The 144,179-nt window shown below is 36.8% G+C and overlaps 3 protein-coding genes across 15 annotated transcripts; 1 reads left to right on the forward strand and 2 right to left on the reverse strand.

Annotated features, from left to right (window-relative positions):
• Window positions 1–40,265: 40,265 nt before the first annotated feature.
• LOC306862818 (uncharacterized protein) lies at window positions 40,266–48,285 on the reverse strand. Its single transcript, XM_079405831.1, has 14 exons — window positions 48,034–48,285; window positions 47,508–47,607; window positions 47,204–47,345; window positions 47,033–47,120; window positions 46,818–46,960; window positions 46,562–46,661; window positions 45,625–45,773; window positions 44,781–45,548; window positions 44,347–44,673; window positions 43,858–43,957; window positions 43,633–43,779; window positions 43,425–43,529; window positions 42,642–42,767; window positions 40,266–42,110 (listed from the first exon to the last, which is right to left on the reverse strand). Exons 1-14 carry the CDS (start codon window positions 48,120–48,122, stop codon window positions 42,056–42,058), a joined length of 2,439 nt encoding a protein of 812 aa, XP_079261957.1. The 5' UTR covers window positions 48,123–48,285; the 3' UTR covers window positions 40,266–42,055.
• Window positions 48,286–49,880: 1,595 nt separating this feature from the next.
• LOC306862850 (formin-binding protein 1-like) lies at window positions 49,881–120,102 on the reverse strand (the record flags this gene model as incomplete). 13 transcript variants are annotated; one of them, XM_079405874.1, is made up of 19 exons in its annotated part: window positions 110,245–110,357; window positions 87,167–87,282; window positions 83,185–83,235; window positions 82,879–83,026; window positions 77,893–77,955; window positions 76,471–76,575; window positions 72,581–72,709; window positions 72,206–72,352; window positions 70,974–71,168; window positions 66,419–66,610; window positions 60,557–60,571; window positions 59,098–59,133; window positions 57,372–57,481; window positions 56,374–56,506; window positions 56,148–56,284; window positions 55,837–55,997; window positions 54,920–55,078; window positions 54,104–54,139; window positions 49,881–52,828 (listed from the first exon to the last, which is right to left on the reverse strand). In XM_079405874.1, exons 1-19 carry the CDS (start codon window positions 110,290–110,292, stop codon window positions 52,821–52,823), a joined length of 1,989 nt encoding a protein of 662 aa, XP_079262000.1. In that variant the 5' UTR covers window positions 110,293–110,357. The 13 variants fall into 13 exon arrangements, with proteins under 13 accessions (XP_079262000.1, XP_079262007.1, XP_079262006.1 ...); XM_079405881.1 differs by lacking the exons at window positions 60,557–60,571; window positions 110,245–110,357 and adding an exon at window positions 119,936–120,073; XM_079405880.1 differs by lacking the exon at window positions 54,104–54,139.
• A 19,710-nt stretch (window positions 120,103–139,812) lies between these two features.
• LOC306862484 (uncharacterized protein) lies at window positions 139,813–141,368 on the forward strand. The gene is made up of 5 exons (XM_079405300.1): window positions 139,813–139,883; window positions 139,964–140,083; window positions 140,402–140,533; window positions 140,729–140,836; window positions 140,930–141,368. The coding sequence occupies exons 1-5, from the start codon at window positions 139,835–139,837 to the stop codon at window positions 141,115–141,117; spliced, it is 597 nt and encodes a 198-aa protein (XP_079261426.1). The 5' UTR covers window positions 139,813–139,834; the 3' UTR covers window positions 141,118–141,368.
• Window positions 141,369–144,179: the final 2,811 nt, after the last annotated feature.

The following is a 144,179-nucleotide window of genomic DNA, read 5'->3' on the forward strand; positions in this document are numbered from 1 at the left end:
ATGTACACGTATGCTTTTATCCAAAGCAACTGACAAAATCATTTCAAAGAGCCAACAATATTCATAATATATATTGCCAGGTTTAGTAGACATGTCAGTAAACAAGCTAGAGAAGAGGAGGAAAAAAGTTCATGAGTAAATCTAATACTGAAGTATATAGCAAAAATATGGCAAGTATATTCATTTTGTCCTTTGGGAACTGATTGACCCATGTGACAATAAATAAAATAATTAATCAATTCTGACCAATTTATATATTTTCAATATATGCTTAAAATATGTTGAAATATATTTTTTAAATTAAACATTTTACCTTCATATATCAAAATATATTCCAAAATGTATTTCAGAGACAAGAAAATAAATTGATTTAGGCTGTAGTCATTAATTATTTTTATTCAGCTGTGTAATGTATATTTTTAAACAATATACAAAATGTAAAAAATATATTGTTAGAAAATATATGTAAATATATTTTTTGGACATTTTTGCATATTATAAATAATATACAAATTGTATAATTGTATATGTATATTAATATATATATATATATATATATATATATATATATATATATATATATTAAAAGTTTATATATTTATAAAAGTGAGCATTACATACAAGAATTGATTTTTTGGAGGAAAGAGGATGAGAAAGAAAGCGGCATTCGTGATGTCATTGAAAAGGAAAGTCATTTAAGATGCAGAGCTTTTAATGAATGATTACAAAGACTAACATTTTCTTTCTTTGGAACAACATGGATTAATCAATCATGCACAGTAAGACCTGGAATGTTGAGAAAGTAAATAGGATGAATTTTGATTTGATGTTGCCTGTAAGTGTGCCAGCGGTTACTGCAGTTGAGCTCAGGTTTACAGTACAGAATGACGTGTTTCACAGAATCCCAGACTCATGAGCTCCAGGTTACACGCGCTGTACGCAGTGATGTCTCACTTCACCTCAGGTTACGGGAATGTGAAGAATGCAGCTTCTTCTGTGCAGGGTGTCCGTGAGCCAGCGGGAGGCACACACTCCTGTACAAGCTTGCAAAACACACACACACGGACAAAAGGGACAAAATTAAGACTCACCAAATGCCAAATGGAACTATAATTGACTTTAGGTTGATAAAACATTTAGTTTTCTGTTACCTTTTTTTTTTTTAAGGAAATACAGTTCCTGAAGAAAATGAGTTACTTTGATGCATTTCTATTTGATAGTTAATGGGGTTATGAACATTTTATTCTTATTTATATACTATTATGGTATTTATTAATATTTTAAATATTTAACGTTTATTTGTACATTTTCAGTTTTAATTTTAATTTTACCTTGTAAGAAAAATATCCATAAAAACAGAAAATGTGTATTATTTCCGTTAACCCTAAAACACAACATCATACTTTAGTGAAGTGACATACTGCCAAGTATGGTGACCCATACTCAGAATTCGTGCTCTGCATTTAATCCATCCAAAGTGCACACACACACACACACACACCGTGAACACACTCCTGGAGCAGTGGGCAGCCATTTATGCTGCGGCGCCCGGGGAGCAGTTGGGGGGGTCGGTGCCTTGCTCAAGGGCACCTCAGTCGTGGTATTGAGGGTGGAGAGAGCGCTGGACATTCACTCCCCCCACCTACAATCCCTGCCGGCCGGAGACTCGAACCCGCAACCTTTGGATTACGAGTCCGACTCTCTAACCATTAGGCCACGACTTGACAAAGACATGAAAAATCTATTTTAAAAATCCTTCATATTAACACAGCACACTGGGTCCTATTTTTACAGACTTTTTTGTGTAATGCAGTTTACGTTTCAGTAATTTTGTCATTTTTAGTTTTTTGTCATTTTTATATTTCTATTTACCATTAATCTTTTATCTATTTCAGATCTAATTATTTTAGTACTTCAACTTAAACATATTTTAAGTTAGTTGCCTTTTAACTAAAATGTTGTAGAATTTTTTTTTAAAGTTTTTTGTTTGTTTTTTTATCTATTTTTGAATTTTCTTTTAATATGTTTTGTTTTCACTTTAATTTTAGTGACATTTTTGGTCATTTTGTAGTGTATTTTTGTCATTTTTATGTAAGTGTATGGTAGCTATATTTTCAAAACTAAACTATAAAATAACATAAAATAAAATAAAAAGCAGAAATCATAGAGGCAAAAACAATATCACATATCGTAATTTGTATTGTGCTCAGCTCTCATTGTGGAAATTGTTAAAGGAGAAAGTTAATGAGTTTCAGATAGTATAAGACTGAGTCCAAACCATCACTGTCTAAACACACACACACACACACACACACACGGTAGATATTAGTGATTGGATTATGCCATATACAGTACAGCTTTCATAATGCACTCTGTGACTCTTTATCGCAGATGTATTCTCTCCATCTCTCTCCGCTACATGCCGGGACACACCAGTACACATTCCTTGGCTCCCATATGTTCATCAAAGTCCTGATCATTCAGCAGGATTATGGATCTTCACAAATGCACAGGGAACATATGTACACACCACACATTCAGCAGGAGCCACGTTTACACACAATGCACACATTTACACACATACAGATGCATTCCAGAAATCACTGCTGCTTCCTCATCCATCCATCATAACGCTTCAAACGAGAGATTGATGAACAGCCATTCACAGCTGCCCAAGCATGCACACACACACAAATGCACATATATTAATCAGCATAAAACACCCAACTCACATAGAGAGATTGATTTGTCAACCTATGCATTTTATTATTTTGGAATATAATGGGGATTTGTGAGACCAAACCCCAATTTGTTGTACAGTTATAATGTGTGATTGACTACACTTTTTATTCTTAAACAATAAAATAAACTGTATTTATTTTTGACACTGTTTGTCATCTAAGTGGCCTGCATTGTAACTTAAATACACCTTACATGTATAATCAAAATAAATGCATTTTTTTAATGTTTTTGAAAGAGTCTCTTATGCTTACTCTTGATCAAAATACAGTAAAAACAGTAATATTGTGAAATATTTTATGTGAATATATTTTAAAAAGTAATTTATTCCTGTAATGCAAAGCTGAATTTTCAGCATCATTACTCCAGTCTTCAGTGTCACATGATCCTTCAGAAATCATTCTATTTATTATCATCAATATCAATGTTAAAAACTGGAACATTTGTGTGAAAATTGTGATATATTTTTTCAGATTCTCTGATGAATAGAAAGTTTAAAAGAACATTTATTTAAAATAAAAATGACTTTAAAATGTCCAATTTAATGCATTAATGCATGCATAAAAGCCTTAAATTATTTTAAAAATCAAACTAATATGCAAACTTTTGAAATATTTCACATAATTAATGAAATATTTGGTGTAACCGTAACTTCCTCTTTTTTTCCTTTAAAATGTTTTGCTTTCTCTCTATTTCTAATGAATGCAATGAGTGTGGTTTGAAAACAAAATAACATGCTGCTATTTTCAGAAATGATAAACTTTTTCATGTGAAATGCAGTTGCCACATGCATGAATCCTCCATAATAACCCCCAACCCAACATTCATGCTTAACATTGGTCAAAATGTTGCAATTCATGGCATAAAGCTGGGCTGTGATTGGTCCAAATGATCGTGAAAATATTCTGCTCCTCTTGTGGTTGTGGTTTAATAACAGATGGAAAACAAAATAGTTATAATCGCACAAAGGGACGAGAGGCAGAGAAGAGGAGATGGAAAAATGAATGAAGAGAACTAAAAAAAATAGTGATTTGTATATGGAAAGAATCATTTGAAGAGGAAGTCAGTGTTAATGATTGATGTGGAGGATTCAGCCAAAGTACAATCTGAGATTCACATGCACGTGTTCTTAACTCCAGAAGTTAAGAGATACTAAACATGACCAGACGAAACAAGCCTGTACAAAACTCATAAATGTAAACCCTATTCATCACTGTATTCATTGCAAGCGACTAAGGCAGCCTTTTGCTTGGATAACATTTTAAATCAGTTCAAATTTAAAAAATCTTCACATGTTAAACACTTAAAGGTCACCCAAGATGCAGATGAGTTTGTTTCTTCATCAGATTTTGAGAAATGTAGCATGACATCAGTATCTCACCAACAGCTGATGAAAACATCACAATAATCCACAAGTTATTATTATCTACAACTAACACACCACTCCAGTCCATCATTTAATGCCTCGTGAAGTGAAAAGCTGTTTATAAGAAACAAATCAATCATTAAATGCATTCTTGAAAAGTACATACAGTATACTGTACTAGACTAAAGCAGCACAACGTTTTTCAACATTGCTAATAAATCAGCATATTAGAATGATTTCTGAAGGATCATGTGACACTGAAGACTGAAGAAATTTTGCTGAACACAGGAATAAATTAAATTTTAAAATGAAGTCAAACAATTTATTTTAATACTATTATTAGTTAATTATTTTAAGTTATTTTATTATTAATTATTTTAAATTGTAATAATATTTCAACACTGAAACACTGAAAATAACACTGAAAATAACAGTGATGGACAGATTGGCGAAGTGAGCTTTCTCTTCGCCCAGAACATCAACGGCTCATCCTGCATGTTCCCTCAGGTGCCATCGGTCAATATAAAGGTATTATGAATAAGTGCTTATTAATAAATCTGCGTACGACTGCATAAATTCAGGGGGATTTAACATGACACACAAAGCAATGAGAGACAAGCAATTATAGAATTATTTACCACTGGATCGCCATCACATTTTTCACACATTTTTTAGCCAGCAAACTGTTTGATTTGGACTCAACACTTTTAGATCAGAAATGATCATGCACAAGCACAAATGTTTCTTCTGAGAATATTTCTTTTTTTTATATTCTTCACCTGATACATGAACTTTATGCAAACTAAATGCAAAAAAAAGTCTTGAAATTTTTACTAAATGCGCATGCATGCTTTTAAATTTGCAAAACATTTTTAGTTGATGATTTCCATGATGATGAGTCTGAACTTTAAGAAAGCATTAAAGGTTCAGTCAGGATTATTTTGAGGTCATGTCAAAAATAGCATTTCATTAGCACGTTTGAAGAACTATTTGAATATCTAACATCAAATATAGCTTCATCGGTCAAGAGGAGCAGAGTGTCTGTACATGTGGAAACCGTCTGTGCACTGCTCACTCCTCTCATTTGAGCTCGGTGCGATCCATCACAGCCTTCGAGGGAATCTCCTGCATGTTTGGCTCAGATCATTCACAATGAATTCACTCCAAGTACAGAAAGGCTTAGTCTAAATGTTGTTGAATTTCCTGATAAATGTCATCGGTAAATGACCTAATCTCTTGGCATTGGCCTTCAATGTCTGTTTGCAGAGGGCTGTGGAGATGCAGATGGATCCTGAGGGATTTTTTGACTGAAAATCTTCTCTAAAGAGCAGTTAGAGGGACTAACGTAGCAAGTATTTTTTTTTTTTTTTTTAATACACACACACACACACACACACATATATATATATATATATATATATATATATATATGTATATGTATATATATATATATATATATAAACACACAAAAACAAAAATGAAGAACAAGTAGATAGAATAGAAGAATAGAAAGCTTTTTTAAATAAAAAATGAAGACAAATAGATAAAGTAGAATTAAAACAGAATAGAACGTGCTAGAGTTAGAGGGTCAAATAAAGATGGAAGAGATTCTTGAAGATGGCTAAGGACTCAACTGCAGTTAATGAAAAAGTCATTGAAAGTGATTTTGTGCCTCTTTGGGATGGCACAATAATGTGTCATTCACTTGCAGAACTCTGCAGGTAAAGCGGTGCAGAGCCAGTGGTGGTTTTGTAGGCAAACATTAATGCCTTGAATTTTATGCGAGCAGCTATTGGTAGCCAGTGCAAATCGATGAACAAAGGTGTGACGTGTAGATTAATCTTGCAGCAGCATTTTGGATTAATTGTAGAGGTTTGATAGAAGTGGCTGGAAGACCTGCCAAGAGAGCATTGTAATAGTCCAGCCTGGATAGAACAAGAGCTTGAACAAGAATCTGTGTTGCATGTTCTGAAAGAAACTTCCTAATGTTGTATAAAGCAAATAATAGCAGTGTGGTGTGAGAAATTCAGCTTATCATCAATCACAACCCCAAGGTATGAAGTAGTTATGGTTGATGAGCCTAACTGGATGGTGAAATTGTGATGAAGTGATTGGTTTGTTGAAACCACAAGCAGTTCTGTCTTAACCAGGTTGAGTTGAAGGTGATGGTCAGTCATCCAACAAAAAATGTCTGTTAGACATGCTGAGATGCGAGCAGCTCATGGAATGAGAGGTAGAGTTGAGTGTCATCAGCATAGCAGTGATATGATAAACCATGTTTCTGAATGACAGAACCTAGTGATGGCATGTAGACAGAGAAGAGAAGTGGTCCAAGAACTGAGCCCTGAGGCACCCCAGTAGCTAGATGTTGTGACTTGGACACCTCATCTCTCCAAGATACCTTGAAGGACCTATCTGAGAGGTAAGACTCAAGCCACTGGAGTGCGGTTCCTGAGATGCCATTTTCCAATAGGGTTGACAGGAAGATCTGGTGGTTGACCGTATCAAAAGCAGCGGAAAGATCCAGCAAGATAAGTATAGAACATTTGGAAGCTGCTCTTGCCAGTCTTAGGGCTTCAAAAAATGAGAGCAAGGTAGTCTCGGTCGAATATCCACTTCTGAAGCCAGATTGGTTGCTGTCCAGGAGGTTGTTCATTGTGAGAAAAGCAGAGACTTTGTTGAACACAACAATTATTAGTGTGATATTATATCAGCTTTTAAAGATTCATTGTTAAAGCAATAGTAAAGGAAATCAAAAATGTAAAAATATACAGAAATGTGCATACACATTTAAATATCCAATTTCAGCTGATATATTAAATATTAACCAATATCAGTTAATTAAAAAGCAATAAAATCCAAAACTGATATGGTGCCAATATATCAGGCATCCTTAATAAAAGGGTTTATCAGATTAGAAAATAAGCTCTGGTCAAGCTCAGGCACCTATTTTTTTTTTTTTTATTGAAATGTGATTATTTACACAATAAAAAACAAAAAAAATGAATATCTAACAGGATATAAATAAAGTGGCTATTTGCACTAAGTGTAAATAGCGATAGATGCTATTTACACAAAGTGCAAATAGCATATTTTCTTAGTCATAAATACTATTTACACTAAGTGCAAATAGCCATAGATTCTATTTACACTATGTTAAAATAGCAAGATTTTCTGCTATTTATGTGCTACTTATTGCAAATAGTGGCAATTATCTGAACCTCAGTATTGTAGTACATTATAAAACAGTACAAATAATACAAATATAAAACAGTACAAATAAAAAAAAAAATATTTAGTGTAAATTATAGTTTTAATTCAAATTATTAAATGGATAATAATACCCTAACCTACCCTAACCCTACCCGATACTTTATTTTCAACTTTTTGATTATTTCCTTAATTTTTATTGAAAATAAATGACTTTCCAATGTCATATGAGATTTGAAAAGGGAGAAAAAAAGTTCGGCAAAACTATCTATTATATATGTATATATATATTATACATATATAATGTATAAACTATACTTTAGCTCAGGGGTTTTCAACCTTTTAGGACATGCGCCCCCCCAAGCTTGTCTAATTTCACTCGCCCCCCCCCCCCCCCCCCCCCCCCCCCCCGCGCGAGTCCAAAGTGCGCGAACATCATTCACATATTGTCTGCTGCATTTCCAGTGCGTAGCATTAAGAAACATACACATATAACCAGCTTACCTGATTCAGTGTGATGGCTGAGCCCGTTTCTGAGATAACAACATGCCAATGGTTGGATTTCTGACATGACTAACCGTAAATTATTTTACACCATTCTCACTGTCGCCTAACAGCGGGAGTCTGATTGCCCCCTAGCGGATGGCTGAAGATTTGAAAGCTCGTATTCGTAAATCTTCAAGGCAATGTCTCTGAATTAATTGATGCTCGCGCCCCCCTTGACAGGTGCTGGCGCCCCCCTGGGGGGGCGCGCCCCACAGGTTGAAAACCCCTGCTTTAGCTCAATATTGTCCCATAAACATGCAAATGGCACTGAAATTCTTCATTGCCAGAGCGACGTCAGCCTCTCAGTGTAGTGTATATAGAACTTGTGATGCTGTTTTTTTCTTTAGCATGATCTGAAGATTGTACATAAAATCGCAGTGGTGTGGCGTGTGTGATGTTAACTGAACATGTCTCAGTGTCTACCGCTCCACCCTGTGTATTTTTAGCAGTGCAATAAAATATCTCATACAGTCTACAGTTTTCTGGTCTGTCCTTATACATACAGGTTGCTGAACTGACACAGATGTTCCAACCTTGTTACTGATGACTTAAACAATTCATCTACACACTGACAAACAGTTATAGGAAACTTATTCCTATAATTATAATTCTACTCTTCAGCATTACAGTCAAACTGTGTGAGCTGATCTTTTTAGTTGCAACTAAAAATCTTACATGAAAGCAAGTTGTCGCCTGTGATGTTAATTGAACGTCTCACTGAGTGTCTGTCTGCTCTCCACCCTGTGTGTCCACCAGCACTGATCTGAGAACAGCGCTCATGTGTCTGTGCTAATACATGTGGCTGCTTAAAACTGATCCAGAGTCAGATCCAGTGCGTGTGGCTGTTGTTAATTGCATGCAGCCACAGCGGTGTGTTTTGAAGGGTAGATCTGAGGCTGTTTGTTAAGTAATTCAGTTTCACACAGACTTCATGCTCTTAAATAATGAGAGCCCATTAAAGATTATGTTGGGAGATTCCCAGTAGTCATATCGGGATATATTTAGACTAAATGGCTCAAATGAAGAAAACAGAGAGAGAATTACAGTAAATAAGACTATAAGACTGATTTGCACATGCTATTTCATAGTGCATTTAATGTAACAAAATGTATATGTAACAAAAAAATGTTCTAAGAACATTTTGCTAACATTTCTATTAAGTTATGAAAACATTATTTCTGAATGTTCTTTCAAAATTAAAAATTGATTATACAAAGTTTCCATTTATCAGACCGTTTCATTCTGCGTCATGAAAGTGAAGTGAAGTGACGTGTGGCCAAGTATGGTGACCCATACTCGGAATTTGTGCTCTGAATTGAATCCATCCAAGTGCACACACACACCATGAACACACACCCGGAGCAGTGGGCAGCCAATGGGCAGCTCCAGATAAAGACCTTAAAGACCAGATAAGTTTGAACAAACATTGTAATAAAGGGCATCTATTATGCACATTTCAATTTGACATGTTGTTCGAATATAAATGTGTGTTGGCAGTGCTTAACCACCCTAAATGATAAAAATCCACCCACTCCTTTTTTTAATCCCCATAAATAATAAGCAGTGTCTCAGAACAAGCCTTTTGCAAAATCTCTAAAATGTGAAGTCACATTTTACAAGCCCCACCCACGACCCTTGACAGACACTGCTGTATTAACAGAGACCCCGCCCTGAGTGAGCCTCACACAATCCGTTTATCTTCACGTTAGTGCATTCAAGTAAGAAATGTCTTCTTAGTAAAGATATAAAAGTTATTCAGTCCAGAGCAGTGAGTGATTTTCAGTTTTTATTTTATTGTTTGGGTAAAATTAACATACACGTAGACAGCAGTATAGGTACAGTTTGTACATATTACACTGCTGCCACTTAATACACACAGCAGCACGTTTGCATTTAAAGAGACATGCACAAAAACAGCCTGTTTCTGCTTCCACTCAAAATAGGCATTTTCAAAATGATAAAATAAATGATCTGTGGGTTTTTTTTGAGCTGAAACTTTACAGACACATTCTGGGGAAACCTGAGACTTATATTACATCTTGTAAAAAGGGGCATAATAGGTGCCCTTTAATGTTACTGGAAGAACATTTGTTCATAAATTTGAGAGAACCTTGCCAGCATGTTAGCCAAAGTTCTAAGAATGTTCCCTGTTAGCTGTGGTAACTCCAGGTAACTCCATCTGAAGTTTTAGCTGAATATTTATTTATATATTATTCTATTAGGTTAATATCTCAAAGAACACTGTAAAAGCTCTAAGGAAATGGCTTGAAAACAAGAAAAACTGACTCCAGCTAAAAATTTGCGGTATGACCTAAAAATTGCCATCACATCTGAGAGCGTCTTTCAGTAGCACATTAACTTGGTGGAGTTTCTTAGTCGGTCAGAACACACACTGGATCATTAGATTTCATTCTGAAACAGGACATTGAGTTCCTAAAAGTGACTCCAGCTATAAGATGTTCATGTCTGTGCCAGTAACAGATGCTATAAAAAGCCCTCCACACATCTGGAGCTTCATGAATGAGCATGAGAGGTTTCTCCAGACCTGGTTTAAAGTGCTACGTGTTCCTCCACCAGTGAGCAGTGTGGAATCTCTGCGATAGAAGGACCCGTGGGGGACATGACCATATGGAACAAAGCCACGCATTGACTGAGTAAGCATTATTTCATTCATCTGTGTTTCAGAAGCATTCGAGATGTTCTATAGCAGCTTCTGTTACTCTGAAAATTCCAAAAAAGTGCCAAAGAATTCCAAACATTCTGTTAAATTATTTAAAAAATGGCTAGTGATGAATAAAAGTTTGATAAACAAAAAGTGATCTTGTTTGCTTTAAAAAAAATTGTGTTCTCTTTCCTTAGAATAAACACCACTTGGTATGAGATTTTGTCCAAATACTTTCTGAAGCCACTAAATTTATGCAGTTCAGTCACATTCTGTCTTCAGCTTTGCTGAGCTACTGTACAGCTGCAGAAGGTCATGACATTAACCTCCTCAATGAACATCAAACCCACCATGAGAGGAGCTCATTCTGTTTTAAATGAAATAAACAAATTCAGATCATCCCAAAATCCTCTTTTTCTGTCATTTCTCCAGATCAGTGGATGAATGACAAATCGGTCCCTGTTGAAATGTTCCAGAGCATCTGCTTCATAACAGCCCAAGACTGCGGTCAGATAAACTGAGAGCACATGCTGTTTGGAGGAACGTCTGTGACTAAGAGAACATACAGATCCTCCATGTTATTCAGCTCAGACAGTCCTTCGTTAACAATTACCCATGAGATTTTTGTGCTACTAAAACTCACTAAACGAACTTCACGTTCTCTTAGTGAGTTTAAACCCTTCAACTGAATATCAGTGGGGAAGGTCAAAGGTCATATACTCCGTCAGGAAACAGCTGAGAGTGGATCTACACTCATAATGAGAAGATTTACAGATAAAAAAGCAGATTGGTTCTGTTCTGTAATGTATCTATCTATCTATCTATCTATCTATCTATCTATCTATCTATCTATCATTTATTCATTCAGACAGACAGACAGACAGACAGACAGAGAGAGACAGACAGACAGACAGACAGACAGACAGACAGACAGAGAGAGACAGACAGACAGACAGACAGACAGACAGACAGACAGACAGACAGACAGACAGACAGATAGATAGATAGATAGATAGATAGATAGATAGATAGATAGATAGATAGATAGATAGATAGATAGATAGATAGAAATAATGATAGATTTGTAAAGAAGGTTGTTCCTAAACCAGTCTCATCTCTCTCTCTGTCTCTCTGATAGTGTAATGTGTGTTGGTTAGGGAGTGTGTGGTATGATGTATGGTAAATGTCTTGTTAACTTTTGGCAGCTCACACTCGGAAATTCTGAATACAGCAGCCTCAAGCGAACACACTGTGAACTCTAAACACACACACACACACACACACACACACACACACACACACACATAGAGAGCGTTTCCCTCTCCTCACTGAATGGACATATAATTATATGGCAAAAGAGACATTCACACAATTGTTTTTCCCCCCAATACAAACCCACTTTTGATTATGTTATTCCCACAAAGGCACGTTGGGCAAAGCAGGACGCCGGAGCGGCTCGGATTGCTCCATACAGACCTGAGAGAGAGAGAGAGAGAGGGTTGGAGGTTTGTGTTCTCTTTCTGTACAGAGGGGTGATGGAACAGAAGGGAAAAGCCATATGGTTTTCTCTTATACATAAACAGAGAGAGAGACAAAAACTGGTACAATCTCCATTTTACCTCTTCTTGTACTTACTTTAAGTCAGTGTTTGTGGATGTTAGTGTCCAATCAAGTGAATTTTGAGCTATTAGATTTTCTAAAATAACATCTAAAATACTGTGGCATGAACCACTCGTTGAAATTCAGCCATTTACATTCTACAGGACATTTGGTACACATTAAAAATTATATGGCATATAGCTTTTTCCTAAGGAACAAAAAACTTCTCTTTTTCATATAATGGAATTGCATTATGATCAGTCCAGTTCAGGTGCAATTTTGATGGTTTTACCTAAAAAAAGACAATATACCGAGCCATAAAAACCAAACCTCAACTGCATGACTACACTAACATTATTTTAGGCCCATTGTTTACAATGGTATAGTGTGTTGATGCCTATTAAAACTCCTTTCATCTACTCCTTTGTGTTCGTGCGCCTGTCTCTACAACCACTACCATTACAGAAACCAAGACCAAACCGAAGATGGAGATCGCAGAGCGTTTTGCCGTCCTGGCCCGCCGAGATCTCCCATTGCCAGAGTTTGCGAAAGAATTCAGCAGGATCGCTGTCTGGACGGGGCTGGACGACGGCACAATGAACTCTTTGTTCTGGATCGGGGCTAATTACCATCGCCCCTGGACCTCCCAGACACCACCAGACTCAGCTGGAGGGAAGGGATCCTCCGGTGTCTGGTGAGTGTCCTGCCCCGATCCAGAACCAACTCGCCGACCGCAGCTTGCTCCAGCCTGCCGTCCGCGGGAAAGTGTCCGTCCCTGATCCGCCCTGGCCTCCCAAGTTACTGACTGTGTGTGCCATATAGTCACTGCCTGTGTGACCGGGCCAAGGGCCAAGGCATCCCCTGATCCGCCATGGCTCCCGGAATCCCCTGATCCGCCCTGGAGGCTTCCCTTGTCTCCTCCCTGTCCTGGCCCTGCTCCAGCCCCCAGGGCGCCCTCCCCCCCTCCCCGATGTGACTGTTACGGTGCGAGACGCACCTTCCGGGAGGGGGGGCGATATCTGTCACGTGTTGATTTCTGTTTACTGCAAAATAAACACAAATAACAGTTTGATCACTCAATAAAGAACATTTCCTGAAACAATTAGTCATTTTCTCAAGTCTATGAAGATGACCTCAAAACTAACTTATACAAAACTTAGACTTTCAAGACCAAATTAAACATTTCAATTGAACCCTCCTTTATATCTTTCATTAAAACCAAAATTTGTCTTGAAATGATATTTAAAACCTATTAAAAAAAACTGTTTATTGGCCTGTTCATAACACCAGTGAGATTATTTTTAAAATAATGGGGGGAAAAAAGGATTCATAAAATATGGACGTGTGAGAGACATTACAGGATAAAAAGCACTACTGAATTTGTTCAGTAATAAAATAAAATAAAACAAAACACATTTAACTCCAAGTTTAATAAAGCTTTGTTACAGCAATAAAATATAATAGACCTTTCAATAAAATAAAATAAAATATAAAATAAGAACTCCATTAGGTTTTAAATCTCCATTAAGCTGGTATAGCAATAAAATAATTATATATATATATATAATATATTTGGACACGGGACCTTTTAAGGCAAGTCAGTTGACTTGGTGAGCATTACATTACATTACAGGTAAGTGTCTCTGTAGTTCATTGTGTCCATGTTGATTTTTCCTAATGAGGTTATATTGAAGCACTAGAGCTACAGTAGGTTTTCTACTCAGGTCTGGTTACTCATGCTGCTGGGAAGTGATGCGGGTGTGAGAACGCTGGTGTGTCCCCACTGGATCCAGCATTAGAGGGGTAAATATGAGTAATATATGACTTCTTAGGTTGTGTTTGTGAATAATGATTGGAGAACACCACTCAGTTAAGGTGAACCCCACAGAGCAGCTCCGCAATGAGCCCAGTGAGGCCAGTTACAGAGCTGCGCGAGGGAGACTACATCTGTAACATGTCATTCACCAGCTGAAAACCCACATCAGCAGTTCCTGTTTGGAAAAAACAGGTCATACAAGCTTAGGGTGGTCATGCCAGGTTTTGGAGCCCAGTGGATCAAAGATCTGTGCCAGCTTGGACCAGAGAGAAACCACTTCAAACTGGCAGAGACAAGCAATATTTTTGACATACATTCAGTATGAAACGGTGTTGCAAAAATAAACCTACTTGATTCAATTGGGCTGCGTGTGTGTTTATTTCAGGGAATTATACTGTGTATCGTCTTTTTCCCAGGGAATAATGAGAACTGGCATCTTTCACACAGATTTGGTTTGTAAACACGTGTCATGTCACGCGTGTGTTTGTTTATCTGTGTGTGTGGTGGAAACAGGAAATGAATGTTTTTAACAGTGTTTGGAAAGGTTAATCTTAAATTATTGTCCATCAGGTTTAAAGTCTGTTTCATGTTTCGTTAAAGCCTCTCTTTTTTCTGCCACTGAGAAGAGAAAGAACTTGACGTCAGCAATTTAAAGCAAAAAGTTTGAAATATATATACACTGCCGTTTTTACTGTCGGTAAGATGTTAAGGTTATGCTAACCAAGGCTGCATTTATGCATTTATTTATTGATCACAAATGCCGTAAAAAAAAACTGTAATATTTTGAAATAGGATTACAATTCAAAATATCTGTTTTTTCTGATTATTTATTCCTGTGATTTAAAGCTGAATTTTCAGCATCATTACTCCAGGCTTCAGTGTCACATGATCCTTCAGAAATCATTCTAATATACTGATTTGCAGCTCAAGCAACATTTCTTATTAAAAATCGTTGTGCTTCTTCATTCCTTGATGAATAGAAAGCTATATAAATATAGTTATATATACCTCTGTCTGTGTGTGTGTGCTATGCGACGATAGTCATTCAGACAGAACACGGGTGACTTCTTTGTTACTAGAATTATGGAGGTGGATTTGAGACACGTGGGGATGACTGCCTGGCTCAGCGAGGTGTTGAAGATGTCTGTTAGGACATCCGTCAGCTGTGCAGCACAGTCTCTCAGTCCAGGTATGTTGTTACTGCCCGCAGCCTTTCGTGGGTTAATCCGGGACAGGGGCTTCCTTACGTCGGCTGGAGAGAGACAGAGTACCTGGTCGTTTGGAGATGTGAGTAGTTTCTGTGCAGGTGTGTCGTTCTCAAATAGTGAGTAGAAGTGGTTGAGTGCATCTGGTAAGGATGTGTCATCGTCACTGGCCAGTGGCGGGGGCATGTAGTCAGTGATGGTCTGAATGGCTTGCCACAGGGTCTAAGTGTCTTTACTGTCTGTGAAGTTGTTGTTGATTTTTTTTAGCATATTGATGTTTTGTGTATATATATACACTGAACAAAATGATAAACGCAACACTTTTGTTTTGGCCCCCATTTTTCATGAGCTGAACTCAAAGATCTAAGACTATTTCTATGTACACATGAGGCCTATTTCTCTTAAATATTGTTCACAAATCTGTCTAAATCTGTGTTAGTGAGCACTTCTCCTTTGCCGAGATAATCCATCCACCTCACAGGTGTGGCATCTCAAGATGCTGATTAGACAGCATGATTATTGCAAAGGTGTGCCGTAGGCTGGCCACAATAAAAGGCCACTCTAAAATGTGCAGTTTTATCACACAGCACAATGCCACAGATGTCGCAAGTTTTGAGGGAGCGTGCAATTGGCATGCTGACTGCAGGAATGTCCACCAGAGCTGTTGCCCATGAATTGAATGTTCATTTCTCTACCATAAGCCGTCTCTAAAGGCATTTCAGAGAATTTGGCAGTACATCCAACTGGCCTCACAACCGCAGACCACTTGTAACCACACCATCCCAGGACCTCCACATCCAGCATCTTCACCTCCAAGATCGTCTGAGACCAGCCACCGGGACAGCTGCTGCAACAATCGGTTTGCATAACCAAAGAATTTATGCACAAACTGTCTGAAACCATCTCAGGGAAGCTCCTCTGCATGCTCATTGTCCTCATAGGGGTCTCGACCTGACTGCAGTTCGTCGTCGTAACCGACTTGAGTGGGCAAATGCTCACATTCGATGGCATCTGGCACTTTGGAGAGGTGTTCTCTTCACGGATGAATCCTGGTTTTCACTGTACAGGGCAGATGGCAGACAGCGTGTATGGCGTCGTGTGGGTGAGCGGTTTGCTGATGTCAACGTTGTGGATCGAGTGGCCCATGGTGGTGGGGTTATGGTATGGGCAGGCGTATGTTATGGACAACGAAAACAGGTGCATTTTATTGATGGCATTTTGAATGCACATAGATACCGTGACGAGATCCTGAAGCCCATTGTTGTGCCATTCATCCACGACCATCACCTCATGTTGCAGCATGAAAAATGCACAGCCCCATGTTGCAAGGATCTGTACACAATTCCTGGATGCTGAAAACATCCCAGTTCTTGCATGGCCAGCATACTCACTAGACATGTCACCCATGTTTGGGATGCTCTGGATCGTCATATACGACAGTGTGTTCCAGTTCCTGCCAATATCCAGAAACTTTGCACAGCCATTGAAGAGGAGTGGACAACCTGATCAACTCTATGTGAAGGAGATGTGTTGCACTGCCTGAGGAAAATGGTGGTCACACGAGATACTAACTGGTTGTTAATATTACTAATTGAAAATGACTAATATCACATAGAATTTAGGATGGATAGTGTGCATATTGGGACGCAGGCTTCCGCGCTGTGATGACGGCAAGAAGTTGGGGTCAAACCTTTTCAAACGATTAATTTGCGTTAAAAAAGTATTAACACATTAAAATTTTTAGATTAATCGCATGCAACGTTGACAGCCCTAGTTTTTATTATCCTACTATTTAGCAGTGCTTATTCAATTTTATGCATATAACAATTATACACAATATATAAATATATACTTAAAAAAACACGACTAATTTTTTTTCAGTGTAAGAATGTGAATCAATAATGGAAAAATGTTCATTTCGGGATGTAAACTGTCCCTTTAAGAGTTATATATCATAAAGTTGCCAGTCTGTGAGTATGACATCACTTTACACAAATGTACACACACACCCAGCTCTAACTTGTACTCTTTAGGAAAATTCCCTTTGGGTTTTTGAACTTTGTAATCTGGAGCTCTGAACAGCTATATTTCATGTGTCACTGTCGGTGAAACATTTCATCATTTTATCCTGCAATCCAAGTGCTTCTAAACATGCAAACAGGGACAGAGAGTCAGCGTGTGCAAACCTGATCAATGCTACATTACACAAGCAAACAATTAACCCTTTACACACTGACTGAGTCTTCAGGCGTCTGCATTTGCATGTTTTGTTGGCATAATGAAAACAGGATTAATGCAACTAATTATTGTAACAGTGCAACACGTTGCATGTTACGCGACATTTCCTTGTGGTGAATCATGACGAGGGGAACATGAATGCGTCTCTGAACTTCAAATCATAATCATAGCAAACACCCAATTCATAACAACCACCAACAGTCAGATGAGCCGTAAATTTAAAGTCATAAAAAACAGCTGCTCCTCTCCGGATCCGCGATCAACACTCATGAAGACGTTTACAAATAGACCACATTTCTGAAACTTTCTCATGATTTGAACGGATGCAACACCGACTTCAGGATATACAGAGACAGTTCTGAAGACTTTAGAGAGGGTTAAAGTCCCACTTTGTTCTATATGCGTGTTTATCTGAACGAAATACAAAACACAGACACAAAAGAATGCATAAGGAACCAGTATTGGGAAACTAAAAGTGAGACTATACTAACGTAACTATATTTGTGCAAGCATATCTTCTAGCCACAAGCTACTGCATTTTATCAAATGCAAAAAAGCAATCATAAGTCATTTATTTTCAAAGAGAGCTGCCAATTTTCAGTGACATGACACTGTGACTGCTAATGATGCAACAAAGCAATTTAATTAGGCACTGTGCAATAAAATATAAGCAACATTTTGTCACATTGTATTGCATATGCAGCTTTACAGTCAAGTTAACTGATGCAAGTGAATCAGTTCAGTAATTTGTACATTTTACTGAATTACTCCAAAAAAAAAATAAAAAAGATTCACTGAATCATTTAAGTCCATGTGAAATCTGTATATTTTATGTACATTTTTCAATAAATAAATTTCATTTTTATTGTTTTATTATTCTTTTAAGCACAAACCACATTTAATATTGATACATTTATGCTTAAAAAGACTTTTCCAACAGGATAAGAAATATAAACCAAAAATAATAATTATATTTTTTTATATATATAGTGCCTTTTACAAGTTTTCAACTTAGTATATTAGGATGTGTTTTAGTTTTATTTTGTTTAAATTTATCTGTTCAGGTTTAGACAAGATTATGGACAAAATATTTAAAATTAATTTAATAAATCAATAACCAAATAAACTGGCTTACTTTGAACCCATTAAATATCATTAAATGAATAAATATAAAAAAGGATAAAATATTACAAATGCTATTTAATTAATCTAAATTTTCTATTTTTAAATATTTAACCATGTGAGATAAATACTACACTGTAAAATGATTTTTCAAAGTTGTAAATTTATAAGATTATAGTAGTACATTTTACAAATTTACAAATTTCAAAATGTAATGTTTAATTCAGTGTTACTTGCTGTTTATTTGTAATTGTTTGTTCAATTTATTATTGACGAACTGTTTCTCTTTTTTTAAGTGTCTTGGATTGAAGCATAAGCTAAATGCATAAGTGCAATACGTTTTTTTCAGCATACAAAAATAAATTACAATCTGCTAGTTTTAACTACCCAGAATTATAGATAGCTTGTAGCTTGACAGATTTTCAAAGTAGCTTCACCAACACTGCAAAGAAAAGAGAGAACTTCTATCCCTTCTCATGCAGTGCAGTGAGAGGGGGTGTGGTTTATCAAAGAGGGGCGTGGCTTATCACAGACAGGGTCCGCCTAGCAGTTCCCTCCTGTTTCTGATAACTCTTTTTTTCTCCTCTCTCTCCTTTCTTCTTTTCTCTCCCTCCCTTTCTTTCTCCATACGGTTGCTGTAACAGCAGAAACATATGTGCTCTCTCTCTCTGACATCATCTGAGCTCGCTGCACGGTCCAGCAGGAGGGTGGGGGACGCATGGTGAACGCACAGAACAAACTTCAGTCCTTCTTTCCGACTTTTTCATCAACTTTCTTTCCTCCACATGTGTCTTTATCAGTGTAGTTTCTATTCAACACCCGTTCAGATTTGGTACAGTTTTTGCATTGCTTTGTGTGTGTGTGTGTGTGTGTGTGTGTGTGTGTGGTATGTTCTGTGTTTTTGGCTATATGTATGTGTGTGTGTATGTGTCTTGGCACCTTTAAGCATGACTGGAGCTCTGCTATTTTCACCTGGAGCCTTACGTTAAAGCGAGCCAATGAAAGCACACCTGAGCCACCAGCGACAGCCAATCACAGAGCAGGGGAGGGACTTTGGAAATGCTGAAAAAGATAGTTCATCATAGTACATCATGGTAGTACTTGTTGTACTAACTTGAATTCATGCTGATTTGGGAAAAATAGTCAAAATTTTGATGATTCCAGAAAAAAAAAAGCACCACATATGAAAGTTATAAACAAGAGAAAGACAGGCCAACGGAGTGAGACAGACAAGATTCCTTCAGACAAAATGACTCACATGGCGCTGAATTTGTGTCAGAGCGTTTTAGTTGAAATATTTACACGTATAACACGCTCCACTCCTGAGGACCTGGTTCTGCCTGATCTGGATTCCTCTGAGGGGGCTGGATGTCATGAAAAAGCGGGGTGGGTGATAGCAGGATAGACCCCACACCCCTGCTCTGGTGAGAATGTAAAGAGTTTTCCTGGAACTATTGAGAGTTTCCAAGCTTTTTTCCAGAGAAAAATGGCAACTGGTCTGAAATGGAGTGAAACGGAGAATTAGACAGCAGAAAAGACAAATTAGAGGAGGATGAGAGGAGAGAGAGAAACAGGGTTAGATTAAAACAGAAAACTACATTTCCTACATCACATCAGAACAGACCATTAATATAAGGTGAAGCCTATTTTGAACACTGTGACATTATTTTCACAATAATTAAGCAATTTTGACCAGTTTATATAATGCAAATATCTAACTCTCATCTCTGTAATGTGCTAAAAGTAATTAAAAATATATAAAACAATATTTTAAACAATGTTTATATATATATACATACATACCTATTTAAATATACAACTTTTTGTGTGTTACAAATTATATGTAACAAATTTTATATTATCATAATATATAAAATAATATTTTTAATGCCCAGCATTAAATCAGTTTTGACCAGACAAACATATAAATAAAATATAAAACATACCTAAAACTATATAAAATATTAACAATATATTTAAAAAAAATAAATACAGTATTATACTAAAAAGGTAATATTTTAGAAAAATTTAATGGGATTTAAATATAATTTTGAAAAAGTTGAGTTGCAAAAGTAAAATATATTTTATATAATTTCATGTATTTTTTTATATTTTATATTTATATTAATCTGGTCCAAGCTGCACTATATAAAAAAAAAAAAGTTGAGCAAACTTAAGTTTAAGTCACCCAGCTTCAGCAGATTTTTGAGTTTTCTCAACGTTTTGTTCTCAACAATCTGCTGAAGCTGGTTGCCTTAAACTTAAGTTTGCTCAACTTTTTTTTTTTTTTTACAGTGTGGTTTAACTACTTTTTTATAGTATGACAATATATCAAAATATGTAACAAATTATACATTTAAATAAACAAGATATTACAATAAAATATATAATGCAAATGCAAATTTAACCTAAAAGCTGCATTTCTTCATGCAAAATATAATACCATGATGCACGTTTTTCTGAGATTCTTCCATAAAGAACATCACACTTCTCAAACTCTGTTGGACTAACTTCCTATACAAGTGAATGTGATGTTTTTCTGACTGAAGAGAATGATATGGTCAGTCTGAAAGATAGTATGTCTATACCATAAAACCAGCATCCGCATTTGATGCCGATGGAAATTTCACAGCCGTCAGTAAAGAAAACACGGCGCGCTTGCGGTGCAAACCTGTAATCAGCTGGCTTCTCTCCGCTGGGGTTGCGATGCGGTGGGACAGTGTGTGCTCGTTTAGGGTTCAGTAATGGCCACTGTCAGTCCTCTCGCTCAGAGACATGGACACAACAGCAGTGTAAATCACAGCTCAGATGAGGAGCAGGTCAGTTTTGAACCGTTTGAACAGATTCCTCTGGATTGCGGCCTGGGAACACACACACACACGCACGTTCACTAAAGGTCTGCTGTATTTTAAAAGCCTTGGCCTGGGGACATGTGTGTCATTTGGATGTCAGCAGGTGTGACATTAACCCTGATTTATGATAGTTCAATTCAAAATACAACTTTCCTCTGCTGTTTTTCCCTTTCAGTGAAACCTGACAGAACATTCCAGACTAACATCACCACAAACGGCCATTAAAGACTCTCTCAGATGACAATGAAAAAGACCGAGGACTTATGACATCCATCATGATTGAAGCAGTGAAGCAGTGCAGGATTGGCAACTACAAAAATCACTTTTATGGTTTTCCATGGTTTTACGGCCATGATACCATATTTTTTGTAGTTCCACAGTGAAAAACAGGTATAATTTAAATTAAATCCACTAACATAAAAGTATCAGAAATAGCATGTTTTCTTAGGCAGGTACAATGGTTCTAGCATGATTTAAGACATATATGGTAATTCTTTGAAATTATAGTATCTAAAGCACACGTTATTCCACACATGTATCATGGTACTAATATTGTGCTATTTTTGCGGCTATTATTGTGATATTTTGGACATATACCCTTATACTACCATGATATTTTAGACATTTTAGAGGTATTTCAGATATGCCCCTTATATTATTGGGATATTTTGAACATGCACCATAGTACTATCATTATATTTTGAACATGTACTGTACCATGGTACAATTGTGCTATTTTTGGACAAGTACCATGGTATCTTGGACATGTACTGTGCTATTATTGGGATATTTACATGTACTGTACCATGGTATTTTGGTTGTGTACCCTAATATTATTGGGATATTCTGAACATGCACCATTGGAATACCGCATAAAAACCATGGTACATAAATTTCAGCACTTTAGTATAATTTTTTTATTTGACACCACTGTAAAGAAGTATTTTTGGTGAAGCTGAAGTTCAATTTAATCTGTTGTTTCTTTAATTAATACTTACCATGGTATTTACATGGTATTCATGGTACATTTCCAAAATTACTATGATCATGAAGGATCTCTTTCATCAGACCTCAGTTATTCTTCTGTTCCGTATACGTCTTAACCTCTCTCTCTCTTTCAGTCCTTAAGTTTGAGAACCACAGAGGCCAAGAAATCCATGGAGAACATCCAGCTAGAAAGAGAGAGAGAGAGAGAGAGAGATTGAGAAACACAGAGAGAACATTTAACTTCAATAGAAACAAGATAGTCAGAAACAACCGATTAAGTGAGCAAGGGAGAGAATCAAACAACAGATCATCATGTTTTCTCCTACTGTAATAGGACAACTGACTTCTTTTCGTAGCATTTTTTCTTTGTTCATGCCCCCCTCTCTCTCTTTTTAGCAGACAGCCTGACTCACTCCATAAAATCACTGAGGGCTCTGGGGTTTTGAGAGCTGGAAAATATTCTCTGGCTTTTTTTCCATTATTAAGCGACTCCTAAAACCCCGGGATCAACAGTGAGGGAAAAGAGGGGAAGCATATGGAAAGGCAATGAGATAGTGGAGAAATGTGGGGGTAAATGTGTCTAGTGCTTTGGTTGATGTGTCAACGTCCGGATATGTTCTGATTTACTGCCAAACATTGTTATTTTACAGTCCAGCTTTGCTGAATTGCTTCATTTAGCTGGTTGCCTACAGGTTAGTGTGTCTGGTGTACATTGGTGTGTGTGTGTGTGTGTGTGTTTAGCTTAGTGTTGATGGATGACATGAATAGAGAGGTGATTCTTTTTCCAGAGAGCTTCTTCTGTAAACACTAACAAACACAAACACACACACACACACACACACACACACACACACACGACCTCTCAGAAATCACCCGTGAATGTCAATGCTGCTGATGTGGAACCCTGAGTAGGGATGCTTTCCTGTTGAGTCATTCCATACAGAGGGATCATACCCTGGGACACAGACTTCCAGCCTCCCCTTACCATCCTCTTCCCCCTCAAGCTTAAATTTTGCTTTTTTCTAGTACATGATGTGCTAAAAGGAAGAACAGGACAGATCCAGAGGTTGTAAAGATTCAGGATGGAGGTGTTTTGGGCTTTTTGTGATTTGCTAGGCTGTTTTGTTCAGAACAAAACTCCCAAAAATGATTGGATATCTAGTTGGAGATTAAGTTGGTAGGTCTGGAAATGACTGCTGACAAGTGGTTAAAGCACCAATAAGAATTAAATGGTTGATGTTTTGCAGTTTGAACATGTTTTAAAGGGGTCATCGGCTGCGACATGCACTTTTACAAGTTGTTTGAACTGAAATGTGTGTTGGCAGTGTGTGTACACAACCACCCTATAATGATAAAGATCCATACAGTGTTTTATTTTTTAATCTTGTTAAATAATTTCCCCTTTCTCAAATCGAGCTGATCTCAGATGCCTGTCAGTGTGACGTCACACAGACAGGCCCCTCCCACGATTGTTTGATTGACAGTAGAGTTTCAGCACAGACTGGACTGGGGTCTTACCTTAGAACCGCCCTGAGTGAGCTGCCATCAGTCCTCCATTGTTTCACCGCTGGAGCAGATGTAGACAAGAATGTCACCTGAGCGATTGAGGTGATCTGTTGTTGGATGTTATAATGAACATAGCAGTCATCATTTTACCGACATCTCAGCCGCTGAAGACGCAGTGGATTACATTTGTTTCTGAAGGGAATGTGCCCCCCGATCTACCTAAATGTGTCTATGTTCGCGCAAATCATTCGGGATCCATTAAAAGGTTTTTTTAATGAATCTTTGCAAATTGCATTTCCTAATAATGTGCTAGTAAGCAAGTTTCACGATGAATGCGGCTAAAGTTTACTGTCTCTCAGAGAGGGGAGGGGTGAGCAGAGCTCATTTACATTTAAAGCGACATGCAATAAAACGGCTTGCTGTAAACAGAGCTGTTTTTGTCAGGGTAAAAATGGTGTTGTTTTACACTACCATTGAGAAATTTTAACCAAACTATTTTACTCTTCATTAAGACCCTAAAGAATCATATCAATTCGTGGAAAATGGGCATCCGATGACCCAATTATCATTTCTTTCCTGCAAGATGTTGTCCAGCTTGACATCAATCTTTGCTTTGGATGGTCTGAAACACCAGCTGAACAAAATGACAACATTCAGTTTCATCTCATGAACTATGCACTGACCAAATAATAATAATAATAATTTTCTACAAATTTTTACAAATGTTCTTGAACGAGCAGAAAATCATTTCATAACTTGCCATCTGTAGGTTCTAAAAAATCACATGAATTCACCTAAAAGTTTTAGAACCAACGGCGAACAGAGTGAATGTTCCAGATCCCAAATATTCCATCTGAAAGTTCTACATCATACAGGAAATATGTTCTAGACTCAAACAAAGCTATATTTACGTTCTAAAACTGAGTGCAAGAAGCATTCAAATCCTATAACGTACATATATTACCCCTAAAGCTATAGAACTGACAGAAAACCATGTGAATGTTCTAGAACTCAAAAATCATCTCAAAGTTTCACTTTTGAAGTATGAAGGACTGAAAGCCACATATATCCGACAGACAGTTTTAGAACCCACAATGAACTATATGAATCTCCTAGAACTGATAACAACTGTATAACCCCTAGAACTCTCATTTATCTCCCTCAAAGTTATAAATATAACAGTGAACCATGTGAATGTTCTAGAACTCAAAGCCAACCACCTGAAAAGTGCAGAACTCACAGCCAGCAGGCTGAATGTGGAACAGTGAAGTAAAGACAAGGGGAATCCCTGCTTGGAGCACTTCAGCTAGGCATGTGGGCACCACTCTACCCCTCAGAGGCAACTTCACAGAGCTCCCCTGGAGCGAGAAACAGACGGAAAAATCAGACAGAACAGAGAGTGGGTGAGATCTGGACTGGCGGCTGGATTGGTCACAGAACAAGAATGTGGAAAAAATGACACAAATAAGCAACCCACCCCCCATCAGCCGTTTCTGCTTCTTTCACTCCCTCTTTCTCTCTCTCCCTTCTCTTTTTTCCCTCTCTCCTCTTTAACGTGTTGACCAGCTGTGGTACATTCTTTCCACCTTATCCCGTGGGTCAAGCTAATCATTTCACCATCTCTCTTCCAGACTACAGAAGGAGTGAGTGTACATTCACGTTTCCACATATCCAGAAACGTGCAGATTTGGAGAGGGCAGAGGACAGATAAAGACAAAGACAAAAAGAAAGAGAATGGAACGTTATTGTCATCCGAGCAGTCTACACTGCAATGTTGCATGCTAGCAGTGCGGACAGATTCGTTGCTTATGCCTGCAGTGACTAATTTCATTCTCATGTCCTTGGTACACAAACAAAGAACAAGAGATGAGAGAGTTTGTTGGCCTATATGTAATAATCTATGGGAGTAGATGATGTCTGTTTCATGACTAACACTGTGTATGGATTCATAAGCACCCAAATATGATTCATAATTTTTTTAAGAGAAGTCAAAAGTTAAAGGAAAAAACACTGCACTTTCTTCACAAATTTGGATTACATTTATGTTCGATGTGCTGTTCTTTTCTAAAACTTGGCCTGCGTCCCAATGTGCACACTATCCATCCTAAAGTCTACGTGATATTAGTCATTTTCAATACTATTTAGGGCAGATGCAGGGCTGTACTCTTTACAAACAAATGCATTGTGGGAAACTCAGTAAAAGGGAGAAAGGAAACCCAGATGCTGCCTGTGTGGTAATGATTTCATTTGCAGAGCTTGTCACATGACCACTTGTGGAGTTTGAGGACGATCTGCCCACTAGTGGCCATAAGAGACACTGCATGCATATGCTCTCCTGGTCCCCATACGAACCCTTTTACTCAGTTACAGAGAAACAGAGCGCACCGCTATAGGATATGAAAAAACACACACATTTTGCTTTTTTCAAATAAAGTTTTTAATATAAGTTAGTTTTACTGGTGCATAAATAATTTCATTCAATTTGCACTTGTCTAAAAATGACTACTTTTAGTTTTTCTTTAGTTTTGGAATACTTAACATTACAAGTTGTTCCATCTGCATGACAACACATAACTGCACCATACTGTAAATCATACAAATTTAATATGACAAATACACAACAGTACTGCAGTGCTTTTGGCTGAATGTGATTTTGCCACATTTTGTTAACGATAAGCTTTTCAGAAGAAAACGCCAGTAAGGCAAACACAGATCAGTACCAAATGACAATAAAAATCTATCACAATTTAATTTGAAAAGTTCTTATTTATGAAACCAGGGGAGATACGGCTGGTTTCCAAAACTGGATGTCCTTACGAGTTAATGGTTTCCAATTGGGTGCAGGAGAGGTGTTTGTGCATGTCTGTGGAGGTGAAACGGAAAAAAAAAAGTGTCGACTGGAAACAGGATTTCCTCCAGCCAGCTGTCAGAATTCCCACCCACCCACCAAGTCCAAGACACTCCAGAACCGAGTTTTAGTCCTGGAATCATCATCGCATCAGTCCGCCTGTATTCGAAGGAACAGAATCAGCCGTGAGAATTTGGAGGAGTCGATATTCGTCCTCCCTCCTTTTTCTCAGAATGTGTAATATTTCTCTCCATTGGCCACACGTCTTAAAGAAGTGAAATCATTTCCTTGGAACAATGGTCAATTATACAGTTTACTGTCATTATACAAAACATCTGCACTCGACCAATCAGAATCAATTATTCCACAGCCTGTGTAATATAATTAAGACTATTTATTATTTAATTTCTTTTGACTTTCTTTGGAGGGGTTCAAACCTTAAACAGATTTCATAATAATCCATACCCTTTTTCTGTCCTGAAGCCCACCTCCATTTCTCTCTCGTTTCCTATTCTCTCCTCCTTCTTACCCTATCCATGCTAGTGGTGCAGATATGCCAAACTCGTTTGTACTCTTCCCTCACATTCTTGCTGTTCTCCCTCTCTTTCGATCTGAAACTTGAGCATTTCCGGATGTGAGCTGGAACAGAGGGGTGGTGATGTCATCATGGGCTCTGCTTCCTGCACTGTCTCTGCATCCAAAAATCAGACAAACACACACACACACACACACACAAAGCCAAAGAGGAAGATATCAAGGGGTGAACATTTGCCTTGGATGTAGAGAAGGGGAGGAAACAAAAAGAGAAAGACTGATAGATGGTTTTGAAAAGTAGTTTAAGGATGTGAAGACACGTTCTCTCCCACACTACATCTACAAGTACAGCACTACTGCTATATTAGCACCTCAAACAGATTATAAATAAAGTGAAGAGTTCTTGTAGATTTTGGGGGTTTGTTGCCATTGGCCCTTTACTGAACTTCCAGTCAGTCACTCTTAAAAATAAAACGTCTTCAGTGTTTCTCATATTCAGACTTACTGTGAACACCCAGAACAGCCTAACAACTGCACAACCACTCAAAAACCTCAGCAACCATGCAAAATACCCTAGCAACTGCATAGCACTGCATTAACACCTCAGCAGCCACAACAACAATGAATAGCATCCAAATAAAATAAAAAAACCCACACTTTCAATTTAGAACACATTCAGAAACCGCATAGCAACACCCTAGCAACAGCATAGTGACAACAACTTAGCACAACTAAGAAATCGCATAGCAACTGTAAACTACAAATCAACTTCGTAGCAACACACAAACAGACCAGAATACTTCAGCAACTGCATAGTAAACACCATAGCAACTGAAGAATTACACACTGGTAACAAATCAGAACCTCAAAAACTGCATAGCAACAACCTAGCAACTGCAAAGCAACACACTATCAATTTAAAAGACCTCATAAATTGAACAATCACATCGCAACTGCAAAGTGACACCGTGACAACTCAGACAGCCTAGTAACTTGACACATTAACGACTCAGAACACCTCAGCAACTGCACGGCAACACACAAACAACTTAGAATACATCAGCAACTGAATCGTGACAAACTAACAACTAAGAATACCTCAGTAACTGCATAGAAACACCCTAGCAACTGCAGAACAACAGTAACAACTCAGAACACCTCAAAAACTGCATATTAACACCCTAGAAACAGCACAGTATCACATTATCAATTCAAAACACCTCATAACCTGAACAATCACACTCTAGCAACTGCAGAACAACACATTAACAACTTAGAACACCTCAATAACTGCATAGTTATTGAAACTATTAAATACTAATAGTTTATACTATTAAATGGTATTAAAACTAAATTAAAACAGAATTAACAGATCAAAACATTGGAGATAAATGTAAAAATATGAACACCCTCAATTAAAACAAAGAATACAGATAAGTTTTTAGGGAAGATTTAAAAGTAGAAACAGAAGGGGAAAACCTCAGCAAACTGCATAGCAAAACCATAGTATTATGTTGGGGGGTTTTTGTACATGTAAGCATCACTCACTTTTTCTTCAGACAATGTAAAAATCTAGTGTAGTAGTAATAGTTTTGAACTCTGAACATAAAAAAAACATGTTTAATGTTTCTTTCTCTCTCTGTCTGCATTTCTCATGCAGACAAATTCTCTCTCTCTCCTTGACTTCAAACTCCCAACTGCACCTGGACATCCCAGAGGCATTGAGTTGCCTCAGTCCAGATGTGTATGTGTGAAGTCAAATGGGTCAGCAGCATTTACAGGCAGCGCTGATGGGGGATTCTGTGGAGAAGGGGCCGTGTTTGGATCGTCACTCGGCAACACCACTGTAAATAAATCTGTGCACAAAGAAAAGCATGCAGAGTACAAACATACATGTACATCTTTAGATGTACATCTTTTTGTGATTTTCAGTGTATTGCAGGTCAATGCGCTAAATTATTTTAATGACAAAAAGAACATTGTGAACAAATGCATACAAAATTAATTAAATAAACAGAGTAATAATTTGCCTAAAACTATTTTTATCATAAGAACATACTATGTGCAGTGGAATACATAGCATGAACAGTGGAAAATATCTTACCTAACGTACAAAAAGCTTACCTAACTATTTCAATACCATGGCAAATACCTAATATATATATGCAGTGCCCTCCATAAGTATTGGAACAGTAAAGACAAAATTGCTCTGTTGGCTGTGGAGTCAAGACATTTACAAATATGACTAAAAGATGAATATGAGACAAAACTACAGAATGTCACATTTTATTATTGGGTGATTCAACAGATAGATGTTTTACCAGCTAAGGAGTTCAGCACTTTTAGAGTTTCATCCCTCTATCTGATGTGAGCATAAGTATTGGAGCAGTTGCCTCACAGGTCTTTCTAAGTGATCAGCTGTGTCTTGTTGCATTAATTCTTCAGATATTAAAAGCAGGGAATGTGTCGTATCAGTTATATCCATTACTTCTGTATTATGAATCTTGCAATCGATGATGACACACACAAACCAGAATGAAGATGAGGGAGCTGACTTTGAGAGAATAGCAAGCAGTTTGGATGCTAAAAAGAAAAGAGGAAGTCAATTAGAGCTATAGCAAAAACAAGAAATCAAGAGTTTGGAAACCACCAGCAACCAACAACGACCTGATTGGCTGAGAAAACAACAGTAGTTGAAGACAGACAAATCATAAAAGCTGTGAAAATGAACCATATAAGATGTGTCTGTACTCCCAGAAAGCTGGGGTGATGCTCTGACAATCTACTGTCCTCAGGAGACTTTGACACAGAATTACAGATGCTACACAGCAAGATGCAAACCTCTGACCAGCACCAAAAATAGAAAGGCAAGATTAGAGTTTGCAAAAAAGCACAAAGGTGAGCCAGAAGAGTTTTGGAACTGTGTTTCACAGATACTATTTAAACTAAACTGAGTTAGACAATGACATTACTGAATTCAATAATGAAATGCCTTTAACTGAAAATTGAGTGCTTAATCATATTACTAACACAGCCAACAGAGCAATTTTGTCTTTACTGTTCCAATACTTATGGAGGGGACTGTATATGTGTTAAATATGGTTATTAATGTAATAATTACGGAATAATTCCTGGGACTACCATAGCATATGTCCAAAAAAAAAAAATGAATACATGAATACATTCATGGATAAATGAATTCATTCAAATTAAAAAGAAAGAGTCTTTTGGGTCTCTTCTGATGAAGTCAGTTCTTTCAGTTTAATAATCAGAATTATGTATGATGTCATCCAACTCTGTCAAGCTTGAAACTTTAAAAGTGTCTTTTAAAAAGCGATGTTAAAGCAAATGTTATTTCAAGGGAAAATCAGAACATCTGAAGCTCTTAGTCACTTTTCAAGAGGAATGACTGCACCATCATGCAGAAAACCTCACACTGTATTTATTAAAGCAGATGGAGAGAAGATTGACAGTTCAGCAGAGAAGCGGCCCATTACTCTGATCCGGGAGTCCAAACCAGCGGCCAACACCAATATTCACCAAACACTTTCCAGAATATTGCCATGTTTGAACCTCTTTCTCTGTCTCCTGCAAACGGCCATCCTCAATGACGACTCCGGACAATTACTCAATATTTCTCCACTGGCAGTCTCCACCGCATTTGAAAATAATTTGCGAGTGAGCAGGGGGCATTTATTTTGTTTGGGCAGCAAAAATGCATAAAGACTACACCCTCAATGACCTTTTAAGGAGGTTTTGCCCGATTTAGCAGCAAGATCCACTGTATTCATGCGATTCTGCCTTAAAAAGTCAGTGAGAGCTGGATATCTGTCTAAGGTTGAGAGGTTTTCTTACAGGCCTCCCACATGAGCCTTCGAATATACAAACAATACACAAGTGTCTGATAAACAAAACATAAATCACTCATCAACTGATCTCATTAGTGAAGTCAAGCATTACATTAGTAGTTCTCATACTGAGGGTTAGTTAGCTGAGCAAACCTCTTACACTAAATATTAAACTTTGGCCTGTAGCCCTGCACTGTTTGTGCTCCAGACATAAATTATTCCTCAAATCGTCTGACTTATTTTTATTACTTTTCTAAACTTATTTTTATGGCTGGAAGTCGATAAAAGAGGAAAAGCAGTTAACAACAACTCAGAATACCCGGCAACTACATAGCAACCACCCTTTACACCTTAGCAACCAAATAACAACAACTGTTCAACAACACTAACAATTCAGAACAACTCAAAAACTGCATAGCAACAGTTATTTGACAAACTAAGAACTCTTCAGCAATAGCAACACCCTTGCAACTGCACAGCATCACATTAACAACTCAGAACACCTCAAAAACTGCATAGTAACACCCTAGCAACTGCACAGTGACGCACTAAAAACTCAGAACCCCTCAGCAACTGCATAGCAACACCCTAGCAACAAATCAGAACACCTCCAAAACTGTACAGCAACTGCACAGTGACACACTAACAACTCAGAACACCTTAAAAACGGCATAGCAACACCCTAGCAATTAGACAGCAACACACTAGCAACCCAGAATACCTCAAAAACTGCACAGCAACACCACAAAAACACACTAACAACTCAGAACACCTCAGTAACTGCATATTGACACCCTAGAAACTGTGCAGCAACAAACTAACAACTCAGAACACCTCAGTAACTACACAGCAACATCCTAACAACTCAGAACACCTCAAAAACTGCATAGCAACAACACACTAACAACTCAGAACACCTCAGTAACTGCATAGTGACACCCTAGAAACTGTGCAGCAACAAACTAACAACTCAGAACACCTCAGTAACTACACAGCAACATCCTAACAACTCAGAACACCTCAAAAACTGCATAGCAACACCACAACAACACACTAACAACTCAGAACACCTCAGTAACTGCATATTGACACCCTAGAAACTGTGCAGCAACAAACTAACAACTCAGAACACCTCAGTAACTACACAGCAACATCCTAACAACTCAGAACACCTCAAAACTGCATAGCAACAACACACTAACAACTCAGAACACCTCAGTAACTGCATAGTGACACCCTAGAAACTGTGCAGCAACAAACTAACAACTCAGAACACCTCAAAAACTGCATAGCAACACCCTAGCAACTGCACAACAACACACTAACAATTCAGAATACCTCAAAAACGCTCCAGCAACTCTCTTGCAACTGTGCAGCAACAAACAACTCAGAACACCTCATCAACTGCACAGTAACACCCTAGCAACTGCATAGATAGATACACAATAACAACTCAGAACACTTCAGCAACAGCTTAGCAAGTACACTGCAGCGCAACTAAGAAAATAAGTGAAATCAGTTAGCAACAACCTAGAATAGCCTGCAACATATCAACACACTGAAAAATACCCACACCAACTTAGGAACCACATAACAACGCTTTAGCCACTTCACACAGCACCTTTGCATAGTAGCAGTAGGTTTTGCATGGGAAAACACCAGTAAATTTTCTTCAGAAAATGTGTCATTATAATATTGATGACATTTCATTTCTAAATTAATGCTGTATTTTAGTATTAGCAGTCTAAAAGACGTAGTAATTATTGATGACTCAGTTCTGTATTACATGGTTCTAGAAGTGGTATGGTTGGGTGGTTTGGTTTGGCGACCCTGTGCCAGTATAAACATGAGCAGAACATTTCCCATGCAAACAACCAATCACACAAACCGACCATCAACTAATCAAAGCTAATTAAATCAATGAGAAATTGCTGGAAAGGTAAACATGAGGCTTTCAGAGGAGTTGAGACCTTGGAGCGGTCAGGGCGAGGTAAAACACACGAGTCTGGCGCACACAGACACACGTGGATGGAGCCAGAAAACAGTCATGATATAAAAGAGAAAGAGTACATCGTGAGAAAAGGGTCATTAGTGTAAATGTGTCATCATATAGCGATCCTAATTACTCCCCAAGAGGAAACAATTAGGACTTTTCTCCCAGTAAAGGAACATCTTGCAGCAATTGTAATAAAACCAGTGGCAGGGAGCCACAGCCTGAGACAAATTTATGTCCAGAATAGAATACTAGTCTCATTATTTGAACAAATATACAGAAATATTTTTACAGCTTAAAAGAACTGTTTTCTATTTGAATATATTTTAAAACGTAATTTATTTGTTGCAAAGCTGAATTTTCAGCATCATTACTCCAGTCTTCAGTGTCACATGATCCTCCAGAAATCATTCTGATATGCTGATTTACTCTGATCATGTTGCACGTCGTTAATTCAGCAAGTGACCTCATTAAAATGAAAACTGTAGCATTTTTAATTCAATTTTGTGCATTAAAAAGACTGAAATTTTGCCAATCTGATCAAATAATATCTTGTGTGTAATAGCAGTCCAAAGGTCAAATCGAATGCACTGCAAAACAGAAGTTTTCAAAATAGTAGTTTGTTTCAAAAACCTGAATAGAATTACAATAGGGACACACACAGACAGACAGAGAGAGACAGAGAGAGAGAGAGAGAGAGAGAATGTGTGTGGATAGAGGAAAATGAAAAAGACAAAAAGGGAATATATGAACAAGAAAGGGAAGGAAGAGGGATGGGAAGTAGAATATAAGAGGGATAGAAGGAAAACGCACATGAGAAGAGTTCCACGTGTACATTCAGGCAGGAAACTGTATATCTTCAGCAGGACATGAAAGAAAGACCAGGGGAGGGGGGAAGCATGGTGCAGAGAGAGAGCGAAATAGAGGAAAAACAGTCATCATTCTGACTTTCCATCCATCACCTCATCTTTCTGAAGGGGGGCGGGAGATGCGGTCATTGGCAGAGAGCGCTCAGTATGCTAGAGGTGGTCTGACTGTCTACTGCAAGACATGATGATACAGATACTGTGGTCTGAAACACTCTAAGATGTCAGTAACCTCTTAAAGGGATAGTTCACCCATCACCATCATTACTGAATAACTTTCATTCTTCTGTGGAAAAGATCACTCAAATGAGCGTTGCTCATGGTTTTCAACAATTCAAGTCAATAAGTACTGGAGCTTGAAATCTCGAAATCCCAAATTATTGAAAAAAAAAAAAATTAAAGCATAAAATGTGTTAATTCCTACTATATTCAAATGTGTATGACATGGTTTGTGAAGAATAGATGAAAGTTATTTGTTCATTAGTCAATACTCAGTGAAAATCTTGACAGGAAAATAATAGCAATGTCTGATTCAGCAAATTGATCCCATGCACAAAAAAAAAAAAAAAAAATATATATATATATATATATATATATATATATATATATAAATAAATTATTAAATATTTTATTTTAGTTATTAAAAATTATTTTAGTATCACCGAGGTACTTTTATAGTTTTTATTAATATTGTTAATCAATATTTAATTTATATTTTCAGTTTTCATTAATTTTGTTGTTTGTTTTGCCATTTTTTGTTTTTTCTTTCTGTGTAGTATTTATTCATTTTTATTTCAGTTTTAGTTATTTTAGTACATTGAGTTCACTAAATTAAAATAAGAAATGTTGCCTGGGCAACTAGCTGAAATAAAATAAGTTTTCACTTCTATTGCTGTTAAGTTTTATTTTATATCAAGTTATAATAACCCTGTCTCATTACAAAGCTATTTTATGATTTGTAAGACTTTAGATACACTGTATGAATCCTATGAATACTTTAAAATATTGTTTTTACTTAACTGTACTTAAGCATTCTTTTTGAAATCTTAGAAGCTCCAGTGTCCATTCTTTGTAAACGCATGGAAAACATTGACTGACAGACTATGCAGAATTTCTCTTCTCGCTTTCCATTAATGAAACCAGGTCACACAGGTTTGGAAAGTCACGAATGGTCTAATTTTAAATTAACTCTCCCTTTAAAGAGAGACAAACCTCAAAATGGAAAAGGTTAAAGAACCGATCTGGAAGGATCCAGACCTGGACCAGCAAGAAGAATTCTGTGTGAATGTGGACCGTGGCATCTTTATGAGAGGAAGCATACTGTATAAAAACTTAAGATGTCGAGATACTACAAAGTCCACTTGGTGAACAGAGGCCATACTGTGCTCTGGGAAATATTTCTAACCCTCACCTTCTCTGGAAATGACTGGTCTTTGCGGTTTTTGAGACTTGGGATTTTAAATGTGATGGTCCATCTGCCAGAAACCTAGAAAAAAAATACAGTGTGTGATTAAAACCATATTAAACTGATAGACTGCATTAGCTAATATTGCCTGTGGTTAGTATGACTAACTAGACTGCATATTCTGAAGAAAACATGAGTGGTGCTTGCCTGTGTGCAAAGGTCTGACCAGAATGCAAGCTTTCTTGAACCTTCTAGATCTTTGTCCTTCATTCTGTTTTGCTATTTACTTTTCACTTTATTCCCATCTGGTGTGTAGTATTCGTGTATTTTTGGCCAAGTAGATCTTTCTCTCACTCTCTTTGCTGAGTAGCAGTGTGACTCAGTCCCGCAGTGATGATGAAATTGGTTTGGGTCCACTGGGTCCAAGTTCTGGCAGGAACGGACAAGAAAAAGCGCCAGTAACACGGAAACTTCTCCTGCAGCCAGAAGAGCGGAAAACATTCACACAACACGGCAAAAACAGATACAGAACAGCACGAAAATATCCGCGCCTAGTGACCAGCCATGAACGAGGGACCCCACAACTCTGCACTGTTTGTTTTGGATGAGACTTTGAGATTTACAACAGATAGCTGGATGACTTGCTAATGTCTTTTCTACATTGTCCCGAAGAAGGCTGGCTGATCTCACCAATAGAGAATGAAATAAAATGTCAAAAATATGGCCTACAGTAGCACATTTTCTGTTGATAGGCTACTTGCATGCAAACGACCACCTTTAATCTTTTGTGTGCTACGCTAAGGGTTTACAAAAATAATAATACATTGCTAACTATAGTTCTGAAATTATTTTATTGGGAGAAATTCGCTTCAAAAATTGTGTAGGGGGTTTCAAACAGAAATGCAAAACAGTATGACTTGGGCTGAATTCAGAATAGCATGCTACTGTTATTATTTTTGCAATATAAAAGATCTCTCCAGTATGCTGTTTCAAATTAGCCAATTCACCCTTGAACCTCTAAAGCTCTCATTATGGAGCCTTTCAAGGGAACAGAGAATAAGGATGATCACTTCTTAGTGGAATGCAGTTACTCTAAGATTTTCCCCTCAATACAGTGCTCACCATGTTGAGATAACTACAAAACAAATCTTGGTAAAGTCAACATGAAACATCTGCTAACTATTTTACTCACACAATGTCATATATCTTTTTTTCTCCCAAGAAAAAAAAAAAACCACTTTTTCCATCAGGAATTGGTTAAAAGTGTCTCTACATGGCAAGTAGATGGAGGGGAGGGGCTAAGAAACAAGGGCTTTCTTTACAGTTAATGAAAGATTGTTTTTTCTTTAGAAAAACTGTGTAAAGAAAGTAAATAGGGTCAATGTTTGTTGACTTTAAAAGATAGATTGAGTGGTTTTTCAATTTTACACATCACTCTCTCCATCAGAGAAACTCTCATCTTAAGCAGTAAGTCAGCTAATTTCACACACGTGTTCGCTTGCAAATCCAGCCACATCGAGGATCATTTCTCACCCGGTGAGTCATGTGCTAGATGACGTGAGAGTTCTGGCTGCTGCGGCGCTGTGAGACCCACGTTTGTGGTTTTATGAAGGAGACAGAGAACAGATTGGCTTGTCAGAGGTTCGTTTTCAAGCAATGTTTGGTTTAAGTTCTACATTGTAATGAAACTCAACATGATAGATGGAGTTTGCTGGAGCCGCTGCACTGCTGACTCATACTGTGGAGAATGTGGAAGGGTCACTGCATGCAGGAGGAGGAGGAGGAGGAGGTGGAGGTTGGGGCCCCTGAGGGCCACAGGGACCCAACATCTGGCTAGCCGACTCGATCTATAGCGACAACACAATGAAAACGGTGTGAAACATGAGCCGGATCTGGAATAGAAAGATTTGGATCTAAATCCAGTCGGACACTAAATAAAGACAAGATATTGAAAGAGTTTTCGAAAGGAACAGGAATCCAGTGTCTGTCTGGAGCTGCAAATCTCAAAAACAGACTTGGCCTTGTAACACTCTCTCACACACACACACACACACACGTCTGCTTCGGTCATTAGTGAAGGGAAAAAAGCTGGAGGGAAAGATTAAGAAATGGTGCATTAGTTACTTTGTTCGAACTTCACAAACTCTTCTTTACATCATTGCATCTCATTAAAGTGGTTATTTGAACAATAAGGTAAAAGAGGCTGTGAATAAAAGGTCGAGATTTGGCTGTATTATAGGAATGAGCATGTATGAGTAAATTAAGAGTAAAACAAGATGGCACATTTAAATTTGCTTACTTCAGGTAAGCCATAATATTCACAAAATATTACGTCCCTATTGCTTTTAAAAAAAGTCACTTAATTAGAAAATTAAGCAAATGCATGAAGTTTAAACCTTCCACGAGATCTAATCATTAGTAGTGATATATAGTCTATACCAGGCATCCTCAAATCTGGCCCACACCTGCAGAGTTTAGCTCTAACCCTAATCAAACACACCTGAACATGCTAATCAGAGTCTTCAAGATCATTAGAAAATAACAGGTAGGTGAGTTTGATCGGGGTTGGAGCTAAACTCTGCAGCAGATTGGCCCTCCAGGGAAAGATTTGAGGAACCTTGGTCTACTCTATACTATGCATATAATATACTGTATAGAGAATACAATGATGTGCATTTTGAAATGTTGTACTGACCAATCAGCATCCAAGACTGGACATACCCATTTTATAATGAACAATGCTGGTGTGTAACTCCATCTACTTTAAGACACCCCTTCGATGCCTATTAAACTCCTCTGTGATGGAGTATGACTGCCACCTAGTGGAGACATCATGCAAACATGCAGATTTTGTTTTTGCATATTAAATTATCTTTTCCCCTATTCAATATGAATTTAGAATTATTATTATTCAAAATAATTTATTAAATGTCTAAATACATAAATATTGCAATAAATTTGCACTGCAAAATTTTTTTTTTAAAATTGAGGTCTTAATTAAAAAAAATCATACAGCTTTTATTTGGACAGAAAAAACAGTGTAAATACATAAAACTCACACCCCTACATAATAATATTACTTTCTCAGTTTGTATGACATCCACAGTATATTCCATACTATATGCATGGAATACCTTATATTTGTCAAATAAACCCATTAAATTTACAAGCAAACAGACTGTGCAGAATGGTGTGTCCCAGAACGCAATACACTTTCATTTACAGTGTGACAAATAAAGCAACATGATTTACACAAAACTGGAAGTGTACTCAATTCAAGTTCAATTCAATTCAAGTTTATTTGTATAGCGCTTTTGACGATACAAATCGTTGCTCTACAGGAAATTAAGTTTCCACAATATATTTATATATTGCAGAACCTTAACATGTTTGACTTATGGCAAAATTTGGTAATTCTGTATGTTGTCTGAGCGTTGGCATCCTCCGAAGTCCTCTGAGGGGTGGGCATTATCTTTTCTCAGGTGTTCGGTAATCTCAGATCATTTAAGGGTTGGATCCAGACTGAAGCTTCTGTCATTCCTATAGTTACCACGGGATGTTAATCAGAAACAGAGAAACAAAGAGAGGCATAATTAGCGTAGCTGCTGTTCCATCTAAGCAAAAATTATTTGTTCAACCCAAGCTAAATAATAATAAATGTATGTTTGATCAGATATAACTGCAGTACAAGATTATAAGATGCATTATGTGAATGCTTGGCTAAAGAGATGTGTCTTTAATCTAGATTTAAACAGAGAGAGTGTGTCTGAACCCCGAACGTTATCAGGAAGGCTATTCCAGAGTTTGGGAGCCAAATGTGAAAAAGCTCTACCTCCTTTAGTGGACTTTGCTATCCTAGGTACTACCAAAAGTCCAGAGTTTTGCGACCTTAGGGAGCGGGTTGCTTGTAGCGTGGTAGAAGACGAGTTAGGTACGCAGGAGCTAAACTATTTGGGAGCTTATAGGCAAGTAATAATATTTTGTAAATGATACGGAACTGAATAGGTAGCCAGTGCAGAGACTGTAAAATTGGGGTAATATGATCATATTTTCTTGATCTGGTAAGAACTCTAGCCGCTGCATTTTGGACTATCTGTAGCTTGTTTACTGAAGATGCAGGACAACCAGCTAGCAGTGCATTACAATAGTCCAGTCTAGAGGTCATGAATGCATGAACTAGCTTTTCTGCATCAGAAACAGGTAGCATGTTTCGAAGCTTGGCAATGTTTCTAAGATGGAAGAATGCTGTTTTTGTAACATGGGAAATATGGTTTCCAAAGGACAAATTGCTGTATAATATAACACCCAGATTTTTGACTTTAGAGGACGTGACAGTGCATCCGTCTAGTTGCAAATTGTAATCCATGAGATTCTGTGTACTGTTTTTTGGTCCAATAAGTAATATCTCTGTCTTTAATAGGAGGAAATTATTGGTCATCCAATCTTTTACATTTTTTACACAATCTATTAGCTTAGATAGTTTAGAAGTTTCACCTGGTCATGTTGAGATATATAGTTGAGTATCATCAGCATAACAACGAAAACGAATCCCGTGTTTTCAAATAATATTACCAAGAGGCAACATGTATATTGAAAATAGCAGAGGACCTAGGACAGATCCTTGTGGTATTCCATACTTTACTGGTGATAATTGTGATGATTCTCCTTTTAAATGTACAAAGTGGTAGCGATCGGACAGGTAGGATCTAAACCATCTTAAAGCCTGCTCTTGAATACCAGTATAGTTTTGTAATCGATATAGGAGTATGTCATGGTCTATAGTGTCGAACGCAGCACTAAGATCAAGTAATAGTAGCAATGAGATGCAGCCTTGATCTGAAACAAGTAGTTTAACAAGTGCAGTTTCTGTGCTATGGTGAGGCCTGAAACCTGACTGAAATTCTTCATAGAGATAATTTTTTTGCAAGAAGCAGCACAATTGAGCAGACACAACTTTTTCTAAAATTTTAGACATAAACGGAAGATTTGAAATGGGTCTGTATTTTGCCAGTTCATTTGAATCTAGTTGTGGTTTCTTAATAAGAGGCTTAATAACCGCCAGCTTGAATGGTTTTGGGACGTGACCTAAAGATAACGATGAGTTAATAATATTGAGAAGCGGTTCTTCTGCTACAGGTAACAACTCTTTCAGTAGTTTAGTGGGTACAGGATCTAATAAACATGTTGTTGGTTTAGATGCACTGATAAGGTTATTTAGCTCTTCCCGTCCTATATTTGTAAAGCACTGCAGTTTTTCTTTGGGTGCGATGAATGAAGCTGAAATACTAGACGCAGTAGAATATACATTTGTTATTGTATTTCTGATGTTATCTATTTTATCAGTAAAGAAATTCATAAAATCATTACTATTAAACTGTGAGGGAATATTTAGATCGGGTGGCATCGGTTTATTTGTTAATCTAGCCACTGTGCTAAATAATAACCTTGGATTGTTTTGGTTATTATCTATGAGTTTGCGGATATGCTCTGCCCTGGCAGCTTTTAGAGCCTGTCTATAGCTGGACATACTGTTTTTCCACGCAATTCTAAAAACTTCTAAGTTAGTTTTTCTCCATTTGCGCTCAAGATTGCGAGTTTCTTTCTTGAGAGAATGGGTATAACTGTTGTACCATGGCGCAGTACGTTTTACTCTAACATTTTTCAATTTGAGGGGGGCAACAGCTTCTAATGTGTTAGAGAAGATAGTGCCCATGTTGCTAGTTATTTCGTCTAGTTCATGTGTATTTATGGGTACACAGAGCAGTTGAGATAAATCAGGCAGGTTATTTGTGAATCTGTCTTTGATGGCTGCAACGATAACGTGGAGCCATATAACTAATATCAGTAATAGGCAGCATGCACGATACAAGGAAATGATCAGGAACATCATCACTTTGAGGTACGATATCTATATCGGTAAGATCAATTCCATGCGATATAATTAAATCTAGCGTATGATTAAAACGATGAGTGGGCCCGGTGACGTTTTGCTTGACTCCAAAAGAGTTTATTAGGGCAGTAAACGTAAGTCCTAACGCATCATTTGTATTATCAACGTGAATGTTAAAATCTCCGACAATTAGCACTTTATCAACATTAACTAATAGATCTGAGAGGAAATCTGCAAATTCTTTTAGGAAATCTGTATATGGCCCTGGCGGTCTATACACAGTAGCCAGAGCAAGAGATAGGAGATATTTATTTTGCATATCTAACAGTGTAACATTAAGCAGAAGTATTTCAAATGAGTTAAACCTCCTGTATCCTGTTTTCTGAGTAGCATTGAGAATATCACTATATATTGTTGCCACACCGCCGCCACGACCGGTCTGACGGGGCTCATGTTTATAACAGTAGCTTGGTGGAGTAGACTCATTTAGACCAAAATATTCATTTGGTTTCAGCCAAGCAGAGTAGGCCCTACATCAAAATTATTATCGGTGATCATTTCATTTACAATAACTGCTTTGGGTGCGAGTGATCTAATGTTTAGGAGCCCAAGCTTTAAAAATAGTTTTTGTTAATTTATTTTGCGTTTTTCTGGTTTAATCACGATCAGATTTTTTTCTAGATCCTGCATTAAATTTATATTTTGACCTCGCTATTCGGGGAACAGACACAGTCTGTATAGATTGGACAACGCAAGTACTTCTATAATTTAAGTGGGTAGAACAAAAGTCATCATAGTAGTTATTTGAGAATTGGCTTACTGGTCAGATGGAGCGTAGCGTCCTGGAGATGTTGTCCGACAGGAGTTCCGCTCCGACTCTGCTGGGGTGCAGGCCATTCAGTATACACTGAATAAGTTAGTATATACTGCATGGTGTGGAGTAAACAATACTCTTGTATGCTATTCCAAACTAGCGTATTTCAAGTCATTTCCAACAGAGAATTAAAAGGCTGATATTTGTGGTTTATATTTTCTCCATGGGATAAACATTTCTGAGGCAAATTATTTTGAGGAAAGCTTAAGAAAAACTTGGAATATTGTGTGCAGGTGAATCATGCACAATAAGACAGGGACTTTCATTTAAATTTGTGGTTTTTATTGTTTGTTTTGAAGTGAAGTGATGTGAAGTTTTCTTTTGAAACAAAAAAAAATAAATACAAATGGCTAAAAATACAAAGAACTGAAAGCATATTTTTTTAAGTAGTGCTGCATAAAACAAATAGCAGATATATATTACACAAATCCTTAGTTACAAATCAAGACATTTATTGTTTTGAACATATTTACAAGATCACATTATGCAGTGCCACCTGCAGTGTTTAAGGAGGATGTCACATCTGCATGTTCACCTTCTTTGTTTTGGGATGACTTTGTTTCCGCTGGTGGCCACTGGGATGAGAAGTTTCCGATACTCCATTGGAAGATATTTCTCTATCAGTAAATTCACAGGCGTGGTGTCCGTCACAAAGCCCTGCCTAAGAAAAATATGAGAAACAAGTACTGGAACATGATAAACAGCCAAATTTGCAAAAGTATACAAAAACAAGTCATTCAACCCAAATCTTAAAGGAATACTGAATGACCCACAGTGAATGGGTGCCGTCAGAATGAGAGCCCAAAAACATCACAATCCATACGACTCCAGTCAATAAATTAATATCTTGAAGTGAAAAAGAGTCTATCCATAATGCTACTTTCTCCGGTGAAAAACACATCTCGTCTGAATGTGAGAAATGTGCACCGATTAAGCACTGTTTACAAGCGAAAGCGGTCCAAAACAAGTATAATAGTGGATTTTGAGATGTTATTATGGACTCATATTTTGGCCAGAAGTGACAGTTTAACCTTAAAAACTTCCTAATGATGGATTAGTTGCTTACAAATACGCAGCTTTTCACTTCACAAGATGTTAACTAATGGACTGGAGTGGTGTGGATTACTTGTGAATTATTTTGGTTTTATAAGCTGTTTGGACACTCATTGTGATGGCACCCATTCACTGCAGAGGATCCACTGATGAACAAGTGCAAAATTTTTCCAAATCTGTTCTGATGAACAAACAAACAAACTCTACTACATCTTGGATGGCCTAAGGTAAACGGGTAAATTTAACCATTCCTTTTAATATTTACCTTCTCATGAGGACCTCAAAATCTTCTACCTCAATAGTTTTACGTTTGGCATGAGCAGCATACGCTTCCAGATCGTCTGCTAGTCGTTCAAAGTACTTCTTAAGACTAAGAGGAATAATAATAAAAAAGCACACACAACCAATGGAGGAGAAGTAACTTCAAATATTCATGCTGCAGTAGGATAAATAATTGTTCCCTGAGGGCTTACATTTCATTAATGGCAGGGTAGACATCACTGGCCACCTTAGTCTTGGTGAAGTGCTTAAACACGCTCATGACGTAACTCTTAGGAAGAACATTGACCCCTGTCTGACGCTTCTGTCTGGGGGCTCGTTTGGCAACCCGAGGGGCAGGACTGAGAAAAATAGGTTTTAGATTTGCATTGGAAGACTGTAAAATCGACATCAGAAAGAAGAATGTTGTTGTAAATTACCCAGTGTTCACTTCTTTAAGGACTGTTGGCATACTCTGCGCAGTACGACTTGTGAAAACTCTTTTCTGTCTTATAAAAGCAGGAGTTTTCATGGACAATTCTAAACAAAAAACAAAAATCTAAAGTAAATGCAAGTTATCCTAGTTATATATGATTTGCAAGCAATCATTCTTTTGAAATGGTTCTTTTTAATTTGTAGAACTCATTTTGGGCACATTTTTAATGTATTGGTTTTTGAACTAGTTCATTGAAATGATTAATTCAAATGAATCGATTTTCTAAAATGTTGCTGAACCAGTTTATTGAAATGATTCACTCAAATGAACTGGCTTTCTAAAAATAATTGTTTGTTGTTGAACTAGTCCATTAAATGATTAAGTCAAAAGAACTGATTTACTATGTATAACTGGATGTTGTTAAATTAGTTTATTGAAGTGACTCAAATGCACTGATTTACCAAGACGAACTGGATGTGAATGTGGGAGTCACCTGCACTAAGAGCATCATCATCATCGTCGTCTTCCTCCTCCTCCTCTTCCTGTGGGAATTCAGGGCGATGATTGGCTGGTTCAGAGTCCATCAGCTCCTCCTCCTCCTCTGATTGGTTCAGTTCTTCTTGGGCGTCATCATCTTCAGCAAGCTCTGGCACATCTTCTTCAGCCAGACTAGCCTCATGTTGCAGTGACCTCTGCTCTGGTGTGCTGAGCTCTGCTGCAGGGTGGAGCCGAGGAAACTCAGGGCTGCCCAGTGGTTCTCTTTCTTCATCCGGAATGTCCTGTAAACTCTCTCTGCCCTCATCGACAAAATCCAAAAGATCTGAGCAGAAACACATTAGGTTTTTAGCCCACAAACAAACTGAATTAGCAATTCATTTCAGTTCAGAACTTTGTGATTTTGTCACCTCAGGCAGTCTTTGTCCTCACCTTTCTCTCTGGGGTTTAATCCAGCTCCAAAACTCTTTGTGACTCTCGTGGTGCCTGGAATTCCCAAGACAGCACCTCCTCCCTCTGAGCGGTGAGCTCTACGAGTTATTCGCACTAGATACTGTGAGGTGTCAATATTTTCATGTTCAGCTTCAACAACCTCCTCATCCTCAACGTTCTCATCCTCGACTTCCTCAACGTTCTCATCCTCGACTTCCTCAACGTTCTCATCCTCGACTTCCTCAACGTTCTCATCCTCGACTTCCTCAACGTTCTCATCCTCAACGTTCTCATCCTCGACTTCCTCAACGTTCTCATCCTCAATTTCCACAACGTTCTCATCCTCAATTTCCACAATGTTCTCATCCTCAATTTCCACAACGTTCCCATCCTCAATTTCTACAACGTTCCCAATCTCAACTTCCTCCAAAAATTCTCCATCTTGTAGCTCCATATCATGAGATTCAGGAAGTGATTCAGTCATCGCCTTTGTTGGAGCATGTACAATATCATCTTGGGATGAAGGCACCACCTCTTCCTCATCCTGTGATTCCATCTCATGATCTTTTTCATCTTGAATTAAAGGTTCCGAGTCAGGAATTTCACTGGGTCTCTCAAGCCCATGTTCTCTCTCGTTCTCTGCAGAATGTCCCATTGTGTCATCTTTTTTAGGCTGGACATAAAGCTCTGTGACATCACTGAGGCCAAGAGTGAACTTCTGCCAGGAAGAATCTTCTAGAGTTTTTCCATCCTGAAATACAGAGTGATCTAAAGGAGAGAGAGAGAAACCATTTTAGATACAGAGAAAATAGGATTTATGTGAAATTTTAGAGTTTATATAAACCTTGGTTAGGACCCTGCTCCAAGCATCTCTGAACGGCCTCATCAAAAGCATCCACAGACTGCAGCCTCCGATTGGAGACCTTCCTCTGAAGACCCACCCTCTCAATGCGCTTCTCTACAAATGGGGTCTTCAAGGTCAGGTTGAGCCCACTGACAGAAAATAAACTTTAAATCACACAAAAGAAATGCCTCAATGAAGCATGTCCCTTACATCTTAAAGTACGATAAATCATATTTTAATCATGATCATATTTTCTCCATTATTTAATCAAAATTGTATGCAAGCTTTTTCCTAAATGGAAAAAATGTAGCCCAGTGTTTTTGTCTTCCCAACCTGGCAACAATGTGCAAAGCACTGATCATCTAAAAACACCTGCAAACATTTAAGTTGGAGCTGCGAGCTTAAGTCTGTTTTCTTTCACATGGAAAACCTGAACCGTAACAAATCCAAACATGAAATTCAAATATATTTTTTGCGATTGTGACTGCTGAATAAATGCACTTGCGTTGTTTTAACATAATTTGGAAATGTGGGAGTCAATATTACGAATTTCGCTGGTTAAGCTTTTGAGAGAAGATTCTTGTTGTACTGGTTTTTAAATGTAAAGAGTGTGAGAGTATTATGATGATAAGTATATCTAATCTAGAACATAAACAAGGTCAAATAAACCACAAGAGTTGATCTTTTCTTGAGTTGTATTTATATGAAAGTGCAATAATTCTGATGAAATCCAAAAAGAGTTAAAAAAAATACATATAAATATTATAATTAAAAAATAATAATAATTGTGATTATGAGTTTAACCATTATCGGCCCTACTATGTATTATATTGCAGTTCCTAATAAGTTTAACAACAAGCTAGTAATTATATTTACTTTCTAATGTCGGTTTTAGTAACTAGGCCAGTCTACTGAGATATAATGGACAAAGCATTACCTTTTTGAGCCAGAAGACAAATCTAAATCTTGAGAAGCATCTCCTTTCTCTTGAGACACATCACCTTTATGAAAGACACGCGAGATGTCCTCTGTGTTGTCTGAGAATATAGAAAAGGGGTTAGATGATACTAAGTGACTTTGAACATGTGACAAATTATGTGGCGATATTCCAAAACATATGCAATACACCAGTTCAGTTCCAAACACAGATAGTCTTGCTAACAAATATAACAGGAGTGTAACAGGTGAAGCACCTGGCAGTTGATCAAACTGTTCCTCGAATGCTGACACACTGAAGACGCGCTGCGGTTTCTTGCGGCTTAGTCCTCTGACCACGTGTGTCAGGGGTTCAGTGTTCAGAGTCAGATCAGACAGCTCCACTCCAGACAGACCTTCACTGAGGAAAACACAGACACATGAACACAACATGAGGAGGATTACAAGCATATGTGATTAAAGAGGTACTGACGTTCTCTCTCCAGCACTGGACTCGGCTGGGTTCGGCTCTGATTCTTGAAATGCTGGCTGACCCGACATCAGCAACGATGCTTCGGTCTCTGAAACACATAATAATACACATAACTGTGCATTTCTTGACACTATTGGTACATTCTCAAACCTTGGCAGTGAGTTGACTCACCCATCTGAATGATCCCCCTGAGCAGACCACGAGTGGTCACGTCCTCGTCATACACTGGGGACGGGGCCGTGACAGGAGGGTTTATATTTGCCACTGCTGACCTCGGCCGTTTAGGTGAAGGGAGGGATGACAAGGAGGCACCCTGAAACAAAAGAAAAATGTATTAGGGATGTAATCATTGTAGAAAATGGGTGTCCAACTCCGTTCTTGGAGGGTCGCAGGCTCCAGGAGCTGAGTTTGACAGCCCTGATGTACAATATGCATTTGCAACACATCAAATTGCTTATTTAAACACCACACAAACCTCATGGAGCTTCTTCTTGAGTCTGTGTCGTAAGGCAGATCCAGGACTCTCCAGTCCAGGGGTGTTTTTTAGCCTCATACTCCGCCGTACATTTGTTGCACTGAAACACATATGAAATATATACGTTAGACACATATTACACACACAAATAAAAGCAATACACAAACTTTATAGAATACATAATATCGCAAATAGAGAAAATACAATTCTCTCTATATGGATGTTTTGCATTGTTGTGTCTCTGATGGTTTTAATTCATTTTAAAAGGTAACAATGAATACAAATACAGACTTGAGCGCTTTGTTTACAACTAGTAACGTTATATTGATAAAATAACTTTCCCTTCATACCATTTTTTGTATTTAACCGTTACTCATAAACTTGGAACAAATATTTACGTGTCTGTTTGTTTGCATATTTTATCTGCGTTCGCCTAAATCCATTTAAAAGTAAGCAAAAAATCTGAAATCATATTGGGCATTTTTATTTGTATATAAAATTTAAGTGACATTTGAGATTAATTCACCTTCTGGTTACAGGAGATCTGGGAAACTCTGTGTGAAGGACCCTCCTCAGCAAAACCCGAGCAGAAATATCCTCTTCTGTTGAATCCATCGTTTCTTATCGTAGTTTATCACACAATTAACTATTATCAAAAGCTACAGAACTTTAACAAGAGCCAAACCAAAGTAAACAAAGAAAAGCATCGTCAATTCATACGTCCGTGGTTTGAAAATGGAAATCTTACAACTCCCGCTCGTTAGTTCAAGTGAATCTCGCGATATTTGATCTAATCCCGCTCGTTAGTTCAAGTGAATCTCGCGATATTTTATCAATCGTTTCATTGGCTTGGAAGTGTACTGTACTCAAGGGGGCGCTCGGCGGCTCAAAAGCCTGAGCTGTATTTATTTAAATCTTAGGCCGATTTGTAAAGTATAATAGTTTAAATGTAATAAATTGATATCTGACATACAAATGGAAGTCAGCCCTAATCATCTATATAAGGGATTCTGAGATCCTCCTGCCCAGCGCTGAGAAAAGTATCTTAAACCACATGACAAGGCAAGTCTTTTATTTTCGGTCGTTTTATACATTGCACCTAAATAATCATACCGAGGAACTTTAACATCGCCGAATATAATTTTTTTTTATTGCCAGTGCAATGAAAAATTAAAAGGTTTGTTGGAAATCGCCTGTGCAAATGTTTTATTCACACGAATATATTAGAAGCATAGAATCTTCATAATAGTCTTTTATCAAACTTTAGCATAGTTTCTTACTTATAGTGATTTTTTTAAAGACGTAATTTACCACTGAGAGAGGATGCTGTGTGGTTTTGAGCTGCGATATGAATCATTCACCTCATGCAACAGAACAAAACAAAACCATGAGAAAAATGAGAGACAAAACCATGAAAAAAACTTGGTTAGAGATGCCACGAAGTAGGTGGCAATGCCTTAACCATATATGTGTTGAAGGTCACTAGGACCTCTTCCATCCTTGTCAAGGGGAGTGCTAACCTTCTCTCCTTTCATACAACACGTTAAAATTTGCACGTTCTCAGAGAATATAAAGGGCGGTAGCTGCCCATAATGTTCAACGACGGTGACAATTGTAAAATTTGAAAAACTTACTTCATTCTTATGGTATGTATTACATATTGTTGTGTAGATATGTTTACATATTTATACGTTATACGCATATTATTTGGATTTATGTGTTTATAAAGTTATTTTTGCCAGACTTAGGCGCCGCGCATTGATTTTGTTTCATTTGCATATCCGACAGGTCGACCAATCATAACGACGCAACAACATACGTCACAGACTCTTGCCCAGGAAGTAAACACAAACCCATGCAGCGTAAAAGTCGTGTATGTTGTGTTTTAATACGCGATTTTAAATATTATTCATTGACTTTTTAAAATATATGATAAACATATGAAACTGTCTACTACATGGAAGTTAAGAGCTAATGGTTTGCGATGTTTTTTTTGGCCATTAACATTAGTAAATTTCAAATTAACGAATTAATACATATTTTGTTCTGAATTCTTATAAGCGTTTTTGTATTAATAATACTTGTTTATAAAGTTAACACGAGTTTTCAGCCAGTGTTAATTATTTTTGTGTAAAAATGATACAACTAGGAAATAATGCTAATATACAATTAAGTGTAATCTAAATGGGGACATTGCATAGACTTCTATCGTTTTTATATACAGATATAGTTATAGATTTTATGAGCTAATCCTAACTCACACCCTCCCCAAAAGGAGGTTTTGTCAGGTTCAATTCACTTTTTGGTACAAAATTGTCCCCAAAATATGGTTATGCATGTACACACACACAAAGTAAAACACTGAGACAAGAATTAATTGATTTTCCCTATCTTTAATTGGCACATTTAAGACATACAAAGTATTCAGTGCTCTGAAACACAAGCATAACAAATAGAACACAAAAAAAAGTGCAAAACAGACATTTGGCAGGCCCACCAAACCAGACCAAAAAAAAAAAGATTAATTCATTTAGCAAAGCAGAGAAAAAAAGGGACATTTGTATTAATCAAAATTTAAAAATAGACTCTTACCATGAATTGGTACTTCACTCTTATTTATAGACTTGTACGTATATATATATAGTTATAATTCTCTGATTCGGGAATGGTGTTTTGAAGCCCCAAATAGAGCAGGTAAGGGCCGAGGGCAAATGATTCATGTCACTGACAGGAGTGTATGTATATGTCATATGGTGATAGCCGGCCTAGTATAACAATACTGAAAAGGCTGAAATTAAGTTGTTTAGCAATTGTTTTGTTCTCAAAGAGAGACAGAGCACTTGAGAAAGTGTGTATGTTCGGAAGACATGTTAAATGACGTTTTCCTCTTCAAGATGGTGAGATGTTTCAAAACCATTTCTTATTTATAACACATTTTTATATTTACAGGTTCATCAATAGCGAGTGAGTCAGTTATTCTGAGAGGCTGCTCAATTCATTCAACATAAAATGTCATAACTCATCAATAAGCGCTTTGTTAAACATAATAAAAGCATTCAGCATTAAATAGCAGGTCTGTGGTATGTATGAATTTTCACTTCCATGATGCTGCCTGTAGAGATGTAGATGTTTTGGGCTTCAAACCTACTTAGGAATCAATAATAATAATAAAAAAAAATATCTAAAACCTCTCCTGGACCTAAAATGATTGTGTGAGAGAATTCAAAATATATATATAAAAAGAAAAGTTAAAATGATGTGCCTCAGGGATGGTGAGTAAACAGTGGAAGATGATGAAATTACAAAATATAATCTCTTCACAAAAAAAAACCTTCGCCAAACCACAGTGATTACAACAAAAAGGGAAAAAATCAGTTGAATTAAAAACCTCTAAGTCTATTCTTCAGGTTAAGAGAGCCATACAAACGCTCACAGCTCACATGATGCATGTTAAATGTCTGGTTAACCTGTACATTTGGCTCAGAGTACATTTAAACCATTACATATATATTTAACCGGTGAAACCAATGAGGTCACGAGGTTCTCGGCTGGGTGCTCCACAGGGTAAAACCATGAAGACATGAACAAAACAGCTGTCACAATAAATACATACCCATATCAACAGGACATTAGCATATTCATGAGTGTAAATATAGCCCATCCCTTTCCTGACAAACAAAAACAGTGTTTGAGCATGATGATTGGACGGTTAAGGTAAAGCGGAAAGTCTTAATAGATGAAATGAATGAAAATGTGAATCGCTGAAGGGACATTAGATAAAAATGAGTTGGATAAGATGGCAAAGAGACAGACAGTAATTGCACTGGAAGAGCGGAGACAGAGGAGGTGCCAGGGCAAGCAGACATGCTATTGGCCAGTGAAGCCCCGCCCCTGAGGTGTGCCACAGCCGTGTGAGCAACCAATGGCCAGCAGCTGTTATCTTTGGGAGGTGGAGTCAAAGGGTCTAAAGGGGTGTGGCCTGATGAAGGAGTGACATCATGAAGAACTTTAATGCTGCGCTCCATTCAACTCGAGAAAGATTACAGCTTGCAACTCGGAAAAGTGCAATCGAAGGGCACTTAAAGACATTTCACATCATACAAACAAATGTATGAATGATTTCAAGTTTATATATGAATGTTTTTAGCTGTGTAAAACATGATTTGTTGATACGCATACACCTGTAAAACATGCTTGCATTGCCATTTTGTTTCTTTATACACTAAAAGTTTAGAATGTTTTCGAAAGAAGTCTCTCCTGCTCACCAAGGCTGGAATTATTTGATCAAAAATACAGCAAAAACAGTAATATTGTGAAATATCATTAAAATTTAAAATGTTGTCTATTTTAATATATTTTAGCCTTTTGAAACCTTGATACACTACCATTCAAAAGTTTGATGTAAAAGTGACAGTAAAGATATTTTTTATTTCAAATCATTTCTGTCTTTTGAACTTTGTTCATCAAAGATTCCTGACTAAAAATCACGGTTTCAGCAGCAAAAACTGTTTTTTGCATTGATGATGATAAGAACCATTATTAATAACTGAGCACCAATCATAATTGAGCAGCAAATCGGCATATTAGAATGATTTCTGAAGGAGTAATGATGCTGAAAATTCAGCACATTTTAAAACATACTTAAAAACAAAAGTTATTTTAAATTGTAAAAACATTCCACAATTTTTTACAGAATTTACTGTATTTCTATTTTAATAAATGCAGCCTTGGTGAGTAGAATAGGCTTCTTTCAAAACATTAAAAATCTTAATTGTTCCAAACTGTTAAGCAGTAGTGTACATCATCTTTTGAGCATCAAGCTATATATAGCAGGAATATGAATGGAACGCAGCACTGTTTGTGGTACCAAAAATTCAGCTCCTTTTACAGACCACATTCCCAGGGTTTTAGTTTGGGAAAGGTGAGCATATCGGACACAAGACTGTTAAAGACAACCACTCACACACACACTCACTCGCATAGGCTGAAAGAAACGTTAGGAGCATTCAGCAGCGATGAAGAGCCGTAAAGCAAAATGATATATGCAGATCATATTTACCTCATTATAAAATAAAAGACAGGTAATAAATCTAAATGCCATAATATTTCTCTGATTCGCTGTTAAAGTTCCTCTCTACAGCAGGAGAATTTAGGCCGAGAGGTCTCTATAGCCTCTTCCTTCACTGTTCCTCTCTTTATTTTGTGTCTGTCTCTCATCTGTCTCGTTCTAGGGCGGTTCATGGAGGGTAGGCTGTAGTTTTCCCCACATGTGGCTGTTGTTTGCCCTGCACCACTGAGTCCTCCTTCCATACTTTACGAATCTGCAGTCATGCAAACAAACAAATATGAAAAACAAAAGAAAAAACATGTTAGACTCGGTGAAGGGATGGATTCATGCCCTCTATGAAAGGCTTTTCAAACTATAACTAACCCTGGGTTATCTTCTTTTTAGTTTTAGTTCATTTCCATTTTACACTAGTGCTGTTTCTGTTTTATTTATATACGATTATAGTATTTATTCATATTTTCAATTAGCTATTATTTTTATTTTAATTGGAAAGTTCTAGCAATTCTGCTATGTGCTTTTGTCATTTTTATTAGTTTTTGTTTTCTTTTTTATTTCAGTTTTTAGTTTTAGAATTTTTTGCTTTCGCGACTTATTTTATAAAGTGTCAAGGCAACATTTCAAGTTTTTTTTACGCTTAAATTTGTCATCTAATACATTTTGTATTTCAGCTTTATTCCAATTCACGCATAACATACAAAAAAATAGAAATCTTTCCCATTATTTAATAACTTGTTCCCGTTATACATTATTTAGTTCCCTGGTTTTAGGTAAATCACAATTTAAATCAATTGAAACGATGATAACCACAAAGAACAAATTAATAACCACTGAAAACTATTTCTTAATTGCGGTAGTAATTTTAAAACTACAGTGCCAAACGTACAAAGCAGTTAACACGTGATAAACTAACCGTGTGAAACATGGAACAAGATAATCCAGGGTTAAAAATAACTATGATAAGTGTGAAAAGCCAATTTAAATGCACCCCTAAACACACACACGGCATATATGCTTAAATGAAACTGGAAAATGACAATAAACAACACATAGGATTGTTTGTAGCATGATTTATAATATGCATGATTTGTTGGCAAGAGTAATTCAGAGTTCTTGGTTGAATTCAAGAACAAATGTGACCTGAAACACACTCAAACATGCATTTATGCAGTGAGAAACTGCCAAAAACTCACTCAGACAGTCAGGTTTGCAGAAACAGAGCACTCGGATTAAGTTTTAGTATGTTTTTCTCAGCAGTCAAGATTTGCATGAAGGTTATCTCTCTGTTGGTTTGTGACTTGTATTGGGTTTTGTGTGTGTGTTTGCACCTCATTTAGCAGACTATTCTAACTTAAAGGTGGCATAAGTAGGTTCATGCATATTTAAACTGAAATAAAAGTCAGACTCCAACCCTTCATTCAGAGGAAATCACACTTGTGGAGTCTTAAACTGTTAAATGTCAAAAGCAATTAGTTCTAGATCTCTTCAGTCACACACTGTTAATGCACTCAAATAGTACCCTGTGTCTCACCCTCAGAAAGATAAACCCTTCTCCAGGAAAACACATCTGTGAGGAAACATTCAGAAAAGGTTCATATTCACGCCATATTTCATCTCAGCTCTTAGGAATAAAGATCAGGAGCACCAAACATGATTGTGTGACGCATACTAATCATGCTTTTACACATTTATATTATGTTTTTGTAATGTATCATATGTTTTTTCCAGGGTTATTTTTTCTTTTTAAGATTATCAAGTACAAGTGTTGAGATTGAACACAATGTGAACAAATAATACAGATAAAGAAGCAAAAAGGCAGTCTCTGTCTAACACGTATTAGTAAATGATGGGCTTTTCACAAATATATTTTTTGAAAAGGAAATTATACTTTTTTATGCTACTTGTAAACTGTTTATTATTAGTGGTTATGAAAATGGTTTTTCGGCGAAAAACACTAGCATAATTTGACCTTAAGTTAATTTACATATGAAAACAGTACAAAAACTTGCATGTGTCTCCTCTTATGTGTGTGTGTTGCATTTGTCTGTACATTTAATTGGAGTGATCTAACATGCACTGCTACTCAAAATGACAAGATACTACCGCCATATTAAACTATGGTGGGCTAATATCTAAAACCATCATGTGCTAAGACACATACAATCATTTACTCATTCAGTTTCAGAAAAAAGTCTGTCTGCTTTACCAAAAACAGTCTAAAACATTGTTGGCTTGGAGAGATTCAGGATCACACACACACCCTAGCCGTCTCCTTTAATGTTCATACACAAACACACTTCTGAGATCACAGGACCTAATGCTTTGGGTCATATGTAGGTTATGGCACCTTTGGCGTTGGAGTCCAGAAAGACCTCGACGTAGGATGTGGGGACGTAACCCTCCTCTTCCTCGTTTCTTCTAACACGTGTCCATCCGTCACCTTTATCTTCCTCTATTACATACAAGAGCTCACCCTCCGTTACTGAGATGGTGCCTTCATTAACACCTACAGAGATAATTGGAAGAAACTCAATCAATCAATCCATCAATAAATAATGTAAATATCTATATACACTACAGTTTAAAAGTTTGGGGTCAGTAAGATTATTTCATGTTTTTAAAAGAAGGCTCTTCTCCTCACCAAGCCTGCATTTATTTGATCAAAAATACAGTAAAATCAGAAATATTGTGAAATATTAATACAATTCAAAATAAGTGTTTTCTATTGAAATATATTTTGAAATGTAATTTATTCCTGTGTTGCAAAGCTGAATTTTCAGCATCATTCCTCCAGTCTTCAGTGTCACATGATCCTTCAGAAATCATTCTAATATGCTGATTTACTGCTCAAGAAACATTTCTTCTTCTTCTTTTCTTCCTCTTCTTATTATTATTATTAATGTTGAAAATGGTTGTGCCGCTTCATATTTTTGTGAAAACAAAGATCCTTTTTTCAGAATAATTTGATGAATAGAATGTTCAAAAGAACAATGTTTTGAAACGGAAATCTTTTGTAATATTTTAAATGTCACTTTTGATCAATTTAATGTGTCCTTGATGAATAAAAGTGTTTATGTCTTAAAAAATCAATTATTAACCCATACTATAAGGTTCCATTAGTTAACATGAGTTAATGCATTAACTTACAAGCATTTGACAACAGACAGTGAGGCTTTGAAATTGAGCCCATATTTTTGCTGTAAATGTCTGTTTAATTATGTAGGCTATTTGTATTGTTTATTATGCATTTATACTTTGAAATACCTTCAAACTGGTAGAGGGCTTTGCAGGTGCCGATGGTGGGTAGCATTTCTTCATCTGGGTCATCAAATTCATCTCCAGACTCTGCCGTTTCGGGCTGGACTTTGCTCTGGACCTCGCTCTGGACCTCAGAACTCGGCTCCTCTGTATAACTGCCATCCGGACTGCTCCATCACACACACGCACACACACACACATGCACAATAACTATAGCACCTGTTTGCAAAGCACTGTGACTGTAAGTGTATGTCTATGTTAATATTAACAATAATATTAATCTTATTTGATAATGTTGTGTGTGTGAGAGTGTGTACCTCTCTCTATCCTGTGCGCAGTTGTTGTTGTTGGTGGTGGTGGGTGGTGTGCTGTTTTGGGTCTCGTACAGGGCACTCGTCCTCCGTGGAGGGTCACTCTTTACTGGCATCCTTCCTTCGACCTCCGCTAACCAGCCCTAAAACACACACACACACACACACACAAACTCATTTCCACTGAACTGAACCTCTCATCCAAGCCTGTGCTGTATTAAATGACACGCACCTCAAATTTCTGAGCCTCCGCCTGCAGTTTCTCAATATTATGGGCGATCTCTGCTAACCGAGGGTCCACGCTGTTGGGATCCCCCATCTGTGGGTTCTTTATGTACACTTCCTTCATTTTGGTCAAAGCATCTCTGCAGAGAAAAATATATATATATGCATTTTGTTGAATAAAACCCGTCAAACTCTGGCCTAGTCAAAAAAATATTCCAAAAGGATTATTTAGTGCATTTTTACTGAAATTTCATAATCGGAATCCCGACAGAATCAAATAATCCTACTGAATATTTTATATCTTTTTCAAAACTCATTTCATATTGTACTTTATAATGTTATGCTGCTAGAAACTTAAAGATGGCTAAAGTTATATCATTTATTTAAATTTGATTTTCTTTTGGCAAAAATGCAACTGGGAACAAATTCCAGTTGGATTCCTATTTTTTTTAATAAACATTAATTATACGTGCAATTTTGTTCAAATGAGAATATTTAACATTATACAATTAAGAAGGTAAAAAAACAAAAAAGTGAAAAAGAACTACATAAATGAAAGTAATAAAGGAAATATATAAATATGTATGCAAACAAGTAAAATAATAAATAAGCATGTACACGAATAAATAACATAAATAAAATTGTTAATTAATAAATTAATTATATTAAAAAATGTTGCAAATCTATGCAAATAAATAAAATAAGTACATAAATATGTAAATAAATACAATAAGTAAATAAATAAACACATTAAACATAAAAAATTTAATAAAACAAAAAGTAAGAAAGTAATTGGTATGCAGTAATAATGCAAAAAAAGTGTACAATCTGCTATAAAAATATCAAATAATACTTTATAAAATAAGCTGACAAACTTAAAATCTTTATATCTTTCTTTTCCAAAGCGTCTTTATTACTATGTATCCATTGGGATTTTTGACTAGCGTATGACAGGATATACAAGTTTGTGTTTGTATTTGTGTGTGTTTGTCTGTGTCTGTGCACCTCTGGTCCATCTCTTTCTGTATGTCTTTATTGATGTCGTCAATCTTCGCCTGAAGCTTCTTCCTTCTCTGCTCTGGAGGAAGATGACTGAAGTCCTCAGGATTCGAACCCTGAGAGGATGACAGACAAACAGTGAGTATCAAACTGACACTGTCCTGTTAGAATCTGCCAATATATAAACTTAATATGCATATGTATAGATGGGGCGGGTCAAACCAGGACACATCCAATCACATCAATGGACTATTAAAGAATCTTCTGTTCCTGTCATCTGGTTGGCTATCTGCCTTTGGAAAGGAGCCAATCAGCTTTCAAATCAAGTGTTTATCAAAGGCAAACCAGATGAGACAATTAAATCTAAGATCTATGATTAACCTATTCAGTCCAATGCCAACATCAACATTGATTAAACAGTTTTCATCAAATAAACTGTTATCTTGCTCACTCATCTTTGAAATCTGATTCTGATGGTTTGCATCTGTCCTCATGTGCCCTCTTTCTCGCTCGCTTCAACATCCTGTTCCTGTCTACATTAATGTATCGATCCTCTGAAAACTTCAGCTACTGCTTTTTCCACATTAGTTCAGTAATTAGTCATAAAAAGCTGTGAATCTGGAGAGGTTAAACCTGCTGCAATGATTTTTAACCCTATGAAGTCTACTGTATCATATTTGATACACACATAAATGGCCTCTAAATGATCGGCATCCTGATATTATTCTAGAATTTGAGTTTGGACTGAATAGGTGGATGACTGTATCTATCTGTCAGTGCAAATGCTAAAAGGTCAAAGGTCACAAGGCAGGCACATCAACCTTACCCCTTCTTCCACATCCCCATACTGTCATGCAACAAAAAACAACCAGATTTTTCTGAGCATGCATTGCACTGTCACTCAAAATACAGTTAAATAAAACCACAAAATCAGTCCAGGCAAACTTAATAAAAATTAATAATCAAGATCTACACAAGCAAAATATACATGCTACACTCACTGTTGTACTCACCCTCTTGAAAACAAAGACAAATTGTTAAAATAAAATGTTAATTATGTAATATTTTGATTCTTTACTAATAAAAATAGATCTAAAATAAATCTCAGAAATCAACTTAAAGAAATGATATGGATCAAAATACAATTATCTATAAACAGATTGATGTTTAAATATAGCCAAACATTACCTGCAGTATAATAGTCAACTATAAATCACACTACACCATCAGTGATTCAATAATCACATGTAAAAAAATAAAAAAATTGGGCTGGGCTAAAATAGCAAGACACACTGTGATCGGTTAAGATATTTGATCTATTCTAATCACTGATAATTATAATAATTTATTTTATATAATTTTTTCACCATGTCATTCAAAACCAATTTGACTTAATTTCTTCAGTAAAACATGAAATAAGATATTTTGCTAAATTTGCATGCCGCTCTTTTCCATACAATGAAATTGAAATGTAAAATTAAGCATGTTCCACAGAAGAAGAAAAAAAATCAAGCCAAATGTTTAGGATGACATAAAATAAAGACTACATGTTTAGCATGTGAACTATCCCTTTAACTTACACTATAACTACATTCAAAATGACATTTCAGCATATTATGCCACACATCTGGTTAGGGATCAAATGAATCAAGTTGTTTGAAACATATAGAGACCGAATCAGGGACAGATAAATAAACACAGGGACAAAAAAAAAAAACGGGTTTCAGATCACCTCAATAAGGTTCCGCACGTGGGCATTGAGTGAGAGCTACACAGAGGGACAGTCACCACGGCAACAAGACAAAACAAAACAGACATCAACAAAAAGATAAATCAGAAAACAACATGGTTTTGAACTTAAATACACACAAAGGTCAAATTATATAACAAAACAATACCAAAAGAATTGTTAAAGGGATAGTTCACCCAAAAGTGAAAATGTGCTGTTCATTTACTCACCCTCAGGCCATCCAAGATGTAGGCAAATTATTATTATAATTTTTTATTTATATATATATTTTTGGTAGAACAGTAAAGACGATTTTTAGCTGAAACAGTGGTCCTTGGTAAATCATAAAATGCAAGTCAATGACTTTGAGAGTCAAAAAAGCATAGACAGGCAAGACCAAATTAATACCCGTGGCTCCTGACGATATATTGAGGTCTTATGTAGCGAAACGATTGGTCTGTGCAAGAAACTGAACATTATTACCTCTAATTCATATCAGCGGCTCATTGGTCTTCGGTCCGAGTCAAGATGAGCTGCCAAAAACCAGCATTATAGGATTATATACACTGATATTTTGGCTCGTTCTGAGTCTAAAAGTGAGTTTTGATTGAGTAACTTGTAGATCTGTGCTGCTCGAGTCGTGAACTGTTTCAGACGGTTCAGTACAATTTGGTGAACTGGTCTATTCAGTTCACTAAAAAGAATCAGTTCAAAAGAATGATTCGTTCGCAAACTGGATCACTCTGTAGCGTTTGCCTGAGGCTCTGATTACAGGTATTAATATTGTAAATAAAGTTCAGTTTCTTGCACAGACTGATCGTTTTGCTTCATAAGACCTCAATATGTCATCAGGAGGCACAGGGATTAATTCTACATTGCCTGATATGCTTCTTTTCTTTTACTCTCACAGTGCCACTCATATAGTCGCCCTGTTTGACTGCTCCAGGCACGTGGTTGCAGCCGCCATCTTGGAACGGTCCACTTGACGTCATTCACCATACTGTAGGTTCGCACAAAGCCGTTGGGTTGGCAGACCATCGGATGTGCAGGATTGTGGCATCTTTTGAATATTCAGATTACTATGGTGAATGACGTCAAATTGACCGCTACAATAAGGCTTAAGTATAGCAGCCCATAGAAACAGTTGCTAATGAGGAATCTATGTATATATATCTATGGTGCCACTAGCCATTGATTTGCATTTTATGAATCACCAAGGACCACATTTTCAGCTAAAAATCTTCTTTACTGTTCTACTGGAAAAAAAAAAAATCATGGATTACCTGAGGGTGAGTAAATTAAAAGCAAATTTTCATTTTTGGGTGAACTATCCTTGTAAACAAAAATAACCATAAGGGTTGAACACAAAGGAACAAAGTGATGTTAAAGGACCATGTGTTACTACAGCGACGGACATGCTACGGTCATGCCGCTACCGACATGCTACTGAGGTCATGCTTACCAGCTTTAGAGAGAGCTTCTCACGGACGAAAAGAGAGAGCGATCGAGGGAATGAACCGAGAGAAGAGAGAAAACATCAGAGGGAGCAACATCAGACCGCTGTACACATCATACACACGCATGCAGGTGTATTTATGCCTTATGATGACATTGATGAAGCTCACTACATCACAGTTCGCTTTTGGGCAGCCGTCAGTATTTTGTGCTTCGTCATAAGACAGATTTCTGCTGGCAGAGCCATGGGAAATTAAGCTGAAAGCCTCACTTTGGCACTTGAACAGAGAAAATGTCACATTAGAGGAAGTACAGGCCTTCTATGCGCATTTATATTCCAGAACCTTGAAATATTCCAGAATGTTCTTAACATTTAAAGGGACAGTCCACTAAAAAATTTAAATTCTGTCATCGTTTACTTACCCTTCATGTCATTCAAGACCTGAATGCATTTCTTTCTTCTGTGGAACACAAAAGAAGGTATTATGAAGAATGTTGGTAACCAAATGGTTTTTGTTCCCATTGACTTCCATTATATGGACTAAAACACTATGGGAGTCAATGGGAACCAAAACTCTTTGCTACCAACATTCTTCAGAGAAATGCATACGGTTTGGAATGATATGACAGAATGTTCATTTTGGGTTGACTGTCTCTTTAAGGTTAAGTTGATCAATTCAATATTGTAATGTTGCAATTTTTAGCAACAAAACTGCTTTACTGCTGTAGCTTGATGCATTTGCATACAAGGAGAAAAAATAGGATGCAATTTGATTTTATCCATCAGGAATTTCTTTCTGATGCAATGAACTTCAGCAGGTACCAATGAACCAGTTATTACACACAGTGTTACAGGGTCACATGAGGATGACATCATCAGTCCTAAAGCAACAGTCAGCCAATAAACAGAACACATCAGGGATGGGTGTACAAGAGAGAAGACAGAGGAAAGAGAAAGAGAAACAAAAATGAAAATATTCTCAATAAATGGGCTTGTTTTTGAGGCAGCCACCACACCAGAGAGGATTCTGGGTAATCGTACCTGAGAGGAGATCTCAAAACAAAGCAATTCATGGAGGAAAAGTAGAAGTGTGGTAAAAATGTGAAGTGAACAACTAGTTTTGACTGAACACTTGAGATTACTAAATGATTATTATAATCATAAGAGATTATTTAAACAAAAAAAACATGACATAAAATGAGACATAACTATGCAAATAAAAAATTTTAATATATCATTTAAAAACAAAATATTAAACATAATAAAATGTCAAGATAATTAAAAAAAAAGTATGATTATGCAATATACAGAATATAGAATTTAAAAAAAAAAAAAAAAAAAATATATATATATATATATATATATATATATATATATATATATATATATATATATATATTAAAATATGCAAAATACATGAAAATTAGGAAGTATATTAATTTCTATATTTATTTTGTGGACTTTGGAAAAAGCATGGTGATCATGCAAAAAACGTTATTTTATAATCATAAAAATATATAAATAATAAAAATATAAAATACACATGTATAATTACCTATGCAAATAAAAAACAACACATAGAATATAAAAACAAAATAATAAAAATGAATTAAAATATATAAAAATAGTTAGTTAGTTTATTTATTGACTGCACTTTGGAGTACAGCAACCTGATTATGAAAAAAGAGCAACAACCTCTGATTTCGTGAAAACTATTTCTGTGAAGATTTTTCTCTGGACTTCTTCATATTTTAGGGTGCTCAAATTATGGAGCTATTTTCTGAGGTTTTGACAAATGTATAAATGCACTGACAAGACGTAACATGTTTAAAGACTTAGATAGTGAATACAGACGGGACTTTTTGTGTGAACGTGATGTACATATAGAGATAAACATCCAATATATCAAAGCAGCGAAATGACACCAAAAGGGGTGAATTCTGAACGCATCTTTGTGTGTGAGAAAGTGTTACGAACACCAGAAGGGTGAAAGATGATCGTGAATGCACAAGGATCGCATTCAGAAGTCGCACTCGTGACACTTTGAGAATTAACCCCTCCCACACAAGCTGATATGCTGCCAGAGCGCAGGGGCGGAGCCAGGCTACTGGGGTTGCACATGGGAGGCGGGGTCAAAAGCAGAAGAGCCAAAGAGAGAGTCAGTTGATGATGATGTAACTTCTCTCAATTACAAATAGATTTTAATGCAGAATATCAGACATTAACCTCATTCATGGGAAGAATTCAAAGAGATACGAATTAAAAAAAAAATCTGATTTTTTTAATAATATCACACTAATTAAAAAACAAACAAACACTAAATGAGGTTAAGTCTGTTAACCGTATTTATAAATAACCCAAACAGTAAAATAATTATAATAATTTAATAAAATTGATTTTAAAATATTGTAATTATATATTTAAAAATCATATACATCATTTACTTATTTTTTGAAAGGAATGTGTCCCCAAAAAGAGGTTTTTGTCACATTTTGCTCACTTTTATGGATAAATTTGTATAATCTAAGTATGTCTAAGTAAACCCACACACTCTTGCCTCCTCTCACACACTTACGACATATTGCCTGGCCTCGAAAGCATACGTAGGCCGACCGAGAGTCCTCTTCATGATTTCTTTATTATAATAGAGAGACTGGGCAGACTGCAGCAAAGAATAAACCCTAATTAAATACACACACACTCACGCATAACTATACAAACACACACACACACTCGCACACACTCCATCACTCTACAAACACACTTTAATACAAAAATATACAATAAAAACATTTGTACACTATAGGACAAACACACATACACACTCACAGACACTGATATTATTCTTCAGAATGTTCTCTGATTATTATAGTCTTACATAATAAATAAGTATGTGACATGCTCTAGTGTGTAAATTACAGTCTACTAGAGTCGCCAGCAAAAAATAACATACATTATTAAAACAAATCCAACCTCTTCAATAACAATGCTCTAAAACACTACCACTAAAGTTTGAGGTCAGTAAGATTTTTGAAATGTTTTTGAAAAAGGCCCTTATATTCACCAAGGCTGCATTTATTTGATTAAAAATACAGAAAAAACAATAAATAAAAAAAAGGTCAGAATAAAATGAAGGTCAGAATAAAATAAAAAAATAAATGTAATTTATTCCTGTGATGCAAAGCAGAATTTTCAGCATCATAACTCATGCCATTCAAATCATTCAAGCTGATTCGCTGTTTAAGAAACATTTATTATTATTATTATCAACATTGAAAACAGTTGTGAAAACCATTTTTAGGATTCTCTGATGAATCGAATGTTCAAAAGAACAGTGCTTATTCAAAATAGAAATCTTTTGTAACATTATATCAAGTTTTGATCAATTTAATGCATTCTTGCTGAATATAAGCCTTCATTTTATTCTGACCTCAAGCCTTCAAAGAGTAGTGTACATCAAATCATATAAACACATATATTATAAATACGCCGGGAGCACAAATGAAGACAATGAAAGTGTCAAAGACCTTCATATGTTCTATAGATAGATAGATAGATAGAGTTTATTCCTCTATTTTTAATCATGTGTGTCTATAACATCCTTCAACTGTGATCTGATTCAGCCATCACTGTTGAGTATATGCTAAAAATATGGACAATAGGCTTCATAGAGCTCTGTCAGCATGATGAACCTTCCTGTTTGACGCATGAATGGCCCAAAATAGGAAACGATAAATCTGTTTTTTTGTTCACTGACCATCAATCCTTTGAAGAGATAAAAAATATGTGAGATTTGCACAGGGACATGGGAAAGCGGGATTTGCTCCGTTATCTGCTGTGTTTTGTGTCTGTTATCTTGCAAAGTCATTCAAAAGTCCGAATCTCAGCTCGCACATGCGGAAACACGCGGACGGCCTTCCTGAAGGGAAGGTGAATCTGGTCTGACTTTATCAGAAAGTCACATGTCAGCGTGTGTGTAAATAGAAGACATTGTTTCTGAGAGTTTGTGTGCGTGTAATCGCATTACTCCGGATAAACCTGTGTGTTTGAGCACCCGTTTTTATTTGATCTGTCACCGCAGGGTGCCTTCGACTGGCGCCCCGTGTGTTGAGTGCGTAATTGTGTTTGCACGGATCTGAAAACGTGAGACAGTGAAACCATGGTAAACGCAAACAACCAAGCATAAACAAGAGAGAGAGAGACAGACAGACTGACAGAGAGAGAGAGAGAAAGAGAGGCAGAGTGGATTTCATCGCCTGAGTGAGGAGGAGGAAAAAGGAGCCGAAAGATATAAACAATTCCACTGATGCTTCCAGAATCCAAGTCACTGCGTGACATCATCCCCTGCGGAATCTGAGTCGCACGGTGACATCATCGCTTCAGAAGCCAATGCTGCCTTCAAGTCCTTCTAAGTCGATATTTAGTCAAACTATTGTAGGAAAAAGCATTTCAATTTCAGGAACAGAAAGACAGGAAGAGTTTTTAGCACTAGTGCAACAAAATAAAGGGCAAGGAATAATATCATTTAATTTAGCATAATTTAATATGATACAATATTCAAATTTAAGCTTTTTTTTGTAAAAAGTCAGTCGTTTTCTAAAATGTTTGCTGTGATGGTGATGACGGCCAAATTGGGGCCTGTGTTTTGTTAACTAAAAATAAAATTCATTCATTAAAATTACATTGAAATGAAATAAATATGGAAATAGCATAATACCATAAATATGGAAAAGTTAAACTTAATTGTAAACGAATAAATTTCTGAATATATAACTGAAACAATAAGTTTAAGTACTAAAGTTACTAAACCTAAAACTGAAATAAAATAAATAAAAGCTAAATTGAAATATATATAAAAATAATAATAAAAATGACAAAAGCACATAACAAAATGACCAAAATGTAAATGAAAATACATAAAAAATATTAAAAATATTAAAATAAATATTACAATAAAATAAAATAAAAATATAAAATTACAAAACCTGAAACTGAAATAAAAGCTAAATAGAAATTGAAAAACCTAATAAAAAAGACAAAAGAACATAAAATTACTCAAACTTAAAAAAACACAAAAAATAAAAAAAGTACAAATGTAAATTGAAATATAAAATCTAATTCAAAATATAAAATTACTCAAATTAAAACTGAAATAAAATTAATAGAAATATGTTTAAAAAAAATAAGAAAAATGACAAAAGCACATAAATCTTAAAAAATAAAAAGAATAAAAATTTTAAAAGAAAAAACTGTAAACAAATATCAATATAAAATCTAATTCAAAATAATAATACTAAAATAACACTGATTCTTGGTTATAAAAAACACAAATTTTAAACATAAACACCAAATTTATTCTAAATCTATTTTATTCAAATTTACAGTTATTAACAGTATTAAAAATGAATAAATATATATAAATTAATATTATTGATACGTCTATAATATTATAGATATATTATAGATAAATATATATTTTTTTATAATATAACCACTGCACTCTATCCATTAAAAACCGAATTACTGCCAAATAAATAACATAAAATAGAAACATTAATGAATATAATCCTGTTTTCCTTATGAAATCATCTTAGGGCACAGAAAAATCCCCCTAACTGAGGAATCACCTAAATATGATTATTCAGTCATGACTTAAAGGCAGCATTAGGCAAATCAATCGGTTGTTTTGCATTTAGAATACGATGCAAAAAACACCTCAAAATGATAATTCGGCTCCTTTTTCTTCATGCAAATGAACACTGACATGACAGCACAGGTGATGGCAGGCACAGAGCGGCACACACACACACACACACACACGAACACGCATGTAGAAGACGTGGATCGCCAGCATGCACGGATACTTACCCCGCGCCGGAGGCTCCTGAGGCAGTGCATTTTGGGCTTGGAGGTCATGAGGTCGTTGAATCGGTGGGACAGGGGCTCCTTGGACTGTTTGGGGGTCTGGGGAGTGGGGCAGGGGTCAGGGGTCACAGCAGAAGGTGAGGGAGGGTCAGGGGGGGGCTGGCGAGGTACGGGGGACGTTAACAGGGACATAAGCTTTAAGACATGAGCCACAGAGCAGCGACCAGTGAGTGAGAGAGGTTTACAGAGAGAGAGAGAGAGAGAGGGTGGGGACCAAATCGATCCGGAAAGAGGTAAACAAAAAGGAGGGGGAACACAAAACAAGAGAAATAAGGATCCAAAAATGAAACGACTTAATCAATTAATCAATTAATTGAACAAAGGAGAACGCAAACTTAATGGAAAGTAAAGAAATGGCAACTGAAAGAAACGCGCTGCAGCTGTGGTGTTATTAACCCAGTGAGCGAGAGAGTTAGTGCGTTAAACTCTGTCCTATACATCAGGGGTCACATGCAGGGGTCAGATCACCGCAGAACCATTTAAAGGGACTGTTCACCCAAAAATAAACATCACGCCAATGGCTGTCGGTCTTCCGTGGAACATAAAAGTGGATGTTTATGCTGCTTTTTCAATGAAATGGAAGTGGATGGGGGCTGTCAAGCTTCAAAAATGACAAACAGCTCTGTAAAACTAGGACATATGACTATATTCCAGGTCTTCTGAAACCAAGCAATAGTTTTTTTGTGAGAAAAAGACCTAAATTAATGATTCGCTAATAATCTGTCACTGATATTTCATCTTTTTGTCAGTTAAGTTTAAATTTGAACTACTTTACTGGTAGGATTGTGTTTGCATGATATAACAATAACAATATTACTGAAATAATTTATTAATTTCATATACAGTACATCTATATATGTAGTCATTTATCAGTATATTATGAGGAAAGAAAGAAACTAAATAATACATTTATTTACTTAATTTATTTAAAAATAGAAATATTAGTTCAGCGATTTCTAAAAATTATATTAGAAAAAAATTAACAAGTGTGCGTGTTTTACATCTTATAAAAATAAGATTTAAACATTCAATACATTACAAATAAAATAAAAAAGTAATATATGCACATGGACGGACTTTGATGATATTGATCAAGGCGGTACTTGGTTTCTGATGGTGTGCAGCTGAAAAATGAATTTTTGCTACAGTTGATGAACTGTCTTCCACCAGTAACATCTGCATTTGAGCTGTTTTTTTTTTTTTTAAGAACTATAAATCTCTGGCAGGTTTTCAAAGTACCTCTTGCCTTTTGTCACTTTTTGAAGTTTGACAGCCATGGCCACCATCCACTTTCATTGTATGGCAAAAGAGCAGCATAAATATTCCTTTTCTGATTTTGTGCTCCATGGAAGAAAGTCAGTCAATGAGGATGAGCAAATGATGACAGCGTTTCAATTTCTGGCTGAACTGTCCCTTTAACAAACGTTGCATGCACATCGCACGCACACACACACACACACACGCACACGTTGGTTTTTGTGGTTTATGGGGACTCTCCATAGGTGTAATGGTTTTTATACTGAACAAACTGTGTGTGCTATTGGCCTACACCAACCCTACACCTAAACTTAGCCCTCACAGGAGACTTTGTGCATTTTTAGATTTTCAAAAAAAACACCATTTAGTATGTTTTTTAAGCCTTTTGAATTACGGGGACATAGGCAGTGTCCTCATAAACCACCTTCATATTGTAATATTCTGTCATACCCATGTCATTATACAAATTTGTGTCCTCATAAACCACATAAACATGCACACACACACACACACACACACTCTCCTCTAAAGCACAAAAACTGATTTCAGGTCAAGCATTCGCTCTTTTTCTCTCTCTCTTTCACTTTCTTATTAGCAAGCTCCCCAAAGCATAATGGAGAAATTAATGAACGTGCGTTCTGGGAGAGCTCACATTAACGGTTCAGTTCCCAACAGACTAGACAACCTGCTAAAACCTCGCAGACAAAATCTGCCCTCTATGCATTAGGAAAAAACGTCGAAATCTACACAAGTGTGCCCAATACCACAGGAAATCAAAATTATGAGTGCAATAATGCACTTACAATGGAAGTCCATTGAGCAATGTGTTGCATCACCAGAAGTAGTCCTACCACGGATGATTTACACAACTTTACAGCTCAAATATCATATTTTGCACAAAATAAATGATTGCTTCAGAATAAATATGAGCTGCACATTTTTTCTTTTAACCCTTCCATAAATATCTTGCCCTATTGTAGCATTATATACTATTAAAGCATTATTTAATATTTTGAATTAGTTTTTATTTAATTTTTCCATTTTAATTGCTGTTTTAACAAATGTTATGTGCTATTGTCATTTTAACTGGTAATTAAAATAGCTAAATAAATATCTATCTAAAAAATAGATATAGAATAGATATCTAAAAAAATATCTATAAAAAAAAAAATTATTACATCAAAAATAATTAATAAGAAGAATAAGACTAAGTAGAAAAATTATTTTTTTAAATAAATAACAAGCATAAATTCCTTACTTTTCAATTACATCAACCTTCAACCTGTTTTTTTTTTAGTTTAGTTTAGGTGTAATATATCTAATACTATTTATAATATTTTGTTTTATTTTACTTAAAAATTATTTCAACGTTTTAGATCTACTTAACCATACTTCTGGCCCACAGACTTCCAATGTAAGAGCATTACTGTAAACAGCATTTCTCCTTGTTTTTCCAAAGTTGACAGATGCTGCCAACACAGCTTAACTCGTACTGGACCCAGAAGATTCATATAATCTTTACCATCATAAAGACAAGAATGATTACAACTTCTAACCCTCTAGAACATTCTAATTTTGTCAATATCATCTGCTTTCATGCATAAACACTATTAATCAGATACAGTTCTACATGAGATGTTCGTTTAGTGTTTAGACGAATATTATTGAATGTGGTTTCTAAGTAAAGTCTCCTAATAATGTTTTGTGTTATTCCTGACCACAGACATGTTACACACACAAAACACACACAGAACTGACAAACACAGGCTATGATTGGAACAGCATACTACATACTTCTATTACTACTTAGGCACTATGTGCAATATGCAAATGTCCTACTACCGTACATTTTGCCAAAATGCGCAGCATATAACAAAACACACCACATGGAACATGATATCCCATAATGCAATGCGCAAGAGATTTCAGTGTGAAGAGAATATAAATGGCCAAATGTTGCTACATTTTTACGCAAAACTAAAGTGCAATAAATGCACTAAAAATGCAAATAACCATATTTAATTCTCATATAAAATCTGGATGCCTGATCTGAATTAAATATGATGTGATCAGATCATGTCAGCACAATATATATTGTACTGTTTTGCATAAATTAAAATAAATATATTATGTATTTATGTATTTGAAAGTCTCTTATGCTCACCAAGGCAGCATTTATTTGATAAAAAATACAGTAAAAATAGCAATATTGTAAAATATTATTACAATTTAAAATAACTGCTTTCTATTGTAATATATTTTAAAATATAATTTATTCCTTTAATGCAAAGCTAAATTTTCAGCATTACTCCAGTGTCACATGATCCTTCAGAAATCAATAATGTGCTGATTTGCTGCTCAAGCAACATTTCTCCCTATTATTCAAGTCGAAAACAGTCGTGCTGCTTCATTGGTGTTTTCTTAATATTTTGTGCATTCTGTATGAACAGAAAGTTCAAAATAACAGCATTTATTTTAAAATATAACATTATAAATGTCTTACCCATCACTTTTAATCAATTTAATGCATCCTTGCTGACTAAAAGTATTAATTTCTTTCGTATTGACCCAAAACTAACTAAACAATCGTAAACATTATACAGTATATACTGCACAGTATGAACTAGCTTTCCATTCCGCCCATAGCCACACAGACACACATCATTAAATATGTATGACAGTGTTAATGCTCACATCCTGGTCCTGCGAGGTTAGGCGGGGTTTGGACTGAGCATGCTCAGCTTTGACACAAACGTCAAAGGCCACAAGAAGACAGAGGTAGCCGAGGAAAAGGAAGAAGAATGTGGTTACCATGAGAACAGCACCGATGGGCGGCCGGAGAAGGAAGTTACTCTCGGTTTGAAAGGACGACACAGGAATAAAGGCTTTAGAGTTATGTTTCTCTGCCAAGGTCAAAGGTGAGGCCTCTCGGGCCGTTGCATTAGTATGTTATCGGTGGAGCGTCAGGATGAACGTGGAACGTATTTTCGTGCAGGTGAACACAGGAAAGGGAAAGGAGAACGATGGTGGCAAACGAATAACAGCATCTACAAATGCTACAATAAAACTACACAAATTCAAACTAATAAAGAAGCACAAACTAAAACAAAACTCACAAAAACACATGAAACGATCACTCTCTTGAGGTATCAGATCAGTCTGTGCTGTTCATATTTACTTGAGTTTTGTTTTCAGTCAGATCGAAGTAACTGCGAGTGAATGTGACGCCGGTGTGTGTTACCTTGTTTTTCTTAATGAAAGGCCAGAGAGTTTTGCTCTTGCCCTTGCTGGAACGGTCCGCTTTGTTGTCCGAGCGTGAGTTAGTGAGGCTGGTCTCAGACACCGTCCTCTTCATCGCCTGACCGTAGTCTTCAAACTCCACATCGCCAGGAGGCTCGAACCCAGACTTATACGACTCTATGACCTGAGATGAGTCCTGCGGGGAAAGACAGCACAGATAGTCTTGTGTGATTTTAGTTCATATTAATATTTTGAATTAGATTCCATTTTTACTTTTTTTAGTAAATACTTATTTTAGTAATTTTATTGTTTTTATTTTTATTTATAATTTTTTTAGTACTTACACTTGTACTACAAATGTTTTAGCACTTAAAAAAATGTTGTCTTAGCAACTAGTTAAAATATAGTTAGTAATATATACATAATTAATATATATTTTTATTTATATTTAGATATACATTTCATTTTATTTCAAGTAACAAAAGTGGTTTCAGTTTTAGTTAATGATAATAACCCTGCTTTGAAAATAAACAGAAAATATACTCATTAGTATTGCTACAAAACAAACCCTTCCCAAAAATATGTCTATTGAGGGTGCCTCTAAAAGGAGGTTTTGTCAGATTTAGGTCATTTCTGGAGATAGTTCGTCCTAAAAAGCTACTGTATAGTCGGAGACAACAACCACTTGCAGTTTCATATGCTGAATATTATACATACACTATATTGCCAAAAGTATTGGGTCACCCCCTTCTGTTGATGATAATAATGAATGTTTCATGAGCAGCAAATTAGAATGATTTCTGAAGGATCATGTGACACTGAAGACTGGAGTAAAATAAATGACATTTTACAATATATTCAAATTTACCGTTTTATTGTATTTCTAATCAAATAAATGCAGCCTTGATGAGCACAAGAGACGGATTTAAAAAATAGGATTAAAAAATCCTACTAACTCCAAAAACCTTTAAACAGCAGTTTTAGACATTTCACAGCATTATTTTATGCAGTTCCTCTTCTGTGAAAATTATGCTACTTGCGTCACATGAAGGATCAGGTATCAGTGATTTATGATAATCTATTCCATTTGAATAAACAGCCAGAGACTGATCCAGGATCAGTGTTAGAATCAGTAATAGGGTCAGTAATGTCTTGTTGAGTTTCTATGCGAGAATGAGAGGTATTTCAGACAGAGAGGGGTCAAGAATGAGTCTGTATGAGTGTGTTACTAACATTCTTGGGTTCGATGGACTCGGCCGCTTCTGTTATTCCATCCAGGCATTTCCCGATGATGGGCAGAATCTGTCGGTCGACCTCTGCAAACGTCTTCAGCGACTCGCCCATTCGCTCTATCCTCTTCTCCTCCATCGCCTGGATCTTCTGCTCACGACACACACATACAGAGTTAGTGTGTGTATTTCTGAATCGAGAGCTGCGAGATCAGGAATCGTAGCATGCAAATTGCCTTTTGGGGTGTGTTTATGCTGTTAACTCATTTGCATAATTCACAATAGTGAATTCAGAAATAATGCAGCCGATGCATGCAAATAAATATTGATATTAGAAGCTATTCATTCTCAGTGGATGTTTCTATGTGTGTGTGTGCACCTGGAAAATATTAGGGATGATGGTGTAATAATGTTCGTTCTGTTCCTGGTTGAACTTCTGCAGGTATGAGGAATATTCATTCTTGCTGTCAGAAGCCATCTGGTGTCTCATCTGAGCCTGCTGCCGTGCCTGAAAGATAGAGAGGATGAAATATTACTGATTATGCAATATCATTTTATTAATTATACACCTAAAAACCCACAAACTTAAACACATGCAAGCCTACACACGATTTCACAATTTTTGCATCTTCCTACATCCTTGCGACAACATTCACATTCAAAATAATCATGCATTTGTAACCAACTCAAACATGTCTTATGTTGAATAGTCAGTTATGTGGAATGAGATTTTTAACCAATGAGATTTCATTGTAGGCAGGGCTACCTGGTGCAATGATGCAGAAAATAATAAAAAAATACAAAAACTCATTTAAATGGAAGATATACTTTTATTGCTGTGACACTTTTGTTTTCACACTCAAGGACTTTCCCTAAATTTACTCACAAACCTCAAAATCCACCCGCACTAACTCACATCAGAATATAAACACCTTTAGCCTGATTCATACAGCTGTGTTTATATCTATAACACACACTTATGTGTGAAATGCCAGATATTACATGCGTGTGAAAATCTAAAAGAAAACTACAAGATATAAACACCCTATACAAGTTCTTGTGGGTTGAAGAAACACACAAATGAATGCTGCTGAAATAAATGCGATTCTAAAGTATACTAATGCATTTTAATGCACATCGTTTAAGTGAGACGACGAAAGCAGTGTCACGTTAACCACATCCTGATCCGATTCTAGGAAATCACTCTGGTTAACCTTTGGTTCAGTGTTGCCATGGAAACGCTCAAACTTCACCAGCAGCTCAGCAGCAGCAGCAGACATGTGCATGAGCCGACGGGAAGTTCAGAAAAATACCAACCCAAAATTACATTTGCACTAAATGAAAATGTATCAAAATGATGTGGAGCAGATTAGTAATTGTATTTGATTAGATTAGAGTGATCTGTGTCTTAATATCACTGCTTGTGCATTAAAAAAAATTATTTAATGTAAGAATATTGCATTCAAATATTTACATAATATTTAGAATATATAACATCTATTAATTTAGTTTTTATGTATTTTTTTATTTCATGCAAAATTAAAAATAAAATCTACAATATATAAATAAATATAATACAATATTATAATATATTTTATAATAATATAAAAATAATATATTTTCTATTATTTCTTATATTTTGTATTTTTTGTAATGAAAATGTACATTTCATATAAGTATTATTCAAGTATTTAAATGAGCTATTCTTACATTTTAATATTCTTATATTTAAGAAAAATTTAAAGCAGTGAGTGATGTAACTTCATACAAAATAAAAAAATAACACAAAATATAAATAAATATAATAAAATATGTTTTATTTTAGATTAAAAATGCACATTTAATTTTGTATATCATATTATATTCACATTTATGATTAAATATTAAACTAAATATTACATTTAAATATTCTTATATTTAAGAAAAAAATTGTAATTGACAAGAAGTGAGTGATGATACAGTTCATTATATTTAAATAATCTAATTATAAATAATATAAACAAACTGATAATAATATAAACAAATTACATAATATATATATATATATATATATATATACACACACAGATAGTTAGATAGATAGATAGATAGATAGATAGATAGATAGATAGATAGATAGATAGATAGATAGATAGATAGATAGATAGATAGATAGATAGATAGATAGATAGATAGATAGATAGATAGATAGATAGATAGATAGATAGATAGATAGATAATTATATTATATTTTTACACCAGATACTGATAATTCCTAAACACATCTAATACACATCTTCTTAATAAACTGTGATATGGTGAGCTGACATTTATATATGGACCAGCAGAACAGGAAGCTTTGAGGTTTACATCTTTAAATATTCATGCCTGGAGCGATGTGACTGCTGGAGCAGCAGCGCAGACAAACTTTAATCAAGCCTGTGATTGGGTGGCTGTTCTGCAGGTGTGTCGTGTGGGCGTGGCCATGGCTGGACAGGAAGCAACAGTGTCCCGACACACAGACACACACGCACACAAACAGACCTGCCGCCGTGCACCTACCTTATGGTAACATCGCTTCAAGGCATGATTTAAAAAAAACACATACACATCAGTTAGCTTAGGCTACTCGTGAGTTAGTACTTAACTCTACACTTTAACATGACAGAAATATCCGACACAAACCGCTCAACAACACATCAAATAAAGGCAAACAAACCAACGCCCTTGAACACATAAACAGACCGGCTGCATTCATAACATACAAGCATACTGCTTAATACACACCATTTAAAAAAGAAAAAATATGTTCAACAGTGTATTAGTATGCAATTGTAACTAAATCTATCATATAGTAACTTGCAAACTGCCTTATTATTGTGAAAAAACAATTATGTTGCATGTTTATTTCATCATCTCCGCATATTTAAATCAGTATTGTGTAAAACATGTCAGACGTTTGGCATTCTGAGCTTTGGCAAATCAAAAAATTAGTCATGAAAGAGATAAAAAGTGTGGTTTGTGTTACTTTCGATTTATGTGGCTCAGTGTAAATAAAAGAGGAAGTCAAGATGCATTGCATTGTGGGATGCAGTACTCTGGTTATATGCATCATCCAGGTATTCTATGCATTCATAAGTCAAATACTGTACATAGTATACATACAGAAATAGTATGCTACTCTAAATGCAGTCACTCACTAATTGAGCCAATGCAGCTGTTGTACCTTTACTGACCCTGAAACGTCTGCATTTTTCATTAACGCAAGAGATCTGAAAGATTGGCTTTGGCTTTGCATTGGACTTTTTGGACTCTCACGCATGCTACCTGAAAGATCTCTGGAGTTCTTCACTGTCTGACTGTTAAATGACAAAAAATGCTCTCTGGACTCCTGGAAGCAGGAGCTCTTTTCCACATCTGAATACTTTGGAAATGTATTTTTGTTCAACTCAAGCTATCACAGAGACATCTGCCCAGCACTCGCTCTGGAACAAAGAACGATTAAAAATGAGTAAAGAGAACGTAGGTGATGTTGCCTGTCCTGTGTGGCTCCACAGTCCTACACACACACACACAAACACACACACACGGTTGAGTTTCCACACAGTGCCACGGCAGCAGCGTGAGACAGTGATGGATGTGTTAAGATGAAGTGAAGGGAAAAACAGACACATGTGAATCACACGGGCTGTATCAGTTTATCACTTTTTCATCTTATATAAACCAAACTGAAACTAAATAAAACTAAGTGAGATGATGACAGCAATGAAATGACAGACAGACAGACAGACAGACGGATAGACAGACAGACAGACGGATAGACAGACAGACAGACGGATAGACAGACAGACAGACAGACAGACAGACAGACGGATAGACAGACAGACAGACAGACAGACGGATAGACGGATAGACAGACAGACGGATAGACAGAGGGACAGACAGACAGACAGACGGACAGACAGAGGGACAGACAGACAGACAGACAGACAGACAGACAGACAGACAGACGGATAGACAGACAGACAGACGGATAGACAGATGGACAGACGGACAGACAGATAGACGGACAGACGGATAGACAAGTAGACAGACAAGTAGACAGACAAGTAGACAGACAGATTTTTGGTGGGAATTTGGCTATAAAGAAGTGGCTTGTGGTTTCTATATAGTTATATATCATCACTTCTGTTAAAGTGTTACTGTTAAAATATTCCCAGTGGAGAAACTGGTGTTTTTTTTTCTTCAGGAATCCTGGATGATATATGATTCCTAATCAGATGCTCTTACCTTCTCCACGTCTGCTTTCGTCACGTTGATGTCTGCGTCCAACTTCTCAAAGTACTGCTGGGCTCGATCTGCTTCCTTACAGTCCCGCTCAAACTTCCTCTTACACTGTACACACACACACACACACACACGTTAAAGCATGGCAGAACACACTGCTCTAGATTCATGTACACACAGATGTTCAGATGCAGAACACTCAAGAGTTTAATTAGCACACTCACACACAAACAGATGTGTGAAGTTCTGCAGTATAATAAATGCTCATCCATTATCACACTGTTTACCCTTCATCTCGCTCTCACACTCATTTATTTGAAGGGACAATCAACATTTGTGTCCGCACTGACCATTGAATCACCCGATCACACAAACACACACAATGAGCTCATTCTTACACACGGACCCACACAGGCAGTGCTCTCTCGTTCTCTCACACACACACACACACACATACACACACTGAATCAACAAACAGCCAGAAGACTCTGCTAACAACGACACGATCCATCTCTAACACCACACTCTCTGAGACAGTGGGTGTACAGGAGGAATGTCCTGATATATCTGTGTGCTTCACACACACACTCTATCTAATATACTAAGTGGTTATCTTAGCTTTTTGTACATTTACTATGGTAATACCATTGTGTAGTTTGAAGCATAGCATGGTATATGAATATGGAAGTCACTCAGTAGTATAGAATACAGCTAGTTTAAATTTAACTGAATCTTAAAATTATAAATAAAATAGTAATAATAGTTTATTTTATTTGTAAAATATGTAATTGTAATATTTTAATAATTAAATGTGTATTAAAATGTTGCATTGAATAAAATATTAATAATATAATATTTTAATTTTAAAATAAAATTTAAAAAGTAAAAAAAAAACAAATAATTAAAAATTAAAAATAATTATTTAAAAAAATACAATTTTGAAATAAATTTTAAAAAGTTAAAAATAAATGAAATATATCTTTAAAATACTGTTTCAGGTTTTAAATAATTGTAATATTTTGATAATTTAATTATGTATTTAAATGTTGTATTGAATAATGCAAGTTTAATTATATAAAAAAAATATATATAAAAATAAAATATTAATATTATAATAATATATTTATATATTATATTAATATCTCATACTATTTTAATTTAATAATATATATAAATTTACTGAATGATGAAAGCTTTATTTTTAAAATTACAAATGACTGTTTTAAGTTTTAAATAACTTCAATATTTAAATTATTTTATCTGTATTGAAATGTTGTATTAAATAATGCAAAATAAAAGCCTTTCCACTTTTTGGAGACCATTGTATATCAAAGTACCATAGTATTATCACCTAATAACATTGAGATTCCAGTGCTCATTTATTTTATGGATTATTGATTGATTATTGATGTTGACCGAACTCACCAATTCCAGCTGTTTCCAACTGGCTTCGATCTGTTGCTGTGCCTTCCGTCCATCATGGAAATGCTGTGAGAGAGAAGGATGAAGAAATTAATCACTAATTCATTAAGATCAATCATAGTTTTGCATACATAAAGGTAAATTTAATCTCATTACTGTCACGAGGAAAGAACTGATTGAGGAGCTCTCATTTGCAGTTAAATAAGATATGAATAATTGAAAAAATACAATCAGGATAATCTGAACGCGAGAGGAAGTGGTGTGTGTGTTTGCATGTTTGCATGTTTGTTTGTGTGTGTGTGTGTGAGCTGCCAGGAAGCCATATTGCTGTGTTCTGTGTGTATCCTGTGTGTGTGTCGTCACACTCCTGGCCGTCTGTGTGTTTCTCTCGAACGGCTCCTCTCGGCCTGAGCACTCCAGGAAAGTGTTCGTTTGGCCAACACTCAAACATCTCTCTCACAAAGAGCTCAGTGTGACACACAGATAAAGAGCTGGTCTGAGATCAGCTGAAGACGGCCGTATGAGCAACATTCAGAGATTCAACAACACGTGACTTCAACCAGATCAATTTATACAGGCATGCAACATACTAAATTACGTGTTGAAAGATACTCTGTTTGAATTTTGAATCTATCTATTTGAATCTAAGTTAATTAAAAAATAATAATAATTTTGTAACAATAAACGTGGTAATTCGCTATAAACACTTACAGTGCATTACTGTAAATGTACTTTTTGCCTGTCTAAATTATTTTCTGTTTATGTCACAGACTGAACCCAGAACATTCCTGATTAATTGCTGTAACATTAATGCTTGGTTTGAGTTTGAATCGAGTTTCAGCTGCTGTCTGTGAAACACATGGACACCTGTAGTGAACGTCAGACGGTCGGATCACAGATTATGACACAGATTAGACTCAATATCCTGTTTGCTACACAGACAGAGTCAGACAGCATCAAACATCAGCAGACCGTTCATATCAGTGCAATCTCACACAAACAGCTCACTGTCCATTTTACTTGGTTGAATGTATTTTACTGTATTTGAATAGCAGAGTGTCGATGGATCCTAATGATTCTCTTTAAAAAGGAGAAAAATGTAAAATACTTTCCAGATAAATGAGCAAGTCGTGTGGTGTTTGACTGTCTGAATACTGCGGTTATGCGACACTTTCAAAACTCTGATGTTTATTTGATATATACATTTATTGGAAATTTATTTTCTCAAATTTTGAAAATTATATATAATATATAAATACATTTAAATAAATAAAAGCATAAATATATCATATATTAAATATGAATATACAAGTAATATATAGATATTACATACAATTCATATATTTTATGGCAAAAAAAAATATTTGTAAAATGTACAAAATATTCAACATTTATCAAATGTATTTATCCATTTTAATTTTAATTTTTTAATTAAAAAAAAATATATATATTTATAAATTTAAAACATTAAAATTGGATCCATATATTAAAATTAAATGAAATTATGTAAAATGTATAATTTCATACACACGCACACACACACACACACTTATATTTCTGAATCGCATACAGGTACTACAAAACATTTTCACAAAGTCTAAGTTAGGATCTGTGTATCACGAGTTACTGCTGTTTCTCTGTGGTGACTGAACCGGAATCAGTGAGATGTGTTTAGACCGAACAGAAAGACTGGACAGTGAGAAAATGAGTAAATGAATGAATGAAAGTGTGTGAATGTGTTTAGTATTCATAGCTGAGTTTCTGGGCTGAATAAGGAATGCCGGCACGCAGTGTGTGAATAAAACCCGATAGAGCAGAAAGCATTATGGGTACAAAACCACAGTCAGTCAATGCTGAAAGAGTCCAGTTGTGTCTCGCATAGTGATCCAGAGTTTTAATGAACGATTGAACAAACACATACAGAAGATAGTATATTTCTCACTTAATTATGGTATTTAAAGCATTTTTCTACTGCTGTTGAGCTTTATTGAGCCTCTCCGTTCTGTAAAAACAGATAAACGTGAAAACATACACACACACACACACACACAAAGGCGAAAGAGTTCAAAAACCATCCAATTCTTCCGCTTTTTGCGGCCCTTTAGCACAAACCAACAAAGTGACATCTAAGCTCACAGTTGATCTGGAATCAGTCTTTATAGTTTCATCCAATCAGAGGAAGTCCACCTGTTCTCAAAGAGGAAGTTGACCTCTAGTTGTTTTTTAAAAACAAAGCTTCACTGAGAACTTTTCCATTAGAAAAGCTGAGAAAAGAACAAGAAAATAAATAACAGACAAAAACATGACCTGATGAACAGATGAAAGAGACGAGACTGAACAATACTGACACTGCTTCAGAGATGATTTGAATCATTCATGCTTCATACACACACATACAGGAGATAAATATAGACTTGTTTCCCATGGATCAAAAACAAAGCAACTGGTCTACCTTAACAGCACAATAGCAAATGCACTGACATTAGAGTTTCTTCCACTATAAATGAAATGAACATTTAAATAAAAGTAAAAATATTAAATTAAATTAAACGCACATAAAAAATTAATTAAATGTGTAATTAAATTAAAAACACAAACTTAAATTGAACAAAGTAATAAAATAAAATAAAATAAAATATACAAATAAAATAATATAGCAACTGCACTGAAATTAGAGTTCTTTCTACCAGAAATAAAATTAAAAAATAAAATAAAAAATAAAGTAAAATTATTAAATTAAATCTAAAAATAAATTACATTTAAATACACATAATAATTCAATTAAAAACATATCATAAACAATGTAATAAAATAAAATATAAAAATAAAATAAAATAAAAGAGCACTGAGAGCACTGGCTGAAATCACTGCAACTTCTAGATATCAATTTCAGAGAAACCTGCTCCTAAACGACACATAAAAATGAAACTAACTGCATCTGGTTGCTCTACATGTCTGTCAGACTACCTCTTCCTAAGTAGGTGGTTCCTGGCCTGAATGGCTTTATGCTGTTGATCAAAAGTCTGGCTACACAAATCCAGTCTGGTCTTTGTCATAAATTGATGTGCTTTTGTTTTTCGTTCTTCTTTTGTTTCTGGTTTTTCCTGCAGAAGCTCAGCTAGTGATTTCTGGATCTGGATGAGTGTGGTGATACGAAGCAGAAGCTCTCAGGTCCAGGATTTATCACATCTCAGAATAATAACCTGAACTACTGAGCGAGGCCTACAGATGGAGCATGTCTCAAACACACACGTTACAGGCCCAGTCAGCGTAAAGCTTCTTCAACAATAGGTTTAATAGAGAATTACGGCACCACACCATATGCTGTCTGGATTAAACGCGGGAAAACGGAGCAAGACTGTTCTTAACTAATTCTCTATTGCAAAATGCATTAACTAATGAATAAACTATAAGTCTGCAAATATATATATGTATATATATATTATATATATATATACTGTATGTGCACAAATACATCCAAAAATGGCACGTGTATGAATGAAGCAATGAACTGAGGTAGACAAAAGATAGAGATGGATAGACAGACAGATAAAGAGAGAGAAAGAAGAGGTTTATGAAAGAGGAGAAAAGCAGCATTCGGGGAAATCGGCCAGACAGACACCATGGAGCCCCGCTCAGTGTGTGTGTGTGTGTGTGAGTGTTGAATGCTGGGAAATCTGCGTTCTTCAGGTTGATACCTAAATGCCTTCATCTTATTTGCTAAATGAAAGATGCATGTTGTGTTCGGACGCCGCACTGGTCATTAGTTCAGTGCTGTCTGGACATATAAATCATACAGGCGATGACCTGTGTGTGTGTGTGTATGTGTGTGTGTGTGTGTGTGTGTGTGTGTGTTTATATGGAATGATATAAACACACACACACGATGAGTGTAATTCATATACACACACTAGAAACTTTCAGTCGAAACACAACAGCATTTCTATTTATGGAAAAAAAGGGAGAGATGTGCTATAATTCTGGCAAATATCATCATTTAGAAAACAAAATGTCCTGCTAATGATATACACACACACACACACACACACACACACACACACACATATATACTGTAAAGCTGCTTTGACACAATCTGTATTGTTAAAAGCACTATATAAATAAAGGTGACTTGACATATATAATTTCATTAATAAACATGAATATATTTATTATTTATATATATTTATTGCTGTCATGACAACTCTCGGAGGGATTGGCATGGTAATGTACTTGGTGGAATAGATCTGCTACGCTGCTGCGACAGAGCAAGTACTGAGACTACTGCTACTGCCAATACATCCACAACATGCTGCTGTGAGCATGTAAGAAATACTGCTGCTGCAAATATAACATACATGAAATAACCCCCATATAACATATACATGAATCACCTCGCAGCAGATCTATACAGGTGGAGCTGGGGAAGGTGTAGGGTTTCTGAAGCAAGCTGCAAACTGCTACGGCAAGCACTAGTCATATATTTGAATGTTGAGCAGCGAGCTCATTGGTTACCGATACAGGAAAGAACCAATCAGCTGTGCCATGTGATAATGATGTCATTAGGTCAGATTGAGTTAGACCTATCGGACTGCGCCATCTAGAGTTTCATGCCAGAACTCTGTATATAAAATGTAAGAGATATCCTTGATCATTAAGTCAACCTTATCTAAAAATTGAGGGTTTAATGTATATCTCTCATTTTAACTTACACCAAATTTCATTTTGAAATGAACACTTTATTGTATATTTACTTATATATGCACTTATATATTTACAATCAGCAAGTTAAACACCTAAGATCAGGATGAAAAATAGAAACAGATGGACAATGTGTGTTTATATGTAATTAAATGTGCCACACTCTTCAGAAAATCATCCCACCAATGACTGACTTATCCTCTGTGTGTATTAAACTTGAATAGAAGACATTATTTTAACCAAATTGCACGTTTCACAGTCGTAACTTTATCCCAAAGTTCGTTCACTCACCGATTTCCTCTCTGTTTTGATTTCCTGTGCGTATCGCGTGAGTTCGGCGATGATCTGTGACATCATGTTCTCTGCGATGAGCTCATGCTGTCCGGCGTAATCGTTCAGCTCGTTTAGCGTCGAATGAAACGCGCGACACCATGTGTACCTAAGACAGGACGGGACATCATCAGTATGAGACACAAACATGAATATATCTGAATCCATCAGCTAATTTAAGTGGGTTAGATGCTGATTCAGACAACTAGATTTAGACCAAACAAATCTAATATCAATCATGAAACAAATGAAATAAATGAATCATACTTATTCTCATCTTCCTCTTTCTTCTTAGGCTGGTATTTCTTGGACAGATTCCTGTGCAAAATTAAAAACAAGACACCAATGACTGCACTGACATGTTTGCAGTACTACCATACTTCTCATACTATTTCTACAGTACATTATACTGTAAGTACTTCTACCAGATTAAATACATCCGGCAATCCTATTTATATGTAACACATTCTGATATACTATATTTTTAACTGTGCAGTATGCAACCGGAGCGCACTGTGACAGGATGCTCATTCAAAAATATGTACAAATTCTATTTAGAATTTTATTTCTTCATCTTTTTTTTAGAAGAAAAAAATATTAAAGATGAAAAAATGTAATATTGCCAAATCAAACATGCAACATACTACTGTTTGAAAAGATTACCATATATGTGTTTTAACATACTATAAAATTAAATAAACCATTAAACAGTTGGCTGTATTCAGTGTATACTTCAGTCCAGTATGCAGAAACAGTGATCTAGTATTCCATTGCAGAGATACAACGTTAAAGCAAGTTTATAAACCAATCAGAGAACCCAAATGAGAAAAGCAACCAATCAAAATGCTTAGTGCAAAGAAACAATCGAAAGTGGAAATTCAAATATAAACTTCACAGAACTCTTGGTCTTCCTACATGTATTTAAAATTAATGTGAGGCTCAGTGTCAGTGTGTGTGTGTGTGGAAACTGTGACACAAAAGATGTCTTTCTTTCATTGTAGCCTTTCTCGTCACTGTCAGATGTTTCTCTGTGTATTCTATTATCACCAGCTATAAATACAGAGCGTCTGCTCATCGTCACCACCTCAGGGCAGGGGTGTGTGTGTGTGTGTGTCTCTGTGTGTGTTTGTTCATACTGCACCTTGCCAAAGGGTAAAAAACGCACTAAAATAAGCACACACTCACGCACACGCCCACAGTGAGACAAACACCTCCCAGCCACCTTCAGTCTGTCACTGTTTTCTGCACATATTCTTCAGAATAGCACATTAACATACTAATATTAATATTGCACTGCATTCTCAGCACTCATTTAACACACACACATGATGTACCACACAACATTCACACTACATGCAGCAGTGTATCCCATGATGCAATGCACTTGACTTGACCTTTCTTTTCCAGTGAGATAAATGACATGAAAGTAACATCAACCGTAATTTTTAACGGTGACTCAAATAATGTAAATATTTGATAGGAAATTTAGTTAAAATTGAATTTAAAAGATGGTATAAAGTTCTTATTTCCAATGTATTTATCCATTCATGAATTAATGAATAAATAAATAATGAATATCTATCTATCTATCTATCTATCTATCTATCTATCTATCTATCTATCTATCTGCACTGCCACTCAAAAGACACAAAAAAGACTCTTCTGCTCATCAAGGCTGTATTTATTCGATCAAAAATGCAGAAAAAAACTGTAATATTGTGAAATCTTATTGCAATTTCTAATATTGGTTTCTTATTTTAATATACTTTAAAATAGAATTTATTTCTGGGATGCAGCGCTGAATTTTTAGCATCATTACTCCGGTCACGTGATCCTTCAGAAATCATTCTAATATGCTGATTGTGTTGAAACTGTTGCGCTGCTTAATATTGCTTTTTGGAATCTGTGATACTTTTTTCTTTGATACTTTGATGAATAAATTTTTCAAAGTAATGCTAATAAATGTATCAACAAATTATCGTCTTATCGACTTATGAATGCATTAATGAATAAACTAATATATAAATGTACAGATAAATTATTTATAGTCAGACTATAAATATATAAATTCATAGATAAATGTATTGTATTGTATAATTTGAATACATTAATCTATTAATGAACTAATAATTTTTAACATTTATGAATAAATAATTTACCTATCTATAAATATGAATAAATGAATCTATAACTTTATGTATATATTAATCAATGAATGTATTAAAAAAAATCTACTTACCTGTTAATATCTTAATTTTAAAAAACTGTTTACCAACCCATCTATCTACCTATCTGTCTTTCAATCTACCTATCTACCTATCACATCTGGATGCGTTCTCGACTGCACAACACTATGTGACTGTTTCTGTCACTGCAACGCTGCAATTTCCTTTTCTGAAGATACATAAAATTTACTCTGTTCCTATCTTTCACTCTCTCACAGACACACACACACACTCACTATTGACTATAATCTTAGCTAATTCGCTTTTCATGCATGCAAGTCCCTGTCTGGATCAGGATATCTGGCATATTAGTGTTTGTGTATATATGTGTGTGTGCGCATATATGCATGCATGTTTATCAAAAACTGTAAGTGTGCATGTGCTATATGTATATTGATGCAACTGAAGCTGTATCCCATACAAAAACTGTCATGGTATTATCACAAATATAAACCATGGAGAAAAAAACAAATAAGGAAATGCAATGCTTTTTTAAAACAACTAAAATGGGAATGTCAGTTCAGCACCATTTAACATGGTGAATATGATATTAAAATATGTATATATTAAAGAATCATGGTACTGCCAAATGTATTGTTTTATAAAGGATACAAACATGATTATTTGTTAATACCATCTGACCACACAATGCCTTTCTTTCACGTAGTGTATCTGAGGTTACAAGTGCAGTTCATCACATCCAGTAACAGGCTGGTATGAGTGTGTGCGTGTGTGTGTGTGTGTGTGTGTTAGATGGCTGAACCCCCTGCTGTGTCTGGGAATTAAAGGGGTTTCCCACTGCTATCTGGAGGGGGATGATGTACAGTCAGTGAGTGTGTGTGTGTGTGTGTGTGTGTGTGTGTGTGTGTGTGTGAGTTTTAAATCCTATCACTGGAATGGGGGGCGGGGTCATGGCACATGATTGGCTGCTGCAAATGTAGGTCACCAACAAGGAACACCATGCTGGCACCTTGTTACCACGGAAACCTGCATTTTCTTCCCAAACTTACACACACAGAAAACACAAATGTTGCCCTTTCTTCCTATATCCTTGAGCTGTCAGCAGCAACATCACATGTGTAATTAGTGTATGCGTGTGTTTAACTGTCTAGTCTTTATTTTTAGACGAATACACTATGAAGTACAAGCACCTGCACGTGTCTTTATTTACACAGACATGACAGATGAATATCAGGGGTTAAAGTGGGGGTTTGGATGAAGGAACCCAAAGATCTGATGGCAATCCTGGTGGCATAGGCGAGATAAGACATGGCCTCTGACCTATCAAGCCACAAAAGTATTCAACCTAATTACCCGTGTTGAAAAACAGCTTTAAAATGTTCTCCAAGCTTGATCAGACTTATCTGTTGACTGATTTTAAAGAGGTTTTCACAGGCTTGGCAAGGCTGAGAGTCTAGATTAAATCAGCTAAAACCAGCAAACCAGCTTAAAATGGTAATCTGTCAGGGTATATATACATATATTCACTAGAAAGCTAAATAAATGCATATATACTGAAAATAATGGTGTAGGTTTTATTTTTGAACGATTTTCACTCAGAAAATCCTAGTAATTATTACAATAAAATTATTACAATTAATTACAATAAAATGGCAATAACACACTGAAATTTTGATGTAGAAATAAGTACTTCATTTCAAAAGTAGTCTTTACAGTCTATAAGCATAAATATTTGTTGTAAAATATTTAAAAAAAAAATTTTTTGAATATGTTTTGGTTACATCTGCATGATAGAAATATCACTTTCACAGACATATTGGCCTCTTATGATCACCTGTGTATGCAACAGTCACACAGCATATTCCTCTTCCTAATTCTGCAGTATAATCAGTATAATATGCATATTTAAGGATGTAATGTTTTTTTTTGTTATTTATTCTGCAACTGAAAAATCCATGATAAAAGCCTGTATACATCATTAAAAAGTCTTCATGCATAAAGTTTACACAAACTAAAATATTTACTGCAGTTGTATTAATCACAGAGGCTGATGCAACACTCACCTGATCTGTCTTGCATAGTTAAGCTCGATCTCAGACCTTTCCTTCACAAATTTGGTGTATTTTTCCACAAAGTCGATTCCCCACTGCGTGTGCTTTTCCAGGTTATCAAACTGATCCTGAGAGAAAGAGAGAGAGAGAAATATATTAAAGCTAGCACCATAACAGTGCAGACTGTTTTGACATCCTAATTCAGTTGTTGAAATAAAAAAAAAATGTACCACAGCAAGAAAGGTTCACCAAACAGACACCGCAGGGCGTCACAAGCAAAGGTGACATTCTATTAAGACAAAAGGAAGTGGACAGGAAAAGCCCACCCTGATACTGACATGACAGCGAGTACTGTCAAGAATAATGACCTTGCTAACAAATGCATGAGCTATTTTCACTTCATTTGCTAAAGTGATGTTACTGAAGAACTAAGAACAAACTAAACGGTATGAGGTCGAAAAAAAATTATCAGTTTTACATGCAACTTTGAAATTTGCCAAGGTTTTAAGTCAAAGCATAAAGCACAAATCATTGTACATAAATTATAAATTGCATAATTCACAAATTAAAGCCAGGATCATCTACTGCATCAAGTTCAAGATGTTTCTGAAGGTTTCTTATCAGAAAAACACAAGGAACCAGTTTTATATACTCCAAGTTGTATCAAAACTGAAATCTGGAAGTGAATGCAGGTGCTTTTATGTTTCCAGGATATGTAAATACTAAAATAAAAAAACATTTTGTGATCCAACCACATTCAGAAACGCATGTGTCCACATGATTGTAGTGCTCAAGTCACTGACCCTGAACATTTTATTAATATCTTGTGTTGTGATCATTTGTTGATGATTGCATGCAGGTTTGATGAGGTATGTGTGTGTGTGTAGGGTTTTAACTTTCCATTTCCAGATGATTTCTGGTCAAATCTCTTTAAAACACACAAACACACCACAGAAATGAGTCCTAGAAGCAGACGCAATCCATTTTTACACCTCAACTAACACTGATCACACATTTGAGATGTGACGGGATCAGTTTAAAAGAGCCTGATGCATGTTAGATTACTTAGATTTGTATCTGATCCAATATCGGTCTCTGACAAGAAAGAAATCCTATATACTGTACCTATGAAGCATATGTAATTGGATTGTGCAAAAACAACCCAAAACATGCCATGAATTAGGAAGCACAACAGGACGTTCTGGATAACGTCCCTCTTAATGTATTCAAGAATCTTTTCAAATCACATGACTATTGAAAATAAAAATTCCGTTCAGAACCAAAACTTCTTTTTAGCCTACTGTCATAAAAGCACCTGTTTGAAGGTTCAAATTGTTCCAAACCTATATGAATTTCTTTCTTCTTAACATAAAACCAAACCAAACTTAACCAAACAGTTGCTGGTCCCCATTGACTTCCATAGTATTGCAAACACATAAATCAAAACACTGATCTTAAGAACCTACAATGAAATCAAGAAATTTTTACACTCCTAAAAAAAAAAAACAGCAACTCAAAAATCCTACACAGCCGAAATGCTTCTTGATAACAAAACATTGCTTTGCTGAACCGAAGAACTATTTAAAATCTTTACAGTGCACAATAAAATCACATTAACTTTACTTGGCACATTAGACAGAAACCACTCTGAATTCAACAATAAATAGTATTGTAGTAACGCTTCGATCACCTTCGTTTGACTCCAGCATCCCCCCATTTTCTCTTCAACCATCTCAAAGTCTGAAGAATCCAGTCAAATATTCGCTCACACACTCCCTTCCGAACAAGCATTAGATGCACAAAACCATTTCACATTCTCCTTACGAAAGAAGACACCACTGTTCAATTCCTGTTCGTGCAAACTGTCCGGATGCATTCAGCCAGCAGACAGGATGAACGCTCAAACCTTGTGTGTTTCTGCACACAGGATGTACATGTGGGTGATGATCTGTAGTTCTGCACTACATATTAGAACTTTCAGTCTAGTATTTAATGGCACAGTTCACAAAAAAAAAAAAAAACATAATTTTCTCACCATTATGTCATTCCAAACTGATATGAATTTCTTGAGGATAAAAAAAAATTCAGCTATTTTCATATAATGCCTGAACTAAACTAAATGAAAACAAAAAGCATTATAAATGTACAGTAAAAAAGTCCATGTCTTCTCAAGAAATAGCTTTGCGTGAGGAAATTTTGTACAAATTTCAATGCACAACATTATTAAACCCCCCCACATAAATCGTATGGACTACATTTATTCTATCTTTGTGGGGGTTTTTTTGTTTTGTGGTCACTATAAATGATCAATACAAGTAAAAGAACCACATGGAAATCTTGAAAAATTCCTACTTTTGTGTTCCATGGAAAAAAATAACAGCATTTTGGTTTGGAGCGACACGAGGGTGCGTAAACAATGACTGAATTTTCATTTCTGGTGCTATTAAACCTAGCAATGGAAGAATACAGCTAAGAAACACACACCGTGCCAAAGTCCCCTGTCAGCATCTGAGTAAATCAAATGACCTAATACGATTAGCTGGCCTCATTTAAACACAGATCATCTCCTCTTACACAACACAGTCTTTAGTTCACACTGCAGAGACAAGACACACTAGAAGAGCAGCAAATGAAGATTTAAAGAAGGCAAATTGAAAATCTGCTGTGTGATCGTCTTGTGGTTTTGATCAGTGAGACGGAGTATTATGTGACAAATGGATGCTCGGTTGTCTGACATCTTCAGCAATGCAAAGATCTCTATGAAGTGCAAGAGAAATCCAGACTAGACTAAACTAGCCCTATGAAAGCCAAAGTCCTCATCTTTGAAACTGCAACCAGCAATAAAGACGCTTTGTGTCGCTGAAGATTTTGCAGTTCTCGATGCGACAGAGTATTGAAAACATCAAAACTTGATGTCACCTTGTAGGGACATCCCCCACATGGAAAACTTCTTCTAAGAGGGACTAAATAATGTGTTATTTCACGTCTAAGAATAGTACGAATGTACTTTTGGTTCAGGTGGTTTAACATTAAAGTAAAGGTTAGGGTTGGTATTATTCAATTTACATGTGCAGTTATATATTTAGCAAACACGCACATCCAAAGTGACTTAAAAATGAGGAACAGTACAACAAAAGCGACTCATCCAAGAGCAGTTACAATAAACGGTAAAAGTATAGTGTTATAATGGCAAGTTAATGTGTTGCTGTATTAACAGACACCACCATTAAACAACAAACCAAGCAATTTCACTGAGAAATATCATGTAAACACAAACAATACCGAATTCAATGTTTCCTATTAAAACTCTATATAATGTGATGTTTTTGGTGCAGTATTGCAACACAAAAGCATTAGCATATTCATTTACCCTCTGAGTTGACAACACTTTAGTCCATGGTTCTTTAAATGATGAAGCAGCCCCCATCTCTTGCGCCCAAACCAGTTCTAAAATCAAAACCAGGACCAAGACCGCCTGCCCGATTCAAACCAGCACAATTCTCCAGTCAAAACCAGTCCGTCTGCCAGTATCAAATGCTGATTCCAGTGTAATAATGGCGGATTATAATCCAGATTCTGTCTTTATCCACAGATTAAACCCCTCGAACCATCATAAAGCGGACATACTTCACATCTGGAGCTGATCCAACAAGCGTCTGGGCGCCAGATTTACAGCAGTTCAGTAGTTCTAGTTCTTAATTCAAGCCCAGATATTATCAACGACCAACGAGCACCAGAAAGATCCCGCATAGCTCCCGCAAGCAAGTAACACCCTACCTGATGAGGAATTTACATTCATATTTACATCCAGTCATTTAGCAGAACTTTCTATTTAAAGCAGCATACAAATGAGGAACACAACAACAATAGGTGATTCACAAAATAAGCGATTCTGCGCTTAGAATTTTGGTTAGAAGTTTCTAAACATTCCACTTTGGTTGTTCAAATTTTAAAATTCCAGGCTTTAATGTACGTCTTAATGTAATTGTGTTAATGTTACATAACAAACTTAGTATAATGATGTCATTCGTAACAATTTAATATTATGGGAATGTTGGCTTGCAATTGTTATTGAATTAACACTGTTTCATAAAAACAAGTTTACAATTATGCTCTTTTATAAAACATTGCTTTATCTATGTTGTATCCAGTACTGGGCAGATTACTTATAAATTGTAATCCATTACTGATTACAAATTACATAATGGAAATTGTAGTTAGTAACATAATCTTTTGAATTACACATATTGGGCAATGTGTTCTGAGTATTTTTGGATTACTTTTAGATTACTTCTGATTAACTCATAAGAAAATATTTGCCATTCTTTGTAGTGCTGTCAAACAATTAATTGTGATTAATCGCATCCAAAATAAAAGTTTTGTTTACATAATATATATGTGTGTACTTTGTATATTTATTATGCATGTATAAATACACACATACAGTATACAATTTGAAAATATGTACATGTATTTACATGTATATATTTATATTTGTATAATTTATATTATATATAAATGTGTTTAATATATAAACAACATATATATATATATATATATATATATATATATATATATATATATATACATACATAATAAATATACTCAGTCATATTTTATGTACACAAAAACTTTTATTTTGGATGCGATTAATCACGATTAATCGTTTGACAGCACTACTTCTCTGTTATTGTCAAAAAAGCAAAGTCAAATTATGAATAATTTACTGCAATTGTGTACATACATAATATGTAATCCTGTAATCTATAAAAAAGTAACTGCAATCTGAATATATAATAAAGGCAATAACAGCAAAAATAAATCTTAAAAAAAAAAAAAAAAAAAAAAAAAAAATCACATATGAACGACAAGTTTATGTTTCATAAACTAGGCCCAATTTGCAAATTTCGTCTCCAACAGACATTCAAACAATGTTGCAACAAGACCATTTCCTCCAAACACTGTGAGAACATTTATCAAATACTATTAACATGATACGGAACATTTGTTCAGAACATTTTCACAGTGTTTACATTGTAATGTTCTCTGTTAGAGGGTAGAGGTGATGGAGTCATTATATCCGCTGTACTCCAGAGTGGCGACGTCTGCAACAACATTCCACCGTGTACGGCGAGCTGGCGGGGATTAATTAGGGTCACGAAGGGCCACCAGCCGACCCTGAACAGAGAGTGAACAGATTGCAGAGCACCTGCATCCGCTGTGAACTCGTCCACTGGATGGAAACGAGGGATCGGCAGAGGCTGAGCACACGTAAATGCTCGGCTGTAGGCGTCTGAGCTGCACGCATGTAAAAATCAAAGCTCTGCCAGGTGGTGACTGAGCAACTGGAGGGAAAACTGGAGAGAATGACTCAGAGTGAGAGAGCGAAAGAAAGGAATTTAAAAGACATCTGATATTCAAAACCCCCCTGGTGTCTTTTTATCCATAATACAAAGAAACACAAGCACACTTTCATGCGAGCACAAACCTAAAAGGTTAGTTATTATTTTCTCACTCTTGACTTGGAATAGATAGCACGAGTCATATGGACTACTAAGTGATCACAAGAAGCAAACTGCACAGCAACTACCCAGAAAAAAATAGTAATTGCCTTTCTTAGTGGTCGCTACGCCATTGCTAGGGTGTTCTTGTAGTTCCTAACAGCAACTGCATAGCCACCACCCAGAAAACCCAGTAGCACCCAGAACACCCAAGTAACTGCATATAAACCACCCAGAATGTCTTAGTAACTGCATAGCAACCCCTCTGAATGCCCTAGCAACCACACAGTAAACACCCAGAACTCTCTAGTAAGCACCTATCAATGCCCCAGCAACCACCCAGAACACTCTAGCAACCACACAGGAAACACCCAGAACTCTCTACTAGTAAGCACCTATCAAGACCAAGACCCCAGCAACTACCCAGAACACCCAAGCAACTGAATAGCAACAACACAGAAAACCCAGCAACCACCCAGAACACCCAAGCAACTGCATAGAAACCACCCAAAATGCCCTAGTAACTGCATATCAACCACAGAGAAAAAACCCCCCAAAAAAACAGTAATCACCCTTTCTGGATCACCACTATGCTTAGGGTGTTCTTGGTGGTTGCCATGCAGTGGTAGCTCCTAGTAGCAATTGCCTAGCAACCACCTACAACACTCTAGCAACTGCATAGTAACCACCAAAAAAAACACCAACAGTAATCACAGTTTCTGGATGGTTGCTATACAGTTGCTAAGGTGTTATGGGTGGTAGCTATGCAGTTTCTGGTAGTAGCTGCATAGCCACCACCTAGAACGCCCAACAACTGCATAGCAATCACACAGAATACCATAGCAACACCCTTTTCAACAGTTTGCATTTTCAGCCCCCCCCCCCCCCCCCCCCCCCCCCCCACCAAATCCTGTTGTATTGTAAATTAACGTCTAAAATACATAAAAAAAGTGTTCTGTGTTTAGTTGAAAACAACATATAAATGCCCCCTACACTATTCATATATGCACTATTATGATCAATGTGATGATGTCACCATGGAATCTGAAAAAAAAATGAAGTCATACTTTAGTCTATATATGGAAGAAACAACAATTTTTAATAATAATGATTATTGTGAGCACGTCAGAATGCTGTAATTCAGCCTGAAATAAAAAACACAACTGCACAAAAACAAGCATGAGAATAGCTGTATGACATTCCATCATCCAGAAACACATGCACACACGCCTCCTCTCGCTCTATAAATAGGCACCGTGTGCTCTGATGGGACACCCAGAAATCCTAGAGTTCACTCGTCTCTCATGAACTCATTAAATCCAAAGACTCTGAAGAACAGAGCACTAGTCAGACACTGTAAACACAGGAGAGCTGACAACCATCGCCATTACACATGTATTACTCTTAAACTTTGGCGTGTTTAAACTGCTTATGTTATTCCTCTAATCATGTGAGCAGAACCACCCAAAATACCCTAGCAACTGCATAGCAACCACCCAAAATACCCTAGTAACTGCACAGCACCCCTTTAGTATGCCCTAGCAACTGCATAGCAACCATCGAGAAAAAAAAAAGTAATCACATTTTCTGCGTTGTTGCTATGCTGTTGCTAGGGGGTTCTGGGTGGTTGCTATGCAGCTCCTAGTAGCCACTGCATAGCCACCACCCAGGAACACCCTAGCAACTGTATAGCAATCAAACTCAGTAATCACCCAAAACGACCAAGCAACTGCATAGCAACTACATGCCGTAGTAACTGTAAGCCCTAGCAACTACATTGCAACCAGCCAGTAAAACCTAGCAATCACCCAGAAGGCCCTAGTAACTGCATAGCAACTCTTCGGGATGCCCTAGTAACTGAATACCCTAGTAGCAACTGCATAACAAGCAACCAGCCAGAAAACCCTGGTAATCATCCAGAATGCCCTAGCAACTTTATAGCATCCAGGAAGAAAACCCTAGTAATCACCCAAAACGCCCTCATATCTGCGTAGCAACCACACAAAATGCCCTAACAACCACCCAGAACAAACTCTGGAATAGCCTTCCTGATAACGTTCGGGGTTCAGACATACTCTCTCTGTTTAAATCTAGATTATGGATGATTACAAGGCTGCATCTTACAGCGTGCGCAGATCGGTGAAGGAGGCGAAGCAGCGCTACGGGAGGAAACTAGAGTCGCAATTCCAACATGGCGACTCTAGGAGCCTGTGGCAGGGACTTAGAACCATCACGGACTATAAAACACCACCCTCCAGATCGGGGAATGCGGACGCCTCTCTGGCTGACGAGCTGAACACTTTTTATGCTCGCTTCGAGGCTGCAGCTAATCACGCTAACGGCGCTAGCAGTGCTAACTGCATGCACGCTGAGGAAGCCGGTGAGGACAACGTATTCACCATCACGGAGCATGACGTGAGGAGGGCATTCAAGAGAGTGAACATCAGGAAGGCAGCAGGACCAGATGGCATCACAGGTCGGGTTCTGAAGGCCTGCGCTGACCAGCTAGCACCGGTGTTCACCGAGATCTTCAACCTCTCCCTGGAACAGTCCATAGTCCCCTCATGCTTTAAGCAGTCCACCATTGTTCCTGTCCCCAAGAAACCGCAGCCCACCTGCCTAAACGACTATCGCCCTGTAGCCCTCACATCAGTGGTGATGAAGTGCTTTGAGAGACTGGTCAGAGACTTCATCATTGCATCACTACCAGACACACTGGATCCACTACAGTTTGCATACAGACATAACCGCTCCACGGAGGATGCCATCTCACACCTCCTCCACACCACAACAAGTCACCTGGACTGCAGAAAAGGGAATTATGTAAAAATGCTGTTTGTGGACTACAGTTCAGCGTTTAACACCATAATTCCCTCCACACTCACCTCCAAGTTGGAGGTCCTTGGTCTCAGCACATCCTTGTGCCAATGGATCTCCAGCTTCCTGAAGGACAGACAGCAAGCCGTACGGATGGGTAAACACACCTCATCCTCCATCACCCTAAGCACTGGAGCCCCTCAAGGTTGTGTTCTGAGCCCCCTGCTGTACTCACTGTACACTTATGACTGTGTGGCCACTTCCAACTCCACCACCATCATTAAGTTTGCTGATGACACTGTTGTGTTGGGCCTGATCTCAGACAACGACGAGACGGCCTACATACAGGAGATTAAGAACCTGGAGAGTTGGTGCCAGGTGAATAGTCTACACCTGAACATCAGCAAAACTAAGGAGCTGATAGTGGACTTCAGTACGAAGCAGGAGCGGTCGTACCAGCCGATCACGATCAGCGGGACTCCAGTGGAGAGAGTGGACAGCTTCAGATACCTGGGTGTTCACATCACGCAGGACTTGACTTGGTCCTGTCATACCAGCACCCTGGTGAAGAAGGCCAGGCAGCGTCTGTACCATCTGAGACGCTTAAAGGACTTTAGACTTCCCTCTCGGGTGCTTAAGACTTTTTACACCTGCACCATCGAGAGCGTCCTGACGGGCAGCATCACTTCCTGGTTCGGGAACTGCACTATGCAGGACAGACGAGCCCTCCAGAGGGTGGTGCGTTCAGCGGAACGTACCATTCACACCGAGCTCCCTAACCTGCAGGACATCTACAGCAAGCGGTGCCTGACCAGGGCCAGGAAGATAGTGAAGGACCTCAGCCATCCCAACAATGGACTCTTTTCTCTGCTGCGTTCAGGGAGACGCTTCCGCTCCATGAAGGCGAACACAGAGAGAATGAGGAGGAGCTTCTTCCCGCAGGCCATTCGGAGTCTAAACCACTCTCCACTCTAATCACATCACCCCACACTTCCACTTTGCACATTTTTCAAGTACAATCTGCACTAATTTGTAGAAGGTTACGGAAGGATAAATGAGTGGGACTTACATACCATTTGTCTTTGTCTTTAGTATCCTTTTACTCACTTATACACTTTACTGCACTGCACAGCACAGCACACGGACACTTTATCACTGACATACACTTTACTTTTTATAGAATCTATATAGAATCATATTCTATTTTTTATTCTCATATCTATTTGTTATTTTATTTTATTGCTAGTTTATTCTGTATATATGGTTACTGTACTTTTTCTATTTGTATTTTTGTAAACTTGAGGTTTTTCTAATTTTGTTGGACAATTTGTTGGACAGTCGTACAATACATTTCACTACATGTCGTACTACGTATGTATATGTATGTGACAAATAAAATTTGAATTTGAATTTGAATTGAAATAGATTATGTTGAAATGTTGTTGTTGTATGCATTTGTCAATTTTATTTAATTTCTGTATTTTCTTAAATGGGTGTGTATAGAGTATTTACAGAGTGTTAACTTTTAGTTTTAGTTACTTTTTCTTATTTGTAAGTCGCTTTGGATAAAAGCGTCTGCTAAATTACTTAAAGTAAGATTAAAGACACATCTCTTTAGCCAAGCATTCACATAATGCATCTTATAATCTTGTACTGCAGTTATATCTGATCAAATGTACATTATTATTATTCTTTAGCTTGGGTTGAACAAATCATTTTTGCTTAGATGGAACAGCAGCTACGCTAATTATGCCTCTATTTGTTTCTCTGTTTCTGATTAACATCCCGTGGTAACTAGGAATGACAGAAGCTTCAGTCTGGATCCAACCCTTAAATGATCTGAGATGACCGAACACCTGAGAAAAGATGATGCCAACCCCTCAGAGGATGCCAACGCTCAGACAACATACAGAATTGCCCAATTTTGCCATAAGTTAAATATATTAAGGTTCTGCAATATATAAATATATTGTGTAAACCTAATTTCCTGTAGAGCTGCTTTACAACGATTTGTATTGTAAAAAGCGCTATACAAATAAACTTGAACTTGAACATTTTAGCAACCACATAGCCACCACTCAGTAACCACTTATCAATGCCCTAACAACCATTTACAAAAAATATAGAAATGAAAAGATTCTGAAAGATTTTCACACTGTTTTAAGAAGACTTTATATAAATTTATTTTTACTTTTACAGTAGAAACAGTTACTGTACTAAGGTATTTGGTGGAAACTGTATACTTTTGTAAGGGGTTTTCTCTCAGCATTTCTGAAATCAGTAAATGTGTTTTTAATTTACCCTCCTGCTATGAACTCAACAAACCCTCAACATCTACACAACACGATTTACATCCTTGTGAAATCTGGCCTTAATTTAGCCAGAGAGACAAGCTTCATCAGGCTTCTGCTTTGGTACTTTGGGACGGGCCAATTAAAGGCTCACTAATGAAGAGCTCCACTCATTTACACAAATCACAAAGAACAAAAGAGAGGAAATGCTAAATATATCTCTGAGGAGACAAAACTTAACTAGAACGCAAACCTTAACACATCTGGTGCTGAATTTATGAGCCCGAACTACTGACCTCAGATCAGTCTGCAGCTTTGACTCAACACTGTTAATAAGAACAGGGTGATCTGATCTCAGGTCAGTATTTCTTCTAAAATAAACAAGAGCACTGCAGATAAAGTTTATTACATTTAGTGTTTGTTTGTTTTTTGTAACTTTGAGATGAGTAAACCTCTGTCTGCAAATAAGCAGATCGTTTTATTACTGGTTGTAAATGGTTTACTCAAGCCTGACTTCTGAGTAAACTGGACACGTTTGCACCAACACACACACAGAGATGCTACTACTGGCAAAGATAGGAAACAGATAAGATAAGAGACTCCTAGTCTGCTTATTATGAAACAGGAAATAAATGTGAGGCCTGTAGTAGCACAGCCAACCTCTTAGAGCAGTAGAGAGTTAGTACAGTCAATAAACCAAAAAAAGTCAAAAGTGTTTTGAGCTTTTTATTTAATTACCAACAAAAGGAAATTTTCCAAAACTCCAAACACACACACATCAAGGGCTCTGTTTCTGTTCATCAGTTGACGCCATGAAACTGAAAAATAAAACGCCATCAACATGAAATTCCCCAAAATACACTCATATCCAAAGTCTGAGTCACACAAGTATACAAATAACTGTAAAAACTGCTTTGAGGGAACAAAAAGTGAACAGTATCATACACATTATCAAAGGCCGGTTCACAACATTCATCCAAAGATACCAACATGGTTAGCATTTTTGCATGCAACAAACAGTCACAGACATTACAGGCGCCTTATAACATCTCTATCTCTCCTGAACTTTTAGTCAGAATTAAATATTGTCACATGGTAAATTAGATTATTAATTTGTTCTATTTTAGTTTTTCTGCCCTGAGGAGAGTTGAAAACGCTTGACAGATTCATGCTGACCTAAAAACAGCCGACACAGGAAGTGGCTTAGCAAAGCTGCAGATGTAGAGCGCTGTGGTGACGGATGTGCTACTGAACACACGGGGTCAGTGTGATCATCTTATTAGTGCCGTTTGCTCAACAGACGTGAGTGATTCCTCGAATAACACACCCTGATGAGCAGTTAGTCCAGTTAAGCTTGACCGTTTCAGCACACACACATTAGCCATGTTTGCATGCAACCGAGTAATCTGTTTGGTGGCTCAATCAGATTGAAAAGCCTTCACGTAAACACCTCAATATCCGATTGAGCTTGATCCAAGTGAAATTTCAACACTTCTTGTGGTCCTATTGACCACAAGAAGTGGTCAATAGGAATCCAATTAATAGGAAAAAATATGAGCAAGAAAATGGTTGAATCAGAATATTTTCTTAATCGGATTCAGAAATGCCTTCAGCACACATTCAGTGCAGTTATATGTATGTTTACATGCAATTTACTTCATATGAACGCGCATGTTCATTTCCGTCTTCATGGTAAGTGCGTTGCTGGGGTGATCTAATTGTTTGATAGAACGTTGCTATGCGGTTGCTGGGGTGATTTGAGTGACTGAGGCTGCGTTGCTAAAAAAAATACATTAATCGGATTTCAAAGTTCAAATTCGTGCATGTAAACATAGCTATTGTGCATTATGAGTGTGTTTGGTAGGGGTTTTTCTATCGTCATGAGATGTTTTGAAGTTATGCTCATTGTAGAATATAGAAGCGTCTCTCTTTTTGTTCAATAGCCTCTGTTCATTGTTGTGGATGCTTGTAGGCGGTTTGCATTCAGGGAGAAATATTTGTGTGAGATGTTGAGCAGTTTGTGTGTGTGTGTGTGTGTGTGTGTGTACGAATGCCAGTCCATTGGTCTTTCACACTGGGTCTTTGTGCTGCAGAAAAAGGCAGAACAGAGCTACTGTAACCTCTTAGTCATGATACACAGAAGGGTCACACACACTTGGATGGTCCTATAACCAACATTGGTCTTTGTGACATGAAAGTTGCTAAGGGGATCTGAATGTTTGATAGCATGCTGCTATACGGTTGCTGGAGTGATCTGAGTGGTTGATAGTGCGTATTTGTTATTAAAGCATGTATAAAATGTTTAAAATATTTGTTCTGACATACATATCAGCTTTTTTTAGATGTGTCATCGGCAAAAACTACACTTATACACTTGGTCGTCACTAGGGTTTCTTTAACTGTACTGAGAGAGATAGAGAGAGAATTGCATGAAAGTGATTCACATTTTTACGTATTTCCTGATGTAACAGCTTCAGTTCTTAAAAAAAGTAAATGAAGTGGTTTAGGGTGGAGTCCATTTGTCTGTCACATTCAAAGTCTCACCCACAAGAGAGAGCTAGAATTTGAGCCACGTTGACTGGAAGGATGACACATTAACACACACTTGTATGTTCATTCTGTGTGATCTCAGCCACACAAACTCACTTTCAAGCTTTGCTGATGTGTGCTGGAAAGTCAAGAGTCCAAGCTGACACTGAACAAACCACCCTGATAAGTAGACTATAGCCACTGATGAATAATTAATTAGTCATTGTTGATTAAGCCTTCATTGAAGCTTATGTGTTAAATTTGTAATAGAAAAACCTACACAAACTAGTGAAACCTTTCCATAAGTTAATATCATAGAGGTAAATTACAAACTCTAATAACTTTAAATAGTTTTAGTACTCAAATACTAGTAAATAGTTTTAGTACTAAAATTGATCACAGTAATAAAAGGGTTTTATGAACACCCTTACAAACTTGCATTTTATAATAATAATTCAATATGGATCAATTTTATTTAAATTTTTTTTTAATTATGTTTAATATTATAAAATATTTATTTTAAAATACTATAAAATAATAATTGATAAATATATTATTCATAGTTGTATTATTATTTAAGTAGTATTATATTAGAATAATATTATCTTAACTTTAAGAAGTTATTTAGAATTAATTTGTTTTTGATTTTATTAAAATTCTTAGGAACAAAATATTTTCTTAAGCTTAAAATTAATATGAAATCAAAAAGTAGGAGGAATTTAATTCTTAAAAATGGTTTCATGAATCCAGTCTCAAGACTCCGACGTAAAGCTGACTGGACTTTACTGCACGGCTACTTATCAAATAAATAAAAATGAAACATTTGGTTTCAAAATAGTGCAGAGTGATACGAGAGACATAACACTAAGAAATCAGTATCCTAAGACAACAATTAATTATGTAGTTTTGAAGCCATCATACAAAATATTTTAACACATAATGCCACATTAGACCAATCAAAATAAAATATTCCAAAGAGTCATTTAATAAGCTGTATGTCCAGTCTGGGCTTTGAGGGATGCGTTCGCTATGACTACTCACACTGATGTGCATCTTTATCTCCAGGAGCTTCTGCAGGAACTCCTGCAACGGGGTGAGCGGCAGAGGGGCCGGAGGGTCTGGTTCCTCCAGGAACCAGCGGAGCGAACCCACCGACCGCCGTCTGTTCAAGACATCATACAGCTCTTCATGCATCATCATGAGCTAACACGCAAAAACAGCGCAGTCTGAGAAAATATTAAGAGAAACTAAAATATAGGTAGAAATTACACAGATAAACAAAACGTCTAAAATATTGAGATGAAGGAAAAGAAACGAGTTCCAAGCTCTGAGCCACTGTGGAATGTGGCCGATTACCCATCATGCACTGGGAGATTAAGCGACGCAGTGAACTTGATGGCATTTTTTGTTATTAAGCTGATTACCGGCTAGAATTCGGCTCAAAGAAACACACAAACATTGTGAAGTTGCATCAACAATGCACTTTCATCCCCACACACCTTCAAAAACCCGTATCCCCAGACCGATTGTGCAACTCAAACACACTTCACTCATTGTTGAATTTCCAGCATTTATCCATTTTGTTCTCCTGCCTAATGATCCTTATTATTATGTTACATAAGACGAGTTCTGACTTCACCTCTGAGGTTGACTTCACCAAACTGAGATTTTCACAGGTAATGAAACGCAGAAATGAAACTACGAAGATGTTGTGGGTCATGGCATAATATTACTCACTACCGGACAAAAGTTTTTAATAATCATGATTTTTGAAGTCTCTTCTGCTCACCAAGGCTGCATTTATTTAATCAAAAATACAGTAAAAAGGAATATTATGAAATATTATTGCAATTTTAAAAAATAATAAATTCATTCCTGTGATGCAAAACTGAAATTTCAGCATCATGTGAAGCAGCACAACTGTTTTCAACATTGAAAAAAAATAAGAAACATTTCCTGAGCAGCGAATCAGCATATTAGAATGATTTCTCCAGGATCATGTGACACTGAAGACCGGAGTAATGATGCTGAAAATTCAGCTTTGCATCACAGGAATAAATTACGTTTTACAATATATTCAAATAGAAAACAGTTATTATAAACTGTAATAATATTTCACAATATAACTGTTTTTACTTGCCTTGGATGAGAGACTTTAATTATAATTATTCCAAACTTCTGGCCAAACATACTACATTGGTTGGTCACTTAACATGTTGATAAAATATACAGACAGTCTCTTCCTGTCTAAGCAGGCCGTTCTTGGCCAGAAAAAGCTTCAAATTGGCCTTGACGTGACTTTGACAGTGAAAAGTCTGGCTTGGCAGGACTAGAAGTTGCTAGCTGGTATCTGTCCTGCCGTCTTCTGGAAATACATCTTTATAGAAGGTTGCCCAGCCTTCAGAAAACACAAACAGACAGACAGCTGCTGGAGCACAGTGCACATTTATGTGTGTTTTTTTAACAGTGGTATGCTCAAAGAAAGCACAGCATGCTTGAATGTGTGTGTACGAGTGTGTTTAATAGTGACAGGGAAAGTATACTGGGTATGTGTGCCAGTGGAAATCTGATACACAGTCACCCACACACACACAGATCCATGTGCCAAATACACAGGCACTTCCTACGTATGTTCTGAACTATTAAAAGGTGAAGAATTTTAAGTCAAGGTTTGAAACTCATTTTACTTCCATAATGTGAAATGGAATAGTCAATGAGAATTAGTTTGAGAATTGATTGGAAGTGGCTCCATGTGAAAAGCAGTTTAGGGGGAGGGGCTAAAATATAAGGGGGCTCAATGATGTCAGTGGAAAAGGAAAGCTGTTTTAGTGGCGGAGAAAATTAGAAATTAGAAAATTTTTAATTATATAAAAAAAAATAACTATAACTAAAACTCCAAAATTAAATTAAACTGAAATAAAAACGGCCACAATTTATTTAAAAAAGTAAAAATGTCCCAATTTAGCAATAACATTACTGTGATGTGACAAACCGAATTTCAAATAAATATTTTCAAATTATACAATTTTGTGCACTAAAATATTAAAATCAAAGTAAAAATTAAATATATTAAAAGTAGGAAACTTACCAAAAAATAATAAAATAACCAATGATAAAGGAACTTCTAAACTGGAAAAATACAAATTTAAAATAAAATGTTTAAAAAATGTAATTCTATTTTAATTACATAATTATTTTTGTAAAATAATTTTATTTTATATAATATTTGAGAAATATATTATTAATTATAACTAAATAATTATATTTCATCTTGATATAAATGTTGTTTCTTTGGAATAACATGCAACAAATCTCAAACAATAAGAGCATAAATGTGTATTGATAAAGTGAATAGGGTCAATTCAGATATTGACATCGGGTCAATTAAATAGTTTAAATTCATACACACAGATCCTGTGGTCGAAATTTCATCCTGTCAATGACAAACTAACAAATTGATATTGATCACTCACAATCATTTCACAGACACACACATACACACTTCTTCCTGTCTCTATCTGTCTTCATAAATAGGTCGCTTATGTTCAGAGTGTGATGAGAGAAGAGAAGCCTTATCAGGTTTAGTGCCTCTCCATCCTGAAACACACACACACACACACACACACACACACAACACTGCATTTGTACTGATAGCGACAGCCGTAGGCTGAGGTTTGGGCAGGAATGCTTAAAGATCAAAGGTTGGATGGTAATCCAAGGATTCAACTCGCAGACCTAAAGAGGTGAGAGTGAAATACTAAATTTAGACGCACACACACAGAGTATTCAGATTATCACAAGCTCTTAGATACACAAAAAGGAAAGTAAACTCCTCTTCCGCTCAGGGTATAGATTGCTGGTAATCAGATTTAAAAACAAGTATACATTAAGAAAAGAGCAATGAATCCTTATTAATGCTGAATGGAAGATGTCAAGTCACAGTGAAATCACCAAATCACCCAGACCAGAGACATCCTACTGAACCAAATGAGTTGATGATGCAGTGAAAGTTTCACTGAAGACTGGAGTAATGATGCTGAAAATTCAGCTTTGCATCACAGGAATAAATTATATTTTAAAATATATTCAAATAGAAAACGGTTATTTTAAATTATAATAATATACTGCTAATGCAGCCTTGGTGAGCAGAAGAGATTTTCAAAAACTTTTAAATGGTGGTGTATGCCTAAAATACAAACCAAATACTACAAACTCACTTTTATACAGAGGTCATTTACTTCCTCGGAGGATTTGTCTAAAGAGCTAATGATTTAGAATGGCCAAAATGAAAAGAGAAGAAAGGAAAAGGGATACGCCAGACAGAAGGAAGAAAGTCGTGCAGGCTGAGGTAATCTATTGTTCAGCTGCTTTTAGTGAAGAGGAATTTAATGGTTTTTCACTGGGCAGAAAACACAGAGCCAAATCAATAAAGCTCCATCCACCACTCCACCTGCAGCTCACAACGCACACCACAATCACATCTGGCAACTCGCTCATCAAATAACCAACATCTGGCAACCCTGTTAACCCCACACTCACCGCAGCCGTGAATGTGAAAGAAACGTAAAAAGGTTTGCCATGGTAACCATCGTTGCCACCAAAATAACCGAATAAGCAAATCAAAATAAATTCATAAGGGAATGTTAGAAGCTTTAAGCATCTTTTAAAAAGCATATTTTCACAGTAACAGTGATTCACCACGTTCTTAATTTGCAGAAACTATGGCTAGCAATGGTAAGTTTTATAGTCAGCCAACACTTTCTCTCTTACATTTAGAGAGTTTGCCTTTAAATCTACATCAGATTAAGACTGAAAGCCCATAAACCACTTGTCCTCTCGTTCTTTCTATGCTTAATAAACTGAAATGGGTACTTGTAACTGCTTCCTGTTTTTTGCCTCTCACTTCCCTTCCCACAACGACACAAAAAACACAATCTCTGCCTTGCCTTGGACCACAAAATTAAAATTAAACCACTAAGAATCATTCTGAATACTGAAATAAGTTAAAACTTATAGTATTACCATATTTGTCACATTGCACAATAAATTTGTAAATTTCCATATTTTGTGTCAGTTATACGAAGTATGACTAAAATCGTTACTTGCGCTGTTTTTACTGGCGCTGCCAAAACAGTATGGTTGCCATGGCCATAAACGGAGCCTGGTTTGAGTGATGCATGGCATGTTTTCCACAATAATGGACCGCTCTGTGATTGGATGAGAGCCGGACAGGATGGAATGTCAGGTTATGAAAGAAGAAGTCATTGAGTTCATAACAAGGACAAACATGGAACTGAGAAATGAGAAGTTTTTCTCTAAAAAAGGGACAAATGTACACATGCATGCATGTCACACTTTAAATTTTTTTATTCTTATAAAAAATAATTATACTAATAGTTTCTATTTCTGCAGTATGCATGAGAGCTATAGGTAAATAAAACTAGAACCTAAACTAGAACATTAAAAAAAATTACATATAATTTATTTTATTTCAGGTAGTTGCCAAGGCAATATTTCTATAATACATATAATATAATAATAATATTTATTTTCGATTAATTTGATGTACCAAAAGAATAAAAAAAAAAATGAATAAAAGCCACATAGACCTGTTTAAAAAAAAATAAAAAGTAAATTAAACAAAATAACAAAAAACTAAAAATACTAAAACTTTAAAATTAAATATACTAATTTAAATACCATATAAACAGAAAAAAATAACTAATTCAAAATATTACAACTACTGTTTTAAAAATAGAAATACTAATTCAAAATATTTCTAATATAATAGTACTAAATGATACAAAAATTCAACTGGTGTGTATAATATGCAAATATACACAGTTATGGAATAGCTATGCATAAATATATATAAATGTGCAGTAAGAACAACAGACCACACTGCATGGAATACTGTTTCCCATAATGCAATGCATCTCTACTTCTCTATTTTTGCTCATTATTTAATCAGACTGATGAAAGTTAAAACATTTACACAAAATGTAGCCTAATCAAAAGTGCAGAATAATCATATTTATTTCAAGATGGAAACCGGACGCCCCTATTATGCAATGTGACAAGGTCATGTGACAGCAAGGATTTTATGATGCATACGTGTTTTTTTTACAATAGTATTTAGCAAGTAGAAAGATCCCATTTTCCAAATCTATTTTAATTCTTGATGCACGGGGATGAAAATGATTGACATTATGATAAACCAATCAGCAGCAGCTTGTGGGTTCACAGCCAAAGAGAGGAACTGATAGCTTTATCAGAGGTTCCCAGAGTGCCTCAACTCACAAAGCTGCTATTCATGCATGTTGTTCACATGTGTCGTCAGAAAGATCACATTGCGTTATCAACCTGAGCAAACCTGCCAATAAAGCAATCTCTCAGCAGCAGCTCTTTCAAAAACTGCAGTACAATGATACATTGATATATATACCATGGTACTGAATGCATACCATATTCATATACATGGCATTTACATGAAAGATGCTCACCAAAGGTGCATTTATTTGATCAAAAAAAATTTTAATTAACAGTAAAAATTGTGAAATATTTTACAATTTAAATGAACTGTTTTCTATTTGAATATATTGTAAAAAGTAATTTATTCCTGTGATGCAAAACTGAATTTTCAGCATCATTACTCCAGTCTTCAGTGTCACAAAATCCTTCAGAAATCATTCTAATATGCTGAGCATTTATTTGAAGTTCTTTACTTTCACTTTTGATCAATTTAATGAGTTTCTGAATAAAATGCATTAATTTCTTTCAAAAACAAAAATCTTGCTGACCCCACACTTTTAAACAGTAGTGTATAGTGTTATCATTGTATGTTTTATGAATAGAACAACTCTGATTATAGATTTGCATGATAATCTCAAGATGGTCGTGAGTTCAAGATACTTTCCTTAATTCGAAACAGCGATGCACATTTTCTCACCTTTGCATAAATTAGGAGCAGCGCTTGCACCGCACACAAATATTTATTCAGAAACCTCAAGGGTCGCTAGGCAACAGTGAAGGAAGAAGGAAACACCAAAATGACTTTGAGTGCTACAAAACACATCACTGATAATGGAGCTTCAAAATCTGTTATGCAAATACGATGCACACACACACACAAGAAAAGATCGAGTCCTAGGAGACATTCTGGTGGCCGAGTACCAAGACTATTTTTTACAGAAGTAGTAAACAGTTATTTCCGTAGATCTCAACAGAGCATGATTTATGAGCGAATCATTCAGAAAGGAATCAACTAATTCTTTAAAAAAAGATTCTATTCAAAAGACTGATTCATTTACAAATCGCTATTTCTCTAAAGAATTTTCATTTGCCATTCAAAGCTAGATTTAACAACATAATAGCTCTTTATTTTGTGCACAAAATCCATTTGGAAAACCAAGAAATTCTTAGTATGCTCATTCCAGAGAAGCGTAACAACATGCCGTTATGCGTTTGGCTGTAAAACACATATTATCTACAGAAGTCACGCTATCAAGGTTTTATTAGAGGCTCTGCGACTGCATGCGGCACTCAGACACAAATTATGGTCATTTGTCTCATCTGTAATTTTAAACACACATTTGTGAGGTGCCTCTGTACAGGTCATTTCCACATACTCACATGTTTAAGGAAGTCGGGAATCTAAAATGTCCTGACAAAAAGTCCCACAAACAAATTTGTGGACAAACAAGTCTAAGTTTGGTCTAAATGTCATCACAGACAAAACAGCATTAATAACTGAGCAGTAGTTGGAATATCTGCAGTATTCAACAACTGAAACTCACTTTTAAAGGGACAGTCACCCCAAAAATTTAAATTCACCTAAGCCTTCATTTGCTTACTTTCAAGCCTTTTAAAACCTGTATGATGCTTGTTTCTTACATAAAACACAAAAGATGGCATTTTATAGAATGTTCACACAACTCTTTTTAATATGATGTAAGTGGATGGGGACTGGTACTGTTAAGCTCCAAAAAAGCAATATAACAACCCACGTGTCATTCCATGTCTTCTGAATTCATGTTTAACATCAACGATAATAAAAAATAAAAAATATCAGGTGACCTACTTCAGGTGCACACTTCCCTCATGAACACTCACTGTTTCTAGCACAGCTCACAATGTATTGTGGGAATGTGTCTAATTATTTCCTGCTTTTGCTTGTTAATTTTCTCTTGTTCTACTTTAAAAATACTATTTTTAAGTTGTCGATGCGTGACCACAGACACATGCTTACACACACACTTGCTGGCTCCAGTTACAGGGCAGAATGCAACCCCAGCAGCAGGACAGTGTGTGTGTGTGTGTGTGTGTGTGTGTTAGTGCACATTTGCTTGTCATTCCAGAGGCCGGTGGCCTGGGTTGGGCTCTGGTGTGTGTTTTTTTATAGAAGGGGAAGAACTGTCCCAGTCTTGCAGTCTATTTGTAGGTCGGATTAAGCAGCAGGGAATCGTTTTATCTTCCGTCTTCAGAAACAATCGTCTGGGTTCAGCGGAAACTCAATAGATGATGCAAACGTCCACCATACGGGACACATTTCACGTGCACGTCTGACTGCGCGTTTCATTGGTCTGCTGCTGTCTAACACACCAGCCATGTGGCTACAGTTAAACAATTTGATTGCTACATCAAATCTTTCTCACTTTGAACACACACACACACACACACGCACACACAAAAGAAGAGAAAACACACACCATGTATGTACTGTATGCTGTATTCCTTCACAAACACTTTAACACTTTCACACAAAGATGCACAATATTTATTGTTGACCACATCAGCTATTGACTGACAATGAATAATTATGGATTTTGCCTATTTGTATATTTTAGACTACTTTTTTGATTACTTTTGATTACTTTTACATTACTTTCTACAGCAAAAATGTAACACATTAAGAGCCATATTTTTGAAACCAGCTTTCCTACACTGAAAAAAAATGGTGTAGAACTTATTTGAAAGAAATTTAATTCAAAAATTGCTTGTACATTTTACAAATAATTATAAATAAACAGCAAGAAACATGTTGAATTAAACAAAAAAAGCTAACAGTTTGAAGTAGAACAATTTAAATAGTTTTTTTTTTGTAAAAGGTATTCAATCTTTGATTTATTTACAATTTGATCATTTTTAGTGTAAAACATTTTTTATTAATGACTAGTTATGAGTTATTCAAATTTTAATATTGTACATTATAATGCTGTCATGTTTAAATTCAGTTAAGCAGCAGAATATTGATTTGCCATTGATAAAAATCTATTCAAATTAGCTTTTAGCATGTTATGCTCATACAAAATTGTATTCATTTTTAATATTGGCTATAATATTTAAAAAATATATTGCCATCAGCCAGAATTGGCATATCACCGCATCCCAACTGAGGTAGCCTACACTGTAAAAAATGTTTGTACATAAAACAAAAATTATTGGAGTATAATAAAATTGTAAATAAAATGTAATTTACAATAAAATACCATTTCAGTCCTTCAACTTCAAATTTTCAAAAATTGTTTGTTTATACATCAAATTTATTTTCTATGCCATTGTCACCAACAAAATTGCAAAAATAATGATTGTTTTCAAATCGGTTTCGCTCAACACTGTCCCTGTTTTCTATTGGTCAGTCAAGTTAGTCCCACCCCCAAACCGAAACCGTTGGTTAAATCAGTCAGTTTGCTAAAGCTGTTCGGGATTCTCAAACAGAGCAATATTTTGAAAGCAGTGTTACACTTTTTCCAGGAAATTAACAGGATTTATGTATAATCGTCTATAATTTCAATCTCAATTCATTTAAATATTAACTATAAACCATAGCCATGCCTCAGTTAGTCAGGACAACCAGGCAACCTGCCTTAGTGTGACATGACTTTAACTTCATGTCAAAGTATATAGTGCACCAAATACAAACACACACATACACAACTTCAACTTAACTTACCCGTAACTGCTGGACTTTTAACAGCGTCTCTCCCTTAATAGGGTCCATGACTCCCTAAAAGTCAATGGGCTGATCTCCTTCACTATTACAGTAGCCACACCCAAGCAGGACAGCTGAGACGTCCGATCAGTGTGTCCAAATGTGACTATGACAGATATGTGACTGCATGCAAGCGTGTGTGTGTGTGTGTGTGTGTGTGTGTGACCGTCCACCTTGCCTCATTCCCACACGAATGAGCTCTTAGTTCACAGACATTTACATGCAAATAGAAGTGAAAGCCCTAAAGGTTGCAGTAAAGGTTATCAGTTATATCATAAATGGTTTTCATTGTTTTATTTCCTGTTTCAAAACAGAACAGAGATTTATGTCTCATGTCATACACAGCATACACTCTTATATGATTATGATCTGACCTAGCTATTCTTTTGGGTTCAGCATCACTATAAGGTTTATCCATATTAATATACAAAATATACAATATACAAAAAAATGCCAAAATATACATTTTATGATTAATGTTAGGGTTTCTCAATTAAGATCATTTGACTACTTTTCCAGCACTTCAAGTCAATGGGAAGCAGCGTTATTTTAGAATTATTTATATACTATTATATATTAATATTTTGAATTAGCTTTTATTTTTATATATTTTTTTAATTTTTGTTTTAATTTGAGTAATTCTTATGTGCTTTTGTCATCCTTAGTTTATTTTTTAAAAATATATTAAATTTAATATTATTTAGCTTTAATTTAATTTTAATTAAATTATAATTCTGGTAATTTTAGTACTTCAACTTAAATATTTGTATTTTATTAGTTAACAAAGCAATATTTTTCTTGCAAAATTGCCATCTAATATGTATAATTTATTTTATTTCAGCTTTATTTCAATTAACAATAATTTTGAAGTTTTAGTTTTAGTTAACATTAACAATACTGATAGGAAGTCCTCGTGTATATATATATATATATATATATATAAAATAGATATTCCTGTACATATTCTGTTAATAATTATATATTACTGTTTACATTAAACAGGTTTACATGCAACATTGCAACACTCGAAACTATCTAAAACCACTTAGCATCACCGTGGCATCTTTCACACCAATCAGAAATTGAAAAATATAATTATGATATAGACTTAATCTGCTGAAAAATTGAGTAACATCCAGTTGGACTGTTTCTGCAAGCAGTGTCTCAAACGTGCTCCAGTTATGAAATATGCTTCTCTCTCTTTGTCTCTGAAACAATCACATGTTTTGCCACACTTGACTTCCTCTCTGAATGGACGTGTTTGTGAGCTTCCAGGCAGAGGGGCTCATACACACACAAGCTCTCTTCAGGAAAGCCACAAAGCTCTTGTTTTCTTACTCAAGAGCTTGTTCTTGAAATAAAGCATACTTGGTTTCTCAGATTTGCAATAATACGATATAATGTACCATAAAACCTATGAATCCATCACACAAAACACGCACTCACAAATAACACAGAAAAATGCTTCATTTAAATCACACATTAATTAAACCTAAAGCATCTGAAAACTGTAACTTTCTCTGTAATGGTTGAGATTTAAGAATTAATCTTTGTGTTTTTGACAATGAAAAAAAACTTTTCTCTTTCATTCTTTCTTGCCTTTAACATCATTTCCATTTACCAATGTTGGATATTCGTAAAAATCCAATAAACGTAAAATGTGTTTAGAGGGAAAGACAGTAGAGAGCAATGAAAAAGTGGGCCACTGTTGTTTCTAGATTAATAAATGCTTTAATTGGACAGTTAAACATTGTGAGAGACACATTCATAGATAGATAGAACTATAGACAGAATGACAAAATGATACACAGAACAATAGACAGACAGATTAATAGATAGCGACAGAGTAATAGATAGAATCATAGATGAAGGACACGTAGATGGACAATGGAGCGATAGATAGAGCGACAGAACGATATATGGAACAACAGATAGACCGATAGAGCAACAGAGCACTAGACAATATGACAGAAAGACAGAACAACAGATAGAATGATCGATAGATAGAGCAACAAAACAATAGAACAATATATAGAGCAACAGAACCATAGATGGAACAATACAACAGTAGATAGAGCAACAGAACAACAGATTGAACGATTGACAGTGATAGACAGAATGACAGATAGACAGAGTAATAGAACGATAGATCAGCAAAACGATAAATAGAACAATAGATGGAGCAACAGAACAACAGCTACATAGAACGATAGCTAGAGTGATAGATGGAGAAACAGAATGATATATAGAGCAACAGAACAATAGATACAATAACAGATAGATAGAATGAAAGATAGAATGATAGATAGTTACAACAATAAATAGAGCAACAAACCAATTAATAGAATGATGAATAGAGCGACAGACTGATAGATAGAGCAACAGAACGACAGATGGAACAACAGATAGATAGAACGATAGCTAAAATGATAGATAGATAGAACGATGGATAGAACGACAGATGGGCAGAATGATAGATGGAACAACAGATAGATAGAATGATAGATGGAACAACAGAATGATATATAGAGCAACAGAACAACAGATGGAATGATAGAGCGATAGAACAATAGATTCGAATAACAAATAGATAGAATGATAGATAGTTACAACAATAAATAGAGCAACAAACCGATTAATAGAATGATGGATAGAGCGACAGACTGATAGATAGAGCAACAGAACGATAGATGGAACAACAGATAGATAGAATGACAGCTAAAATGATAGATAGATAGAACGATGGATAGAACGATAGATGGGCAGAATGGTAGATGGAACAACAGATAGATAGAATGATAGATGGAACAACAGAATGATATATAGAGCAACAGAACAACAGATGGAATGATAGAGCGATAGAACAATAGATAGAATAACAAATAGATAGAATGATAGATAGTTACAACAATAAATAGAGCAACAAACCGATTAATAGAATGATGGATAGAGCGACAGACTGATAGATAGAGCAACAGAACGATAGATGGAACAACAGATAGATAGAATGACAGCTAAAATGATAGATAGATAGAACGATGGATAGAACGATAGATGGGCAGAATGGTAGATGGAACAACAGATAGATAGAATGATAGATGGAACAACAGAATGATATATAGAGCAACAGAACAACAGATGGAATGATAGAGCGATAGAACAATAGATAGAATAACAAATAGATAGAATGATAGATAGTTACAACAATAAATAGAGCAACAAACCGATTAATAGAATGATGGATAGAGCGACAGACTGATAGATAGAGCAACAGAACGATAGATGGAACAACAGATAGATAGAATGACAGCTAAAATGATAGATAGAGATAGATAGATAGATAGATAGATAGATAGATAGATAGATAGATAGATAGATAGATAGATAGATAGATAGATAGATAGATAGATAGATAGATAGATAGATAGATAGATAGATAGATAGATAGATAGATAGATAGAACAACAGATTGAACAAAAGAGCGACAGAATGATAAATGGAACAACAGATAGATAGAATGATAGACAGAATGATGAGTAGATAGAACGGTAGATAGAGCAACAAACCGATAGAAAAAAAACAATCGACAGAGCAACAGAATGACTGAGAAGAACATCAGATTGAACGATAGATAGAGCAACAGATATATGGAATGACAGACACTTACACCTACATAATTTTAAGCTAAATAACAGAGCAGCATTCCAAACTGATGATGTCATTAGGAAGTGCCACTGTGTATCGGAGATGATGTCATCAGCCGGTGCCAAATTTCATGTTTACTGCTACAGAGAGATGAAAACAGTCATTATGTGTGGATGGAGGTGTACTGTTTCTCCAAACAACATTCATCAGTGGTGCGGCTCACAGAGGAAACGCTTGAACCTATAATACAGCCTACAAACTAAAAGCTAAACCTCCTCTGCTGCTAAACACCGTGAATCATTCAGAGCTCGCACAACTTCACAAATTCAGTGCAACAGTGCCTCTCATGAGGATGAGACATCACTTCCTGTCATGCCACTTCCTTCCGCTAAATGACTCATAACCACAGAGAGAAATCATGAAATGTGTGTAAGTACAGAGATACAGGGCCTCACAGATACAGAGGCCCAAAAAACAGATAGAATGACAGATGGTTATCCAAAGTCTTTGTAATTGTTTGTGAAGTTTACTAGCAAATTCTGAGTGAATATTGTTTCTACACCAAATGTTTCTCTTTATAAATGAATCACACATGGTCATACGTGAGGCTTCTTATCTTTGTGAGCGTTTCTCATAAAGAAATAGCAGAGCGGTGCTTTTATTCTCACTAACGTAAGCACTCTGACGCGAGAATGAACTGTGCGTGATTATTTGCCATGACGTCACTGCTAAAGCATGACTGCACCGGCGTTCACCTGATAACACACACACACACACACACACCTCTAACATATCTATCTTTCCCTTTTAACATTCCTGTTTCTCCTCACAGGATGAGCCCATCCCCCTCGCTTGATTTAACCACACGCTAATCATTCTCCATACACCAAAGAGATTGAGGACTCACTCCATACATCTCTCACACACACACACACACACATGCACACCCACAGGGACTGTAAAGTAGGATGGAGATACAGTAGAACCTTTCTTCATTATAGAGCCACTGCAGGACGACACACTCAAGGGTAAAAGCAGAGAGAAGAGATTTAAAGGTACAGTGTGTAATACTTATTTATATTTTTAATATAAGATCATATTTTTTCTTAAATACTTTCCTAAAATATTTTACATTGGAATAATACAATAGCAATATTTATTTTATTTATTTATTATTATTATTTTAGTATTTATATATAATATTTTTAAATTATAGTATATATTTTATTTTATAGCCCTACGAACAAACACAGGAAACTACTAATAAACAAAGTTTAATTAAATTAAATTAAATTAATAAAAAAAAAAAATTTTAACCTTAATTTTTAGCATAAAAATCACATATTTTCCCATGTGCAGCCCTTGTTTCCAAACTTTCATTAAATGGTTAGTTCTCCCAAAAATGACAATTTATTGATCATTTACTCAACCTAATGTCATTACAAACTTTTGCATTCTGAAGTTTTGCAGAATGTTCATGCTGCTTTTTCCCCATACAACTAAAATAAATTGGGTCTGGTGCATTTTCATTTGATCTTCAAAAATTACCCAGGTTTGATGTTAATTATGAATAGTCACAACACAAATGAGAATAATTTATGTTTAATTCATTTAGTACATAGAAGTCAAACCTCTTGTCATGTGTTTTGAGGCACGATATTAAAATTTAACACAAGTGCGAATGAGACGGTCTACTGCAGAGGAGGGAAATGTTTGCAGTGTAAAATTGCTGAAATATCAGTCACTTCCTCACACAAAGGTACTGTATTACTTCAGAAGAGATCAAATATCCCACATGCATCATATAGACTACTTTTACTGTGCTTTTTATGTCATTTTGTAGCTCAACAACTCCGCATTCACTTGCATTGCACTGAAATAGTTATTCTGTACAATATACTGATCAATTTTGGAGGACTTAGTGATCTACTTTGATCACACTGCATTCTGTTGTGGCCTGTTGGCTAAGAAAAACTAGTCATGCAACACACACACATACACAAAAATCTAATAAGGGAAATTACAGGGTATGGATTGCCATTTTGTGGCTGTAATAAGCAAGAAAGGGCTAATAACGTTCCAGCATTCCTCTTTAAAACAGCCAATAGCATTCCAGATTTTTGTAACCAAGTGGCCAATTACAGTCAAGCATTCCTCACAGCCACTGTACCGCTTGTTTTTCACTGCTCTGTATGAATCGACTCCCTGCTGACTCACTGAGTCAACACTAGTGAACCAGCAGGGATGATCTTCTGAATCACTGAGATTAAATGATCTGCAGGGATGAATCATTTGATCTGATTCTCCTACAACAGAGACACCCGGTGGGAGTCGCTCGCACAGCCAAAAGAAGAGAGACAAAAGAGAGGGAAGAATTAAACAGAATGAGAAAAGGTGGGAGAAAGAGGAGAAAACGCTGAAGTAGGAAAGAGCTCACCTGCTAAAGAGACGAGGAAATTAAAGACAATGAGAAACTGTGCAAATGATAACATCTCATTAGCTGGGAGCGTGTGTTTATACAAGCAGGAAAGAGAAAATTTGCCATTATGAGATTTTATCAGGCTTTCACTGAGCATCCAACAACACAACAGTCACACGCTTCCATGTTTACAGTACAGTGTTCAGATTGTTATGCTATACTGTTTTATATGTACAGTAAGTATTATTAAACACTGTTTTAAACAGTAATATGCTACATTGCTGTCACATGTTGCAAGAAAGTGGTGTCAAGTTGCCAACTTGGAAACTGCGGTTACTTTGCATTGCATTTTGTATTTGGACTTGAGGACCCCCTCGAAAACGAGATGGTTCATCTCAAGGGGTTATTCCTCTTCAATAAATAAATGTCAAATTTTAGCATAGAATGCTGTAATGTTTGTCGCTCATCTCAAATAATGAATCAGTAAGTGTGTTAATAATTGCAGCCAAAGCTACTAGTGATTCATTCACACTGAAAATGGAATGTCAAAGCAATGCATCGTGGGATACAGTATTCCTTGTAGTGTATACTGCACATTTGTCATTTGAGTGTGTTATAAAGTTATTTTAATAATATTATTTACATACAATTACTAGTGTATATTTCAGAGTAACTTTTTTTTCAGTTTTAATTGTGTTTTCTGTTGTCATTTCTATTATTTTATTTTTTTTAATAAAGTTTGTTTACTTTGTAACTTATTTTAATTAAGTTAGCTGCCAAGGCAGCTCTCAGTATGCATGCTAAAAAAAACAGCATACTGTACTGTACTTCCTATATTTCAAAGATAAGAGAAGTATGTTTGTATGCTATTCTATACATAGTCACAGGCGCAATAAATGCACATATACATTAGCTGAATTTGTCATGAAATGCATGCTACGCTTCCTATTTTTGTCATATCTGTATTTAGGAGAAGTCATAAAAGTAGTATTCAGCTCGTCTCTTCATTCTCTCTGCAGCATAAAGGATGTTGCTAGTTTTAAATTTGTGCTGATTTTAAGAAAGGGTCATCACATGCTTGCTGAGGGCTTAGGTTTAGTTTGCTGAATAGAGAAAATACAATAAACAGGACCTAATAAAAGAAAGAGCAGAGTATGCATGAGATAAAGAGAACGTAATGCATGTGTATGTTGGTTTGGTGCCAGTGGGCATCCACAACATGGCAGACGGCAGCTTACGGTTGTGACGCATGATACTGGCCTCCTCGGTTACTTGGCTCTTTAGTGTCTGTGTGTCTGTGTGTGTGTGTGTGTGTGTGTGTATGTGTGAGTCATGCACTAGTCAGATAGTAAATGCACTGCTATATTTCCAGTATGCAACATGTTCTAACCACCAAAGTTGAAACGCAGGCTCTAGATAAACATGTAATTTATTTATTTTTTCCAATTCCAAAACTGAACTATAAATCCAACGCTAAATCTTATGGATGAACCACAATTCACCCTCGTAATCCGTGATAAAATCACTGTAATGCTTAACTTTGATTGTCTTACTGCTTTAACAAACTCTAGTTCTAGATTTGTAATGTCACTGATTCTCATGCTGTGAATAACAACAGAAGGACAGTAAAATACACAGCAATCACATTACACAGCTCAGCGCAGGTCACCGAGCCACTGTCATACAGTCTATAAAGCTGATCAATACAAACAAAGACTGTGAGGATTCAGTCAGCGATCAATCGGGCCCCTGGCATCAGGGGACTCTCCGACCTGACCTGCAAAAAGCCCATTAAATCAGACTCTTGATAAACAAATATTAATACAAATATTTCTGTATAGCACTTTTCACAATATATATAAAAAGTTTATAAGAAAGTATAAAGTGGATTTATAAGCTTGAAATCTCAAGGTTTTAGATAGATTGAATGGCCTTAAATAGATGGCTAGACAGACAGATAGATGCCAATTAATATAGCATATACTTCACATACTAATGCAATGTTGTATCAAACAAACCAGTGCTTTAAAAAGAGGTTGTTTAACCTGTATAAACCAAATCAAAGCCTAGAAATCTTTAAAATCTTGGTAATTTTATGCTAAATATTAAATCATACACAAACATTTAAGATGTCAGGTCATCCTAGGCTTCATAAGCTGAATTACTCATAAGTAGTATATGTAAAGCCCGAGATACACTGCACGATTTTGGGCTTTCCCAGATGAAAAACTGGCATTGTGAAACAATCATGGCAATTTCTGGTTGTTTCACAATGACAATCTTTCATCTGGGACAGCCCAAAATCATGCAGTGTGTCTCGGGCTTTATGTCCAAAGTAGCTCTGGGCATTTTTGACACACTATGATCTCTCCTATTAAAATAATTTGTTACAGAATCTGCTTCTCATGTTGATATTTGCATTGCATTGGACCACAACACACAAGACATTTCCGCACCACAACCGCTATGGACTAAAAATACCCTGAGGTGCATGGACAAGTACAACAGGCCCTAGAGATGATGCACAGACACTGGTGTGACAACAAGCAACAGCAGGGCTGAAGAAGATGAAAATTTCTTTCATGAGGCCAAGATGCTTCACCACCAATAACACAAACACAAATAACCCATCTAAACATCTGCATTGATATCACATCACTAGTGTACACACAATCAAAACTACACACTAAAATGTGCACATACTGGGGTCATCCATGCATTTTTAGATTTACTGAAAATATCTGCTATTTTCTGAATATTTATATATTTATAAAAAGGATATAGATTTATATTGGCTATGCAACATCATTTCTAAAAAAATATATTATTTAGACATTATAGTCTAGAATGCATATCTATATAAAATTACATAGAAAGTGTATTTAGGCATGCATATATGTGACCCTGGACCACAAAACTAGTCATAAGTCACTGGGATATATTTGTAGCAATAGCCAAAAATACACTGTATGGGTCAAAATTATAGATTTTTCTTTTATGCCAAAAATCATTGGGATATTAAGTAAAGATCATGTTCCATGAAGTTATTTTGTAAATTTCCTACCTTAAATATAACAAAACTTAATTTTTGATTAAGTAATATGCATTGCTAAAAGCTTAATCTGGACAATTTTCTCAATATTTCATCTTATTTACTCATCATCTTTTAGATGTATAAATCTCAATTTAAAAAAATTGACCCTTATGACTGGTTTTGTGGTCCAGGGTCACATGTATGCACACTTTTTACATACATACTATGTAAAAAATATATTATTAATATTTAAATATACAGTATAATAATATATAAATGTGCATATATAAATACTGTATATCTATGTATGTAAACCTATAGGCTACAAATACACTGAGATGCAGTTATGCGATTGCTGTGCATTAATATATGTGTCATATATACACGGACACACTGTGTATACCTCTATAAACATTCTCAGTATAAGATGCAGTTGCTGTTCACATGTACTGGCGTTCCCAAAGCGGCTTGGCTTTACGCACAGTGCCCATGAACCCGTTATCAGAGTCCATGGCCGTGATCATCGACCCCCGTCGCGCACGGTACAAACTCACCCATAGCTCGGTTCCCCAGCTCATGGTTTCCGCGCGTTCTTCGCGTAATAATCCACGATTCGTGCGTTCAGATGCGTGTTTGCGCTCCAAACCACAGCAGCGGAACAGAGTCCGTGTCTCTCGCTCTTCGGCTTCTGCGCGAGTGAAGGCGCAGTGTGTGTGTGTTTGTGTGTGTGTGTGTGTGTTTGCGTGGGGGGTGGGGGGTGGGTGTGTGTCTGCGGAGGCTTCTTGCACAGACTCTCTCTCTCTTTCTTCCTGGTATGAGAAAGGCGCCTAAAAAGCAGCGATTCTGCACGCACGTTTCCTCAAAACGGCACGAAACTGCAGAAGCATGATGTTCAAATGCACAAAAGGCTACACACTTTCTCTCTCTCTCACACGCGCGCGCGCGCTCTCTGAGAGACAGACGCAGAGCTCGGGAGCGCGCCTCGCTGCCCCGGTGACAGCTGCACCGGCGGGAGCGCGCACGCCGGAGAACTGAGAAAGATCGGAAAAAAATCGATAAGTGATGATAATTCACTCGCTGGACAGATGGCGAGCTTGTTCAAAACAATAAGAGCTGTTATTTAACAAGTTTTTATTTCTCATGGTATGCCATGTTCCCTTTTGGGTGCTGAAAAGTTTCATTAATATTTCAAAAAGTGTGATATTATGATCATGTAACATTCGCATTAATATATAGTAAGCATATAATGCAGCCTATAATTAGTGGTTTGACAAAAAGTGCGTTGTCTCGTAATTATACAATTAAATTATTTTAGGCAGGTGGGTGGTAGGCTAAACAAAATGTCACAACACATTGTAATAAATGTTAAATGTAAAATATTATTCAGTGTGGTGTGATGCATTTTGGTTTGTGTCAGTTTATTTCACAGATCAGCTCTCTACATTTAGGCAAAACTCTTATATATGTTTGGAATATTTATATTTACAGTATTAACAGGCATTTGCAATCATCTCTGCTATGCTCTGTCATAAACAATGATGAAATGTAATTTTGTCAGGAGCACGTGAATACTGTCAGCTGCAGATGAAGCTTGTCAGGATAAAAACAAGCTTGCAGCGCCATCTAGTAGACACATGCCTTCAATGTTTCTCAAGGTCTGCAGAGAAAAAACATAATGAAGTTAGTGAGATTGATCCACTGGAGCCACAACCTTTGTAAACAACTTACTCTGCTCTAAATCACTAAACTGCCCCTTCAGTTTTGTCCTCTAAAGTCACATTTTATTTAATGTCTCTGAGATTTTATTTAATGTCTCTGAGATCATGCTGTTGTCAGTCAATTCAGTCAAAGCAATAAATTATAAATAAATTAATTTTACCATCGCAAAGCTATATTAAAATATTTTTATGATATTATTATTATTATTAAAACATTAATGAAATCTCACTTGTGATTATCTACGAATTAAAAAACGGAGTATATATGTGTATGTTTTTTAATTGTTGTGGGTTTCATATGTTAATATCATAATTAATAATTGCAGTGATGATTGAGGATCAAATGCACCCTAGTTTTTTTAATACAATTCACCAAAAGTTACACTATGAAAAATAGTAAATGATAAAATTGCAAATACCAAACTTATCAAAACAATATGTTTACAAAAACGCATTAACAATAAAACAATAAATATGATTATATATGATTACAATATAATATATACATATAACATAATAAAAGTATAGGCCCTATTTATAAATGGCGGATTGCTTTACTGCAGCAACAAACGCAGGTGGACAGCTATCCACTTTAATTACCACAGTGATTTCCACTCATTAACTGTAGGAGGCTCCAAAGTCGCAAAAATCCTGCACACTTTGATAATTTGGATTAATAGGTTTAAACTGGTTTAATTAGGGTTGGAGCCCAATTCTACAGCAGGCTTATAGAAGCTCTGAGTTTGGCACTCCAGAATTTTAAATAAAAGTTGATGCACTAGGTTTAAATATGTTATTTCTTGTTTGTTTCTGTCAAAATATCAGAGCTTCCTATTCTATTCCTCATCCTGCTGCACTGAATCCAGCAGCTCTTCACAGTCTACAATCAGACACACTGGACTGAATACAGAGCTTGTACAGGTGCATCTCAAAAAATTAGAATATTGTGAAAAAGTTCATTTTTTCTTGTAACAAAAAGTGAAACTTTCATATTTTAGATTCATTACATAAGTAAAACATTTCAAAAGTTTTTGTTTTGTTGTTTTAATTTTGATGATTAGAGCTTACAGCTCATGAAAGTCAAAAATCAGTATCTCAACATATTAGAATATTTCCTAAGATCAATTAAAAAAAGGATTTGTAAAACAGAAAAGTTCAAGTTCTTTAAAGTATGTTCATTTATGCACTCAATACTTAGTCAAGGCTCCTTTAGCACAAACTCCAGCATCAGTGAGGAATGGCGTGGAAGCGATCAGCCTGTGGCTCTGCTGAGGCACTATTGAGCCTTCAGCTCGTCTGGATTGTTGGATCGACTCTTTATCATCTTTCTCTTGAAAATATCCCATAGATTCCATTTGGGGTTCAGGTCAGGCATGTTGGTTGGCCAATCAAGCACCGTAATATCATGGTCAGCAAACCACTTGCTCTTGGAAGTCGTGGCCTAATGGTTAGAGAGTCGGACTCGTAATCGAAAGGTTGCGGGTTCGAGTCCCCGGCCGGCAGGGATTGTAGGTGGGGGGAGTGAATGTACAGCGCACTCTCCACCCTCAATACCACGACTGAGGTGCCCTTGAGCAAGGCACCGAACCCCCAATTGCTCCCCGGGCGCCGCAGCATGGCTGCCCACTGCTCCGGGTGTGTGTTCACGGTGTGTGTGTGTGTGTGTGTGTGTGTGTGTGTGTGTGTGTGCATTTGTTCACTACTCACTGCTGTGTGTGTGCACTTGGATGGGTTAAACGCAGAGCACCAATTTCGAGTATGGGTCACCATACTTGACAATACGTCACGACTTTACTTTTTCACTTGGAAGTGGTTTTGGCACTGTGGGCAGGTGCTAAAGTCCTGCTGGAAAAGGAAATCAGCATCTCCATAAAGCTTGTCAGCAGATGGAACCATACCCAGGTAGCCAGCGCAATCGGGCCAGTTGCGGCTGAGTGTCGGCTCACTGGGCTGTGTTCTGGCAGCGGCACACCGAAAGCATTATTTTTGCTATATGAGTTTCAAGACATGCGCACTAGCTTTGACATCTAATGACAATACCTGACGGGCTTTTTGTGTTGCTAATTGCCAGAAGACCAGAAGAACTTGCTACCCTGGTGAGTAAACATTTGATAATCTAACATATAAAATCATTTTAATAAACCATTCTACACATATAATATCTAAGTAATGTTTATTTATAATGAAGCTATAATTGTGAGTTTGCTGACATAGTGCTAGCACTTATCTCCAACCATAATCAAACACACCTGATCCAGCTAATCAACATCTTCAGGATTACTAGAAACTTCCAAGCAGGTGTGAGTTGGAGCTAAACTGTGCAGAGCTGCAGCCCTCCAGGAAATGAGTTTGACACCACTAGTCTGTATTATTGCGACTGATCTCTTTTTTTTTTTCTTCAATCAGTGCAAAGAAATGCAAGTACTGGCAGTGCATCAGATGGAGAGATTGAAAAGTTCATCAAAAGATGGCTGCTGTTCACTTTGGAAAGACATGGGGGAAGAAAAGGGCCCGAATGCTAACTAATTCTTCTAAAGGTATGTTCCAAATGTTAACGTTTACCAGAGTTACCATTCATGCTATCAATCTGAGATTGTCTGAATAACCATACGTGTCATTGTCTGTCCCTCTTTTAGGGTACGCTTACTTCAGGAAGCTACTGGAGTTAGTCCAAATAAATTCTAATATCACTCATATTTTCATTGTGTCATTTTTATACTTGGGGGGGCACATATGGATGTTATGGGGTAATTCATGGGTTAGTTGGTGGGGATGCCATGAAAAGAAATGGGGTAAGGGTCAAACCCTTAATCTTTGTGAAGGTGACACTGTAAAAAACTTTTTGGAAGTAAATGCCATTTTAAGGTTTTTTACGGTAACAATGTCATTTTGTGGGGGAAAAAAACTAATTATTCAAAGCTCTGGTTTTATGTAAAAACTGAAAGTCTTTAATACACATATTTTAGAAGTTGTAATTCATGAGTAAGTGTAAGTATATATATTTTTTTTAAATTTAGCGAACAAGACTAGTACTGGCTAGGTGTCGGCATGATTGTGACCCAGTGTCGGCTCAGTTTCAGTAACCAATGTCGGACCAGTGCCGGCTAAGTGTACCATTTTGGTTGGTATGATTGTGGCCCAGTGGCGGTGGTGTTGGCTCAGTTTCAGTACCCAGATAGGGCCAGTACTGGCTAAGTTTTTCAATTCTTGTCGGCGTGATTGTGGCCCAATGCCGGCAGTTTTGGCAGCCGGATTCGGGCCAGTGTATTTGGGCCGATTCTAGGGATTCTTTGGTTCATTCATCCCATGTCCATGCTGAGTCTGGCAACTGCAGCCGGGCCGAGTTATTTCTTCCGGCCAGCCGGATCTGGGCCATTATCGGGCCAAACTGTTTTGGCTACCTGGGTAAAGTGCTCCAAAATCTTCTAGTAGACTGCTGCATTGACTAAATTGGATTTGATAAAACACTAGCAGACGTCATGGCACCCCAAATCATCACTGACTAGGGTGACCGAAATCTAAGCTGCTGTCCCAAATCCCGAATCCCGCTCTAATTGTCCCGAAAATTATACTGAAGCAAAATCTTAAATAGTTATTGTCTGATTAAACATAAAAAACTGTCCATGGAGCGAGGTTGAGTCATTCTGCAGCCTGGCAACCAGCCCCCGCCGGCTGCTCATTGGCTCCAGCATCTTGTTTTTTTTTTTTTTGGTTCATTAACTTCAGTTTGAAGTATAAAAATAGCCTAACGTTACTTCTATATTATATAAAATTATATGTATATGTAGGCTACTTATATTAATAAAAACATGATTGGTTCAGTCACTTTCGTTTGAAATTCATTATCTTTATTATTCATTATAACCCCCCCCCCCCCCCCCCCCCCCCCGTCCCGAATTTCAACCAATCTCATCTGGTCACCCTATCACTGACTTCGGAAACTTCACACTGGACTTCAAGCAGCTTGGATTGGGGTGATGAGATTCATAGCAGACTGCCCTCACTCAATGGCTGTCTAAGTGGTGCCCGCAGAATAACATAGGTTTTATAGACAATTGGAAGAGTTTTGGGGCAGACCTGACCTGTTGAAAAGAGAAGGTCTTCATCCTTCCTGGGGTGGTGCCACTCCTCTCTCTAGAAATATGGCACATAGTCTTAGAGTTCGTACTTGACTAACTGGGGCCCAGGTCAGGAAACAGACAGACTGGCTAAACCGACCGTCTGCTAGCCGCCTCATGTCACAGAAGTCAGTTAATTCTCAGCATATAGAGACTCTTTCACCTAGATATCACACTATAGAGACTGTGTCTGTTCCCCGAACTAGAAAATACAGAAAACGTCCAAACCAAAGTAAGAGTAACAATTTAATTGATGTTCAACAAATACAAAACAGATATAATACAGATAAACAAATGATAACGCTTGGCTCATTGAATATTAGATCCCTTTCTCCAAAAGCACTTTTTGTAAATGATATGATCACTGCCCATAAACTAGATGTGCTTTGTTTGACACAAACCTGGTTAAAACCAGATGACTACATTACTTTAAATGAGTCTACTACCCCCCACGATTACTGTTACAAACATGAGCCGTGTCCAAAAGGTAAAGGGGGAGGTGTTGCCACAATTGATAGCATTATTTTCAGTATTCCTCAGAGGTCGGGTTTCAAGTATAATTCGTTTGAAGTAATGGTGCTTCAAAACATTATCCAAAGGAACAAGTGTTAATGATAAATCCCCTGCGATGTTTGTACTGGCTATACAGGCCACCTGCTGATTTTCTATCTGAGTTTGTGCTGGCTGCAAATAAAGTCCTAATTGTTGGTGATTTTAATATCCATGTTGGTAATGAAAAAGATTCGTTGGGATCAGCATTTATAGACATTCTAAACTCTATTGGTGTTAAACAACACGTGTCAGGACCTACTCATTGTCGAAATCATACTCTAGATTTAATATTGTCTCATGGAATTGATGTCAGTGGCGTTGAAATTTTGCAGCAGAGCGATGATATCTCAGATCATTATCTAATTCCTTGTATATTCCATATAGCTAAAGCTGTAAAGCCAACTCCTTGTTACAAATATGGTAGAACCATCACCTCGACCACAAAAGACTGCTTTATAAATAATCTTCCTGACTTATCTCAGTTCCTCAGCATATCCAATAGCTCAGAACAACTTGATGATGTAACAGAAACTATGGACTCTCTCTTTTCTAGCACTTTAGATACGGTTGCTCCTTTACGCTTAAGGAAGTTTAAGGAAAAGAGTCCAACACTGTGGTATAATGAGCACACTCTGGCCCTAAAGAGAGCAGCCCAGAAAATGGAGCGCAGCTGGAGAAAAACAAAACTAGAGGTATTTTGCTTTGTTTGGCAGGAAAATACTCTCTCCTACAGGAAAGCCTTAAAACCTGCTAGATCTGCTTACTTTACATCTCTTTTAGAAGAAAACAAACACAACCCCAAGTATTTATTCAATACAGTGGCTAAATTAACAAAAAATATAACATCAGCAGGTGCAGGCATTACCCAGCAGCACAGTAGCAATGACTTTATGAACTACTTTACTTCCAAGATCAAAACTATTAGAGATAAAATTGTAACAATGCAGCTGTCAGCCACAGTATCACATCAGATTGTATGCTATAGATCCCCTGAGGAACGATTCAAGATTCAAGATTTTTATTTGTCACATACACAATTATACAGGGTATAACCAGCAGTGAAATGTAGGTCAGGTCCGCTCCAAGGACAGTGCAATTATAAAGTATACAAATATTAAGAAAAAGAAAAGAATAAAATAAAAATATAAATATAAATGTGCTGGTCAGTATGTTGTTGACTTAAATAGTAATAAGAGGAATGTGCAAAAAGTTGTACACGGTATTTAAATAGCAGCAATATGAGGTAGAGAAAAATTATGAAAAATTATTCCACTTATTCTCTTCTATTGGAAATGAAGAATTGTATAAACTTGTTATATCATCTAAACCAACAACCTGTATGTTAGACCCTGTTCCATCCAAGCTCCTAAAAGAGGTGCTTCCAGGAGTAATAGATCCTCTTTTGACTGTTATTAACTCATCATTGTCATTAGGTTATGTCCCCAAAACCTTCAAACCGGCTGTCATTAAGCCTCTCATTAAAAAAAACACAACTTGACCCCAAATAATTAATTCAAATCTCCCTTTTCTGTCAAAGATATTAAAAAAGGTATATCATCACAACTATGTTCCTTCTTAGAGAAAGATTTTATATGTGAGAATTTCCAGTCAGGTTTTAGACCATATCATAGTACTGAGACTGCTCTCATTAGAGTTACAAACGACCTGCTCTTAACATCTGATCATGGTTGTATCTCTCTATTAGTGCTACAGGATCTTAGCGCCTTTCCTTCGAAAAACATGTTTCTAGCATTTGTAAAACTGCATTTTTCCATCTTAAAAATATATCTAAATTACGACCTATGCTCTCAATGTCAAACAGAAACATAAATTCATGCATTCATGACCTCGAGGCTAGATTATTGTAATGCTTTATTGGGTGGTTGCTCTGCGCATTTAATAAACAAACTCCAGCTGGTTCAAAATGCAGCAGCTAGAGTCCTTACTAGAACCAGGAAGTATGACCACATTAGCCCGGTTCTGTCAACTCTGTACTGGCTCCCTATTAAACATCGTATACATTTTAAGATCTTGCTAATTACCTATAAGGCCCTGAATGGTTTGGCACCTCAGTATTTGAGCTAGCTCTTATCCCACTAGTCCTTCACATCCGCTGCGATCTCAAAACTCTGGCCATTTGATAACACCTAGAATATCAAAATCAACTGCGGGCGGGAGATCGCTTTCCTATTTAGTACCCAAACTCTGGAACAATCTACCTAACACTGTTTAGGAAGCAGACACACTCTGTCAGTTTAAATCTAGATTAAAGACCCATCTCTTTAACCTGGTTTACACATAATACACTATCGCATTTCTATAATTCAAATCCGTTAAAGGATTGTTAGGCTGCATTAATTAGGTCAACCGGAACTGGGAACACTTCCTAAAAACACCAGATGTCTGTTTCTTTCTTATTCCGAGGTCACCGTAGCCACCCAGATCCAGTCCGTATCCAGATCAGATGGTGGATCAGCACCTAGAGATGACCCCTACAGCCAGGAGCACCGGGAGTTTTCATAGGAAAGTGATTTATATTATAGGCCTAATAAAAATATAATTTGCTTATTAATTAACATGCATTAGCCTATTTTATATACACACTGGTGGTTAAAAGTTTTAAATAATTAAGGCTTTTTATTTATTTATTTATTTATTTGAAAGAAGATTGAATTTATTTGTTCAAAAATACAGAAAAAACAAAATTATGAACTATTACACTTAAAAAGATTTTCTATTTAGAATATTTTAAAATGTAATTTATTTCTGTGCTCAAAGTTGAATTTTCAGCATCATTACTCCAGTCTTCAGTGTCCCTTCAGAAATCATTCTAATGCTGCCTAATTTGCTGCTTTTATTATCAGTTATTATTTGTGATCAATTATTAATAATGGTTTTATTATTGGTATAATGGTTCTCAGTTAAAGAACAGCATTTATTTGAAATATAAGTACTTTGTAATAAGTGTAAATATCTTTACTGTCACTTAAATCAATTTAATCAAAGTCGCTTTTTGTATTCTATAATCTTTGATTAATTCAACATTGTAGAAGAAAAACATTAATTTATATTTTTTAATCTTACCCAAGACTGAATGGTATCACATTTTCCACAAAAAAATGAAGCAGCACAACAGTTTTCAACATTGATAATAATCAGAAATGTTTCTTGAGAAGCAAATCAGTATATTAGAATGATTTCTGAAGGATCATGTGACACTGAAGACTGGAGTAATGATGCTGAAAATTCAGATTTGATCACAGCAATCAATAATATTTTACATTCACATAGAAGATACCTATTTTAAATTGTAACTATATATTTCACAGTACTGTTTACTGTATTTTTCATCAGCAAAATAATTTGTATAGTCTTTTCCACAATTGGAGCTCTATTCCTTAAAATTATAGATGTTACAGATCTGCCAGGTTCTGCTACCCAATCACAGCGCTCACCCTCACCAGAATACTGATCATGCACACCTGTCACTCATTTCCCTTCTCATTACCCACGCAGTATAAAGACACACACCGCCCAACACCAGTCGTCCAGTCTCGTTTCTACGAAGAGGACTAACTCACTACGCTCAGTCATAGTGCAGTACCTACCTAAGAAACTTACCTGTTGATTACTTACCTGTTCTGCTCGCTCCTAGGCAATCTCCAGACCCAGCTCCAGTGACATCCGTTCCGAGAGCGTTTCCGGATAAACCCCAAGTCTGCGGTGTGTGTCTGTCACATCCTCCTAATCCCTCTCTTCTCCTGCAAGAAGGAAACCCAAGATCATCAGCCTGTTCGTTCAGCGGCTCCAGATTCTGTCATCACTTACCAGTTTCCATTACCACTGTTGATCATTAAACCTACCTTCACTTGTGATTCTGTCGTCCTGTCCTCTCATTGTAACAGAAGACTGGACCATAACATCAACGATCAACAGCATGAGCAATCCGGACGCATTCCAGGACCTGGTTGACATTTTAAAACAAACACTCGCTCCAGCAGCGGTCTCTTCCAGCCCAGGTGCTTCCGCAATCTCTTCTTCGCTGCCCACGAACCACTCGACAGTCCGACCAGCGCCCTACGCTGGTTCGGCGGAAGATTGCAATGGTTTCCTGCTACAATACGACCTGGCGTTTGAGATGCAGCCCCATTTGTTTTCCACTGAGAAGGCCAAGATTGCGTTCATTATCCAGCATCTCCAGGGTAGAGCTCTGCAGTGGGCTAGCACCATATGGACACAAGGAGGCAGGGTTACCCAATCCTCCCAAGCCTTCATCCAACACTTCAGAGATGTGTTCGGTAAACCCGCTTATGATTCCTCTGTCTGTGATCAACTTTATCAGTTACGCCAAGGCAATAACAATATCCAAGACTATTCCTTACAGTTCAGAACCCTAGCCGCGGCCAGCGGATGGAACGAGCGAGCCCTGTTAACCGCCTACCGGCAAGGTTTGGCACCTCACCTCCGTCTACAACTTGCCGCCTTTGATGATGCCCTGGGATTAGAGGGCTTAATTCAACACTCCATCCGATGTGCCACACGCATGAAGACGTGTCTGTCTGAATTCAACCCGGGTTATAGCTCCTATCTCCCCGTCACACCGAACCCACCAGAATCCATTCCTGAGCCTATGAATGTTGATAATTCTCGTCTCTCCTCCCAAGAAAGGGCACGCCGATATGCCCATGGACTCTGCCTGTACTGTGGAGAGAAGGGGCACCTCCGAGTCACCTGCCCAGTAAGACCAACTCGCTTTTTGGTGAGTGCCTTGAATTCCGAGATCCCTAATCTCAAGCCTTTAACCACTGAGGCACTTCTTATGGGTACCACTTTCTCCGTTCCAGTCGTTGCCCTCCTCGACTCCGGGTCGGCGGGGAACTTCATTTCGGGCAGTCTCTGTAGACAACTCGGCCTCACAACCTCCATCACCCCAAGGAACTACCAGATCCAATCGGTGACGGGCAAGGCGGTAAGCCGTAAGTTAGTGAACAGATGGTCTACTCCCGTATGCCTTAAATTAGGTTTACTCCATGTAGAGTATATAAGATTATTAGTGCTCGAAGATGCTACTACGGACATCATCTTAGGGCGACCCTGGTTAGTTCAACACAATCCCATCCTTTCATGGAGAACGGGCGAGATCATTAAGTGGGGTGAGTCATGTTTTCCCGAGTGTTTCCCACATATTCCTAGACCAACAAGACCAGCCGCAGAGATCCTGAAGTTACTTACCACCTCCGTAGAGAGTCCCCCAGAGAAACTATCCACCGAAATTCCTCCTTGTTATGATGAATTCAAAGATGTCTTCTGTCCCCGGAAAGCCGCACAGTTACCACCTCACCGACCCTGGGATTGCGCCATTGACCTCCTTCCGGGTGAACCAGTGCCTCGTGGTAAAATATATCCTCTATCCATCCCAGAGCAGAAGGCCATGGAGGAGTACATCGGGGAAGCCTTAAAGCAGGGATACATTCGCCCTTCCACCTCTCCTGCCTCATCCAGTTTCTTCTTTGTCGCAAAGAAGGATGGAGGACTCAGACCTTGCATTGATTACCGAGCCTTGAACCGAATCACTGTCAAGTTCAGATATCCGCTTCCCCTCGTCCCAGCTGCTCTGGAACATCTGCGAGGTGCCACCGTGTTCACCAAGTTAGACCTCCGCAGCGCCTACAATCTTGTCAGAATACGTGAGGGGGACGAATGGAAGACCGCCTTCGTCACGCCCACAGGCCACTATGAATATCTTGTTATGCCCTATGGGCTCGTCAACGCCCCCTCCGTATTCCAAGATTTCATGCACGAGGTGCTCCGGGAGTTTCTCCATAAGTTTGTACTAGTGTACATTGATGAGATTCTGATTTACTCCCGGAGTATGGCCGAACATCGTCGCCACGTTGCAGAGGTCCTACAACGCCTGAGGGAGTTCAACCTGTTCCTTAAGGCGGAGAAGTGTCTGTTCCATCGACCCTCAGTGCAATTCCTCGGCTATAACATCAGCCACGGTGGTATTCAGATGGACGAGGGGAAGGTTACGGCAATCCGAGAATGGCCCACTCCTGACACGGTAAAGGGACTTCAACGCTTTCTAGGCTTCGCCAATTTCTATCGCCGGTTTATTCACAATTACAGTTCCATAGCCAGTCCCCTAACCAACCTGTTGAAGGGAAAGCCCAAATCCCTCTCCTGGACAGTAGCCGCTACCAATGCATTCCAAGAATTGAAGGATGCTTTCACCCGAGCTCCCATCCTCGTACATCCAGACCCAGAGAAACAGTTTGTTGTTGAAGTCGATGCCTCCACGTCAGGAGGGGGTGCCATATTGTCCCAGAGACAGGGGACGCCACCACGACTCCATCCATGTGCCTTCTTCTCCCGTAAACTCAGCCCGGCGGAGAGGAACTATGATGTTGGCAACCGAGAACTTCTAGCCATCAAGCTCGCTTTGGAGGAGTGGAGACATTGGTTGGAGGGAGCCCAACATCCGTTCCTAGTCCTCACCGATCATAAAAACCTCCAATATCTCAGAGAAGCCAAAAGATTAAACCCCCGGCAAGCCAGATGGGCTCTGTTTTTCACCCGTTTCAACTTTTCCATTTCCTATAGACCCGGTTCCAAGAATACAGCGGCAGACGCCCTTTCCCGACAATTCGAATCCCATGAAGAATACGATGAAGTTCCAGAATCAGTCCTCCCAGAATCTCTTTTTGTCTGCCCCATCCAGTGGACCTCTCCTAGCTTTACCTCCTCCAATGGCTCCTCCAACATTCCGCCGGGCTGCCCACCAGGTACACAATTTGTTCCCAGAAACCAACGCTCACAGATCATTCAGTCAGTTCACTCTTCCCTTGGCACTGGTCACCCAGGGACCAACAACACCCTCTCGCTGCTACGAGAGCGCTTCTGGTGGCCCAACATGGCCAAGGATGTGAGTAGATTCGTCCAGGGATGTAAGGAATGTGCCATGTCCAAATCTCCTCGACATCTGCCAGCCGGTAAGCTACTTCCTCTGCCCGTTCCCAATCGACCGTGGTCACACCTAGGAGTTGACTTTGTCACGGACTTACCACCATCGGACGGGAACACCTGTATCTTGGTGATTGTAGACCGGTTCTCTAAGGCTTGCCGATTACTCCCACTTAAGGCCCTTCCGACAGCCATGGAAACTGCAGAACTAATGTTTAATCATGTGTTCAGATATTTTGGGATCCCGGAAGATATAGTCTCAGACAGAGGTCCACAGTTCGTGTCCCGTGTATGGAGAACTTTCTTCAAGCTCCTGGATGTGACCATCAGTCTGTCTTCCGGTTACCATCCACAGACGAACGGGCAGACGGAGAGGAAGATCCAGGAAGTAGCCCGGTTCCTCCGAACCTTCTGCCATGGCCACCAGAACTCCTGGAACCAGTTCATCGGTTGGGCTGAGTATGCCCAGAATTCCCTGCGCCAACCTACTACAGGTATAACCCCATTTCAGTGCGTACTTGGTTTCCAACCTCCCATGTTTCCCTGGTCAGGCGAACCTTCAGACTTACCTGCCGTGGATCACTGGTTCCGGGAGAGCGAGAGGGTCTGGGACAACGCTCATCACCACCTCCAGCGCGCAGTGAGTAGACGTAAGTTGACAGCCGACCTCCGCCGCTCCAAGGCTCCCGTGTATCATCCAGGGCAGAAGGTCTGGCTGTCAACTAGGGACATCAGGTTACGTCTACCCTGCAACAAACTCAGTCCCAGATTTGTTGGTCCCTTTCCCATAATCAGACAAATCAATCCAGTCACTTACCAGCTCCAGCTCCCCTCACAGTATAGAATTCACCCCGTCTTCCACGTGTCACTGCTAAAACCGTTTCACCCTCCTGTTTCTCCCCCTGCAGAACCTGGTCCCGAGGAAGAACCCCCTCTCCCGCTGGTATTGGAGGATGGAACGGTCTATCAGATCAAGGAGATCTTGAACTCCCGACGCCGAGGCGGCAGGTTAGAGTACCTCATAGACTGGGAAGGATATGGTCCTGAGGAGAGGTCCTGGATCCCCAGGGATGATGTGCTGGACCCAGTGCTACTCGAAGAATTCCACTCTAACCACCCAGATCGTCCTGCCCCTAGGGGAAGAGGTAGACCGCCACGGCGTCGGGGTCTTCGGCCCTCGGGAGCGGGCCGTGGAGAGGGGGGTAATGTTACAGATCTGCCAGGTTCTGCTACCCAATCACAGCGCTCACCCTCACCAGAATACTGATCATGCACACCTGTCACTCATTTCCCTTCTCATTACCCACGCAGTATAAAGACACACACCGCCCAACACCAGTCGTCCAGTCTCGTTTCTACGAAGAGGACTAACTCACTACGCTCAGTCATAGTGCAGTACCTACCTAAGAAACTTACCTGTTGATTACTTACCTGTTCTGCTCGCTCCTAGGCAATCTCCAGACCCAGCTCCAGTGACATCCGTTCCGAGAGCGTTTCCGGATAAACCCCAAGTCTGCGGTGTGTGTCTGTCACATCCTCCTAATCCCTCTCTTCTCCTGCAAGAAGGAAACCCAAGATCATCAGCCTGTTCGTTCAGCGGCTCCAGATTCTGTCATCACTTACCAGTTTCCATTACCACTGTTGATCATTAAACCTACCTTCACTTGTGATTCTGTCGTCCTGTCCTCTCATTGTAACAATAGATGTCAAGCTCCTGCAAAAGGACAAATACTGTATATGACCAATAGAAAGGCACCATAAAAACAGTCCACATTCTGCACTATTCAAGTCTTCTAGACAATACCGGAGCATCGTGTCATATGGACTGATAATATTGGTATTTAACTTTAGTGACATTAAACTGTCCCTTGTAAAAATTATTTACAATTATTTACTATATGTCATATACACCAGAAAAGACAAATTATAATGTCAAGAATATGCCACTCATTTATGGTGTGGTGTGGTGTGTTGCGGACCGGGTTTGGTGGGCCGCTCTGTGCCAAAAAGGCCCCAGTCCACCCCTGTCTACAGCCCTGAACGCCAGCGGAGACCAGGACAACTAGATGAGCCCCAGAGACTGATCTCCAGTGAAGACCCTGTCTCCTAAACGGCCATCTGGACAAGACCACAGGAACCAGATGAATCCTTTGCACAATCTGACTCTGCTGCAGCATTTCGACACACTATTTCCCGTCTAAACACTGTAAAGCTGCTGTAAAGCTTCTTTGACACAATTTGCATTGTTATAAAATAATATACAAATAATAGTGACTTGACTTAATAATAGTCACTTTCACTTAAAAAAAATAATAATACTGCCTTCGTGATCAAAATTTTCTACTTACAATTTCAGAAGTCCCGATTACAAGCTTGTGGCATTCAAGTGCTTTGCTGTTGGAAAGAATAGGAATCGTGGAGGATGTGAGGTTTCCTGGGAAAATCTTATTAAAGCCAAAATCGTGGATATTTAAGATATTTAAATTTGAATAAAAAGTAGCATCCCATTCGTTGACAACTATATAAAAATTCACAGATCTTTATAGTTAGCTTGTTGATTATTCTGGATTTTAAGTCAAATACATGCTGTTTATAAAACATAAAATGCTTGAAATGGATGCACTACTATGTGCATGACTTTAACATTAAAACAAGATGATGTTGATTTTGTGGGGAAAAAAGCATACCTGTCCCTGCAGCAACTGTTTTGCCCTCCACCATATTTAAAGTTTATGGCCTGCACAACTCAGAAACTTGGGTATAAAAATTATAGTAGAAAATATAAGAAAGGCATTCATGTCCAATTTCCAACTAGAAAAGTCATATTTACAAAAAATAAATAAAAAAATAAACAATTGTGATAGCCTGAAGCCAGCATGAGATAAGGTGAGGATGTTATAGTCGGTTGTACTTGTTGATAAAATAGAACACCATTCAGATTTGCATTTATTTAGAAATAACATGAAGGGAAAAAAGAGCGCTAGCAAGGGGAACATTAGCACTAGTCACTATTGTAAAAATTATTTATTTTTTTGTCAGATTTTTGTTTTATCAATTAGCTATTCAAATGTGTTCATTAAATTTTAATCATGACAATATATATGTCGATGATATAAAGTGTAAAACTTTTTCTGTATCATTTATATATCGTCATGGTATGCAAATATATCTGTGAGCTTTTAGTGGGCAGGAGCTACTGACACGTCAGAGTGATAAAGAAACATGGATAAATGAGTAATAAGCATCTTTCTGTGTGTGTGTGTACCCCAAGACAAAGATAACTATAATGCTAATAATAAAAAGATATAAAGTTAAAACAATCGTTCTAAGAGCATACTCACACTAGGCACAGTTGCCTTGTACTAAAGCCCAAGCACAATTTTCCTTTCGCTAACAGACAGATATCACAGGATTATTACAGAGGCAACTGAGGTTAATGGTGGAATTTGCAGCTTTATACTCACAAACTACAATACCTGTTCATCAATAAGATGAGAACCAGACCCATTATAAATCTAAATGTGCTCAAAATTAAATTAATTGAAAAGTGTGATATCCAAGTAGCAATAAAGAATTTTGCAGTCATAATGCAAACAGTGCATACAAAAAATTGTAAATGAACTGTTCCATGGTCCGGCGCGGTTAGCGATCACACTACATGTGTACCGCACCGGAGCCACCTCTTCAAGCAGGCCAGGGCATGGTTAAATGAACCACACTGGACACGGTACAGAGCAATTGTGAAATGAACTGGACTTTGGGAGTCAATCGTGCTCAAGTACGGATCAGATCCCCTAGTGTGAGTACATCCTAAATCTAATTGAATAGCAGATAGCACACCCCAACTATAACCATAACAGCACAAAAAATGATGAATGATAAAAACATTGACAGCCAATCGGAATCATTTCTGCTTTAAAGAGCTTGAGCATTTAAAGTGACAGATGACACAAATGCACTGTATACTTAGAATACACTAATATAGTTATCTTCATAATTATCGTTCTTGGTGTAAACAGGCCTTAATAGTGTTACTTCACTGGATGGCCAATTTCAAGTGTATTTTGTGTATTTTCAAAATACTGTATACTGTATCAAGTACTATCCAATTCTTCCAAAGGAACTACTGATTACCTGGATCAGTATTCTAAAGTGAAAACCATGACAACTTCCTAATATTGACTGACGTCATTGTAAGCTTTTGAGATATATGTAAGGTTTTGGATAGTAATGACTACATCCTTCTGAGGAAATGACTAATTATTTGGATCAGTATTTTAAAGTGAAGATCACTGTAACCAACTAGTAATGATTTAAGTGTTACCAAATCTAGCAGAATAAATTAGAATCAGAATCAGAAGAGCTTTACTGTCACGCTGCTACTGCGAGGAGGCAGGGAACGCAGAGATGTAGGAGTTGAAGGAATAACAGTCTTTAATAAATAAACCAAGGGGTAACACAGGGCAGGCAGGAGACACCCGTAGCATCATCAGTAGACGAATAATACCGGACAAGGAAACATGACGACAGGAGCTTCCAGTGCAGATGAAAGTACAGATATAATGCAGACATACATAGGAATAACACAGTAGGGATGGAAGATAACACTAATATGAGAAGAAAAAAAATTTAATTAAATGATGTACTATATACAGAAATAGAAGTATAAGAAAAATGCAATTGTTTAGATAAATGTACAGATATATTATAAGTGTGCAGGTATGTTATTTACAAAGTGTGCAGTTTACAAGTGAACAAATTTTGGATTCTGTGTATAAATATGTCAATTAATAACCAGGACCTTACAAAAACCTCAAATGTTTACAATGATTTCAGTCATTACTAGAGAATTCATCATGTTATTCACTTGATGATCCAAATATTAGTAATTCCTTCTGAATAATTTGGTAATACTTGAGTCATTACTAGTGGATTACCATGACCTTCACTTTAGAATAAATTATACATTATGCATTGTTCATATTTATTATGAACCTGTTCTTAGTAGTTCTTGGGGAGGTTTGAAAAAAATAGTAGATTCTGATTAGCTAATAGTGAACTACCACATTCGACTAAGCACTATATTAAGTAAAATATTGCAGATTTATGTAGCTGATTATCACAACACCTTGAGCATCTCGGGCGTTAGAGATCTGTGATACAGCACCGAGGTCGATGGATCCATTAGAACAGCCCGCTGCACAACTTTTAACTACTGTAGCTCTGTTGACTGAAAACACGCGAGTGATACAGGAATGAGCAGTTCATCTGAATCATCAAATGAAAAATGTATTTATAAATATGTCAACATATTGAAAGTGTTTCCAATAGTGTATTGAATGTACAAGCATTACAATATTTATACTATTTATACAATAAGGTTCAATGGTATAAGACCACTAGTAAAAATGCTTTAAATGTAGTGTTTTTCTCATTTCACACAAATGTTTACATTTCAAATGATATTATGATGATGTAGAACATTCAATGCACGCTATAATAAATTCTGTCCAGAAAACAAGTTCTGTGTCAGGTATGAGTTCATTTCAATCCATCTATTGAACTATAAATGTTGCCCTGAAGCAGTTTGTAAATCCAGTGGGATACCGACTCATATGGTCACAAGAGCTTGACAGTCAACCTTTTGTCTTCTTGTATGTGATTTTGCATAAAGACAGACTGATGTTTAAGGAAGTGTTGTGATGAAGTACAACTGATCATTTATCTCACATCATGTCAAAACATTCAGTGGTCAACTAATTTTTCACTTGCAAATTAACTATAGATATGACCTAAACATCACTTCCTTGTTATGCAAAATTGTTATGTAAAGTCCCATGCATGCAGAGGTTAAATGAGCTATTGGGTAACACTTTAGAATACTGTTCCATCATCAATAAATAATTAGACACATGAATAATGCAATATAAGCACTCTAGTAACTACTACATATCTAACAAGAAACTCTGTAAGTAATAGCGTTTAGTCGAATGTGGTAGTTCACTATTAGCTAATCAGTAACTATTTTTTTCATACCTCCCCAAGAACTACTAAGGATACAGGTTCATAATTAATATGAATAATGCATAAGGTGTAATTAATTCTAAAGTGAAGGTCATGGTAACCCACTAGTAATGACTCAAGTACTACCAAATTCTTCAGAAGGAATTACTAATTATTTGGATCAGTATTCTAAAGTGACGATCATGATAACTCCCAAGCAATTACTGAAATCACTGTAAACATAAGGTTCTGGTCAGTAATTAATTTTGCTAGATTTGGTAACACTTAAATCATTACTAGTGGGTTACCGTGACCTTCCCTTTAGAATACTGATCCAAATAATTAGCAATTTCTTCAGAATGATGTTGTAACAATTAAGTCATTACTATCCAAAACCTTACATATATCTCAAAAGCTTACAATGACATCAGTCAATATTAGGGAGTCGTCATGGTTTCACTTTAGAATACTGATCCAGGTAATCAGTAGTTCCTTTAGAAGGATTTGATAGTACTTGAGTCATCATTAGTGGGTTACCATGATCTTAGAATTAATTATACATTATGCATAATTCACATTAACTATGAACCTGTATACAGTAGTTCTTAGTAGTTTTCCAGGATATATGAAATAAATAGTAGTTATTGATTAGCAAATAGTGAACTACCAGTTTCAACTGAGCGCTACTTACTAAATCATTAATCAGAGTTTCTTGTTAGTTAATAGTAGTTACTAGAATGTTAATAGTGCATTAGTCATTTGTTCCTTTGTAGTTATTCATTAACGATGGAACAATATTCTAAAGTGTTACCAAAGATTCTTTAAAGAATAATGGGGCCCAAACAACACTGAACCCCTGGCTTTTATTTTATGGACAAACTCACTTTAAGATTTGATAAGATAGTTGGTTTAAATAGTCATAATTCCTTAAACCTCCCTGTATAATTAACTGATAAGTAAATGATTCAAACTAAAGTTTCATTTTCTAGTAATGTCTACTTCTGTTAAGCTTTCATTTTCTCATAAAGACCCTCCCCTTTGAAAAGATATAAAATGTGCACTGAAACAGCATGTTACTTCATTCACCTCCTGATCAAAGATGGCTCTACAGATCTCAGTTTTTCTTCTGCTCGGTCTTTTCACTGCAGGTACAACGATAAACAGTGTTTATAATGTTACTGGTTACAAATACAGATCACTAACGTCTCTCTCTGTTTTATTACTAAAGGACACTCTTTCAGCTGTTATGAGTGCCCCGTTCTGACAGGTTCTTGTGCGAATCAAACTGTAAAAACATGTCCCAGTGGATCTTCAAAGTGCATGAGTTCAGCAACAGCGGTACAAGTTGGTAAGTCCAATATATGATGGATTGAAATTCACTCTTAACTGATGGAGATGCTGGTGCTGCTTCACTGGAAATGTAACTTTTCCTTGAACTGCTTATTTCCTCACAGAATTTATGATTGTAATCACAGAATATTCTATTTATATTTCTGCTACTTAATTTGTTTCTCTCAGCTTTTTATGCTAACAAGATCATTTGTAATAAAATTGAATCAATTAAGATTTAATCAAATGAGAAAATGCTACATTTTGATGTTTATAAATATATTTTCTGTCAAAATAATGTGTTGAACTGTTCTTTCCTGAATTATTCATGTTTTAGGTGACATTAGTCGTAAAGTGAAGCTTAAAGACTGCGCTGCTGACTGTGTAAGTGGATCCATGAACATTGGCATTGCAACGACGTCTTTTGCGTGCTGTAACACGGACCGGTGTAACATCCAAGATGCTCCAGGTATCATGCTTTACTGACCGTATGCAAATAAATAAATCTTTAAAGTTAACACTCATTTTACTTGCAAAGGAGATCAGGAAATACAGAGTGCAGCTTGCCAGTTGTGAATAGATTGCATGGAGCAGCTAACAGAGTGTTATTTCATTACATGTTATATTTTGCACAGATAAAACAATGCATGTTTTTGTCCTGTAGATCCCTCTAATGATCCCAATGGAAAGAAATGTTACTATTGTGATGAGAAGAGTTGCTCAAACATATTGAGCTGTTCAGGGAGTGAAGACCACTGCTTTACAGCAACAGGTGAGAATCTGGAAAAGAACCGTCTTTTTTATCTCTCTGATGTTTTGATTTACCAGTTTCCAACTTAGACTGTCTTTTCTTTCTTTTCATCAGGGACTATCGGTGGCCAGTCAGTATTAAAAGGCTGTCTCTCCAAATCTATTTGTGAAGCTGAAACATCGGTGAGAGATGTTCAGAGTGCCTCATGCTGTGAGGGGAACCTGTGTAACGGTGCTGAGAGCGTCCCTCGGAGCTTCCTGTTCCTCTGCTGTTCTCTGCTCTCCTTCATCATGCTGCACTGAATCCAGAAGCTCCTCACATTCTACAATCAGACACACTGTACTGAATAAAGCTTGTACTTTCTCTGAACTATGCATCTTTAGTGTGTTTCTATGATTTTTTGCTGTGACAATCTGTGACATTTTATGAATTAAAACACTAAAATTAATACAACCCGTCATGCTGTATAAAAGTAATAAATGATTACTACAAAATTGTCTTTTTATTCTTTTAATTCTTGAAATAAATAAAAAATTAAATGATCATTATGTTCAGAATAAGCATGTGTGATAATTATTTAATTATTCAAACAAGACAAACTCTTTAGTTTTTCTGCATTCCCACTTAAAGAAATCCTGTTCAGTTACAGATCATGAAGGCGATAAAGGAACAATTTTGATATAGGCCTGTGTTGAGAAGTAATATTGTGTCAATATTTTTCACTCAGTATATTTTGTATTTGTTTTCCTATTGTTTGCGGTCATAATGACTACATCCACTGGATCACGCGTGATCTGAAAAAGTGAAAAGAAAAAAAAAAAGTGACGTGACGTTTCAAGTATGGTGACACTGGTGATACTCAGAATTCGTGCTCTGCATTTAACCCATCCAACGTGCACACACACAGCAGTGAACACACACCCGGAGCAGTGGGCAGCCATGCTGCGGCGCCCGGGGAGCAGTTGGGGGTTCAGTGCCTTGCTCAAGGGCACCTCAGTCGTGGTATTGAGTGTGGAGAGAGCGCTGGACATTCACTCCCCCCACCTACAATTCCTGCTGGACGTGAGACTCAAACTCACAACCTTTAGATTACCAGTCCGACTCTCTAACCATTAGGCCACGACTTCCCCCTTGAGAGAACAATATTCCTGAAGCAGATTGAACCTGATTTACCAGTTGTTTTGAGATTAAAATATAGTCAATCCTTGAGTATGACTGATGAGGATGGGAGAAGTAGGCCTAATATTTTGCAAATACTGTTGTCAATTATTTTTCACTCAGTGAATGGAGGGCTGCCCCCCTAATAGTCGAGGGGAAGAGGCTTAGTCGACATTAAATTCATTTTTCCGGTTAGTCGCAGAAAAAAATAACTGTCCGCACGGACAGATCATTGGTCCTTGCCTAATTATAGGCTATATCATGTAGGAAAGCAGAACATTCGCTTATCATTCAAATGTCATTCAAATACGGCTTATCATTTGAAAGTGAAACAAAGCAGTAGCAACTTTACATGGCTTTTTGATATAACATTAAGATAGATAAATACGCCCTAGATTTGTGCATATCAAGTGTTTGTGCAAAGCGTGGAAGCTGTTAGGTGCTGAGCGATCACTAGCATTTTTTCCCTGATAACAGTGGATACAACTTAAAATATGGCATCATTTTTACTCATACAAATAAGAGTAATACATCATTCAAACTGTTTAGGATCTTTTATATACGATATCATATAAAACGTTGTGCTTTAAAGCAAAGAAAACAAACAGGATGCGCATCTTACCCTACCTCAGAGACATTAGAAATATAAAGCTTGAAAATAAAATCAGGGCTATATATATATTAAGGAATTGAAACATTTATGTAAGTGGATGGTAGGCTACAAAAAAATCACATGTAGTATTAAAATTGTCATGATACGTGCAGTGCAAATGAAGCGAGAACTCAAGTGCAGGGAAAATGGTAGTTTTAATTATAAAAGAAAACAAAACAGAAACATAAATTACCCCGAGGGGAAAAACAGACCAACAGAGCAATGCAAAAACGAGGACTAGAACACACATGACTTACTGCACCAAGAACATATGACAACGTGGCCGAACAGGACTGCAAACACCAGGATCATTTAAAGGAGACAAACGAGGGGGAACCAGGTGTACATGCTGAGACAATTAGGGAATAACAAGGAGGGCGGGGTCAAACAATCAACCAGGGAACACATGGAACAATCACAACACAAACCCATGTGCTCAGACAAGACAGTGACATCTGGTGGCCAACCAGGGCACACCCACAGGATACGTGACAAAAATACCTAAATGTTAAATGTAAAGTATGATTCAGTGTGATGTGAATGCATTTCAGATTTTGTCAGTTTTTTTTTGTTTTGTTTTTCAACTCCGCATTATGGCAAAACTCTTATATTAGGTTTTTCTTTTAATTTGTTTTTAGGTTTGTTCTATTGTTTTATGTTCTTTATATATATTCACTTTATTAAAAGATATTTGCAATCATCTCTGCTATGCACCATCATAAACAATGATGAAATGTAATTTTGGCAGGAGCACGTGAATACTGACAGCTGCAGATGAAGCTTGTCAGGATAAAAACAAGCTTGTAATGCCTTGCAATCTTGTGGACAGAAGAATTCAATTTTTCTCATGGTCTACAGAGATCGGGGAATAGCTAATGTCAAAGATCAACAAATGATTTAAACATAATAAATCATTCAAATTTGCATTAGCTACAGTTTTTGGTTTTGTAATACAGTATAGGGCAATAGAATGACATTTTAACGTAATCATTTGATATGGTGGCATTTCTACTTAAACTTTGTTTTTCACTTTAGCTATTATTTTCAATATCTTGTTTGATTATGGCCAGCCATGCAAGACAAAATTACATGCTTTTGTTATAGCAGCTGCAGAAAGTTTGAGCAGACAAATGATCTGAAACTATAGTGTTAAACACTATACTTCTTAAAAGTCCCTTGTCTATACAATCAAGCTTGCTTGATACTTTCTTTGTCAGAGAAAAAATGAACTGGGTTTGATTTATGAATGAATGGATTTTTCCTCAGAGAAAATGCATGATTGTCCCCACAGAAAATCTTTGTAATCATACAATGCTGCTAAATGACATGTGGTATGAGGCTATGAGGTTTTAAAAAAAATAAACTCTAGCCAAATCTGTTTTATTGCACACAGATCTTCATGGTGTCTGGCAATATGACAACATGACATCACAACAAAACAAAAAAGTCTGTTGGACTTGGGCCATTTAGCCTTGGAAATGAGTACGTACTTTGATTATGAAAAGATCAAATAGTAATTAAGTAATAGGAACTCATTATGAGGGTTTTATCCAC

The sequence above is a fragment of the Barbus barbus genome (genome assembly GCF_936440315.1).
Source record: "Barbus barbus genome assembly, chromosome: 43".
NCBI lineage: Eukaryota > Metazoa > Chordata > Actinopteri > Cypriniformes > Cyprinidae > Barbus > Barbus barbus.

Bases quoted from the DNA above. Each gene is read 5' to 3' on its own strand.
- LOC306862818 (XM_079405831.1), bottom strand. From the start codon at position 48,122: ATGGATTCAACAGAAGAGGATATTTCTGCTCGGGTTTTGCTGAGGAGG. The intron at 46,662-46,817 runs GTGCTTCACCTG...CTATATTCTCAG, and splicing joins ACAGTTTGATCAACTGCCAG to ACAACACAGAGGACATCTCG. The intron at 42,768-43,424 runs GTAAATATTAAA...TATTTTTCTTAG, and splicing joins TTTGAGGTCCTCATGAGAAG to GCAGGGCTTTGTGACGGACA.
- LOC306862484 (XM_079405300.1), top strand. From the start codon at position 139,835: ATGGCTCTACAGATCTCAGTTTTTCTTCTGCTCGGTCTTTTCACTGCA. The intron at 139,884-139,963 runs GTACAACGATAA...TTATTACTAAAG, and splicing joins GCTCGGTCTTTTCACTGCAG to GACACTCTTTCAGCTGTTAT. The intron at 140,837-140,929 runs GTGAGAATCTGG...TCTTTTCATCAG, and splicing joins CCACTGCTTTACAGCAACAG to GGACTATCGGTGGCCAGTCA.